Here is a 102,005-nt window from a genome sequence, read left to right on the forward strand (position 1 = left end):
GTAGATTGCAGGACTTGGGCTCTAGTTGAGGCGTACTGGCTTAGTTGCCCCGCGGCATGTGGGATCTTAGTTCCCTAACCGGGGATCAAACCCACGTCCCCTGCATTGTAAGCCAGATTCTTTACCCCTGGACCACCAGGGAAGTCCCCCAGAGCCAGAATCTTAATCCAGGCCTGACCCTCTCCAAAGAGCAGAGTCAAGTGGTAAACTGCATCAGATTTTTCCATCAGATATTCAGTAATAATTTCTCCAAATATCAAACACTTACTACATGCCAGACACTGTTTTGAATTAGAGGTGGGAAAACATTTTCTGTGAAGGTCCAGATAATAAATATTTTCAGCTTTGCGGGCTACAGCATCTGTAGCAACGGCTTAACTCAATGGGCATGGCTGTGTGCCAGTAAAACTTCATTTCTAAACACTGAATTTGAGTTTTATATAATTTTTACATGTTATGAGATACTATTCTTTGGTTCAAACACTGAAAAGAGAAAAAGAAACATTTTTAGCTCAAAGGCTGTACAGAAGCAGTTGTCTGGCTAGATTTGGCCCTTCCTTCCTTCCTCCCTCCCTTTCCTCTTTCCTTCCATCCTGCTTTTTAAAAAAAAAAATTTAATTCTGATAAAATACACATAACATAAAATTTATCATTTTAACCATTTTTAAGTGCACAGCTCAGTGGCGTTAAGTACATTCATAGTGTCTTGTGATCATCCCCACCATCCACCTCCAGAACTTTCTCATCTTCCCAAACTGAAACTCTGTCCCCAGGAAACACTGACTCCCCAGCCCCTCCCCCAGTCCCTGGCCCCAACCATCTACTTCCTGTCTCTGTGGATGTGACTCCTCTAGGGACCTCCTGTGAATGGGATCAGACAGAATTTGTCCTTTTGTGTCTGGCTTATTTCACTGAGCATCATGTCCTCAAGGTTCATCCATGTTGTAGCAGGTGTCAGAATCTCCTTCCTTTTTAAGGCTCGGTAATGTTCCACTGTGTGGATGGACAATTTGTTTATCCATTCATCTGTCGATGGACACATGGGTTGTTTCCATCTTTTGGCTATTGTAAACAGTGCTGCTATGAATATGGGTGTACAAATAGATCTTTTTTTTTTAAAGATTCTTTTTTTTAAGGATTTAAAAAAATTAATTTATTTAATTTGTTTTTTGGCTGCGTTGGGTCTTCGTTGCTGTGCGCGGGCTTTCTCTAGTTGTGACGAGCGGGGGCTACTCTTTGTTGTAGCCAAATGAAGCCTGTTGAAGCGCAGGCTTCTCATTGCGGTGGCTTCTCTTGTTGCAGAGCACGGGCTCTAGGTGTGCGGGCTTCAGTAGTTGTGGCTCACGGGCTCTAGAGCGCAGGCTCAGTAGTTGTGGTGCACGGGCTTAGTTGCTCTGCAGCATGTGGGATCTTCCCGGACCAGGGCTTGAACCTGTGTCCCCTGCATTGGCAGGTGGATTTTTAACCACTGGACCACCAGGGAAACCCTACAAATAGCTCTTTGAGACCCACTTTCAACTCTCCTGTGTGTATACCCTGAAGTGGAATTGCTGGATCATATGGTAGTTCTACTTTTAATTTTTTGAGGAACCTCCATACTGTTTACCATTCCCACCAATCGAGCACAAGGGTTCCAGGTTCTCTACATCACTTGCTACTTGTTTTCTTTGTTTTTGTTTCTTTTTGTTTGTTAGTTTTTTTTTTTTTTTTTTTTTTTTTTTAAAACCAGATTGGGACTTAAACCCATGGTCTTTTTTTTTTTTTTTTTTTTTTTTTTTTTTAATTTATTTATTTATTCATTTATTTAATTTTTGGTTGCATTGGGTCTTTGCTGCTGCACGCGGGCTTTCTCTAGTTGCAGTGAGCGGGGGCTACTCTTTGTTGTGGGGCGCAGGCTTCTCATTGCGGTGGCTTCTCTTGTCGCGGAGCACAGGCTCTAGGCGCGCAGGCTTCAGTAGTTGCGGCACACAGGCTTCAGTAGTTGTGGCTCGCGGGCTCTAGAGCTCAGGCTCAGTAGTTGTGGCGCACGGGCTTAGTTGCTCCGCGGCATGTGGGATCTTCCCGGGCCAGGGCTCGAACCCGTGTCCCCTGCATTGGCAGGCGGATTCTTAACCACTGCGCCACCAGGGAAGCCCTGTTTGTTAGTTTTTAATAATAGCCATCCTGATAGGTGTATGGTGGTATCTCATGGGGGTTTGATTTTAACTCCCTAAGGGTTAGTGATTAGGATTCTCAGTTTTTCATGTGCTTATTGCCCATTTGTATATATTCTGTGAAAAAATGTTTATTCAAGTCTTTTACCTACTTTTAAAAATCAGGGTTTGTTTTTGTGTTGCTGAGGTGTAAGAGTTCCTTCTATATTCTGGACATCAATCCCTCATCAGATATATGATTTGCAACTATTTTCTCCTATTCCCTAGGTTGTCTGACTCAATATTATTAAGATGTCAACACTACCCAAATTGATCTACAGATTCGATGCAATTCCTGTTAAAATCCCAACAACGTTTTCAGAGATAGAAATGTCCCTTCTAAAATTCATAGAGGGGACTGCTGGTGGCGCAGTGGTTAAGAATCCACCTCCAATGCAGGGGACTCGGGTTTGGTCCCTGGTCAGGGAACTAGATCCCCACATACATGCCACAACTAAGAGTTCGCGTGCCACAACTAAGGAACCTGTGTGCTGCAACTAAGACTCGGCACAACCAAAAATAAATAAATAAAATTTAAAAAGTTAAAGAAAAAAATTAAAATTCATATGGAATCTCGGGGCTTTTGTGGCGGTCCAGCGGTTAGGACTCCGTGTTTCCACTGCAGGGAGCGCCGGTTCCATCCCTGGTTGGGGAACTAAGATCGTGAATGCCCTGCAGTGCAGCCAAAAAAAAAAAAAAAAAATCATATGGAATCTCAAGGGATCCCACATCGCCATTACCATCCTGAAAAAGAAGGATAAACTTAAGGACTCACATTCCCTGATTTCAAATTTTACCATAAAGCTACCTAAATAAAACAGTGTGATACTGGCATCCACACAGAAGCATAGACCAATGGAGTAGACTTGAGAGCAAATTTTATGTGTATGTTAACCACAGTTTTTTTTAAGTATAAAAAAAGAGGGAATTGTCTGGAGGTCCAGTGGTTAGGACTCTGTGCTTTCACTGCCGAGGGCGCGGGTTCAATCGTTGGTCAGGGAACTAAGATCCCACAAGCCACGCAGCCAAAAAAAAGAAAGAAAGAAAAATAGAAAAAAAATTGTCCTTGGCAGCCTTTTCTTATCAGGGACAAAATGTTAGCTACAAAGCCCCAATCCCCTCTTCCCCAAACCCACTGCTTCCCAAATTGATATTTTTGATTGCTTTACCTGAGGTCTTTCTACCAGGTGATTAGTATTTTATTTTTCAAAAAATGAGGAGAAAGAGAAGCTGAGAATATTTAAAAGAGCCAGTGTGGAAAATGGCTGGGTTGACTGCCTTTCAGAAAAAGGAGGTCAATTAACCTTTGACCCACCAATTCCACTTTCCACGGAAATCACTGTAATCTGCTGATGGTAACAATACCAGCTAATACTTACTGTCAAGCCTCGTGTTTTTTGTTGTTATTGCTGTTGTGTTTTCTTGGCCGCGCTGCAGGGCATGTAGGATCTTAGTTCCCCGACCAGGGTTTGATCCCTTGCATTGGAAGCATGGGTCTTAACCACTGGACTGCCAGAGGAGTCCCAAGCCTTGTTTTAAGCACTTAACATGTGCTACCATTTCATCCTCATGAAATAGGTACCATTGAAACCCCATGAAATGGGTACCATTATTAGGTCCAATTTACAGATGAGAAAACTGAGGTCTTGAGTGGTTACGTGACTTGCCAATGTCACCTAGGAAAACAAGTACATTGAAATTGCCCTTGAATATTCAGACCCAGGGAAGAGCTGAAGTCACAGCTCAAGTCTGAAGGCTGTCTCCTGGCAGAATTCCTGCTTAGTAAGATCAGTCTTTTTGTGCTAGTCAGGCCTTCAACTGATTGGATAAGGCCTACCCACATTAGGGAGGGGAATCTGCTTTACTTAATAGTCCACTGATTTAAAATATAAATGTCATCTGAAAACACCTCACAGAAACAGCCAGAATAATGTTTGACCAAATACTGGGCACCGTGGCTCAACGAAGCGGACACATAAAATTAACCAGCGGGACTTCCCTGGTGGTCCAGTGGTTAAGACTCCATGCTTCCACCACAGGGGGCACAGGTTAAATCCGTGGTTGGGGAACTAAGATTCCACATGCCATGCGACACGGCCAAAAAAAAAAAAATTAAAATTAACCAAATTAAAATTAATTAACCCAGGGTAAGATAGGATTTGTATTTACAAAGATCCCCCTGGCAGCAGTGGAAAATGGCTGGTGGGGAATAATAGCAGAGGCAGGAGGCCAGGGAGGAGGCTGGTGCAGTCACTCAGGCAACTGATGATGGGGTCCTGGACCAGGGTGGGGGCCAGGGGGGATGGGGTGAAATGGACAGAGTCAACAGGTTTGTTTTATTTTATTTATTTAAATAAATAAAATTTATTTATTTAATAAATTTATTTATTTAATTTTGGCTGCGTTGGGTCTTCGTTGCTGCGCGCAGTCTTTCTCTAGTTGTGGCGAGTGAGGGCTACTCTTTGTTGTGGTGTGCAGGCTTCTCATTGCGGTGGCTTCTCTTGTTGCAGAGCATGGGCTCTAGGGCGCACGGGCTTCAGTAGTTGTGGCGCACAGGCTCAGTAGTTGTGGCGCACGGGCTTAGTTGCTCCGCACCATGTGGGATCTTCCTGGACCAGGGCTCGAACCCGTGTCCCCTGCATTGGCAGGCGGATTCTTAACTACTGCGCCACCAGGGAAGTCCACCGGGTTTGTTTTAAATGTACAATTTAATGAGTTTTAATATCACTGGGCTCTAATTGTAAAGCGTTTCTGTCACCCCAAAAAGAAATCCCGTCCCCATTAGCAGTCACTCCTCTGTCCCCTAGGCCCTGACAACCACTGACCCACTTTCTGTCTCTGTGGATTGGCCTGTTCTGGACATTTCATATAAATGGAATCACACACTATGTGGCTTTTTGTGTCTGGCTTCTCTCACTGAGTGCCGTGTATTCAGGGGTCATCCACGTTGTAGCATGTGTCAGTGCTTCACTCCTTTTTATGGCTTAATAATATTCCACTGTGTGAATGGACCACATTTTATTTTTCCATTCCTCAGCCCCCACCATCTTTCTCCTGGACCAGCACAATCCTCAAGGCCATGCCTCCCCCCTGCAGCCCCTCCCCCACCATGGTCTGTCCTCCCCACAGAAGCCACTAGAGAGCGTCGTCCCGTCCCCGAGTACCTGAGTACCTGAGTCAGGTCCTGCCCCTCCTCTGCCCACAGCCCTCCAGCCCTCCTGGGATCCTACTTCCCTCAGGGTAAAAGCCCAGATCTTCCCTGTGAACTATAAGGCCCCGCCCACCCCCCCATCTTCACCTCCTTCCTCTCTCCTCTTCACTCACTCTGCTTCAGTCAACTCCTAGCTGTTCCTTCAATATGCCAAGCATGGTGCTGCCCCAGGGCCTTTGCCCAAGCTGTTTCTCCCACCTGGAATGCCCTTCCCCCAGACACCCACAATTGCCCCCTCCCTGATCTTCTTCAGGGCTCTGCTCGGATATCTCCTTATACATATTAAGTGTTTGCTGCCATCCGCCCCCAGTACGGCGTTCCCTAATGCTATTTCACTTCTCTCCATGGCTCTTCTCACCATCTGACATATCACATATTTATTTACTGTCTTCCCTGCCATCTCTCACTAAACTATAAGCCCCCCAGGACAGGGATGCTTGTTCTGTGTCCCCAGAACCTCACTCAATGTCGGGAAGACAGGAGGTGCTCACTAAGTATGTGTTGGATGAATGAATACTATCTGCACTCGAAAAATTTAGACCACGTTGTAAATAATCAAATATAGGGTTTTTCTCAACCTTGGCACTGTGGACATTGTGGCCAGATCATTGTCTGGGGGGCCGTCCTGGGCACTGTGGGGTGTGGAGCAGCCTCCCTGGCCCCCACCCACTTGATGCCAGGAGCCCCCCCCTCCAGCTGTGATAATTACCAAGGTCCCCAGACATGGCCCAGCGTCCCCTGAGGGCAAAATCACTCCTGGGTGTGACCCTGTGCTGGAGGGTGAGGATTACCCGTTCCATTTTACAAATGAGGCTTACATCAGGCACGGGAGGTATCAGAGTTCTGCTCATTGGGGTTCTTCACTCATATGCTCCCCTATACCCTGGGGGACCACACATCCCAGGGGCCTGGGATAAGCCTGGTTTACAACCATCATTCTGGTGTAAATCAATTAGTGTCCCTTTTGCTTTCAGACCCGTCCTGATTTGCACTTTGGTGAATGCCTACATCCACTCAAGCTGGAATCAGGCACAGTGTATGACTCAGCATTCCCACTCCTATGTATGTACCCAACAGAAATGCTGCCAGGACACGTGCTAGAATGTTCCATAGCCGCATTAGTCATAACCGGCCCAAGCTGGAAACAACCCAAATGCCCACCAACAGTGAAACGGATAAGTAAATTGTGCCAGGGTCTCAGAAGGAGAATGGAGCAGTGAGAACAGGTGAAGTTCAGTCATCCCCAACATGGGTAAACCTTCGTATGAATGTTGAGTGCAAGAAGCTGGATTGAAAAGAGACCATGCTGCTGTGACTTCCCTGGTGGTCCAGTGGTTAAGAATCCATCTTGCAATGCAGGGGACACGGGTTCGATCCCTGGTCAGGGGAGTAAGATCCCACATGCCGCAGAGCAACTAAGCCCGTGCGCAGTAACTACTGAGCCCACACACCACAACTAGAGAGAAGCCCACATGCTGCAGTGAAAGATCCCGCATGCCGCAGCTAAGACCCAACGCAGCCAAAAACTAAATAAAAATAAAAAAATAGGGGCTTCCCTGGTGGCGCAGTCGTTGAGAGTCTGCCTGCCAATGCAGGGGACACGGGTTCGAGCCCTGGTCTGGGAGGATCCCACATGCCGCGGAGCAACTAGGCCCGTGAGCCACAACTACTGAGCCTGCGCGTCTGGAGCCTGTGCTCCGTAACAAGAGAGGCCGTGACAGTGAGAGGCCCGAGCACCGCGATGAAGAGTGGCCCCTGCTCGCCGCAACTAGAGAAAGCCCTCACACAGAAATGAAGACCCAACACAGCCAAAAATAAATAAAAATAAATAAATAAATTTAAAAAAAATAAATAAAAAAATAAGGAATAAGAAAAACAAAAAAAGGCCATGCTGCATGATTCAAGGTGTATGAAATTCAAAAATAGTCCCCCCCCCCCCCAGTTTGTGTTGTTGGAAGACAGAATGCTGGGTATCTTTGGGAGGTAGTGACTGGAAGAGACACAGGCGATTTCTGGGGTTTCTGAGAGCTGGTCATTCTGTATCTTGATTTTCATATTGGCTACTGGCATGTGTTTACTTTGTGAAAGGCATCAGATTTTATACGTTTGATTTATGCCGTTTCTTATTTTGGTTAAACTTCAGTCACAGCTTCAGACTGAGAAAACAAACTTATGGTTACCAAAGGGGAAAGGGGGAGGGGAGGGATAAATTAGGAGTTTGGGATTAACAGTTACACAGTACTATATACGAAAGAGATGAACAGTAAGGACCTATTGTAGAGCACAGGGAACTGTATGCAATATCTTATAATAACCTGTAGTGGAAAAGAATCTGAAAAAGAATACATATATATATATATATATATATATATATACACACATACACACACACATATATATGTGTAACTGAATCACTTTGCTGTACACCTGAAACAAACACATTGTAAATTAACTATACTTCAATTGAAAAAATTCAATCGCAACTTTGCAAATGTAAAGTGTTCTTATTTAGATGATAAATTATAGGGACACCCTTCTCCTAGAGCCGGGCAGGGTGGTGGGGTGGTCTCAAACTAAGGCCCAGGGGCCATATCCCCCTCTACTGCCTGTTTGTATGCCCCAGTGAGCTAAGAATGGTTTTTACATTTTAAAAAAATTATTTATTTATTTTTTATTTATTTTTTGGCTGCGTTGGGTCTTCATTGCTGCGCGCAGGCTTTCTCTAGTTGCAGAGAGCAGGGGTTACTCTTCGTTGCGGTGCGCGGGCTTCTCATTGCAGTGGCTTCTCTTGTTGCGGAGCACAGGCTCTAGGCGCGCAGGCTTCAGTAGTTGTGGCTCGCAGGCTCTAGAGCGCAGGCTCAGTAGTTGTGGCACATGGGCTTAGTTGCTCCGCAGCATGTGGGATCTTCCCGGAGCAGGGATCGAACCCCTGTCCCCTGCATTGGCAGGCGGATTCTCAACCACTGCGCCACCAGGGAAGTCCCGGAGGGGAATCAAAAGAAGAATCATAGTTCATGTCACGTGAAAATTGTATGAAATTCAAATTTTAGAGCCCATAAATAAAGTTTTATTGGAGCACAGCTATGCGCCTTTGAGTATGTGTCATCTGTGGCTGCTTACTGCAGAGTTGTGTAGCTGTGATCGAAACCGTGTGGCTGGAAAAGCCAAAATGTTTTCTACTTGGCCCTTTTAGAAAAAATGAGCCAACATTTGTCTCAGTCATGCCTTGACTGGTCCATCTAAAGCAGCCCGCTCTGCTTTTTTTTTTTTTTTTTTTCTGACGGTGCTGCGCGGCAAGCCGGATCTTAGTTCCCTGATCAGGGATCGAACCCGCACCCCCCTGTAGTGGAAGCACGGAGTCTTAACCACTGGACCATCAGGGAAGTACCCCCTCTGCTCTTTTTACACTCAGAGTCACACTGTTTCTTCACTGTGCCTCCCACCTCAGGGTCTTTGTATCTGCTGCTCCCTCTCCCTGGAATGCCATCTCCACTTTTGGTCATCTTTCAGGTAACAGTTAAGGAATCACCTCCTCCAGGCAGCCCTCTGGGATCCCCCAGCCTAGATCATAGCCCTCCCTGTTCTATCCTCTCCTTTGCTCCTTCTCTCTCTCCTTCCTGGCACAATTTGAAAGCTTCCATTTGTGCAGATATTTGATTGACTATTTCCTTCACCAGAGGGTCAGCTCCTGGAAGGCAGGGATTCTTTTTTTCCTCTGACAGGCTCCCAGGAAAACATTTGCTAGACCAAAGAGTGCCGAGACTGGAGGGATGTGAGGAATTCCAAGCAAAAAGGTTGAGCTGGGCTGCAAAGCTGATGGGTGTGTTTGCAGGCGGGGAAGGGCGGGGCGGGTGGAAAGTCCCTCAGCCTGGAGGTCCCAGGGGCAGATTACAAAGAAATGCAAAACAATTTGCCTAGGGCTCTCAGTGAGTCCCTGTGGACCTGCTGGGAGCCCTCACAGGAGGCGGAGTCCGGAACAGACCCACCTTCACTTACCGTCTAAGAGTCTCAGTTTTAGCCTCTGTAAACTGGATCTGAACAGTGAGAACCTTCTGAAAGGGCCAGCAAATCCGTCTCCTCCGTGAGACCTCTGCACAGTTCAGTGATCTTAGGAACCAACACTGGACCACCCATTCCCACCATGCAGCCCCACCAGACCTCCCTAAACTCAGCTGTTCAACCACCCAGAGAAGCAGTACACCCCTTCCTAAGGCTATTCCAGAACATTCCATGCTACAGAACATCCCTAGGGCATGTAGTGGGACTACCTAACCCTGAGCTGTGTGCAGTTATCCTGGACCCTGAGAGAAAAAGAGAAATCAATAATACTGGTCCTATCTTTCTTTTTTAAATTAATTAATTATTTTTGGCTGCTTTGGGTCCTTGTAGCTGCGCGCGGGCTTTCTCTAGTTGCCGCGAACGTGGTGCGTGGGCTTCTCATTGCAGTGGCTTCTCTTGTTACGGTGCATGGGCTCTAAGCGCGCAGGCTTAGTTGCTCCGTGGCATGTGGGATCTTCCCGGACCAGGGCTCGAACCCGTGTCCCCTGCATTGGCAGGTAGATTCTTAACCACTGCGCCACCAGGGAAGTCCCTGGTCCTATCTTTCTTTAAAATTTGGATGCTTTGCTCATCATGGACTTTTTTTGCATTTATTTGAAGTTTAAAAAGTGATACTGGGCTTCCCTTTAACTTAATTGCTTCTTTCAAACCCTGTCTCTAAATATAGTCACATTCTGAGGTACTGGGGGGTTAAGACTTTAATATATATGTTTGGGGGAGGGGCACAATTTAGACCATAACAGGAGCAAACTCTTCAACGGGGCTTAATGTATGCCAGGCACTGTGCTAGGTACTTTATATTAACTTCTTTAAGTCTCACAAGAGCCCCATAATAGAATAGGTTCTGTTATTATTCAACATTTTACATGAAGAATCCTGAGGCTCAGAGAGATTATGTAGCTTGCCCAAGTTCACACAGGCAGTGAGGGCAGAATCTAAACTCATGATTTCTGGCTTCAGATCAACCAAATCTGCAATCCATCTAGGAAGTAGTAGTGGAGCAGAGTTGCTCCCTGACTAAACCATGTTTTTGTTTTTGTTTTTTTAATTGTGGTAAAATATACATAACATAAAATTGCCCTTTTTAATCATTTTTGAGTGTACAGTTAAGTGTATTAAGTACACTCACATTGTTGTGCAGCCATCCCCACCATCTATCTCCAGGACTTTTCCATTTTTCCAAATGGAAACTCTGTCCCCATTAAACACTGACTCCCCCTCCCCCAGACCCTGGCCTCCACCACTTTACTTTCTGTCCCTTGGATTTGACTCCTTTAGGGACCTTATATAGGTAGAATTATACAATATCTGTCCTTTTCTTTTGGCCACACCATGCAGCTTGTGGAATCTTAGTTCCCTGACCAGGGATGAAACCTGGGCCCTCAGCGGTGAAAGCGCAGAGTCCTAACCACTGGACCGCAAGGGAATTCTCCAATATTTGTGCTTCTGTGTCCAGCTTATTTCACTGAGCATACCATTTTATCCATGTTGTAGCCTGTGTCAGAATTTCCTTCCTTTTTGGAACGAAATTGGGTCATTTGTAGAGACGTGGATGGATCTAGAGACTGTCATACAGAGTGAAGTAAGTCAGAAAGAGAAAAACAAATATCGTATATTAACGCATATATGTGGAACCTAGAAAAATGGTACAGATGAACCGGTTTGCAGGGCAGAAATAGAGACACAGATGTAGAGAACAAACATATGGACACCAAGGGGGGAAAGTGGTGGGGGGGTGGTGGTGGTGGGATGAATTGGGAGATTGGGATTGACATATATACACTAATATGTATAAAATGGATAACTAATAAGAACCTGCTGTATAAAAAAATAAAATTCAAAAAAAAATAATGAAAGTGCCAAAAAAAAGAGAGAAGAATTTCCTTCCTTTTTAAGGCTAATATTCCAGCGTATGAATGGACCACTAAACCATGCCTTTTTAAGTCACTTGGTTCTGCCCTTATTAGCTGTGTGACCTTGGGGAAATCACTTAACTTCTCTGAGCCTCAGTTTGCTCCTGCATAAATAAGCCCACAGAAAGCCCAGGGTGTGGGGAGGATTACGTGAATTAATTGGTTTATTATTATTATATTTTAATATTTAGGCTGCACCGGGTCTTAGTTGCGGCCCATGGGATCTTCATTGCGACATGCAGGATCTTTAGTTGCAGCATGCATGCGGGATCCGGCTCCACGACCAGGGATCGAACCTGGGCCCCCTGCATTGGGAGCACGGAGTCCAACCCACTGGGCCAGCAAGGAAGTCCCGTGAATTAATTGATTTAAAGGGTGGTGATGGGTATCCAATACGCGCTCAACGGCATCAAAAGACAGATGCAAGGGGCGTGCAGTGGCGGCCTCTGGTCAGCAGGAGCCGCTGCCGGGACCTTCGTGTCCGCCCCGCGCCGCAGCAAGCGCACGCGCAGCAGAGCCTTCCTGCAGCGGTTGCTTTTTTTCGTGCTTCTTCCCCGCCCTTTACCCTCGCCTGTATTTATTACTGCACACCCTGAGCCTGCCTGTCTGCTTTTGCTCTGTGCTGAAGCCCTGCTCCTCCCCCAGGCTTCTGGGTCTGGGGATGGCGGTGGGGAGTTGTCCCCTGCCAGCATCTGGCCCCATCCCTGCAGCTGTGGGGTGGAACACCTCTGCATGGAGGGTTACAGAGGGGAGGGAATGTCACATTTCCCCATTCCCCTTAAACTCTCCCCGGCTTCTTTAATTTACATTAAGTTAAAATTTCTCAATAAGCAATCTATTCACTTGGGAGCAAATTCAACCATCTTAACGAGAAAACCTTTGCTTTTCATCTCTGAAATGTTCCAATTTGCAAGGAAGTGCTGTGAAGTGCCTAAGACGGAGCCCAGCACACAGTGAGTGCTGAGTTCACTTAAACATGTTTTAAAAATTAAGATAAATCATTTATTAAGAATGGGAAACTGGATATCCATCTGCTGAAATCGCGCCCCCCGAACGGCGCATGCGCTTGCCTTGTAAAATTAACATAACGTGTCAGGAACACAGGCGCAGGTGTTAAAGATACGGGATTGATCTCGGGCATTGACGTCTGCTGCCTGGCACTCTGCGGCTCCGATCCTCGGTCGTTCGGTAGCTATTTCTGGAGCAGCTCCTTCCTGCCTCAGTTTCCCCCTGGGTTAAACGCGGGATAGTGATGGCAGTCTTCGATTAAACGAAATCAGGGCTGTGATAGCGCTTTACAAAGCAAAACGCGCAAAGCCTTTGCGGAGAGAGGAGTGCATAGGCTTATTTTAGAGTCCAGACCCGAACTTGCTTGGCTTTTTACAGACGCACATCTCCCCTTCTCCCAGCGCAGGGAAAGCACCGCAGTCCCCCTTTTTGACAGAGTGAATTTAGGGGAAGATTTACTGAAAGGGGTTTATTTACGCTAATGAGAATATCATTAATTGATGCAAGAAATACTTATGAGCGCCTACTGTGTACCAGGCTTTGAGCTGGGCTCTTTACCAAGAATAAAAATACTGAATTGAATGCCAATTCGTTCTCTTGAGCCAAAGATCTGAAATACAGCTGCTTCTTAGGGTCATATTAGGACACAAATGCAAAATAGTCTTCCTGCGCCTCCCCCTGGAGAGAAAATGAAGTAGAAAATGCGATTGCGCATGTAGAAAAGCGCTTAGCCCCCGTGCTTGCAACAGGGCAAACCAGTACCTGAAATGTGTTTTATTAATAGTAATGATAGCTAATTAAAAATAGCTGACGTGTATTGAGAACTGTGTCAGGCACGGCGCTAATCCCTGTACATATATTTAGTGAATTTTACTCTCCCCCAGTGAGGTCGTACTGATGACCCCATTGCGCAGATAAGAAAACTGAAGAATAGAAAAATACGAGTATCTACTGTAAGAACACTTAAAGTGGTGGAGCTAATAAGGTGTTTTGTTCACTGCTATATCCACAACACCTATAGCAGTGCCTGGTATAGTAGACGCTCAATCTCTCTTTGTGGAATAAATGAGTGATTAATACCTGCCTTTAAAAAAGCTTTTTTTTTCTTGTAAATAGACAGGTAGTTGCAAAAACGGTACTGAGAGGTCCCTAGTACTCTTACCCCTGTACTGTCATCTTACATAACATCAAACCGAGGAAATTAACCTTGGTACAATCCACAGACCCTATTAATATTGTAATATGCTTTTAATAGGAGTGCTTGGCACTTTGCAGACTGATATAGTTGCTATGATATGGTTAATATTCTCAGCTAAAACGGCTCTTCGCTTTTTGCACCTAAGTGTTGCATCCCGGAGGCGTGCACCCTGCACCGGGCGGACCACGCCCCAGGGAAAATCCAAGTGTGGAACGCAGACCCTCTGTATTAGTAGTGCAGCGGCGCCGACGCATAAGGGTTACCCTGTGGGAGGCCGTCCATGCGCCTGCGCGGGGCGTCGCTTCGCCCCCGCCCCAGAAGCGGGGTCAGATGACCCGCCCAACCGGCGTCGGCCTATAAAAGCTTGAGTGTTGACGTCAGCGTTCTCTTCCGCCGTCGTCGCCGCCATCCTCGGCGCGGCTAGCTACACTCGGATCTGCCTGGGAGAATCCACCGCCATCCGCCACCATGGTGAGCAGCGCTGTTCAGCGGGTGGCCTGAATCGGCGGCGGGACCTCCGTAGGGCCGGCCCTACCAGGCCTGGAGAGCTGTGGCCTCCCTGACTGAGAGGAGACATGGCGGCGGCGGGGCCGGCGGGCCCGGGGCTGGGGAAGCGGCTGCCGCCATGTCTGCGCGCTGCACTGTTCGCCGAGCTCCGCTTCCGGGGGCGCCGCCGCCTCCAGGACCCCGGGCCCGGCTGAAGCTGGGGCGGAGGCGGGGCGGGGGGTATGATGATGTGGCAGACGCTGTAATGGCGGGCGCCGCGGTGCGAGCGGGGAGAGGGGAGCCGCCTTATGTAACCCGTGGGCTTGGAGTTTGAGTTCGATTTTCTGTCGGGAGTCGGGGGCGGCAAGGAAATGGCAAAAGGAGAGAAGAGTAAGACCTTTAGAAGCGTTTTGTCTTCTGACGTTGTGTAATCTTGGTCCTTCCTGTATCTCCTAATTGTGAACACCTGATTCCAGAACCACGAGGTGGAGGCCCCTGCCTGTTAGGGCTGCGCAAACCTCCCACCCGACCGGGGGTGGCATATTTAAGAATCGGGGGCGGGGTGCGTGGCTCTGCGTAATTGACCCCCCCCCCCCCCCCTGCACAGCGAGAGGTGACCTTGGATTTTAAAGAGGCCCTTTGGTTGTGGGAAGGCTGGGGGTATAACCAGTGGCAACACGGTGGGGGGAACTTAAGCTGGACCCCAGATACGCCAATATACTATAAAGGGAAGCTGTTGTCACTCTTTGAGACTTAGTCCCCAGTACTCATTCTGGGTTGTGACAACCAGCGTCTGGCTTTTCAGGGACGGGGTGAATTGCACTTTTAAAGGGGTGTCAACAAAGAAATGGGCATCTGGGTGGGAATTGAGGCAGCGCCAGGACCAGCTCTCTCTGGCCATGGCCTAGCAGTCTGTATTGATCAAGGTCTCAGTGCCAAGCCTCATTCCTGGAGTGCCGGGGCATCCTGATCCCCCCCCACCCCCACCCCGCCCAGGTGAACTTCACAGTAGACCAGATCCGGGCCATCATGGACAAGAAGGCCAACATCCGAAATATGTCCGTCATCGCCCACGTGGACCATGGCAAGTCCACTCTGACGGACTCCCTGGTGTGCAAGGCGGGTATCATCGCCTCCGCCCGGGCTGGGGAGACCCGCTTCACTGACACCCGGAAGGACGAGCAGGAGCGTTGCATCACCATCAAGTCGACGTGAGCAAGCCTTGGTGCCCTCTGGACAGGGAAGGGGGGGAGGTGCTTACTCTTGAGTCCTTGGGTGGTGGGTAGGGAAGGCAGACAGTAGCCAGCCCTTTCCTGACAGGTTTCTGGGGAGATGAGCAGCTTGGGGCTGGGTTTTTGGACTGTGAGGGGCAATGGGGCTTAAGCTAGTGAGATGGGAACCTTTGTCTCCTGTGGGGGAGGCACAGTGATGGGTGGTATTAAGGGGATTTGGAGAGGAGGGTGGCCGAGGCGCTCTTGGCATTGTCTGGAGAAGTCTGGGTGGGTGCTGCTGGCATCCAAGGATACTGCTAAAGGTATTGCCTTGCCTGTGGTGGCCCCCTGTGAGTTTTCTGGCCCCAGATGTTAAGAGGGTGAGAAAACCCCCATCCCCCACAATAAAAGAGGCTGTAACAACAGTTGTCGTCATCTGATAACATCTCCTTGGCCATTGGCTCTCAGACTTGTTTCAGCTGGGGAGGGACGGGTGAAAGGTAGTCTTTGGGGTTTCTGGATCTTGCCTGATTGTGTAGTTGCTCTTTGAAATCAGGTGTGTTGAGCCTGAGAGGAACCAGGTGGACTGCTACCATTGCACCTGTACCAGGGAGGTGGTGGTTCCCGGCAGAGGGTGCCGCAGAGGTAAATGTCCGTGGATAGGATAGCTCTTGCGTGGGAAGTCTGCAGTTCATCTCTAGGGATGAGTAATGCTGGGGGAGGAGACAGGTTGCAGCATCTGTCTGGCTTTTTACTGGATTACAGCCTCACTTCAGAATCAAGAGCATCCACCCCGACTCCCATGGGCAGGAACCTGATGGACCACAGGGCTAGTGGGAGCAGGTTAGGAGCCAGGCTGAGGTGTGCCTCCAGCTGGGTAATCTGTCCCAACCTCTCAGGGCCATTTCCCTCTTCTACGAGCTCTCAGAGAATGACTTGAACTTCATCAAGCAGAGCAAGGATGGCTCTGGCTTCCTCATCAACCTCATTGACTCCCCTGGGCACGTGGACTTCTCCTCAGAGGTGACAGCCGCCCTCCGTGTCACTGATGGTGCCTTGGTGGTGGTGGACTGCGTGTCGGGTAAGCAGCAGGCCTCCCCACGGATGGCGGGGACCCTGGGGCTGTCCCCTCTTTGGCTGACGGAGACGCCTCATCCCATGCTGGTCCACAGGCGTGTGCGTGCAGACAGAGACGGTGCTGCGCCAGGCCATTGCCGAGCGCATCAAGCCTGTGCTGATGATGAACAAGATGGACCGGGCGCTGCTTGAGCTGCAGCTGGAGCCCGAGGAGCTCTACCAGACCTTTCAGCGCATCGTGGAGAATGTCAACGTCATCATCTCCACCTACGGGGAGGGCGAGAGCGGCCCCATGGGCAACATCATGGTAGGATTGCCTGACTGCTGAAGTCGGGGTCCCTTGGCAGATCGCCGTCTCCTGCTGCGTTCCTAGTACCCCCTCCCGCGTTCCTAGTACCCCCTCCCGCTTCTCCCGCCGGGTGGGCATTGTTCCTCATGCAGACTGGAAGGGTTGGGGGCTGCCCTTGGGAAACCACTGTTGTGAAGCCATGGCCTCCTGGGGATTCTTGGGAGGTTGGAAGGTGAGGTTGCCAGGAACCTTGGAATGGCAAGAAGGCTGGACTTCGGTGGAGGCTGTGGGGTAGAGGCTCAGCCTGCTAACAGAGGGGCATGGGGCAGTGCTTGTGGCATCATCGCGCACCCCTCGTGATGGGGGCAGAGCTGGGCACCCTGTACGTGATGACTAAAATTTCTTCACTTTGACCTGACGGCTGTTGAAGAAATCTAGTGTCTGAGGGCCGGGGTGCTTGGGGACTTCGTAGATGTGGCTTGTGTCCAACTGTCCCAACTCACAGCTTTCTCCTGCTCTCTCAGATCGACCCCGTTCTCGGTACTGTTGGCTTCGGGTCTGGTCTCCACGGCTGGGCCTTCACTCTGAAGCAGTTTGCGGAGATGTATGTGGCCAAGTTTGCCGCCAAGGGCGAGGGCCAGCTGGGGCCTGCCGAGCGGGCCAAGAAGGTGGAGGACATGATGAAGAAGCTGTGGGGAGACCGGTGAGTGCTGGAGACACAGCTCAAGTGTCTGTGGGGTCCTTCATACGCGCGTCCCCCCAGATTCTCCTAACTTGGGTTGAGCCTTCTCTGACAGGTACTTTGATCCAGCCAACGGCAAATTCAGCAAGTCAGCCAACAGCCCAGATGGCAAGAAGCTTCCGCGGACATTCTGCCAGCTCATCCTGGACCCCATCTTCAAGGTGAGCTGGCATGTGCTTGATAGGTAGGCGTCCCCAGGGCTGTCCTTGAGCTCCCTGAGAATCTGGTACCCAACCTGCTGCAGCCAGTAGCAAGATGCCGTGGGGCAAGACAGGGCCAGGCTGCAGAGGCAGCTTCTGGGACAGGATGAGGCAGCATGAGGTCAGAACGCCCTCAGGGTTCCACCCTGACAAGGAAGTCACCCCGACCCCTGGGCTTCATCATCAGGGGGACCATCAGCCTCCCTGGTCGGGCAGCAGGTGAGATGAGGTAGGAGGGTCTGGGGTTTGCAAGCCTGTGAGTTTAGTTAGTGTATGCTCAACGTCTGAAAATAGAAACGGGTTTTTTTCTTTTAACAATCTGTCGAGAAGTGTCCCCGTTATTTGCTTAATTGGGTCAGGCCTTTGGCGGTAAGTGAGGATGGCCTTTAAAGCTCCAGAGCAGGAAGCAGCTAGCTTCAGGCTTCCAGTATGTTCCCAAACCCACTTTGTCATGTCTCCTGGGTGTCAGGTGTTTGATGCAATCATGAATTTCAAGAAAGAGGAGACTGCAAAACTAATTGAAAAACTAGACATCAAGTTGGACAGTGAAGATAAGGACAAAGAAGGCAAACCACTTCTGAAGGTGAGTGGAGCGGCCATCCTGTGAGTCCCCATCCCAGCTTGAGTGCCATTTTCTCAGGTAATCAGACAGCTGGCTGTGAGGGTCCCAGGGCTCCACGCTGGGCCCAGGCTTACATTAGAAGTATCACCAGCAGGAGCCCTGTCACCAGCAGGGGTGGGTATGAGACATCAGGTGTTTTACACTGCTCTTCTAGATTCTTTCTCAAGTCATATTTTTTCTTCCTCTCTCAAATCCCCTCCTTCAGGCAGTGATGCGCCGCTGGCTACCTGCCGGGGATGCCCTGCTGCAGATGATTACCATCCACCTGCCCTCTCCTGTGACGGCCCAGAAGTACCGCTGTGAGCTCCTGTACGAGGGGCCCCCAGACGACGAGGCCGCCATGGGTACGTGGGGCGTGCCTGCACCCCGGGGTTAGAACGCTGGGCAGAGCTGCAGAATTCTGGAGAGCTGAGCTGCCAGGGAATCAGTTTCCCCTGTGGGGGGTTCCTTTCTCTCTCCTCAGGCATTAAAAGCTGTGACCCCAAAGGCCCTCTTATGATGTACATTTCCAAAATGGTGCCGACCTCTGACAAAGGTCGGTTCTATGCCTTCGGCCGGGTCTTCTCAGGGCTGGTGTCCACCGGCCTGAAGGTCAGGATCATGGGGCCCAACTACACGCCCGGGAAGAAGGAAGACCTATACCTGAAGCCAATCCAGAGGTGAGGTGCTCCGTGAGGCAGAGGGTGCCCAGCAGCCTCCCTTCCGCCCTTCAAGCCAGTGAAGGGGGAAGGGGGAGGGTTATCTGAATGTAGGAGACTTGGCCAGGGGAGACCCACCAGGAAATAGTGTCTCCTCCTCCCCACTAGGGATTCACAGTGAGACACAGCCCGGAGTGGGAAGCAGTTGGGCAGAAATTATGGGGGCAGCATACATTTTTAAAATACCCAGAGGGCAGGCTCTGACCCCGGAGAAGTCATGTGGCGGGTGGCCACCCAGTCGCTGCTCCAGGTGTGGGTAGTGGGAAGACCGCCTCCATTCCCGCTAGTTCCTCAGGGCCCTGACTGTACTGCGACCCGTGAGTGCCGCCGGTTTCCCTGTGGCACGCATGTCTGGCCTGGGTCAGGGTGCAGAGTCCTGCACAGGGCACGTGTTAATGAGCAGGTGGCTCTGTCCTGGTGTGCAGGAGCCAGAACTGTCACTGAGACCTGGGTCGCAAGATAGATTCAGGGCTTGGCCCAGGGTGGGGTGGCACTGCCCCTCCAGACAGGAAGACAGCCGCAGGCTCCAAGACAAAGGACGCTTGTCTTTGGTCGTTTGGGGATCTGTCACCCCAGTGCCGATGCATTGTGGCCTTTTGTGTCTCCCCCAGGACAATCCTGATGATGGGCCGCTACGTCGAGCCCATTGAGGACGTGCCTTGTGGCAACATCGTGGGCCTGGTGGGCGTGGACCAGTTCCTGGTGAAGACAGGCACCATCACCACCTTCGAGCATGCCCACAACATGCGGGTGATGAAGTTCAGCGTGAGCCCTGTCGTCAGGGTGGCTGTGGAGGCCAAGAACCCGGCCGACCTGCCCAAGCTGGTGGAAGGCCTGAAGCGGCTGGCCAAGTCGGACCCCATGGTGCAGGTGGGTGGGCCCCAGCCGGAGGCGACACCTGTGGCGGTGGTTTGTTGGCTTATGTGGTGTGGCTGAGCCGGAAAGATTCCGCTGGCTTCTCAAACGAGTAGAGGTTCCGTGTTGAGAAAACCAGCTGTGCTGGGTACACCTGCCCTGGCAGAGGTGCTGCCCTTAATTTAAATGGTGGTTTTCCACCCAGGAACCCGATCTCTTTCGCAGGCTGCTTGGGTCTTTACAGGCTGGTTGTGCACAGAGGGTCCTTTTAGAAGGTTAATGTTGAAAACGAGTAAAGAGGACCCTGCTATCTTCCCCCCAAAACCCCATTTTGGGAGTCTGCCTTTTCCAGCTGGAGGGAAGCTTGGAGCCCGCTTTCCACCTGTCCCTAGAATCCCTTGGGTTTCACACAGTTGTCCCGGGGTCTGTGCTCAGGCTGACACGTGGCCCTTTTCAGTGCATCATTGAGGAGTCCGGGGAGCACATTATCGCGGGTGCCGGGGAGCTGCACCTGGAGATCTGCCTCAAGGACCTGGAGGAGGACCATGCCTGCATTCCCATCAAGGTGAGGCCTGGCACTGCTCTGGTGGCCGGAGGCCCACTGTCCCCAGGATGGAGGGGCCGGTGGAGAGCACGGACCTGGGTCCAGGCTGGGCTCTGAGGGGCCCATTGACTGGGGCACTCGGTTCTCCATCCTTCCATCCGTTACTGCCAGGTGATATGTGCTGACACCAGCGGCCTAGATGCGTTGGCAAGGCTGGAGTGTGAGTGGTCTGCTTCTTAACAAATTTTTTAAAAAACTCTTGGGAAGTGCAGACACTGAGGCTTACATAGCCGGCCCCACGCCCAGCTGGTGCGTTCTGGTTTCCATTCTCTCCTTTTTTTCCCCCACAGAACTGAGTGCAGATCTGTGTCTGTTCTCAGACCTGGATTTGGGTTTCCTTACGTGTGGTTCTCCTTGTTAAGCTTCTGTTTTTTCATTTCTCTCTACCTATAGGAATGAAATTTTTTTTTTTCAGGTATGGTGACAGCTTTTCCCCATTGTTTTCTACGTTAGAAAACTAATATACTGGGGTGTGGGGTTAGGCCTAGCACTTGTATCTTTTGAGATTTTTTTCCCAGTTAATACCGCATATGTGGAGTTTCACTAGCCCTCTTGGCAGTGGGCTTCTTCCTACAAGGGAGTAGCTGCACACCTCATGTTTACACAGAAGACGTGCATGGCTCTGTGCCGTCAGATCAAATGGGCTCTGCTTTCTGTGCCACTGCCACTGTTAAGTGGGTCTCGTTATTAGGAAGACCTTCTGTTAAGATGCCTCTCAGGTGTCTGGTTCCTGTGGCAGACCTGACCTGACCTGCGTGCTCCTTTTGCAGAAATCCGACCCAGTCGTCTCGTACCGAGAGACCGTCAGTGAGGAGTCTAACGTGCTCTGCTTGTCCAAGTCCCCCAACAAGCACAACAGGCTGTACATGAAGGCACGGCCCTTCCCCGACGGCCTGGCCGAGGACATCGACAAGGGCGAGGTGTCTTCCCGCCAGGAGCTCAAGCAGCGGGCCCGCTACCTAGCCGAGAAGTACGAGTGGGATGTGGCCGAGGCCCGCAAGATCTGGTGCTTTGGCCCTGATGGCACCGGCCCCAACATCCTCACTGACATCACCAAGGGCGTGCAGTACCTCAACGAGATCAAGGACAGCGTGGTGGCCGGCTTTCAGTGGGCCACCAAGGAGGTGAGGGGCCACTCAGGCACGACTCTGGTGGGTTTGTCACTGGGGGGGTCCTCCTGTCCTTGTTTCCCTGTTGGCAAGGTGGGGCTGTGGTCCTGTCTTCTGGGAAAGGGACCCTAGGGAGGCCAAGATGGTCCCTGTCGGTGAGACCTGGAGGAGCTGGCACAGACAGTTTTGGCTGACCTGTTCTCAGGAGCTGCAGTAGAGGCGGTTTCTTGATGGTGTTCCCCTTCCTCCATAGGGGGCGCTGTGTGAGGAGAACATGCGGGGCGTGCGCTTTGACGTCCATGACGTGACACTGCATGCGGACGCCATTCACCGCGGAGGCGGCCAGATCATCCCCACGGCCCGGCGCTGCCTGTACGCCAGCGTGCTGACCGCCCAGCCCCGGCTCATGGAGCCCATCTACCTTGTGGAGATCCAGGTGGGGAGGCCTGGCCGCGCCAGCAGCTGCTCCCAGTCCCAGCCTGCCCAACAGCTGCTAATAGTCTTTCTTTGCCTGACAGTGTCCGGAGCAAGTGGTTGGTGGTATCTACGGTGTCCTAAACAGGAAGCGGGGCCACGTCTTTGAGGAGACCCAGGTGGCCGGCACCCCCATGTTTGTTGTGAAGGCCTACCTGCCTGTCAATGAGTCCTTTGGTAAGTGCCAGTCTGGTGTGGTCCTCAGATGTCTGCTGCCTTTGGGGTGGAGCCCAGCAGACATTCAGCCCATCTGGTCTAGGACGGGACCCAGTTCTTTCTTTTATCTTTTTTAATATTTATTTGGTCGTGCTGGGTCTCGGTTGTGGTAGGGTTGCTCCTTAGTTGCGGCTCACGGGCTCCTTAGTTGTGGCATGCAAACTCGTAGTTGTGGCATTCATGTGGGCTGTAGTTCCCTGACCAGGGATTGAACCCGGGCCCCCTGCATTGGGAGCGTGGCGTCTTAACCACTGGACCACCAGGGAAGTCCCAGGGGCCCAGTTCTTTCTCGTAGTGCATGGCACAGGGTGGGTCTGATGGGAGCTGTTGCTTTCTGCATCGCAGTTGTGGAGGAGGAGGTGCCCTGTTTCTCACATGGGCCTCTGGACTGTTGAATTAGGGGGAAGGTCCTTGGGCCTGTAAATCTAAGAGCAAAGCCTGCAGAGCAGCTGTGCTGGAGCTCTGGTTCATCCTGAGAAGGAGCAGGTGGAGACCAGAGGCCCAGGAAGGGCCAGCCCTGCCTCACTTATTAATTAGTAGCCTTTGAGGGAGCCTTTGGGTGAGGGATAGGATAATGGGCCTGACATCTGACATGAGCCAGGTAGTCCAGACTCAGTGATCCTCTGGTGTGGGCCTGTGTTCCCACCTTCCCCTCCTGGCCTCCGCCAGGGAGCCGTGAGGCACCACACCTGGGCTGCCCGGTGAGTGCCGTCTCTGTGCCTTCTACAGGCTTCACCGCTGACCTGAGGTCCAACACGGGCGGCCAGGCCTTTCCCCAGTGTGTGTTCGACCACTGGCAGATCCTGCCCGGTGACCCCTTCGACAGCACCAGCCGCCCCAGCCAGGTGGTGGCAGAGACGCGCAAGCGCAAAGGCCTGAAGGAAGGCATCCCGGCCCTGGACAACTTCCTGGACAAGTTGTAGGTGGCCTCCCCGCAGCCTGCTGCCTGGTGGGACTCGGTGCAGCCCCTGCGCCCAGGGACAGGTGACCACAGCAACAGCCCCACATTCTCCACGACACCTTGAGGTTGTCCAGACCCAGTAACGCTCTGCCTGACAAGTTTCTGGGGCCCACTCTGTGCCATCGCTCAACATGAACACTTGATGCCGTTTCTTTCGATATTTATTTCTAGATTTCAGAGGCAACAGAAATGCCCTCACAGCAGGGACTTATCTGGCCGGTGGGGATGGGGGAGGAGATGGGACACCCAAAGCTTTTGTTAAGAGGGAAATTCACATGTCCAAAAAAAGTTAAAAATAAACGCATTAAGAGGTTTATTTGGGTAAATGGCCCGTAGTGGATTCTTCTCCGGAAAGGGGGAAGGAACAAGCGGGTAGATGTTCTCTTTGGACAGAAGCTAGAAGGCAGGAAATCCTGTGCAGTGTCACCATGAGCACCTCCAGCTGTATTAGTGCCATTGGAATAATAAATTTGATATGGTGGTGATCGTGCATGCGTGTCCATGGTCTTTCTCCATCCGCTCAGGCTAGAATGGACTCCCTGTGCTGGTGAGCGAGGCCATTGGTGACGCTCCGATACACAGCGTTCAGTATCACCTCCAAATGTTGTCCAGGGCCGAGGCAGAGGTCCGTGAGACTTCATGTGATCCAGGCGAGTCCAGTTGTCCATCTGTCACGTGGGGCCAGCCGGTGGAACTGTCCTACATCTGTGCTGTCCACAGGGGCAGCCACTGGCCTCGTGTCTGCTGAGCGTTTGAAATGGGGGCAGTGCAGCCCAGGACCGTTACTTTTAGCTGTAAATACATCTCCATAGTCTGATGGCGCTGGTGCTGTCATAGCAGTGCAGGCTGGGAAAATTGCCCCTGTGCTCAGTTTTGTCCAGTCAAAACTTCCTTGTGGTTACTGCAGTTCTGACTAGCACCCTGGGGGCTGATTTGTGCCTGGGATGTGGGAGGAGCCTCAGTCTAACTTTCATGCTAGGAGCAGCTCTTTGAACAAACAGCAAGGATTCCTTTGTAGAATTCTCCGGATTTGTTCATTCAAACTTTACCCAAGATTTGTACCATTATGCGTGGGTTATAACTCTACATGCCTGTCTTCAGGAAGTCGGATGGGGACACTGAGGTGCTGGTGTGGGGTTCCAGGCCAGGAGGGTGGCCATTGTGCTCCCAGGCTGCCCAGACCTATACCTCCACTAATATGTGTCTTGTTAAGGTATGGAAAGGGGAGGAAAGGAGTTGTTGTAGAAACCTGATGAACTTTGCCTAGAGCCAGATGACCAAGGTCAACATCAGTGATAAGTCAGGATGATAGTATGGACCCTTGGTAAGGAGTGATGAAAATGGCACTGTATGGGCTTCCTCCCTAAAACCCGTCACCCCTCTTTAACCATGAGAAAGACAAATCCCAATTGAGGGAGTAGACCAATCCTCAAAACTGTCTAAGTTATCAAAAACTGCAAAGTGTGAGAAGCTCAAAGCCCAGAGGAACCTAAGGAGACATAACTAAATGTGACGTGGGATCCTCGGACAGGAAAAGGACATTAGGGAAAAACAAGAACTCTGAATAAAGTATGGACTGGTTAATAAATGTATCTCTCTTGGTTCATTAATGGTGACAAATACAAGATGTAATAGGGGAAACTGGAAATGGGAGAAAGTGCTGCTTTAGCTGTGAACTGAAGTGTGCTTAGGAGTTAAGAGTGGAGGAACGTGGTCCCCAGGCAGGAGGAAGAAAGAGCTGGTGCCATCTCAATGAGATGCTTGAGGCGAGAAGGCAAATGGTGTTGGAGTGAAAAAGGGGGAGAATTGCACGAGGTTAGGGTGGCCAGCAAGGACCAAAAGACACAGGTCTGTGTCAGATGGTATCTGAGCTAGTTCAGCATGGGCTTTGGGTTCGGGCCTCTCGGGGAACGAATCTCAGTTACGCCTTTGCTGGCTGTGTGACTCCAGGTGGGTTACCTAACCTCTCTGGGGTCTGTTTCCCCAACTATAGAAAGGGTAAAATATTAATGTACTTTACCTCCTCGGGTTGTTGATTGGTACGCACTAAGGCTCAATCAATGCTAGCTGTTACCATGTATCTTGAGCTTAAAAGGAGTCTCAAAACAATCCTCAAGGGGCTTCCGTGGTTGGCACAGTGGTTAAGAATCCGTCTGCCAGTGCAGAGGACACGGGTTCGAGCCCTGGTCTGGGAAGATCGCACATGCCGCGGAGCAACTAAGCCCTTGCGCCACAACTACTGAGCCTGCGTGCCACAACTATTGAAGCCCACGCGCTTAGAGCCCGTGCTCCACAACAAGAGAAGTCACTGCAATGAGAAGCCCGCGCACTGCAACGAAGAGTAGCCCCTGCTTGCCACAACTAGAGAAAGTCCGCACTTAGCAACGAAGACCCAACACAGCCAAAGATAAATACATAAATAAAATTAAAAAAAAAATCCTCAAGCATTAATGGCAACACCAGACCAATCTCCTAACCCAAAGCCCACACTGAACTAGCTCAGATACCATCTGACAATCTCCTAATTTGCATCTTTATGTATTTGGAATATGGTTAGCATTTTACAGAGAAGGAAACTGCCACTCAGGGACTAAAGCAGCCCAAGGGTTCACCTCAGGGTCTGTCATGCCGGAGCTGGGCCTTGGATTCGCGCTATCTCATGCCTAGGGTAGGCAGGAATAGGGATGCAGAATTTCAGCATCCCGCCTCCCAGCTTCAGGACCCCGGTCAGAGGAGAATGGGCGGGGCGGTCCAGGGGCCGGAAGTCGGAAGGCCGACTTCCGTAAGCTTGACCGGCGTTCTTTGCAGCCAATCACCTGCGGGAAGCCTAGCCTGTGCCAAAGACGAGGCAGCATTCTGGTGAGGAGGGCGGGACGCGCGAGGGCCTGAGCCTGGAAGGCGGCGGTGGGCGGGCTTCACGAGCGGCGTGCGCACTGGCCAATGGGTGGTGGGCTCCACCTCTTGGGGGCGGGCCCTGGGGGCGCGGTGACGTCGCACGGGTCAGCGCGTCGAGGCCGCCAAGGCTGCGGGCCCTGAGGACGCGGAGGCGGCCAGCGCGGCTGAGGGGCCGGTTCGCGGCGCGGGGCCGAGGAGGGTGCGGAGCGGGCTCGGTCCGAGGCTGGCGGATTGGGGGGCCCTTGGGGGACTTAGCGGGGGGCACGTTTGGGGACCCGAGGGATGACTGGGCGGGAGAAGAAGCTGGGCCGGGGCCTGTGAGGGGCGTGGCGGTCTCTGGGACGCTGGAGCAGGGACGTCAGGGGCTGGGGAGACCTTGGAGGCGTCTCTGAAGGAAGCTGTCGGGGTCTGCCTTGGAGCTTGGGAGACGGTCGGGGGAGAAGGACGATGGAGGAGACTCTCAGCTGTGGCCCTTTGAGGAGGCCTGTTGGGAGTGTGGAGACCGTGGTGGGGGGGCCTTCGGGGACGGGGGGAGGAAGAAGTTATATTTGCTAGGACGGTGGAGGTCAGGGGAAGCAAGAGCGGGTCGGGGCCTTTGGAGGAGCTTGGAAGCCATTGTCCAGTTACTGGGGAATTCAGGATTGGGGGGAGCAAGAGATGGGGTGAGCACAGCGCTGCAGAGGGTCTTAAGAGACCAGCCGAGGGGGAGGGGTTAGTGGGTAAGGGAAAGAGGGGTTGAGGCCGCTGATGGGTAGGGAGATGGAAGCGTGTTGGAGGTCTGGCAGGGAATCAGGGAGCCCCAGGGTTTGGGGGTGTGAAGAGTGTGGGGAACTTGCAGGAGTGTGTGGGGCTCTGGACGAGCAGGTTGGGAGAAGCCTAGGAGGGAGAGGCGGAAGAAGACAGGGGTGCTATGTCTGGAAGCACAGGTCTGTGGCTGGTGGGAGCTATGGGGGTGGAGGTGGCACAGCGGGGCTAACACTGACCTCGGGGGCGGTGTGGTATCTAAATGAGCCGACATATGGAAGTGCCCCGCCCACCAAGTGCAAGTGCTTTCTACAAGGACCGTGGAATTTCAGCATGGTGTAATGTGAAACCTATTTTGGGGGAGCAGGTCACTCCATTGACCTAGAAGTAATGGCTGGCATCTCACTCCTTTCTTATTTCCCTGTGTCCTCCTCCAGGGTCACAGCTAGAGGACTCCCTGAGGTCCTGTCCCCCGGGCCACTGTGACTGCGTTTGCACTGGAGTGGAAGGCGCTGGAAGGCAGACCGGCCGCTATGTCCACATTCAGGCAGGAAGATGTGGAAGACCACTATGAGATGGGGGAGGAGCTGGGCAGGTGAGCTCTCCCCTCTGATGGGGCTCCAAGGAGGGGAGAGACCCGCTGTGGGGTTTTCTGGGTGTATCTCCTCTCCTGTCCTTTATCCTACTCTCCAAGAAGGGATGAGTCGGTATCATGTGCTGTGGAACGAGTTTGGGCTTTGGAGTCAGCCAGTCTGGGCCTGGAATTCTTGCTCTGACATCCTCTGTGCATTTCCTTTGGGGAGAAACATAACTGAGCACAAATGGCACCTAATACGGTGCCTGGCATTGGCGTGAGAGCAGTAGATGTTGGCAGGTTTTGTTGGTGAGGGTCTGTCCCTCTCTTTAATCCTCTCTTGTGGGAGGGCAGTTGAGTCTCCCCGGGTCTCGTACGTTTCCAGGGAAGGCCTCCTGTCTGGGCACACACCCTTGTGGGAAAGAGCGGAGGTTTCCCCATCCAGCCAGCAGCTGATTTCCTGCTGGGCTGGGCCTTGGAGCGTCCCCTGGGAGCGCCCCCCTCCCCTCAGACCTGCCAGGCACCATCCTCCCCCCCCCCTCACAGAGCCTCAGACCTTATTTGGTGAGTTTGTTGCTGGCCGGCCCCATGATGTCACCAGAATGGAATGTAAATAACTGAGCCATAAACTGAGCTGTTCATCAGGCCTTTGCTGAGAGAGTGTATGGGGCTCATTTGGGATTCTGAAGTCCCTCCTTTAGGAATTTCCTCCGGTAGAGTGGTAGAGAATGCAGGCCGTCTCCCCACCCCCAAAGAAGTCTCAGACTCTGTTGTTGAAAATGTATTAGGACCTGCTGCTGAGAGTAGTTTGGCAAAACTCAGCAAAAATACAATGTATGTTCCCTTTAACCCACTGATTCTGCTGCTAGGAGTTAATTCCGTGGGAGTAGTACATACATGGACCTAAGGATCTAGGGACAGGGAGAGTTGCTGTAAGGACTTTCTGTGAGCAAAAGATGGGAAGCCTCTTCAGTGCCCGTCACAGCACCATAGCCTCGTCGATGGACTATTACGCAGCCATAAAAAGAGCCTGAAAAGAAACAAAATTGAGTTATCTGTAGTGAGGTGGATGGACCTAGAGTCTGTCATACAGAGTGAAGTAAGTCAGAAAGAGAAAAACAAATGCTGTCTGCTAACACAGATATATGGAATCTAAAAAAAAAAAAAAAAGGTTCTGAAGAGCCTAGGGGCAGGACAGGAATAAAGTCGCAGACATAGAGAATGGACTTGAGGACACGGGGAGGGGGAAGGGTAAGCTGGGACGAAGTGAGAGAGTAGCATGGACTTACGTATACTACTGAATGTAAAATAGATAGCTAGTGGGAAGCAGCCGCATAGCACAGGGAGGTCAGCTCGGTGCTTTGTGACCACCTAGAGGGGTGGGATAGGGAGGGTGGGAGAGAGACGCAAGAGGGAGGGGATATGGGGATATATGTATATGTATAGCTGATTCACTTTGTTATACAGTAGAAACTAACACACCATTGTAAAGCAATTATACTCCAATGAAAATGTTAAATAAAAAAAAAGAGCCTGGCAACTTGTATAATGCAAGCCTTGTGGAGAGTTTATTGAAATTTTCTAGTAGCTGTGTCAATTTTAATAATTTTTTTTATAATTAACCTTTTTTTTAATTAATTGATTTTTAAAAATTTATTTATTTGGCTGCACCAGGTCTTGGTTGTGGCACGCAGGATCTTTGTTGCCGCATGCATGGTCTTTAGTTGCGGCATGCGGGGTCTTTAGTTGTGGCTTGTGGACTTTTTAGTTGTGGCATGCATGAGGGATCTAGTTCCCTGACTGGAGATCGAACCCAGGCCGCCTGCATTGGGAGCGTGGAGTCTTAGCCACTTGACCGCCAGGGAAGTCCCAATTTTAATGATTTTAGTAATGTATTTTACTTAACCCAGTATGTCAAACGGTTATCATTTTGCTTGTGATCATTATAGAAATTACTAATGAAATAGTTTACTGCCTTTTATTGATGTGCACCTTTGAAATCTGGTGTGTCTTGTACACTCACAGCACATGTTAATTCGAATGGGCTGGACAGCTTCCATGTGGCCAGTAGCTGCCATCTTGGACAGCGCTGCCCTATGTAATGATCCAGAACTTTCTTGGAGACACATGAGGTGAAGGATTAATGCCACAGAACACTGTGCATACTCTGCTGCAATTTGTATAAATTGCAGATGTTGTTTGGACATCTGAGTCCTGGGCTGTTTTTTTGTTACATTTCCATTCATCTGTGAAAGGCCCTACCAGGCAGATACTGTTATTATCCTCATTTTATAGATAAAGAAACTGAGGCTGAGAGCAGGGAAGCGGCTTGCCCAAGGCTATACAGACTAAAAGTGGCCAGGCAGGATTCAGACCTTGAGGCCACGCCCTGCCGGCTGCAAAGCCCAGGCATGCTGGAACCAGTGCTGGAACCAGAGGTGGGCATCCAGCTTCTTCTGCCTGTCTCGAGTAAAGCATGGTCGTGTTTCCTTCAAGAGTCACGGGCTAAATGAACTGGGAGTGAGTTTCTTTGTGCGCCTGTGCAGATGTGTATGGAGGGTTCTTTCCTCCTAATTCAAGTCACCTGGACAGTCTTGGGAAATAAATGAATCTGCGGTTGGTCATTGTAGACCTCCAGCCTGGCTTCCATGTCATGGAGAGCTGTGTGTGTCTGTATTCGTCAGCTCGGGCTGCTGTAGCAAAGTGCCTCAGACTGGAGGGCATGAACAGCGGAGGTTGATTCTCTCACGGTGCTGAAGGCTGGATGTCCAAGGTCGAGGTGTCAGCAGGCTTGGTTCCCTCTGAGGCCTCTCTCCTTGGTGTGTAGATGGCTGCCTTCTCCCCATGTCCTCACATTTTCTCCCTCTGTGCATATCTGTGTCCTAATCTCCCGTCCTTATTATAATCTCCTTATAAGGACACCAGTCATACTGGATTAGGACCCACACCAGTGATCTCATTTGTACTTAATTACCTCACATTTTGAGGTTTCTGGGGGTTAGGATTTTGGGGGACACAATTAAGCACCTAACAGTGTCTTTGTCCCTCTTCCCATGAACTCTTTCTTTGTTAGTTTTTTTTTTTTTTTTAATTTATTTATTTATTTATTTTTGGCTGTGTTTGGTCTTCATTGCTGTGCACAGGCTTTCTCTACTTGCAGCGAGCAGGGGGCTACTCTTCGTCGCAGTGTGTGGGCTTCTCATTGCAGTGGCTTCTCTTGTTGCAGAGCATGGGCTCTAGGTGCGAGGGCTTCAGTAGTTGTGGCATGCGGGCTCAATAGTTGTGGCTCGCAGGCTCTAGAGCGCAGGCTCAGTAGTTGTGGCGCACGGGCTTAGTTGCTTCGTGGCATATGGGATCTTCCCGGACCAGGGCTCGAACCCGTGTCCCCTGCATTGGCAGGCGGATTCTTAACCACTGCGCCACCAGGGAAGTCCTCTTTGTTAGTTTTTTTGTTAGTTCAGCTTTGAATAAAGCTAGAGGGGAAAAAAATCCTTGTATTTGAGAATTAGGCCACACGTCCAGTGCTTAGCAGTGTTCCTGGCACGCAGCGAACACTCGGCCCTTGAAGTTATTACCGTTAGGCGTCATCATGGGATGGAAGGTGGACCTGGAAGAACTTGCTTGGTTGATGTCGGCAGAGGGGAGGGGGAAAGGCCTTTCAGGTGTGGGGAATGTTAGCTAAGATGTGGAGGTAGGGGCAGGAGCACAGCGTGGATTTCCGTGCGGGGGGCGAGGCCTGATCAGGGACACTTGACATTTCTCGTCTGACCTGTGCCCTTGGCTTTTAGACTAGTGTATGAGTGTCCTGTTGCTGCTGTAACAAATTACCAGAATTTAGTGGCTTAGAAGAACACCCATTTATTATCATAAAGGTCTGGGAGTCAGGAGTCTAAAATGGATCTGCAGGGTTGGTCCTTCTGGAGACTCCAGGGGAGCATCGGTTCCCGCCTTTTCCAGCTTCTAGAGGCACCGCATCCCTGGCTCGCGGCCCCTTCTGCATCCTCACAGCCAGCCGCGCAGCATCTCCCATCTCGCTCTGCCTCTGACCCTCCCGCCTCCGTCTTACAAGGACCCTGTGATGACACTGGGCCCCCCAGGGAATCCAGGGTCATCCCCATCTCAGGGGCCTTAACTTAATTCTGTCTGCAAAGGCCCTCTGCCCCATGAGATGACGTGTGTCCACAGGTTCTGGGGGTTCGGATGTGGACCCTTATTTAGCCTACCTTGGTTGGTAATAATTTGCACTCCCCACCTTGATCCTCACCTGCCTGAGTGTGCTCGGAGCGTGTCTGCAGTGGCCTGCCGTGGGCGCCTTTGTGTCTCAGTGCTCACGAGGGCAGCGCTTCAGGTGTTTGCTGGCTGCAGGTGGTCCTGGGCGTCCCAGTGAGGTCCACTTACTGGGACACACCCAGTTGGGTCCCTCGGCTTTTCTGAGGGCCCTGCTGGCTTGGCAGAGGCGCCCCTCACTCGTTTCTCGTTCTGTCTGGCCTGTCCTCCCTGTGCTGTCACCAACTTGAGACCCCTCCTGTCCCCAAGGCCCGTCTGCACAATTCCTTCCTCTGCGTGCTCGTCCCCCATTTCCACGAGATGTCACATAGTCACCTAGTCTCCTTTCCCTTGACCCCCAGTGGTGCCTGGTTGAAGTTTCTTGTCTGGAATGTGTGCCTTCTGTCTTAGAATTAGTTTCTCTGCTCACATGTGTGTTCATATATCCTCTGGAGGCTGGGGTGCACGACCCATGGCCTTTGGGCCACATCCGGCCCTCACCTAGTTCAGTATGGCCCGCCTACGAACGTAGGATGGTTTTTTCCTTGTTTAAAGGGTTATAAAAACACACAAGAATTGTGACAGAGACCACATGGCCCATAAAGCTTAAAATATTTACCCTCTGGCCTTTTTCACTCAACTCCTGAGTGAAAGCAAGTTAACGTAAGTTCCTAGATAGCAAAAGAATACGGACATTGGACAGCTCCCTGGAGTGCAGTAAAGAGAGTTTCTCTCTCTTTCTCTTCAGATACCAGGGGTCTTGAGATACAAGTCACACACCATACAGTTTACTCATTTAAAGTGTACAATTTAATGATCTTTCATATATTCACAGGGTTTTACAACCATCACCATTAAATACTTTCAGAACGTTTCCATCACTCCAAAAGGAAACCTCATCCCCATGAGCAGGCACACCCCCATCCCCTCCCCCAGCCCAACAACCAGGAATCCACTCTCTGTGTCTGTGGATCTGCCTGTTCTGGATGTTTCCCGTCAATGGAATCACACACTGAGTGTCCTTCTGTGTCTGGCTTCTCTCTCTGAGCATCGTGTTCTCAAGGTCCATCCACGTTGCAGCGAGCGTCAGTGCTTCTCCCCTTTTCACGGCTGAGTGATGTGCCCGTGTGTGGAGGGACCACATTTGGTGTATCCATCATCTGTTGAGGGACATTTGGGTTATTTCCATCTTACGGCTACTGTGAATAATGGTGCTGTGCACATTTGTGTGCAAATTTTTGTGGAGTGATGTTCCTGGGTCCGATGGTAACTCCATGTTTCACCTTTTGAGGAACCACCAGACTATTTTCCACCACGGCTGCCCCGTCTCACATTCCTACCAGCCATGCACCTGGGTTCTGGTTTCTCCACATCCTCACTCTTCTCTCTTGTTGTGAAAATGTATGTACTTCTTTCACTCTGCCTATTGAATAACAAGCTCTTTTTTTTTTTTTTTTAAGGTGATAGACATCCTTTTATTTATTTATTTTTTGGCCGAGCCACACGGCATGTGGGATCTTAGTTCCCCGACTAGGGATTGAACCCGTGCCCCCTGCACTGGGAGCATGGAGTCTTAAACACTTCCACTCCAGGGAAGTCCCTGAATAAGAAGCTCTTTTGAACTCAGTGGTTTTTTATCTTAGATTTTAAACAATGATGAAATACGCTGTGAGAAGTTGAATCGTATAGAGTCATATCAAATAAAAAGTAAAAACCCCTTTTCACTGCCCTCAGTCGCACTCCTCAGAGATGTCTCTTGCCCACAGCTTGGTGTGTGTCCTTCAGACCTCTTTTCCTGCATCTACACACATAAACATACCTGCATAGGTGGGTACGGCATGTACCTTTTTTTTTTTTTTTTTAATATATTTATTTATTTATTTTTGGCTGTGTTGGGTCTTCGTTTCTGTGCGAGGGCTTTTTCTAGTTGTGGCGAGCGGGGGCCACTCTTCATCGCAGTGCGCGGGCCTCACTATTGCGGCCTCTCTTGTTGCAGAGCACAGGCTCCAGACGCGCAGGCTCAGTAGTTGTGGCTCACGGGCCCAGTTGCTCCGCGGCATGTGGGATCTTCCCAGACCAGGGCTCGAACCTGTGTCCCCTGCATTGGCAGGCAGATTCTCAACCACTGCGCCACCAGGGAAGCCCGCATGTACCTTTTTTACCCAGAAAAATCTTGTTCCTTGTGTTATCCTGCAGCTGTCTTCACTGAGCCGGTCTTCACGGGTATCTGTCTTTTCTTTGTTTTTTTAAAATTATTTTATTATTTTAACTATTTATCTTTGGCTGCGTTGGGTCTTCGTTGCTGCGCATGGGCTTTCTCTAGTTGCAGGGAGCGGGGGCTACTCTTCGTTGCAGTGCGCGGGCTTCTCATTGCCGTGGCTCTTCTTGTTGCGGAGCACGGGCTCTAGGCATGCGGGCTTCAGTAGTTGTGGCGCATGGGCTCAGTAGTCGTGGCGCGCGGGCTCTAGAGCGCAGGCTTAGTAGTTGTGGCGCACGGGCTTAGTTGCTGTGTGGCATGTGGGATCTTCCCGGACCAGGGCTTGAACCCATGTCCCCTGCATTGGCAGGCAGATTCTTAACCACTGCGCCACCCGGGAAGCCCACGGGTGTCTTTCTGGTCAGCACAAGGAGAGTCATTCTTTTCCAAGACTGTGAAAATTCTGCCTGACTTACCATGATGGGAGTCCAGCTCCCTTTTGATAAACGTGGAGCCGTTTCTGTCTTTCACTGCTGCAGAAACACCAGGTAGCCACTGTATTCACCAGTTTGCACTCACGTGGGAGCACCCCTGCCAGGTGGGGTGCATTCTCCAGGTGGTGGGGTGCACCTCAGCATGGTGCCAGGAGCTGGGACGAGCTGTCCCAGGAGGTTGCATCATCCGAGCGCGGCCCGGTCCCAAGAGTCCTGTGACCCTCTCGGCGCCCACTCCCCACTCTCCCCTCCCGCTCTGTCCCTGCAGCGGCCAGTTTGCGATTGTGCGGAAATGCCGGCAGAAGGGCACTGGGAAGGAGTACGCGGCCAAGTTCATCAAGAAGCGCCGCTTGTCGTCCAGCCGCCGGGGGGTCAGCCGGGAGGAGATCGAGCGGGAGGTGAACATCCTGCGGGAGATCCGGCACCCCAACATCATCACGCTGCACGACATCTTTGAGAACAAGACTGACGTGGTGCTCATCCTGGAACTGGTCTCGGGCGGGGAGCTCTTCGACTTCCTGGCGGAGAAGGAGTCGCTGACAGAGGACGAGGCCACCCAGTTCCTCAAGCAGATCCTGGACGGCGTCCATTACCTGCACTCCAAACGCATCGCCCACTTCGACCTCAAGGTAGCCCCGCTGGGCCCTCAGGACAAAGCTGGGGACCAGCCTGACCAGGGAGGGTGAGGATGGGGGCCGAGAGGGTCCACCTCCCCTCGGCACAGGATGTCCTTGCCCGGGGCGTTGGGGAGACAGACTGGCTCAGGCCTGGACCTGTGCGGGGGTCAGCCCGCACAAACCCCGCACTCTGGGATTGGGAGGTGCTCAGGGACAAACTGGCGCTGTTCCCTGAGGTGCCGGGCCGGCAGCAGCACTGCCTCCCGCCCAGCGCCCTGCCTTCCCTCCCCGCCCCCAGCCAGAGAACATCATGCTCCTGGACAAAAATGTGCCCAACCCGCGGATCAAGCTCATCGACTTCGGCATCGCCCACAAAATCGAAGCAGGGAACGAGTTCAAGAACATCTTTGGCACCCCGGAGTTCGTGGGTAAGGCCCGGAGTGGGCCTTGGGGGGTACTGGAGGACTTCCAGCTGGCATGGGGTGAGGCAGGCCCACTGGCCTCAGGTTTCCCTTCCTGGCCCCGGCGCTGGACACGGGGACTCAAGGCCCGGCGTTGGTGCTGTCACCGTCCCGGCCTTCCCTGCCGAGAGCCGGCCTTGTCTGAGTGGGCTCTGTCCGCTGGTGCCCCCTTAGCCACACCCGGCACCTGACCCTGTCTGCCTATCTCTGCAGCTCCCGAGATCGTCAACTACGAGCCCCTGGGTCTGGAGGCGGACATGTGGTGAGTGGGGGGGGGCGGGCCCGGGGCTGCCCTCGTCGCTTCTCCTCAGGGCATCCCCCATCTGTCCCTAGGAGCTGCCGGTCACAGCCACAGGCTGGAGTGTAGCCTCTTCTCCTGGTCTTGGAGCTGTGGGGCAGGGGCAGGACAGACTGCTGCCTTAGAACAGGGTTGGCCAATGACCCAGGCCCATGAGCTCGGAATGGTTCTCACGTTTCTGGAGGGTTGTTAAAAACACACGCACGTGTGGCAGAGACCATCTGTGGCCCCCAAAGCCCCGCTCAGCGTCTCGCCCTTTAGAGAAGGAGTTTGCCAGCCCTGCCCTTGGCCACAGCAGCCCCGTCGAGGGCCCCACCTCTGCATGTCTGTGGTGCCTTTGGACTCTGTCCACGCCGCCCCGACCCCGGCCAGTTTGAGCCTGGACAGGCAGGTGTGGCCAGAGGCACTTCAGCGTCCAGTCCTGAGACCCTCTGAGCAGAGCGAGGGCCTTGGTGGGGGCTGTGCAGCCCCTGGAGGGAGAGGGTCCCTGGGGCTGACGGGCCTGCTGCCGACCGGGCTCTGGGGTTGGGGTGCTGTGCCCCCGGCTGAGCTGACCCCTGTCTCTTCTGTATGTTCTCTTCCAGGAGCATTGGCGTCATCACCTACATCCTGTGAGTACCTGCTCGGCGCTTCCTGCCCCCTCCCGGGGCCCTGCTGGGTCAAGAGGAGGGTGGGGAGGCTTCTGTGCGGGGACAGCGAGTGGAAGGCAGCACCCTCAGTGCTCTGATGCGTCGCGGCGCTCAGGAACTCTGGATGGGTGGACGAATGCATGAGTGAATGAATGAATTTGTGCAGGAGAGAGAGGTGTGTTCAGGAGAGTTCAGAAGGCAGGGCCTGATCGTGTGAAACAACCGTGCAAGGCCCTGGGCTGGGATGGCGTGTCCCCCTCGTCCTCTGGCTGGCAGCTCCTAGGCGTGGTGGATTCAGACACGGGCCCGTTGGAGAGTAACTCAGCCTCCAGCCCCTCCCCTTCCTGGAGGTCAGGGGTGAGGATGAAAGTTCCATCCCTGTAACCCCACTTGCTGGTTCCCCAGCCACCGGCCCCCTCCTTAGGGCCTTTCCAAAGTCACCTCAGTGGCATCAACTCAGGTGTGGTTGGAGGGGGCTTCTTGTGAACAACAAAAACACTCCTTTCATCTCGAACCTTGAGCTGTTTTAGGAAAGGGAACAAAGACCAAATATTATAACAGAAGATGCTCCCACCTTGGGTTTTAGGAAATGACGAGGGTTTTCGGATGTGTGTGCCTGAGGATTGGAGTGAAGACCACATATACATTTGTCACCCTAAGTCACAGCATCACGTACCCAGAACCCCACAGTGTGGTGCTGTGGCCTCAGTGCAGCATGTCTGGAAGACACACGACGTCTACGGTGTTGGCCAGGACTCCCCCCGACCTCCCCCCAAAGTTAGCCGTTTTCCCTCTACTACACGCTTCAGGGAAGTGCCTCAAGGTTGTGCGTCTGCGTAGCTACTTTGAGATTCTGCAGAGATTTTGCCCACCCATTTCAGCACCCCTCACTGGCTGGGCAGTGGGTTTTCACTGCTTCTGGTTGGAGGCTGGGCGCAGTTGTGGTTGGTGGCCATGGGCCCGGCATCGCCCTTCCTCCACGTCTGCCCCCTGCATGGGCATGGCGGAGTCGGGTGGTGGCGTGGACAGCGGCCTGGTTGTGGGGTGACCGCTGGGCTGTCCGGCCCCACTGAGCCTGGTGTCCATCTTCCAGTTTGAGTGGTGCGTCCCCATTCCTGGGAGAGACCAAGCAGGAGACCCTGACCAACATCTCGGCCGTGAACTACGACTTTGACGAGGAGTACTTCAGCAACACCAGCGAGCTGGCCAAGGACTTCATCCGCCGGCTGCTCGTCAAAGACCCCAAGTAGGAGCGCTGGGCCGAGCAGGGAGGGCCTGGCGAGGCCCCCAGGGTGGGCGCTGTGGCCGAGGACAAGTAACACGTCCGTGTCCGTCCGAGCCGCCACCTTTCTGTTACTGGGAATCGGGCGTGGCTTCTGCTTTGGGCTGGAGATAGCACAGAGGAGTTAGGTCGGCCCTCTTAAGAAGCTGTCTCTTAAGCTTTTAATTTGTGGCCAACGTTTAAGATAAGAGGTTTCCTATAAGATTCCAGATTACTATTTGTTTTTTCTTAGAAAAAAATCTAACTGTGCTGGCAGCACGGAGCCTTTATTCACACAGAGGTGCTCCCATGGGCCACAGTCCTCCCCAGCCTCCTCCTCTAGGCGCCTGAGTTGTGAGACCCCAGTGTTAAGTGTCAACACTGTGAACGAAACCCCTCAGAAAACATGGAGACCCTGGAGTCCGCACCCCCAGGCCCCTTGACGGGCTCCTTGTGGTTGGCCAAGCAGAGTGGAAGCTCTTCATGGTGCCTGTACTTTCACGGTCATTTCAGGGACTTGCTGCTGGGCTGGAGGGTGACTTTAGGGACTTGGGGGGGGGGTCCCCAGGGGCGGGTGCCTGAGTCAGCCACAGGTGGGGCTGAGAGCCAGAGTTGCAGCAGGGAGAGCATGGCTCACCCCTTCCTGCTCTCTGCGTCAGGGAGGATGGTAAAGTGGCCCACGTGCAACTAACTAGGGTTGGGGGCTCTTCCAGGAGGAGAATGACCATCGCCCAGAGCCTGGAGCATTCCTGGATCAAGGTGAGGCAGTGGGGCTGCCCCCACGTAGGCATGGCAGGTGTGAGCAGCCTCTGGCATGGGGGGGGGGTCCCCAGGGGAGCGGGCCCAGACGGTGTGGGGCGCGGGGTGTGCATGGACGTGGTGTCAGAGCCATCTCACGGAGACGCCGGCTGGAGTCCACGGCCCCTCTGCACGTAGCAGGGCTCCCTCCCCAGAACTTCCCAGAAAGGGGTCACCTCCAGGCCCGGGTTAGGGTTGGCAACCTCTGTAAAGAGCCAGAGAGTAAATGCCTTTGGGTCTGTGGTCTGTGGCATGATTACGTAGTCTGCCATCCATTTTCGGCTTGGCCATCAGAGCGTGGAAGTGCCAGGAGCACGTGTACGTGAATGGGCGGGGCTGCGTGCCAATGAAAAGCGAGCGGAGGGCCGGGCGTGGGCCGGGGGGATGCTCCCCCTGCCGGCCCCTGGTCCAAGGCGCCCTCCCCTCCTGCTGCAGGCGATCCGGCGGCGGAACGTGCGGCGAGAGGACAGTGGCCGCAAGCCGGAGCGGCGGCGCCTGAAGACGGCCCGCCTCAAGGAGTACACCATCAAGTCGCACTCGAGCATGCCCCCCAACAACACCTACGTCAACTTTGAGCGCTTCTCCAAGGTGCTGGAGGAGGTGGCGGCGGCCGAGGAGGGCCTGCGTGGGCTCGAGCACAGCCGGCGCCTGTTCCACGAGGACATCGAGGCGCTGACGGCAATCTACGAGGAGAAAGAGGCCTGGTACCGCGAGGAGAACGAGAGCATCGGCCAGGACCTGCGGCGGCTGCGCCAGGAGCTGCACAAGACCGAGGCGCTCCAGCGGCAGGCCCAGGAGGAGGCCAAGGGTGCCCTGCTGGGGGCCAGCGGGCTCAGGCGCCGCTTCAGCCGCCTCGAGAACCGCTACGAGGCGCTGGCCAAGCAGGTGGCCTCCGAGATGCTGTTCGTGCAGGATCTGGTGCGTGCCATGGAGCAGGAGAAGCTGCAGGGCGGGGAGTGCAGCCTCCGCTAGGGCCGCTCGGGGCGCGGTGTCCTGCACCCCGGGGCAGCCCCCTGTCACCCTGGTGTGGCCCTGGATGTCCACGGCTGAGGGGAGGGCTTTGGCCCGGCTCTGCGCCGGGAGGACGTGGCTGACCTGAGCCTTCTCTGCGCAACCCAAGTCGTCGTCCCCGGGCCCCGGCTCAGCCCCTCCCTCCTGCAACTCGACTCGGGGGGGCTTCCGGGGCAGCATCACCTCAGGAACTCTGCAAGGGGTTGGAAACCGCCAAGACAGCTCTGGCCGTGGTGGACACAGATGCCTCACACGTGGCAGGGTGTAGGGGTGGCAGCCTCTATGTGCAGGGCCTGGGTCAGCGGCTGCAGGCCCTCCATGTGGTCTGAGTGCATGGAGCCTTGGTGTGGGGACGGGGGTGTCTGAGTGCCCCGGGCTCGCCCCAGGGCTCAGAATTGGAGGGGCCTCTGCTTGACAGCCCGGCTCCTCCTGTTCTGGAGACGGATGGCTGCTCCTCCAGGGTCTGTGGTGGAGGTGGCCTCTGAGCCCAGCTCTTCAGATCCCCCAGCCCCTCGCAGGGCCCCCAGCCTGGGGCTGGGCACCAGGGCCAGAGCTGAGGAGATGACGCAGCCCTCGAGGAGGTGTGGGTCTGGGGGTTGTATTGGGGGCAGTGTGTGGCAGGGCACGGTGCCTGGATACAGTAAAGGAAACCTCTGTAAAGCTGAGTCTCCACTCCCTCCCTGAGGCAGGCCCACTGGAGGCGGGGAAGGGGGTGAAGAGCTGTGGCCGCCTGGAGCCTCCCGCGGGCAGCCTGTGGAACCATCCCCTGCTCTCCAGCTCCCTGTCAACGCACAGCGCTGACTCTGAGAGCCATCGGCGGGGGTCCCACCCGCTGCCTTGCCCTGTCCCTCTCCCTCCCCCAGTGCTGCCTTCAGGACAGCACCTCTCTGCTGGGCCCCCCGGAGTAGCTGCTGGAGGCCCGTGTTCCCAGCGTCCCCTCCTGGAGAGCCCCAGGGCCCCTTACACACGCCCCACCCCATGTTCTGTGCCGCCCATTTGACTGCCTTTGCTGGCCTGGTGTTTCCAGGGACCCCCTCTCCGGTGGAGGTGGAGCCTTGGCGAGTGCTGGCCTGAACCACAGGGTTAAGAGGGTTTCAGCGGGCAGTGCCGCTGTGTGCCACTAGGTGCTGCCCTGGAGTGGGGTCTTGCGCCCCAGAGAGAGTGCCCTGAGAGCCAGGCTTCAGTGGAACGTGAGTCCCCGGCTGGTGGCCCCTCTGAGCTCGGAATTCTCTGCTGCTGGTTGTGTTAATCGAGGGACCCCTGTGCAGCACCCCCTTGGCCTGAGAGGAGTCCTCGGGACAGAGGCCAGCCCGGGCCGAGTGCAGCGAGGAGCTGGGCAGGTGGGCGGGTACTCCACCTGTGGCCCTGGCTGGGGCTCAGGCCCAGGACCCTGCAGGGCCAAGGAGGCCTTGGGACCTGGATGTGGGGCTGGCACGGGTGGGGGTCGGCCTCCTGTACGCCCCTCACGAGCTCCACTGCGTGACACACATGCCTCTTAAGCGTATGCGTGCTGCTCGGAGGCGTGTGTTTCAGCCTAGAGGAAGTGAAGCGTGGCTTCCCTGGCGTCCTGCTCATCTCTGCTTGGGCCCAAGCAGGGGCGGCCAGCCTTGGCAGTCATCTGGTGCCACGGCCTCTCCGGCCTCTTGTATCTCCCTCTCTCTGTCACTGCCTGCTCCCACAGCCCTGGGGGCCTTGGAGGCTGCTCCGATCTTGGGGCTCAGGTGGACTGGGCTTCTTGTCGTTGCTAGGAGGTGGTGGCGTCCAGGCAGCTGGAGTGGCCTTGGAGGGGTTTCCTGTCCCTTTGCTCCTCCTGAGATGCTGCCGGGTCACATGTGGGCTCCCCTGCCCTGCTTTGGGCCCTCTGGGAGGAGATGTCCTTGCCGCTCCTGCTCCCACTCGCCTCGGCCTCTGGGTCTGGAACGTGGTTCCAAAGAAGGCCCTTCTGACCCTCTTCCTCCTTCCCAGCGGCCTGCTCAGCCTTCTGTTGCCTCGTTCCATGCATCCCTCCCCCTACCGGTTTTTTAAAACTAATTTTAGAAAAATTGAGATAAGGCTCACTGTACAATTCATCCCTTTTCATTTGTCTGTTTTTGATCAACAACTTCCACTTTTAAAGTCTCAGTAAATTTCAGTTTGTCGAATGGTTGGACCCACTCAGGTTTCTCCAGTTGGTCTGTGATTGCTCCACAGCTGTCGCCTGGTTATTAGGCCTTCCAGGCAGGACCCTGAGCAGCAGATCCCCCGATGGTACGTTGCAAAGCGCGGTTGGCCCGCGGCAGGAAAGGGGCACCAAGTGTGGATAATTGTATAACATCAGTAGGCCGTGGTCTGGGTGCCTCCCACGGAAAGGGAGGAGCTTCCGTGCAGTGCTAGAGGGTCTCCAGACCCCGAGAGGGGTGAGCCGGAGGCTCCCTGAAGGCCTCAGGGGACCAGTGAATAGCATTCATCCAGCCGTCATTTCCCCAGTCATGCCGCACTGTGGGCCCCACGTCAGGCCCTGGGAGATGGCGGTAGGAGTTGGCCGCAATGGTCTGTCTTGATAAGGGCAGGGGCGGGGCCCTAACCCATCCAGCCTTTCTGATGGAGACTTTCAGGTAGAAACCACAATTCCCTTTGGACTCACACCTGCCCTTTCCGTATCCAAAGTACCTCTGTGCTGAGGGCAAATTCCCCAGCGTCTTCAGTGGGTAACGTGAGCAGGTGTCCTTGCTTTGGAGATGACCTCTGCCCCCTGACCCGGGTTATCTTGCTCAGTGCAGCCTCGGCGTCCTCAATCTGTCAGTTAAGGGCACAGGGAACCACTTTGTGGTCATAAAGCACCTCCCAGTGTATCTGGCCCATGCAAGCACTTACAAATAGTGCTGTCCCTTTGTAGAGCCCCTGGGACTGACGTGCTGTTATTAGTCTTGTCTGTGACAGACAGGCCCCAGAGTGGCCCCCATGTAGCCCTGCCTCCTGCTCCCCACCCCCTGGAGAGCAGGCTGGCCTCGTGGCAGGTTCTGACCAACAGAACGCTGGGAAGGTGATGGAGTCACTTCCGTGGTTAGGCTGCGCAGCCTATGATCTCCGTCTTGCCAGCTGACTCCCTTGCTGGCTTTGATGCAGTGAGCCGTCATGTTGGACAGGCCCACGTGGCAAGGAACAGCCAGCAAGCAGCGAAGCCCACTGACCACGTGAGGGGTCCTAACGGTGGGCCCCTCCCTAGTGGGAGCCTTCGGATAAAACCCAGCCTGGACTGACATCTGGATTGCAGCTTCCTGAGGGACCCTGAGCACAGGACCCAGGTAAGCCAATCAAAACTCCTGACCCACAACTGTGAGATGATAATGCGTATTGCTTTAAGGCACTAGGTTTGTTACACAGCAGTAGCTGACTCACGCTGATGAAGGTGTGCTGCATCCACTTAACAGGTTCACCGAGTAATTCAACTTTCGCTGCCCCTCCTTTGGCACCCTGTCCCTCTGCCACGCCCTCAGCCCCTTTTCTTTCAGGGGTGTGATTGGGGGGGTGCGTGTTAGCACCTTCTGCTCTGAGGAGAGTGGGCCTCCCAGCAGGTCTGCAGAGCGAGGACTCCCCACATCTGTTTTTTAAAAAAATATTTATTTGGTTGCACCAGGTCTTTGTTGCAGCATGTGGGCTCAGTTGCAGCACACGGGCTCCTTAGTTGTGGCATGCGAACTCTTAGTTGCAGCATGCATGTGGGATCTAGTTCCCTGACCAGGGTTGAACCCGGGCCCCCTGGATTGGGAGGACGGAGTCCTATCCACTGCACCACCAGGGAAGTCCCCCCTGCATCTGGTTTTGCTCTTATGCAAAATGGGAGTGTCTTCTTGCCTGCTTCTTGAGACGGGGTGGGGGGGGGGAATGAACCGTGGGAGCCGTGAATCCTGTCCTTCCAGCTGGCGAGAGTCAGGCTGGACCTGCCCTGAGGTTCGCTTAGGGTTTGGCTGCCATGTGCGTGAAGCTGGTTGCAAGGAAGGTGTTGAAAGCCCGTGTTTATCTCAGAGCAAAGCTTGTGCAGAGGATGGCGAGTGAGGGAGGCTGGGCTTCCACTGCCGGCTCCGCCCCGAAACTGCAGCAATCCCCCTCCCTGCCTGCCGCACAGTGGTGGTGCCCCCCCACCCCCACCCCGAGACGCTATGAGGAGTCACCGGGAACCTGGAGAGCACTGCGGAAGCTGATCAGGTCAGAGGGATGAGACCTCAGACCAGCAGAGCTTGTGTCCCCGGGCAGGTCAAGTTCTCCAAGTGGACGTCGTGACACCAGCTGCAGAGAGAGACGGCAGCAGGCACAGGGGTCATGATTGTGCCTCTAGAGCCACTTGGCCCTACACCCCCGCCACTGGGGAGGGGAGAGGGTCTGGGAGGGCTCAGATTTTGGGCGGTCAACAGAGTCCAAGCTTTATTAGATTGAAGTCACGAGGGTCAGAGAAGGTCAACATCATTATCGCTTAGGTTCCAGCTTGATCTGGTGGCTGAGCTCTTGAAGGGAGCTTAAATTTGGCAAAACAGGGACTTCCCTGGCGGTCCAGTGGTTAAGACTTCATGCTGTCAATGCAGCGGGCACGGGTTCCATCCCTGGTCAGGGAACTAAGATCCCGCATGCCCGGCAGTAAGTAAACAATGCTATTGTTACTTCTTTTGTCTGATAACAGTCTTTCATCCCTGCATTCTTTTGTTTCCTTAAGCTCATTAATTATTGAGACCTGTTCAAGGACAAACACTGTGGCCAGGCTTAGATCCCAAAATGGCTTAGGCAAAAAAATGGCTTCTCTGATGTCAAGAAAGCCGTGTCTGATTCTGGTTGTCTGGGACCCCTACCATATCTGCTTACATCAGCTCCCTCAGGCCAGGGTGCGTCACTGGTGAGGCAGCGTGGGGCTGTGGCAAAATGCCCTCCCGGGCTGGGCAGGGACAGACCTGCTGGTCGTGGTTGGGCTGCTGAGCCAGAGGCTGTTGGGTCAGTGACTCGTATTTTTTTTTTTTTAATTTATTTATTTTTGACTGTGCTGGGTCTTCGTTACTGCGCGTGGGCTTTCTCTAGTTGTGGCAAGTGGGGGCTACTCTTCATTGCAGTGTGCGGGCTTCATTGTGGTGGCTTGTTGCAGAGCACAGGCTCTAGGTGCACGGGCTTCAGTAGTTGTGGCACCCAGGCTCAGTAGTTGTGGCCCACGGGCTCTAGAGCACAGGCTCTGTAGTTGTGGCACATGGGCTTAGTTGCTGTTTGGCATGTGGGATCCTCCCAGACCAGGGATCGAAACCCGTGTCCCCTGCATTGGCAGGCAGATTCTTAACCACTTGCACCACCAGGGAAGGCCGTATTTTTTTTTTTTTTTTTTTTTTTTGGCCGTACTGCATGGCATGCGGGATCTTAGTTCCCCGACCAAGGATCGAACCCGGGCCACAGCAGTGAAAGTGCCGAGTCCTAACCACTGGTCCACCCGAGGATTCCCAGTGACTTGTGTTTCAACTGCCTCCTTGTCACCAGTTAGGGTGGGCGGGAGTCCCACTGCGGGGTAAGGGGTGGCTGGAGGCAGGACGTCTGACATGGACAGATGAGTAGACGGCTATTAGGCACAAGGACTGACAGCCCCGGGGAGAAGGACGCCGCAGGCCCTACAGGGCACTTGGGGCGCAGTCAGGAGCAGAGTGTGCGGGCAGCCTTTAGTGACGAGAGGATGAGGTGGCCTCCAGTTCTGTGGGAGGATGTCACTGACTTGCTTGAATCATTCCGCGGGCTGGCAGGGCAGTGACAGCAGGAGCCCAGCCGGTCCCTCGGTCCCTCGAGAAGGAGGGCCTTGGGCTATCCCAAGGGCTATCTACCTCATCGGCGGCAGCTGTGAGGGACCCTCCGTGTTTTCCTAGCGCGTGAGATTCGCCCTCAATCGAGGCCTTCACCACGGCTCGCGTTAGTCACGCGCCGTCTGCAAAATGAGTCAGACAGGCCTGGGTTTGATGCAGCCCAGTTGGGCTCCTGGCTCTCGGCAGACACGGCACCTCTGTGTGTGTGCCAGCTTTGTCCTTAGGGACGGTGGTTCCTAGGGTGGCAGCGAGGGTTAGAGGCAAGGGTGTGTCAGGGTCCAGCACACCCTGGGCGCCCCCTCACTAAGCGTGTCTTGTTAGATTCGGGGGCTCGGGTGCAGGAGTCACCAGGCCATGCTGGGTCCCCTGCAGCACTGCCTGCCTCTCGTAGGGCAGAGGGCTGTCCTCGTGCCACCTGTCCTGCCCAGGGGCTGTGCGCCCACAGCTGCTGTGCTCCTGACCATATTTGGGCAAGAGGCGGCGGCCGCTATTAATAACCAGCGGGGCCGCCAGGGCCCGGGGTGGTCTATAAAGCCAGACCCACCAGCCCTGAGAGGCTCCTTCAGCCCCCGAGACCTTTAGCCCCCCTGTTGTACAGAGAGAAAAAGAAAAGTAAGTACCGAAACCATCCCCTTGTCCCTCTGCCCGGCCCCACTCGGTGGCCTGAAAAGTGAGACACAGAACAGTGGTGAAAGACATACCCCATGCAAAGGACGTCTGAAACACAGCCTTGGGGGCAATTAACCGGCCCAGGTGGGAAGAGGGCAGTGAGGGGGGAGGAGGAGGAGGAGGAGGGGGCTGGGGCTTCTCCTCCCTGATTCTCCTTGTCCTGGAGGGGAGAGAGCCGGGGACCCCTGCCCTGGCCAGGTGACCCCAGGATGCATGTGTGTCTTGCAGTGATGGCCGTGGTGTTGGCTCCCCTCAGGGAGTGCGCGGCTTCCTCCCTCCCTCCCTCCGCCTGCCACCCCGACTCCCCTGGTGTCCTCCACCCCACCCCCCGGGGTTTTGCATTTTTGAGGGTCCCCGTATGGGAGGACTTCCAGACCCCTGTGGAAGTGAGCCCTGATTGCATGATTGAAAGTTGCCTCTGCAACCCCCTGCCGCCCCCTCCCCTCCGGGGCTTGTTGAAGAGAAGCTTAAAGGGAACGGGGAGGTGATGAGGACATTTCTTGGGCGACCCAGGCTCCCTCCAGAATGTGCTGGGAGGACTTGGGGGCGCTCTTGAGCGGCAGCGGAGGGCATATGGCTGCCCCTGTCTGTGCTGCTCAGCCTGCTCCTCCCCCAGGCACTGGCTGGCCCCCTAGTCTGCCCCAAGGATGCCCCCTCAGGGGCCTGGCAGACAGGGCACCTGAGGTGGAGGCAGCCTTTGGAGGTGACCGCCCTGGCCCTGTTGGGACGTGGGTAGGGCAGGCAGAGTAACTGCTGATTAAGATGGCCGCTGAGTGCTACTTGACGTGAGTGGCAAGTGCTTGGGGTTGTGGGGGGGGTCCTGAAATAGAATGAGGAAAGGAGGGGCCCGGGAGCTGGCTCTGCAGCCTTGCCCCACTGCCTGGAGCCTCTCCCTCCATCTTTCTCCCCCGACGGCTGTTAGGACATTTGGGGAAGGGCCCCAGGGCAGAGCTCTGGTCGGGGGACTGTCCAGGGGCCCGCGTGAGGATGCTTCGCATGGAAGGTCGCCTGTCTGTATGTCTGTGGTGAGCTGGGGTGGGGTAGGGTCTCCCTGGCAGGGCTTCCGAACTGGGGTGGCCTCAGAGGAGCCAGGTTCCAGCGAGAGGCCCGTGGGGTCCCACCCACCCACCTGGGCCCCCAGGAATCCCAAGGCCACACCTCCTCCCCCACGGAGTGAGCTCCCTGGTGCCTCGATCGAAGATCAGGGTTGCGGGCAGGCCAGGCCGAGTTCCCGGGGGTGGGGGATGACTTGGCCCAGGAGGGTGTCAGCCGCGGGATGACTGGCACGTGAGTGTGTGTGTGTCACGTGGGTGTGTGTGTCAGGGTCTGTCCCATCCTGGGCTCTCAGCCTTCTCTGCACATCGAGTCCCACTTGGGGCGCCTCCAGGGGGTGGTTTTTTGTGTTTTTTTTTAAATTTATTTTTTAATTTGTTTTTGTCTGCCTTGGGTCTTCATTGTTGCGTGCGGGCTTTCTCTAGTTGCGGCGAGCGGGGGCTCCTCTTTGTTGCGGTGCACGGGCTTCTGATTGCGGTGACTTCTCTTGTTGCAGAGCACGGGCTCTAGGCACGCGGGCTTCAGTAGTTGTGGTACGAGGGCTCAATAGTTGTGGCTCACGGGCTTAGTTGCTCTGCAGCATGTGGGATCTTCCCAGACCAGGGCTTGAACCCGTGTCCCCTGCAAGATTCTTAACCACTGCACTGCCAGGGGAGTCCCGGGGGGATGGGGGTTTGAGCCAATTCTCTGCCCTTAGTCCAGGGTGTCTCCCCTCAGCACCGCTGACCTTCGGGCTGGATTGTTCTTGGCTGTGGGCCTGTCCTGGGCGCTGCGGGGTGTGGAGCAGCATCCCTGGCCCCCACCCCCTCGGTGCCAGGAGTCCCCCAGTGTGACAACCACAGATGTCCCCAGACGTTGCCCAGTGTCCCCTGGGCAGGGGGCAGAATCGCCCCCCAGTTGAGAAGCACTGACTTGAGGTTGTTCTTGGCCTTGAGCGTTCCGGAAAGGTGGAGTGCTTATCCCTGGGCCTCCCCGGGATGATTTTAGGGGAGGGATGGGGGGCAGGCCTTCTTAGTGTTTGTAGCGACATGCTTTCAGGAAATTCAAGGTTTCCCATCCACAGTAAGGCCATGAAGTTTCCTCTTCCAACGAATTTAGTTAAAATCAATAAAATGAGCGAGACTCATAAAGAAAACTAATAAGTACCATAGTAATTATAGGGGAGTCTGCGGCCCCAGCCCTGTCACGAGGGTGGGAGGAGAACGGATGGCCTCAGAGGGAGGCGCTGGGGGCATCGGGAGCTGGGGGGCCTCCTCCGGGCCCGGGGTCGCAGGGGAGCCTGGCGGTGACTGGTCCTGCCGCCAGCCCAGGCAGGACAGTGGGCACAGTTGTGTCCCAGGCGCACCAGCCTGGCCTGGAACCCTGTCTCCTTCCTTTGTCTGTGGCCTGCGGCTAAGGGACTCCACCTCCGGGAGCCTCAGTTTCGTCATCGGCGGAAAAGGAGTAGGTTGTACTGGTCACAGGAGCATGGGAGACAATTCCCAGCGCCCCCCCCCCCCGCCAAACACCGGACAGGGGTCCAGCAGGTGTGAGTGCCCTCCCCGGGGTTGGGGGCCGGCCTGGGGCTGGGGGGGCAGGCCTTGGGCTCCTCGTCCCAGTGAGTGGCAACACCTGCCACAAAACCCCAGCAGCAACGGGCATCCGAAGCCCAGGGGAGGACGCTGAGGCGCAGGTGGCACGTTACCTGCCCCGGGGATCTCTCTCTAGGAAGGGGCTGGGGCGGCCGGGTTCTGGAGCCGCCCTCTCACGCTCTGGGCTGCCCGGTCTTAGGGCGTCCCGTTCTGGGGCCCGGGGAGACCGCCGGGCACTGACCTAGGGGGTGCTTGGTGGACGTGACAGGGGCACATCAGGTTAGTCTTGGGGTTCTGTCTGGGGAGGGCAGGGGCTGCAGGAAAGGCACAGGTTAGCCCAGCTGGAGTCCACACTGTGCCCAGAGCTGCCCAGCCCAGGGGCAGGCGGGGCCGGATTCACTGGGCCCATCAGGTGGCCGTGAGAGGAGTGAGAGAATCTTCCCGAGATACGGGTAGGAAGACGGAAGGCGGATGGGGCGAGGGTGAGCTGCCTGGCACGCCTCCTTGGCTGGAGACGGTCCTGGGTCAGCATTTGACAGATGGGTTCAAATCTCAGCTCCGCTGAGTGACCTTGGGCAGGTCCCTTTCCTCTCTGAGCCCTAGAGAGGCGGGTCATAGAATAATCTGACCACTCAAGGTGGTCGGGCCCCGATCAGGGTGACAAACTGTCTCAGTTTGCCTGGGCCCGGCCTTTCCCAGGATGGGGAACTTTCAGTGCTGAAACTGGGAAAGTGCTGTGCAATCCGGGTGAGGTGGTCCCCCATCCCGCTCCTGTTCTCATAGTGACCGAGGTGTCTGGTGACCAGGCAGGGCTCTGGCTGCCCCGGAGCCACCTCTCCCGTGTCCCTGTCCCATCCTGGACTATTTCGGGCCTGGTGACCAGAGGATAGCCTCCCTGTGCTCCGGGACTGTGACAAAGGGCAGGCCTTGGCAGGCTCTCCGAGGCTCCCTCCACGCCCTGCACCAGCTCCCACCTGCCCTCCAGGACACAGTGGGCTCTTCCCGCCACCCTCCACCCCAGACCTTGCATACACTGCAGCCGTCAGCAGACGCTGCAGGAAGTGAGTGATTTTGGCCGTGCGGCCTTGAGGGTCTCCACCCCAGCCCCCCAGCGCAGCCGCGGAGCTTGAAAGCAGCCACAGCTGACACATGCTCGCGTAGGCGTGGCTGCCAGCCAAGACAACTTTATTTATAGATGCTGAAATTTGAATTCCATGTAACTTGCATGTGTCATGAAATTTAATTCTTCTTATTTTTTTCCATGACCATTTAAAAATGTGAAGCCATTCTTAGCTCGAGGGCTATACAAAAACATGCAGTGGGCTGGATTTAGCCCATGGGCCATACTTTGCTGCCCCAAGTACTACACACCCAATAAACATTTGTTGAGTGAATAATGTTTACTGCCCCATTAAAGCAGGCACTGATTTATTAGCGTGACAGTTATGTGCTGTTAGCGAGTATATGGGCATTTGTGCATTTTTGATTAAAGTCACAAGTGTTGGAAATGCTACCGAATAAAATAAAAGTCACATTGGGTGATTTTTTTTTTTTTTTTTTTTGGGCTGTGAGGCTTGTGGGATCTTAGTTCCCCAACCAGGGATTGAATCCAGGCCCTCGGCAGTGAAAGCACTGAGTACTTCTGGACTACCAGGGAATTCCCTTTTTTTTTTTTTTTTTTTTTTATAATGTTGACACTTTTCAGCGGTTAATCCATTTTATTATTATTATTTTGTATTATTTATTATTTATGGCTGTGTTGGTCTTCATTTCTGTGTGAGGGCTTTCTCTAGTTGTGGCAAGTGGGGGCCACTCTTCATCGCGGTGCGCGGGCCTCTCGCTATGGCGGCCTCTCTTGTTGCGAAGCACAGGCTCCAGACGCGCAGGCTCAGTAGCTGTGGCTCACGGGCCTAGTTGCTCCGCGGCATGTGGGATCTTCCCAGACCAGGGCTCGAACCCGTGTCCCCTGCATTAGCAGGCAGATTCTCAACCACTGCGCCACCAGGGAAGCCCCCCCCTTTTTTTTTTTTTTTTTTTTTTTTTTTCCTCATCAAGGCCCAGAGGACTTTAAAAAACAGCTTTATTGACATAGAATTAACATACCATTCAATTTATCCATTTAATGTGTAAACTTCAGTTTTTGGGGTATATTCACAGGGTTGTACAACCATCAACTAGGATCAGCTTGAGAATATTTTGGGAATTCCCTGGTGGTCCAGTGGTTAGGTCTCTGCACTTTCACTGCCGAGGGCGCAGGTTCAACCCCTGGTCTGGGAACTAAGATCCCACAAGCTGCGTGGCACGGCCGAAAAAAGAAAAAAAACTTGAGAAAGTTTTATCCCCACTAGGAGCCACTCCCCACCCCTCCCCAGCCCCTGGCAACCACGAGTCTGCTTTCTGTCTCTGGATTTGCAGGGTTGGTCCTCCCGAGGCCTCTTTTCCCCCTGGCTTACAGATGGGCATCTTCTCCCTGTGTCCTCACATGGTCTTCCCTTGGTGTGTCCCAACTTCTTCTTATATGGACACCAGTCATACTGGATTAAGGCCCACCCTCACGACCCCATTTTAACTTAGTGACCTCCAAATGCAGTCATACTCTGGGGTCCTAAGGGTCAGGGGCTTCAACATATGAATTTAAGTGTACACAATTCAGCCCATAATAGTGTCGTTTGCTTTTTGGTTTTGTTTGTTTGAAGCAAGGAGAGTCTTAACAGATTCAAATCCTGCTCAAACATACCAGGACATGGTGTTCTGAGCCATTAGGTACACAGCTTGTCAATGGCCTGGCAGGGACGGGAACCCAGCCCCTCCTGACTCTCGGCCTGTGGGCCCTTTCACCTCTGTTTTGCAGCCCCCAGCAGACTAGCAGATACGGTGGCCAACCATCTCCGTTGGTTGGTTCTGAGGGATTTCTGGGGAAGCAGGACTTTCCATGCTAAAGTAAAGGGATGGGAATTCCCTGGCAGTCCAGTGGTTAGGACTCCGCGCTTTCCCTGCCACGGGCGCAGGTTCAAATTCCTGGTCGGGGAACTAAGATACCGCAAGGCACGCAACGTATTAAAAAAAAAAAAAAGTAAAGGGGAAGTATTTGGAAAATAGGGACAGTTGGTCACCCTACTAGTGATCTGCACTGGGTCTTCAGGTTGGTGGGGAAAGGGCTGCATGAGGCCTTAGCTGAAGCTAGTGCCAGGGATGAGCCCCAGGCCCAGCGGGGCCTCCCGGCTCTGCTGCCGTCCATCTGTCCATCTGCTTACCACTCTCTCCTTTGTGTTTTGCTCTGTGCTGGGTTGTGAGGCCACAGGGGCAAAGGGCAGTGGTGATTGCACCGCTAGGTGATTTCTGTTGGCAGGAAGGCTGTGTTTAGAAGGGGCAGCAGCCGAGTGGGAGGCTCCCCCCAGCTGGGGCACAGGAAGTGAGCAGTTTCCCAGGAGCCTGGGACCCTGAATCCAGGGCAGGACAGGACTTGTAGGGCCGACCTGCTGCCCAGCCCCTTCTGTGATGAAGGGCAGGGTGCCTTGGGGCACATGGAGACCCCACTCCATGGATGCCACTGCAGGAAGCTCAGAGGACAGTGGGAGTGTTGTGTGGCAAGTGAGGGGCAGGGCTCTGGACACCCACACTCCTCGCCCCACAGCCTTCTTGCCACCGACTGCAAGTACAGCATGAAAGCACACGGAACCCTCACTGCCCCTGTGCCCTGATCCTCCCTCCCTGCATCCCTTCCTTTTCTTTTTATTGAGGTGAAATTTCCATAACATACAATTAATCGTTTTAAGTGAACAATTCAGTGACAGTTGGTGCATTCACAATGTTGTGCAACCATCCATCACCTCTAATTCCAGAACATTCCATCACCCCAAAAAGAAACCTTGTCCCTATCATCCGTCACTCCCGCACCCCCCTACCCCCCCAAGCCCAGCCCCTGGCAACCATGAGTCTACTTTCTATCTCTGTGGATTTGCTGGTTCTGGACATTTCATATACGTGGAATCATACAGTGTTTGTCCTTCTGTGTCTGGCTTATTTCACTGAGCATCATGTCCTCAAGTTTCATCCATGTTGTACTGAGTGTCAGACTTTCCTTCTTCCTAAGGCTGTGTGTGGATGGACCATGTTTTGTTTATCCATCCATCATTTGATGGACTTTTTTTAGGTTGCTCTCACCTTTTGGCTACTGTGAATAGTGCTACTTTGAATCATTCATGTACAAGTTTTTGTTTGAACACCTGTTTTCAATCCTTTTGGTTAATCTTCTCTAGGAGTGGAATTGCTAGGTCATATGGTAATTGTTTTTTTTTTTTTCCCCATAATTTCCAGATGTTCAATGGCTTTGTCCAAAACTGTCTACACTTCAGGTTTTTCCTGCCCTTCTGGATGGAGTGGGGTGGGTTGCTACAGTTCCACGGCTGGCCCTGGGGTATCACCCTCAGGTCAAGGGGTACCCTGTCCTCCTCCTGTCTACCCCTGCTCCGTCCACCCTCCCCCTCCCCACCCTGTCTTCAGTCTCCACGGGAGCCTTCCAACCTCCCTTGGGCAAAAAGAACAGGGTCTGAGGAGGCCTGAGTTCAAATCCCAGCTCCCAAGCCACTGACCATCTCTGAGCCTCAGTCTTCCCATCTGTGAAATGGGTGTATATGATAAACTGCCTCACCAACATTCTAGGGAAGGCTCAGGGAGATGTGGTTCCTGGGACAGGGAGTGTGTCCTTACGAGCATCCTGGGTCATGAGAAGTAGGTGTCAGCTCCAGTCACGGAGGAGGCGCCGGGGTGCAGTGACAGCAGGGCTCAGCTAAGAGCCAGGGGCACCCTCAGGCTTGGCTGACCTCCCAGCCCCTGCTCTGAGCCGTGCTGTGCTGTTTTTTGAAAGCTGGCAGGAAATTTCCCTTTTGAGGAAGCTAGGCCCAAAGACCCTCAAGCAGCCACCCAGAGTCACATTGCCATGGGTCCAACAGGTGGAGACTGTAACTGTCCAGAGCCCTTGGTGTCGCCCCCCCGATGCCACCAATGCACCAAGGAGACAGGGCAGGAGGGTCCCTCTCAGCACCTCGAACACAACAGGCTGGACCCCTACGATTAAAAAACAGGATCAGGTTTAATATGTAAGCCGCCATCGAGGTTACAGAAGCATCTCAGGACAGAATGCCCGGGCCCTGAGATGCTGGGCTGTGAGTGGGGCCTCCACTCTCATATGTACAGACTTCCCCAAAGGGAAATGGTCACGCAGTGTCTGGCTGGGATGCCGCCAGCCTGGCCGTACTGTGGCCGGAATTGTGTCTGGGTCCCTGCATTGGGGGCTGGGCCCCTCCTCTCCAGCCACACCTAGGAGCGGTTCAGAAGCGAGTTCTGAATGTCTTCCAGGACTTGGTGGAAGAGCTCCTCGCGGGACTTCGTGCCGTCCAGGTACACTGAAATCAGAAAGGCCACAGTCAGGGGCCCTGGGAGCCCAACCGCGGCCCGGGTCACTGGGGCTGCCGCCAGGAGGCGGGCGGCCAGCGCACAGAGGACTGGAGGACTGCTGGTCAGGAGGAAGCTGGCCTGCAGAGTCAGCCTGCGGGAACAGACCAGCCTCTGGGGCCCAAAGCGAGAGAGACTGGTGGTGAGACTCGAGGAGGGACTTTCAGGTTTCCCAAATGGTCCCAATGGGGAGGAGCTGGCCTCATCTTACTCAGGGACTTACCCACTTCCACGCCATTGGCCTCCATCTCCCGCTTATACTTCTGGTACATAGGCCACACGTGGCCGTCGAAGAGGCCGGGGGGGTCGGGGACCATGTAGCGTCGAGTACTGGGGAGGGAGATGGGCGAGAATGAGCAACACCCGTGTCGCGCAAGGGCGGTGCCATGAGCAGAGCCGGGGGTGCGGGAACTAGGTCGGGGCGGCACCACTGAGAACGGGGAGCCCACTGATTCAGGGGCCCCGTGGTGGGGCCTGCGTGCCCCAACTTCCAGCATTTTCCCCGGTGGGCCTGGGAGATGCCCAGGGTAGGGCATGGGTGGGCCACGCTCTCCAGGCCCCAGGCTATGGGCCTCTGGAACCCAGCACTGGCCACCCAGGTGCCTGCTGCCCGTCAGCCTGCAGCTTCAGGGTGGCCGTGTGTCCAGCAGCCATTACCCAGTTTCCTGGTCCCACCTGGGAATGCAGACAGGGCCCCCAGGCTCACCTTCTCCTCCACTTGCACTCTTCGTACGGGACGGTCAGGAAGTACCGTCGGCTATACAAGTCCACCAGGGGCCTGGCAGGGGTAGGGGACCCGGTCAGCGCCCGTGGGTCAAAGTACACAACCCCCCATGGCCTTGGCCTCCAGGGACATTCCTGGGTGATGAGGGCTGGTTGGGGGAGGTGTGGCGGTTTGTCTGGGCTGATTAGGTTAGGGATGAGTGAGGGGACCAGCATCGGCCAGCCTCCTGCTATGCCCACATGAGCCCCCCACCCTGAGGATGAAATCCTCCCTCTCTCCCAATTTGGATGGGCCCAGAGAGGTATGATGTCCTGCCCAGGGTCACCCAGCAAGGTTGTCTGTCAAAACAGAGACTTGGTGACCTAGGAGGGCCCGGGTTGTCCGGGGCCCAGACCTGGAGATGCTCACTTGTAGCTGTAGAGGAGGAAGCCTTCCAGGATGAGGATGTGGGTGTCTGAGGCGTCCAGCTGGACACTGACCCCGTGGGCACGGGCGAACTTCCGGGGGCTGCTCATCCAGGCCTGCACGGTGCTCAGCATGGCCTCCATGTCCAGGGACTCCAGCACTGGGGGCGGGAAAGCGAGTGTTGGGGGGGTGGGGGCCATGGGGCAGCAAGGGCAGGGGGCGCGGGGCTGCCGTCCGTCCTTACCGTCCCACTGTTTGAAGCCGTCCTCCCCAACTGCTATTTGGTCTTGGGGCTGAAACAGAGGAGCCCAAGCCACGGGCTCAGTGCCCGCCTTCCCACCTTACCCCACCCTGGGTTGACAGCGCCTGGAGAGCCCCCAGTGAGGGTCTGGGTGCCCCTGCCTGCCTCGGCCCCCTTCAGCTGATAGTCATAGGCTCCGAGGTCCCAGGCGGGGGTGGGGGGGGCCTCCAGGCTGGCATTCAGAACCCGTCCCCAACCTTGTGACTGTTGGGACCAGGAGCGGGGGGATTTTGCATCTATGATCTAGTTACCCCCTCACCCTCCACAAAGCATCAAGGGCGGGCTCAGAGCCCATTTTGCAGATGGGAAAGTGGAGTTGCAGAGGATAAAGGGTACCACCCAGGTGGCACGCCCCCTCTGGGAACCGCAGTTTCCCCATCTGTCCCATGGGGAACGGGTGTGCTGTGAGAACGTGCCAGGCACGCAGTAGGTGCTCGGTAACCGAGATCGCCAGTCCCTCGATCTCCCGACTCGGGTTAGCCCAGGGTGCCCCGGGAGGGGTCTGCTCCCCTGAGTCTCCTTCTCAGGGCTGCCACCCCCCGCCCCCGACCAGGGCAGCCACCTTGAAGAAGTCATCCTGGTGGATCACACAGCAGTTGGGCAGTGACTTAAGGAGGCTGTTGGTCAGTGTGGTCTTGCCGCCGTTGGTCATGCTGTGGGGAGAGCATACACGTGAGGCTGCCTGGGTCCCCTCTCTGGACCTGTCCGGGTCTGAGGGGCCCCCCAGGATCAGACTCAAATCTAAAACACAGGCCTGTAGGGACTTTCCTGGTGGTCCAGTGGTTAGGACGCTGCGCTTCCACTGCAGGGGGCGCGATTCGATCCCTGGTTGGGAACTAAGATCCCGCAAGCCAAGCTGCGTGGCCAAAAACAAAACAAAGGAAAACAAACACAGGCCTGTAAAACAGTAGAGCTAAGAGGGTATTTCTATTCATGTTAGGTCAGAGGAGGCTTTCTAATCAGCCGATCTGGGCTGCCTGGCCCACTACTGCCCACTGCCCACTAGGGCCAGGCAAGGGCCTGTGCTCACCTGCCTGATGAAACAGAGAAAGGGGGCAGAGGGTATGAAGACAAACAAAAAAGCGAACACAGTCTTGGCTGGGGTCATGGAAGCACTGCTTTCTGTGTTCAGACTCGTCCAGTGTTACTGCAAACCCAGGAGGTGGTGCCCGGAGCTCGAGGAAACTGAGGCCCACGTGTGACTTAGCCTCAGCAGGGCTTTAAAAAAAGCCAAATTGTTAAAGCAAGTGCAAACTGGGGGAGAAAAAAATATTTGTGATAGGAAAACCGGCAGTTCACTGCAAAACCGGGAAGAGATAATCACCTTATGACAAAGGGAAAGGATTATTAAAAAAAGGAATGGGCAAAGCCGGGTGACCACCTCATCCTGGTGTGCCCAGGACGTCTCTGGTTTTAGTGCTCAAAGTCCCAAATCCTGGGGACCCTTCAGTCCCAGGAAAAGCAGGACAGATGGTCACCCTAAGGACTCTGGACTGGGGCCACTGAAGGACAGAGAAGGCTAACTGTCAGGCCTTTCTGGAAATAAGTGTCCCCTTGACCTGGTTGTCCCTTGCCTAGGAATCAGGGGTGGAAAGCTGGGTGTGGAAAGGGGGGACCTGCAGCCGTTTAAAAGGGCCAATGGGAAAGGTGACCCCCATACATTAAGGAGAGCAGGTTAGAACATACCTGATGTTAATTTGACTTGTTGCTGAAAGATACACCGTGCCCTCAGGGCCGGCTACAGAACGTGCAGAAATGGAGGGCCCTGGTCTCACTCTATTAGGGATTTCAAGAGGGTGATGGAGCATCAAACCAAGAGGGGGAGGACCCAGGGCAACCTCCTAGGTGGGAGCTCCAAGCCAGCCCTGCTTATGCGAAATGCTTCCAAGGCATCATCTTAAAAAGGCCTGGTTACTGGTAATAAATCTCCGGGAAGGCAAGGCCCCTGCCTGGGGTCAGCAGAAGTGGCTGCAAAGGCAGGTACCACACAGTCAGGGAAGTGCCATTCTGGGGACCCCGCAGCGCCTGCCCACGTGCCTCCCTGGGGTCGGAGTTTCCCACCCCCCTTCCCCGCCCGTGCGCCTTAAGGAAGGTCGGCCTGGGCTTTATAAAGTCTTCTATTCCCCACTGAATCTAGTCAGGGGTGCGGCATGGGGAAGCCCTGCGCCGAACAGAGGGCAGAGACCCCTCCCCGCACTCCGACCTTGGGCATCGGGTCCCTGCGACACCAGTCGCCAGGCAGCCCTCCATTCATTCCCCGGCCTCCTGCCCAGGCCACCTCGGCCCGCACAGGAGAGCACCCGGCCGGCCTCTCCCGCGAGCTCCGCGCCTTTGCCCCCGCGGGGCGGTCCGCCTGGGACCCTGGACGCTCACCCTCCGATGCCCACAATGTACTTCATCTCCGCGCGGAGGAGCGGCGGGGACCGCGGTTGGCAGGCCAACTCCCGACTCCCTGGTACCTGGCTGGGCCCGACTCCGCAGTGCGTCCCGGCTTCATTGAGAAAACCCTGCGCCTTTATAGGTTGGGGCAGCCCGGAGGCCGCCTCCAGGGAGGCGGCCCACGGCCTATGGGGAGCGCGGGCGGCGCGGTGAAGTGGGGGGGTAGAGCGCTGGGGGCGCCGCACCTGTTCCCACTGGATGGAAATAGCTCCACGCTGTCTTTTGCCTAAATTAGTCACGGGTCGGCCGGGCAGGGGGGTGAGGGTGGAAGTCACCCCGCTGCCTCTTCCCCCCTCCTCCTCCTCCCCGCCTGCCCCCTCCTAGCCAGACTGCCCACGGGGCAGATAACCAGTCACACCTCTTCCCTCCCTAAAAATATCCAGCCCGGTGTGTCCCCTCGCCTGACCCTGACATTAAGGCCGGTTCTGGGGGCTGAGAAAAGGAACTCACCCCCCTCCCCCGTCTCCAGCGACAGCAGCGGGCCAGCCCCAGAGGTTCCACACGGCAGGGGACTTCCTTTTCCAAGGGGGTTGATGCCAAGATGAGCTTAAGCTTCGTTCTGGTGACCCTGGCCGCCAGGAAATCTCAGCGTGACACCAGGGGCTGTTCAGCGGGCGCCCATGTGAGGGCTGGCGTCACTGCGCTTGGCCTCAGGCCTCTCAGCAGCTAGGGGGTGGGGTAGGCAGGGCCCTGCTGATCCCCGCCCCCTTACTGACCAGATGGGACCACATGCCCCACCCCGCCTCCCCACCAGAGGAGACCTTTTGGTTTCACAACCCCTTTTCCACTCTTGAAAAGGACTGAGGCCCCGGGGAGCTTTTGTTTAAATGGATTATCATCATGGATAATATTTACCACGTTATACATTAAAACTGAGAAAAATTAAAGGTTTGTTAACTTTAAAAAATGGCAACCAGGGTCTTCCCTTGTGGTCCAGTGGGTAAGACTCCACATTCCCAATGCAGGGGGCATGGGTTCGATCCCTGGTGGGGGGAACTAGATCCCGCATGCCGCAACTAAGAGTCCACATGCTGCAACTAAAAAAAAAAAAAAAAAAAAAAAAGATAACTGATCACTACATGGTCACATAAACGTAATACATATATTTTAAATTTATTTATTTAATTTATTTATGTTCGGCTCTGTTGGGTCTTTGTTGCTGCACGCGGGCTTTCTCTAGTTGCACGTAGCGGGAGCTACTCTTCGTTGCGGTGCGCGTGCTTCTTATTGCGGTGGCTTCTCTTGTTGCAGAGCATGGGCTGTAGGCACGCAGACTTCAGTAGTTGTGGCACGAAGGCTCAGTAGTTGTGGCGCATGGGCTTAGTTGCTCCACAGCATGTGGGATCTTCCTGGACCAGGGACCGAACCTGTGTCCCCTGCATTGGCAGGCAGATTCTTAGCCACTGCGCCACCAGGGAAGTCCCAAATATAATATTTTTAATGAAAAATAATAACATTTTTTAAAAATAAAAAATTAAGGGAGTGGGTTTGATCAAATTAAAAATTTCTTGTGCATTGAACGACATTATTAAGAAAGTGAAAAGACAAAGCAGGGTGTGGGAGAAAATTTTTACAAGTCATATATTGATATATGGTAAGGGATTACTAGCCAGAATATATAAAGAACTCTTACAAGTCAACAACAAAAAGACAAACGACCCAATTTAAAAATGGGCAAAGAATCTGAATCGACGTTTCTTCAAAGAAGATATACTCATGGCCAACAAACACGTGAAAAGATGCTCAGCATCACTGATTATCAGGGAAATGCAAATCAAAGCCACAATGAGACACAACTCACGCCTACTAGGATGGCCATAGTCAAAGAGATGGACGATAAAGAGTGTTGGTGAGAATGGGGAGAAATGGCGACCCTGTGTGTTGCTGGTGGGGATGGAAAATGGGACAGTCGCTGTGGAAAACAGTTGGCGGTTTTATGACCCAATTTCGCTTCAAAGTGTCTACCCAAGAGAAATGAAAACATATGTCCCCACAGAAACTTCTACATGAATGTTTATAGCAACATAATTCACAGGAGCCAAAAGGTGGAAACAACTCAAGTGTCCATCCACAGATGATGGATTCACAAACTGTGTTCCTTCCACACATGGAATATTATTCGGCCATGAAAAGGGGTGAAACACTGACACTCGCTACAACATGGATGGACCTTGAGAACACGATGCTCAGAGAGAGAAGCCAGACACAGAAGGACACACAGTGTGTGATTCCATTGACGGGAAACGTTCAGAACAGGCAGAGCCACAGACACAGAGAGTGGGTTCCTGGTTGTCAGGGGCTGGGAGAGGGAAAATAGGGAGTGATTACTTATATGGTGTTCTTCTGGGGTGATGAGAATATTCTGGAATTAGAGGTGATGGTTGCACAGCATTGTGAACGCACTAAATGTCACTGAATCGTATACTTTACAATAATGGCTAGTTGTATATTATGTGAATTTCACCTCAATTAACAACAAAAAAAACTGAGAACCTTTCCAGCTACAATCACAGGGAAGGGACATGTAGCTACAGCAGAAGGTTCAGAAAGATACCCCGCTGCTGCCTGTGAGGATGTAGGAGGGGCTGTGAGCCAAGGATGCGGCACCTCTAGAAGCTGGAAAAGGCGGGAACCGATGCTCCCGTGCAGCCTCCGGAAGGAACCAGCCCCGCCCACATCTTGATCTTAGCCCCGTGAGACCCGTGTCAGTCTCCTCACCTCCAGAACTGTCAGAGAATAAATTCATCTTGTTGAAATTAAAAAAAAAATTTTTAGGTAAAAGAGTGATATTCTACATTTTTGCAAATCTCTTTAATATCTGGTTTAGAAGGATTCTCACATCTGCTTGTCGTTCAGCCCATTTCCGTAGTTGTCTTGGTTGATATATAGGAAGAAAACCCAGCTTCACACAGAGAGAGGAGGATTTTTCGCCTTTTTAGGTCATCATGGGTAGTCTTCTTTGTCCTACACCCGAACTGGGCAGGTAGAGGTTTATGAAGGTGGCCTGTTCTCTTTCATTCTCTGCTCCATTAAAGGCCATTGGTCTATCTTTGCACTTTGTTTTATTTTTCGTTTTATTTTAATTTTTAATTTTTATTTTTGGCCACACTGTGCGGCATGTGGGATCTTAGTTCCCTGACCAGGGATCCAACCTGTGCTCCCCTGCATTGGGAGCACAGAGTCTTAACCACTGGTCCGCCAGGGAAGTCCCTGTCTTTGCACTTTGAATGGATCTTTTGCTCATGTGTGATTTTGACCTTGAAGACCCCCTGGAAGGGTCTCAGCAACCACCACCGTCACCCACACTGGACACACTTTAAGAACCCCTGGTTAAGAATCCTGCATTTGAATCTTGGTTCTGCCACTTGCCACCTGGGGGAGCTCAGGCCCCACCCTTGCCTCTCTGTGCCTCACCTGTTCTCATCTTTATAAAGGGAGGCTGCTGGCCCCAACCAAGGGAGGGAGGCTCTCTTTGGCCTTGGACTTCCACCTCCAGGAGGCTTTATGAAGGGAGGATGCCCTGCCCTACCCATCACTTACCTGTCCCTCAGCACCCAGAGCTGCTGCCACAGGGCCTTCGTACATGCTGTTCTCTCTTCCAGGAACCCCTCTCCTCTTACCCGATCCTCCTCCCCTGGGCTAACTTTGACTAAGCCATCCTGTGTCAGCTTGGACGTCCATCCCCTCCTCCAGGAAGCCTTTCTGGATCCCCATTCCCTCCTGGGCAGGCAGGGCCAGATGTGTCTTGTTCTCTGATGTGTCCCGGGTGCCTAAAGGGTGGGTCCACAAAAGGCAGAGGCTCCCTAAATGGTAGCAGAGGGAATGAATGAAACAGGGAGGGGCAGGAGATCTTTGAATCCAGCCACCGGCACGAGGGGATTTCAGCAAGAATCTGCTAAGTCAATGTAGCCAGAATCCCCCCCTTACCCCTCACGTCTCCTCCTAGTGATTCTCTGTCCACTGACCCCACCGGCTCCTTGGCTGTGAACCTGCTTGCCTGTGCTGTGTTAGGGGTGGAGCCATTGCAATGGCTCCTGAGTACAATCCGGTTTTACAGCTTGAACTGTCTGGCACTGGTTTTTCTTTAAACCAACTACCTCTGTATGACGGCCAGAGGGAGGAGCTTTGTAAAAACCCAGACCAGGGGCTGTCTTTCCTCTGTTTCAACTCTCCTTTGCCACATGCCTCCCCAATCTTATTTGCATTTAAAAGAAGCACAGGGACTTCCCTGGTGGTCCAGTGGTTAAGACTCCACGCTCCCAATGCAGGGGGCCCGGGTTCGATCCCTGGTCAGGGAACTAGATCCTGCATGCCGCAACTAAAGACAAAGATCCTGCATGCCACAACTAAAAATAAATAAAGAAAAGAAAAGAAAAGAAGCCCACTGTCCTCACGCCCAGGCCCTGCCCTGTCTGGACCCCCATGACCTCCCTCACCCCCCCGATTCCACCGGCAGGACCCGCTGTGGCCAAGACAGCTGCTGAGGGCCAACCAGTGGTGGAGACAGAAAGTGATGGATCTTGTTGGTAACTGGTTAATGGACTCACCTAGTGGCCTCAGGCAGGACTCGCCTGGCACAGAGGTCAGGAGAGGTCACTGGGAGCAGTGACCTTCACTTCAAAGGTGGCCACCAGGGGCAGAGTGAGCAAATGGCCAAGACAGGGTTCTTGTCTATTGGCTCCCACCCCCTTCTCCCCCGTCCAGCCCCTTCTGGGTCTCAGTTGCCTCTCTTGGCAGCTCAGCGTGGCCGGACCTGTGACACTGAGCTCCATCAGCTGCCCCGTAGGCAGGGGGAAAGCCAGCTCTGGGTGTGACCTCTGGCTCAGTTTCAGTGGCAAGAATTTCCTGGGAGCCTCCTTGTGGGGCATGTGGCCCAAGCCACATGGTGACATGCCCAGATAGAGGCCCTGGCAGGGCACTGCTGGGAGGCCTCATGGTCGGCTCACCCTGGCACATGGGCTCCCAGGGCAGACCTGCCGATCCTCAAAAAGCCCACTGGTCCAAGGTTATTAAAAGTGACCATCCTGTCCCATAGTGTGAAACGTCCAGAACAGGCAAATCCACAGAGACTGGATTCCTGGTTGTCAGGGGCTAGGGGAGGGGTGGTGGGGGGTGATTGCTAATGGGGACGGGGTCTCCTTTTGGGGGGATGGAAAAGCTCTGGACCGGAGGTAATGGCTGCACAACATTGTGAATGTGCTGAATGCCGCTAATAGTAAAAATCTCCCCCCAGCACCCCCCTGCACTCCAGCCGCCCTTCATTTTCCTGCTCCTGGTTCACCCAGCTCTGTCTGGCCTCCAGGACTTTGCCCTTGCTGAGCCCTCCGCCGGGGACACCTCTCCGCCCACCCGTTGGCCTAGCTAACTGCTACTTCTCTCTCTGGTCTCCAGTCACCGAGGACCCTCCCTCTAGGGACCCTTCCTGGACTTTCCTCCTGGTCCCCAGTGAGGCCCTGGTTCCCTGTGTCAAGCTCCCCCACTGGGCTGGGAGCAACATAAGGGGTGCTTGGGCCCTGCGGGATCCCCAGTGCTCAGCAAATGGATGAACGAATGGATGAATGAGGTTCGCAAGAACCCCCTTAGGATAATCAGAGACTCGGTGGGGTGGGAAAAAGGGGCGGGTCCATCCCCTCCAAAGAGGGTACCCCCTGATCCCAGCACCAGCTCTGCCATCTTCAACACCTCTTCCTCGCCGCCTCCATGCCAGCTCGCCCCCTCTACTTGAGGCCCCCTCCCAGCCCCCATGATGTGACCTTCTCGCTGGGTGAAGGGCACCTCACTGGACATCAGAGGAGCAGGAGGGCAGAGGCAGGTGGGCTGGCATCTGCCAGCTCCCGCCATCAACCTGATGGTGACTTTGTGTGGACCTCACACCTGTCCTGGCATCCCTGCCACCAGCAGGTCCCAAAATCCTGGGCGGGGACAACGGGAGGACTCCTCTTGTAACTGACATGGGAGGGTCCACTCTGACCCTTTGAGGGGCACAGTCCCCAATGTCCTGCAGCTGGCAGAGGGTCGTGGGTCTCCAGCCAAGCGATGGGGTGGCCGGGGGTGGCCCAGAATCAGACCTCAGACCAATCACTCAGGGTCCGGGTGACCCCAGGTGAGCCACATACCCTCTCTCTGCCTCAGACCCCCCTCTCAGTAACATGGGGCCTGTGCTAGGTTGGACTCAGACTATTATTATTACTGCTACTGTTATTATTATTGTGATATTATGATTTATAATAAGAAACATAGTTGGACTTAGTTCCCAGTTCCCGGCACACAGCCCCTAAAACCCTTGTAATTTCCTACGTCAGAAGAGGGAACATCTTTTGATATATAATTTTTTTTTTTTTGGAAAATTTTTTTTCTTGGTCACACTGCACAGCATGTGGAACTTCCCCGACCAGGGATCTAACCCGTGTCCCCTGCCGTGGAAGAGTGGAGTTCTAACCACTGGCCCACCAGGGAAGTCCCTTTTATGATAATATTTGGTCTTATGTCCTCTGTGCCTGAAATGGCTCCAGATAATAAAGATGAAGGAAGCATCCTTTGCTTTCATAACAAGCCTTTTCAACCACACCTGAGTTTATGCTACGAGGTGACTTTTGGAAACGCCCTATAACCACAGGATTGGGGCTGGTGGCCAGGGGACCCCACTGACCCTGGGATTAGAAGGATGGAACTTTCATCAATGGCCAGTGGTGTAATCCATCATGCCTCCATGAAAATCCCCAAACAATTTTTGTAGAGCTTCCGGTGGGTGGACACAGGGAGGTGCTGGGAGGGTGGTGCCCAGAGGGGGCATGGAAGCTCGCCCCCTTCCCCACACTTCACCTTTCGCATCTCTTCCATCTGACTATTGCTGAATTGTACCCTATTCTAGGACCTGAGATTGACTGGTGTCTGAAGTCGGGGCCGTCTTGTGGGGCTGAACCCTTAGCCTGTAAGGTCTGCCCAAACCGGTAGTGTCAGGACTGAGATAAATTTGTAGGATATCCAGCTGGTGTCTGCCCGGGATTGGAGAATTGCTTAATACTAGTAATTAATATTATTAACTGTTGACTAAGTTTGATTCCAGAGAAGACTGGGGACAGGAAAGGAACCTGAATCACAGACAGGCAGAGCCAAAAGGGGCCTCGGGAAGAACCCAGCCGGGGCTCCCATTCTGCAGATGAGAGATAGAAGCAAGAGGAGATATAGGCCATGGCCCAAAGTCACCCAAGGTTGCCTGAGGTCGCTTGGCATTGAGCTGTGCCCCCTCTCATCCCGTGAAAGCTCCTCCCTCTGCACCGCGACTAAGGCCAGTGCCACATCCCTTGGACGTGGACAAAAGTCACAAACCTCCCTTCTCAGTGATAGTTTATTTATTTCACATAAAAATCCCCCAAAGCTCATGGAAATGATGCCTTCATATCACGACAGTAATCAGAATGAATTGTTTTTGTTTTTAAAAACCACAAAACTCGCCGTCGGAAGGATGGGTGTGTGAACTACGACTTGGGGAGGGACTTATGATGCATCCCGTGTGTCACAAGAGGAAAACGCAATGTTCCTTTACAAGGAGGGCTCGACATCCGTTGCATCTCAGCCAAAAACTGCCCCGCAGATACAAATCTTTCGCAAAGCCGATTTCAGAGGGTGTGGGTAGCAGCCCTAGGTGCTACCGAGGACACAGTGGCCCTGTATGGACGGAGCTGTGCCTCAGAACTTCACACACCTGTGGACAGGTGGCTGACCTAGAGACAGCTACCCCGGGGGTCTCTCTCTATTCTGGAGGGGCTGTGAAGTTGGGTTGGGGTCCTTGGTTCCACTTGCCCGTTGTCTATGGCTGCTGGTGGTCCAGAGGGGTGGTCGGTGGGCCACGGTGAACCAGGGGGTCTGTGCTGGAATTTCTTGTCATGCTGCAGGCTCCTTGAGGGCGGGATGGGTCTGCCTGTTTCGTCCTTCTGTCGCCTCTGCAGCCGCTCAGTAATTGTCGGGTTAGGTGGAATGCATTTGTTCCTATCCCGGGCTCCTTTTTCTCCTCCAGTGGAGCACCGGCTTTCCAGCAGTTATTGCATTTACTGTGGACTTGCGGGTCTCGCGGGTCACGTGTCCCTCTCAGCTGAGCAGAGCCAGCCACCTGAACCTGGAGTTCGGGGTGACCTGGCAGGTGCCCAGGCACCTTTTAGAAAAGGAGGCGCTCTGGGCAGGGGTGGGGGACAAGCGGGCCCAGGATGGAGAGGCCTTTCGGAGGGCAGCCTGCAGAGGCCCATCCACCAGCCTCTCCTGCCTCAGGCTCCATGTAACTCATCTGCGCCTGGAACACGGTCCCTGTCCTTTACTTGACATTTGGGAAACAGAGCAGAAACACAAATTAAAAAACCCCACCAGACGCCCAAATGCCCTGGCCTCACAGGAGCAGTGCTGGGTTCCAGAAGATGCAGGCCCGAGGCTGCTTAGAAACCCCGAATTTTCCAAGGCGGGAGCCACTGGCATTTGGGGTGGGACAATTCCTTGACATGCAGGAAGCACTGCTGTCCCTTTCGCTCAGCACTGAACGCCACTGGCTCCCTCCTGCCATTGGGATAACCCCAAACACACCCCCTTGATGTCCCAGGTGGAGAAGCATTCAACATCTCCTTTGAGGCCAAGAATCTCCTACTGGGAAATTACTGGGGGAGGGAGGGTCAACCAAACCTGGATGACACCCGCTAAGAAGCCCGCTACAGAGCCAGCAAGAGGGGCCGGACGATGCACCTGCTCGACTTTTGCTCAGATTCATAGAAACAGAGACTCTCAGGGTTGGAGGGGACCGCAGAGGACCACTTTGTGCAAGTACCGTCCAGCCTTTTCTTGAATGCCTCTAGAGACGGGGAACTCACTCCCTTTAGCGCCCACCTGACGGGCGTTTCGACCGCATTAGAAAAATGTTTTTTTTTGTCCTAAGGATATCTGCTTCCTTTGAATGCAGGTGGTCGTAGCATCCAGGCCGCTGGGTTTTATTCTCCCCAGTGACCTTTGTAACACTCGAACGTTCAGTACCCTGTATCTTCCTTTTTCTCGGTCTGCGTTTCTGGGATGAGCTTATTTCAGCACTGGTTTCTCGGCCTCTGTTCCCGGTGGGAGCCCAAGGGGCGCATCCCAACCCCGTGTTGTCGGGGGGATTAGGGAAGTGGGGAGGCTCATTCCCTCGGTAGGAGGTATTGATGGGGATTGCCCTGTGGCGTGGCCTCCGCGTTCAAGGGGCTTGAGAATGTTCTAGATTGAGGGGGATGTGGTTTCACAACTGTAGAACAAGGATGATTATCAGCGGCCCTCACTGGTGCTGTGGGCTCCGATGCTCCCTAAGAAGGTGGAAGTTATAGGAGGCAAGGGGAGGGCTGTTCAAAGGAAAAGCTGTGAGTTCAAAGGCTGGGCAGTGCCCGGGGGGCATGGCGCTGCTGGGGGTGGGGGCTGAGTTTCCAGGCCAGATGCCCAGGGCTGCGGGGGCTGTTCTGGCAGGAAAGGCACAAGAAGGAATCCAGACCCGGCCAGAGAGTCGATGGGCATCAGTGGCTCCAACCTGAACCAGGTGACAAGCAAGAGAAGGGTCCTGACCAGGATTCTGTGCAGTGGTGTGGTGGGGGGGGGGCGGTCTCTGAGGCCACCAAGGACACACAGGCCATGCTCAACGCTTCTTGCTCTTCTTGGCCATGAGCTCATGAGTGTGGGAGGGTAGAGAACTGGGTCCTTTTCCAGAACGCACTAATACTGCATCATTTAAAAAAAAAGTTTTCAAGCAGCTGGAAAGGATGTTGGGTTTCAGACATGGATGGAGGAGACGGACACCCCCCAGAGACTGTGACTCAGGATGAGGTGGGGACAAGATCCAGGGTCAGAGGGCGTCCGACAGAGGTTTCCTGGCATCTGGGATCTTCTTTCATGTCCTCCTCTGTGCTCACGTCACCTCATGACATGCTGGAGAGGCAGAAACACAGTCAAGTTATTATTATTGTATTTAAAGAAAGTGGAAAATGTTCCATGCGTGGGGAATCCAAAAGAATGATCTAATCGGCTTCGGTGTGCCCTCAGCAGCAAGAGTGGCACCTGCCTTTCAAGGTCTGCCACCTGTCACCCACCTTCTAGGTGTGGTCCTGAAGGGGACTTCTCTCTTGGTGCCCCAGCCAAAGAACAAGGCCCCAGGGCTGGTGCCCTCAATCAGACTGGAGGGAGGCTTCATCTCACCCATCTACTCACCAGCCCATCTGTCCATCCATCCATCCACCCACCCATCCATCCATCCATCCGTCCATCCACCCATCCATCCATCCATCCATCCATTATTCATTCACTTATCCATCACCCATCCACCTATCTATCCGTTTATCCACCCATCCACCCATATACCTGTCCATCTACCTATCCATCCATCCATCCATCTATCCACCCTCCCACCTACCCACCTGTCCATCTGTCTGTCCATCTGTCCATCCATCCATTGCTCCCAACCATTCCTTCTTTTATGTATTTAATCATTTTAAACATGCTTGTTTTTATCATCTCTACCTGAGGATTCCCAGGAGGAGGTCTAATGCTGCTATTTGTTGTACCCGCCGACTTTTTCTCATGGTGAATGATTTCCTTGCGTGTTTTGTGTCTGTGGATGGGAACTCAGCTCCAGAAGGACTGAGATGGTCTTGTCAGAAATGCATTGAGAACTTGCTTCTATTCAGTGTCCCCAGGGCAGTACTGGTCTAAGATGATTTTTGATGTTTATTTCTCAGCTTGGGGCTTCTTGGGTCACATGGGTAGTATTAAGGCATGTGGCCGGGGCATGTAACATATCTGTAGCAGAGTGTGCGGTCAAGGATTAACCCTGCAGGTTCCAAAGAAAGGTCTGGCCCTTGCCTGGCTTCTGGGAGGTCACCTCTAAGCCCTTGGAACGTCCTTCCTGATAAGAGTATCTTTGTTTGCCTGGGACCTGGGGTCACCCTGGATAGTCTATGCTGACAATGTGATTTAAGGCAGGAGCCATGGACCATGTGGTATCAGCTCAACCTCTGGAGGGGCTAGAGACTAAGGTCAGCCACGTGGGTGGTCCACCATGCATATGACTGACCCCCAGTAAATACCCTGGACACCAGGGCTCAAATGAGCACACCTGGTTGGTGACACTTGGTGTGAATCACCACACCTGGCTGCTGGGAGAATTAAGGGCTGCCCCAAAACAACTCCCCTGGGAGACAACAATTGGGAGTGTGCACCTGTCTCCCCTCACCCCACCCCACGCTCTTTTTCCTATTGCTGACTTTGAGCTGTACCCACACCTCCACTTTAATAAACCATGACTGTGAGCAGATCAGCTTTGCTGAGTCTTGTGAGTCCTTCTAGCAAACCACTGCCCCCGAGGGTGGTCTCCAGGACCCGTGACACACAGGGAGGCTTTTCCTGGCATGCAGAGCCAGGCAGACACACTGAGATAGGTTGTGGGCAGACAGTGCACCCTCTGGCTGAGTAAAATCCTGGGCTTCAGGGGGCCTGGCTCTGGGTGGACATCTCAGTCAGGGCCGCTGTGTGGCTCAGCTCTGGGGCCTCCCGTTAATGACGCCCCGCTGGAGTGGAGCAGGGACCGGCTGCCTGGCCCCAGAGGAGGCCCTGTTGTCATGGTAACCACGGTCTCCCTGCCTCCCTGGTGCAGCATCCTCCCTCCATCAACAATAAGTCATGAGGCACTCATCCCAGGGTAGGTTCCACTTAGAATGTTTCCAAAAAAGGTGCCAAGATTGCCCCGCTTCCCACCCACCTTGTTTCCTGATCTTCTGTGGCCAGAGCAGACCTGTGGGAAAAGGAAGGCGTCTCAGCATTAGTTGCCTGTTTGGGGAGCCTTGGCATTTGGCCATGAGCCCCATGAGGGCCAATATGGCTTCACCCTGATCTGGCACAAAGCAAGTGTCAGCACGTGTCAGCTGTGTAACAAATGAGCCAGGACAGGCAGTCATGAGAATGGCCGAGCCCCTTTGCTGTCACAGAATGAAATCACTATTGCTGCTCCAGGTCCACCCATTGGGAAGGCTGAACCCATCCACCGGGACCTGCACAAAGGTCACCAGCTGGAACCTTCATCTGAGAGCAGATCTTGGTCTCTCGGCCACATCAGCTGCCCCTGGTCCCCGTGCTTGGCCTGTGCTGGATGCAGGGTGGGAGGAGGAGGGGGCAGTGGTCCCAAGATGCAACCGCTGCCCTCAAGGAGCTCAAGGACAGGAGAAGGAGGGTACGACAAGGGAGGCAGACCTGAAGAAAGAGACAGGAAAGGTGGGAGAGGCCTCTAGAGGCCAGGGAGGGGGTCGTGCCGTCTGTCTACACATCCCAGGGTGAGGCACTAAAGGACTTTCAGTAGAGAGTTGCTGGATTTAAAAAAAAAGGAGGGATTCCCTGGTGGTCCAGTTGTTAGGGCTCCATGCTTCCACTGCAGGGGGTATAGGTTCTATCCCTGGTTGGGGAACTAAGATCTCGCATGCCGCGGCCCAGCCGGGGAAAAAAAAAAAAGGAGAAAAAGAAGGAGGAGGATAGGAATGGGAACAACTGCTTAACAGGGTACAGGGTCTCCCTCTGGGCTGTGGAATGTTCTGGAACTGGAGAAGGTGCTGGTTGCCCAAAACTACGGATGCACTAAATTTACATTAAAATGGCTCGATGGAATGGGTCTCATGCTGGCCGATTCACAGTGGTGGTCTTACTTCAGCACCATGGTAATGTCAGATCACCTTCATCTGAGGTTCCCTGGGCTCAGCAGCCCCCCGCGGGTGTGGGCTCTGGCCCTGTGGCCACCTGCACACACTTACCTGTCCTCCGCCAGCCCCGCCTCCGCCTTCTCTTCAGACCTGGGCAGGACGCACTCTGGCTGCGGCCTTGTGCTGGGGACAGAAAGAGGTGACGAGGGATGACCAGACAGCCGAGTGGGCCCAGGGGCTCTCGGCTCCCACTGGCCCCTCTGTCTGGACCCACCATGTCCCGACAGCGATCAGGAGAGGGTTTGGCTGCCCCCGGGGAAACGCGGGGGCCCAGAGGGTGGACTGCGTGATGGGATGGCCAGGGGTTCATGAAGGTGGACGCAGATGGTTGGCGGGGGGGAGGGGGAGGGGCTGTGGGCCATTCCTTGGGTGCGCTTATCTCAGCTTATCGCCGCCGCAGGGGCCTCATGCACTTGCTCCCTGGACGCTGCTGCCCGTGTGCTGTGATTCTGGAAGGTGGGCGCCCTGCTTGTCCTGTCATCTCTCTACTCCCATCCATAGCTAAGGCTCAGGAGACAGGAGGAGCGTAACTCAGACAGAGAGACAGAGGAGAGGGGGCCCTGGGGGTGGGGAGAAAGGGAGGAAAAGAAAGAAGCCAGACCGACAGACATGACTACCTCACACCCATCAGGATGGCTACTACCTTTAAAATTAAAAAAAAAATTTTTTTTTGCCACACCACGTGGTGTGCGGGATCTCCTTTCCCCGACCAGGGATCGAACGCACAGCCCCTGCAGTGGAAGCGCAGAGTCTTAACCACTGGACCTCCAGGGAAGTTCGCAGGATGGCCACTACCTTAAACGTAGAACATTTGTTACTGTGTTGGCGAGGATGTGGAGAAATTGGAACTGCGCATGGCTGGTGGGGTGAGGATGTCAAATGGGGCAGCCGCTGTGGCAAAGATTCTAGCTGCTCCTCGAAAGATGAAACATCGAGTTACCGTAAGATCCAGCAACTCCACTCCTGGGTCTATATACACCCCAAAGAAGTGAAAGCAAGCACTTGAATAGATAACTGTACACCCGTGTTCACAGCAGCACAATTCACAAGAGCCAAGAGGTGGAAACCACCCCGGTGTCCATCGAGAGGTGATGGATGAACAAAATGTGGTCTATCTGCACACTGGAATATTACTCAGCCTTAAAAAGGAACGAGATTCTGACACTTGCTACAATGTGGATGAACCTTGGGAACATGATGCTCAGTGAGATAAACCAGATGCAGAAGGACAAATACTGTCTGATTGCACGTACACGAGGTCCTAGAGAGTCAGATCCACAGAGACAGGAAGTAGATGGTGGGGGCCAGGGGCTGGGGAGTCAGTGTTTCATGGGGACAGAGTTTCAGTTTGGGAAGATGAGAAAGTTCTGGAGGTGTCTGGTGGGGATGGTTGCCCAACAATGTGAATGTGCTTAATGCCACCGGGCTGTGCACTTAAAAATGGTTAAGATGGTGAACTTTATGTCCTGTGTATTTTACCGCAACTAAAGATATAAACAAAAAAACAAGACAGGAAGGAAGGAAAGAGGAAGGGGAGGGAGGGAGGGAGTAGAGAAGAGAGAGGAGGGGAAGGAGGAAAACTCCCTGGAAGGCGTGGGATGACAGGTCCTGCTTCCCTCCACGCCCCCTTCCACTCCACTCACGCTCATCACTATTAAACGACGCTGTGTGAAGCCGCCGTAATTTTTCTCATTATGTGTCTCATCTGCCAACATCACCTGTCCTGCCCCAGGATCTGCTTTCCTCACTGGGTGAGGCAACCCTCCCCTTTGCCCTTTGAGGAAACTTCTGGACCAGGACTCAGTCTTAATCGCCTCAGTCTCCCCCAGGCTGGCACAGGGCCTGGCATGCTTTCAACTCACTGAAAGCCCCAACTCTTTCTCAGACTTGCTGTGTGGCCTTGAGCAGGTGCCTTGCCCTCTCTGAGCCTCGGATTCCCGGTCTATCAGACGCTTTTAGGAATCCTGGCCCTGCCCTCCTGTTGGAGCGGAGGGGTGGGGATGGGGGGGATGAGAAAGGATACAGGAATGGTATAAGGGCTCCATAACTGGGTGGGACCGAAATAGTCCTGAAGTTCTGTGAGCACTGCCACTCTTGAAAATTAGCCAATAAGTCAGTGAAGGGGCGATTCTGGGCTAAGTCTGGCAGGGGCGAGCATGGAGCGGGTTGTGTTCCCCCCACTGTCATCAGGATTACTAGGAGAACTCTCTATGGAGTCCACTATTATTGTCCGGTGGGTTACATTGGTCCTGATTTCTCACAATAACCCTCAGGGTGGCTGTGAACTTTTCACTTGCCTAATGTCACTGTGACTAAGTGAGGGAGCCTGGATTTGAGCCTGGACCTGACTCCAAGCCCTTGAGAGGACAGGGCCTTGAGATACGTGCATGCATGACATGAGTCCCCACTGAGCGGAAACCACCAATTTCCCCCCAGCTGTGGGCCCGGATCAGCGCCAGCCCTAACCTGGCCCGGGCACAGGCCACTCCGCACAGACCTTTCTCTCCTGGCCTTGAGCCTTTCCTCTTCGTACCTGGAAGAGAGAGAAAGGAAAGCACATGAGTTGCAGTCTGGGAATCCCCTTCCCTCTGGGAACAGGGAAGCAATCTCACTGTCACATCTGAATACACGCCAGGTCTTAGAGCAGAAAGGACAGCCGGAGTTGACGGGTCTACTGGTCTTTTTTATGTTTCCTGCAGTTGCTTTACAAGCCTGCCCACGCCCACCCCACCCCAGGGCAGGGGATATCTGTTTGGTTGGTATATTCCAGCATCTGGAGTAGATGCGGCTCAGCGGATATTTTTTGCATCAGCCCCGAACACAGCCAGTATAAAGCGACCCCCTCATTGACGTGGGTTTGGTCTACAGGCCCCTCCATCAGGGCAAAGTTTTTCTGTAAAGGGCCAAAGAATCAGTATTTTTGGCTTTGCAGGCCAGTCTCTGTGGCAACCTCTCGATTCTGTTGTAGCTCGACAGCAGCCGTGGATGGTTTGTAAATGGATGGGTGTAGCCGTGTGCCAATAAAACTTTATTTATAAAGACAAGCCAGGGGGCCAGGGCTCACTGGCCCCCGGCCTGCACTAGATAGCCAGGCCCGCTGTGTTCTGTAATTTCACAGGAGCTTGTTTCACTGTATTTCCTTCTTTTCTGCTTTCCCACCCAGGTCTGGTTCCCTGGCAACTTGGTTGGGCTGAGCAGAGGCGGCTGAGAGGCGAGCAGCCCGGGGGCAATGGGGATGGAGGTGGCGGGGGGTGTTCCCATGGCCCAGGGACACTCACTGTAGCACGCAGTCTGGGATCTGCACGTGCTCCATGGGGATGAGCTGCTCCAGATCTTCCAAGCTGTGCACATACTGGATCTTGTTGATGAACTTGACGCTGGTGGGAGAAGAAGCAGGGAGACATCTGAAAGCCAGCCCTCAGAGTGGCTCCTCAGGGCCAGAAGGAGCGATGGCAGGCAGGGATGCACACGCAACACTATTCCGGGATGCCCCAAGCACCTTCGCCCAAGCTTCCCTCCCCACCCGTGCCAGCCTCCACCCCTGGCCCCTAGTGGGGGAACAGAGCAGAACCCGGGGTCTCCCCTTGCAAGAAGAGAAGCGTCCTGGACCACGTGTTGGACACCAGTCCTTGCTGAGCTGAGGAAATTCTTTGAAGGAAGCAGAGAGGAAAGAGACGCTGCTAGACTCCAGGCTCCATCCTCCCCAGGAGTTGCTCCTCTGTGTGCATCTTCCCAAGAATGCTTTTCTGGCACAATCGCCACTGCCCGGATAGCACCAGTAGTCATTTGGTCACGAGACAGGTGCACATGGGGACTGCTGATTCATTCCACATTCTTTCGGGATGAATGGTTTGTTCCGGTCCAAACCCCAGCTCTGGCTGTCTGCGACCCATTGAAGTGCTTTGTCACCAGCGCGTTGCTTTGAACTCGTGATTATTTTTTTAAAAAATTACCTTAAACCTAATTTTGGTAAAATGTCCAATAAACTTTTTTCAAGGTCAAATCAGTTTTTTTTTTCCTTTTAAAAAAATTATTTATTTAGTTGCGCCGGCTGTTAGTTGCGGCAGGTGGGCCCCTTAGTTGCAGCACACAAGCTCCTTAGTTGTGGCATGCAAACTCTTAGTTGTGGCATGCATGTGGGATCTAGTTCCCTGACCAGGGATGGAACCCAGGCCCCCTGTGCTGGGAGTGCAGAGTCTTATCCTCTGCATCACCAGGGAAGTCCCTCACATCAGTTTTTCTAATGATGAGAAATATAAGGCCAAGAGAATGTAACAGGACACTAAGTCATAAAACAATCAAATAACAATAAAGAAAAGAAAAAAAGTAAGATAGAGTCACATAGTTACAAAACTGTGTCAAGAAGTTTTACATCTATTTTTAGAGATTAGATAAGAATTCAGCTCAAACTTTCCAGCACCCGGCGAAAATGGAGACCCATGAGGAATGTTACAGTTTGCAGTGTCCATAAGAGAAAAATACACAGGTTAATCAGCAGAGGCCACTGGTAACCGATCAGAGAATGATAGACGGTTTTCCCACAGAAAGTCACAAAGCGGCCATGTGTACTGGAATAAATAAACCCCACCGCTTTCGTGCAGTTGAAATTTCTTTTCTTTCTTTCCTCCTTTCTTTCTTTGGCCGAGCTACTAAGCTTGCAGGATCTTATTTCCCCCACCAGGGATTGAAGCCGCGCCCTCAGCAGTGAAAGCGCAGAGTCCTAATCGTTGGACCACCAGGGAAGCCCCTGAAATTTATTTCCTTAATTAAAAAAAATTATTCTTGGAACATGAGTTCTTCCTCCAGTTGGTGTGACAGAAAAGTAAAGGGCCCAGGGACAGGGAGTGAGTCTCCGACCGACTCTACCTGAATACCCCGGGTCTGGGGGGCTCTGAGGGTGGATGATCTGATGGGTTGCAAAGGTGTTTTTAGGGGGCACAGAGGCGACACCTGTGGTCTGAGCAGTGGGCTATAATACAGGCAAGATCACATTGTGAGGACGCCATGGTAAAGCTGCCATGTCTGTTGTTGGAAACGGGTACCCGGGATGCTGTCTGCCTGTGAGCTGAGCTCTGTCTTGGGAAGCAGGGCTCTCGGGAGGGAGAATTCCAGTCCAGGGCGAGGCACGTGCCCATGTTTAGATCATCGTGGAATAAACAGGAGTTCTTTTTGAGATACAATCACAGAACCTCAGGGCTAGGGCCGGGTGGCAGCTGAGAATCTGTCTCCACTTCCCTCGGCTTTTAAACAGGGAAGCTTACTTTACCCCACTCTCCCCTCCTATTTCTCTGAAAGCTCAAAATGAGACCTTTGAAATTCACCACAGGAAAAGCAACCCAGGGAATTCCCAGGGGGTCCTGTGGTTAGGATTCCACGCTTTCATTGCTGAGGGCGCAAGTTTGATCCCCGCTCGGGGAACTAAGATCCCACAAGCTGTGCAGCATGGCCAAAAAAATAATAAAATAAAATAAAAGTAGGAAAAGCAACCCAAAGTGAGAGAATTATCCGCATTCAAGGCAAATTTCGGTTCCCGAATTACGGGATGTCGAGGACAGAAGGCAATTCTGTTAGGCTGAAGTGTGTGTCTACCGTTTTGCCCGGTAATTGTCATCATTAGCACAAATGACCCATAATTAGTGTATTAAAGGCCTGATTTCACTAATGTGCAAATGTCTGAGGGTGCTTGGGAGTCACTGAACAGAGCGTCTGAAGTTGCCTCCTTGCCTCAGCGCTGTGATGCTCTCAAGGCAAAGTTTGACCCCGTCTATTAAACTCATCACAGATTCTTCACTGGGAACGTGGAAATGAAGGGTCTTCATTTAATTCAATGTTTTGAATTATATTACATTAAATGTACGTTTAGTTTTATGTGATTGACGAGGGCGTTTAACATGACTAATTTTGTTTCACTTGCTGTGTGTGTCCAGGTGCTTCTATCTCGTGCACATTCCAAAGAAAGAACCAGCTTCTGAGACTCACAGGAGGTCACCTGTAAGCCCTAGGAATGTCCCATCTGGTAAGCATCTTCATTTACCCGGGACCCATAGTCTGTGCTAAAGATGTGCTTCCTGGTGGGGTCTTGGGCCATCATATCAGTTACTGAGGAACTAAGGGGGCTGCGTGGGCACTCCATCCCCGTGTGGCCAAGCCTCGGTGGAAACCCTGGACACCAAGGTCAGCTTCTCCGTTGGCAGTACTTCCTACACGTGGTCACACGTCATTGCAGGGAGAATGAAGGGCTTTGGGTACAACTCCACTGGGACAGGGCAATCAGAAGTTCCCTTCTGGCTTCTCCTGGAATCCCATACACACCTTTTTCCTTTGCTGATTTCAGTCTTCATCCTTTCTCTGTAATCAACGGTAACCCTGAGCACAACAGCTTTTCTGGGTTCTGTGTGTCCTCTTGGTAAATCATCAAACCTGAGGGTAGTCTCGGGCACCCCCAAAACACACATGTATCAGTTCACCACATCATTGTCCAGGAGTGGGTCAGACCCTCCTGGCATCCTAATGCCCCTCCCTCACAGATTCCAGAGTGGATGGAGCCGGCCTTCCTTCTGAGGGCGTGTGGTGGGCTGGTGACCTTGCTGTGTGACTCTGGGTGATTCCCTGGAATAGTCTGAGCCTCAGTTTCCTCATCCATGAAATGGGCGCGGCCAAGTCAACCTTTCAGGGCTGTGGCTTGTAAACTTTAAAAGGTATCCAACATTCAATATGGGAGAGCTGGTTGTTACTATTCCCACCCCCCCCCCCACCCTGTGATGTGATGTTCGTCACTACATAACAATACATATGATTTTAAACTGTTTAACGCAACCATATAGATTCATCAGAGAGGAGCTGGAAAATGCAGATTAAAAAATAAGACACACAAAAACCCAGGTGGCTATCCGGGCACAGGTCATGATCTTACCTGATGAAAGGGCGGGAGATGGCCAGCACGGTGCGGATGAACCAGGATGGGTGGACGATAATTAAGGACTTCAGGTTTTTCCGCAGTCTGCTTGGGGAGACAGAGGAAGCAAGATGCGCTCCTTGGGAAAGCCCCGGGGAGGGAGCAGCTAACCGGTGTTACCTTCTCTCTGTGCCCAAGAGGTGCTATGACTATCTCCATTGGCAGGGAAGAGGTGGAATCTCGGTAAAGCTAAGCCCCCTCGCAGAGTTTGCAGGTGGCAGAGCTGATGTCTGGTCTCCAATCTCTCTTAATTTAGAGTCTGAGCATTTGACTTCGTGGCCACAGCATCTCCCATTTCTGAAAGATTTTCTGGGGCCCCCCTGGTTCTGAGCACCTATTATGGGCATGTTGACTTGCAGCCCCCTTATTTGGGAAGAGGGTCATTGTAGGAGAAATTAGTTAAGGTGAGGTCATATAGGAGTAGGGTGGGCCCCTAATCCACTCTGACTGGTGTCCTTCTAAAAAGGGGACATTTGCACACAGGTGTCCACAGGGGAGATTCTCCCTCACGGCCCCAGAAAGAACCAACCCTGCAGACACCTTGATCTCGGACTTCTAGCCCCCAGAACTAGGAGACAATACATATCTATTGTTTAAGCCACCCAGTCTGGTGCTTTGTTACGGCCGCCCCAGCTGACCACGACACACCTTTCAGAGGGACCTCAGGGCCCCTTGCACCCCGAGGAGGTCCCCCAGCCCCACCCACTCACCTCCTATCAATCATCTGGTAACACTTCTTCAGCCAGCCGATGCCGGGCATCCTTCGCCGAGGCGTGGCACCGTTCAGGTACACGATCATGTAATCCTCGGCCACAAGGAGTTCCAGGCTGCTGATGACGTACCTGGTCACGGGACACAGACGACAGGGGGCCCGACGGAGGGGCTCAGAGTCAGGAAGCCCAGTTCCCGGGACTGAACCCCTGGGGCACCTGCCCTTTCTGCCTCTGCCAGCCACACCTGTTCAGGTGTTGTTGGCTGTCCTGGCATACTCGGCCCGGGGCGGGGGGGTGGGGGATGACCCCAGCCCACCCCAAATTTGTGTCAGTGGGCACAGTGATTGTAGTAGTTACTATTTTATTGAGCACTTACTAGATGCCAAGTGATTTATATGCATGGTCTCCATTAATCCTGGGAGGTGGGCTTCAACAGCCCCAGATACACCTGGGGAACAGGCACCCACAGCCAACAGTCCACTGCACCGGACATTAGGGACCTGGGGTCTGTCCCAGCCCTGTCTCCCCCTAAGTGATTTCAGAAGAATCCTTTCTTTTTTTTTCAAACAACATTTTTTTTAAAAATTTATTTATTTATTTATTTTTGGCTGCGTTGGGTCTTCGTTGCTGTGCACGGGCTTTCTCTAGCTGTGGCGAGTCGGGGCTATTCTTCGTTGCGGTGCGCGGGCTTCTCATTGCGGTGATTTCTCTTGTTGCAGAGCACGGGCTCTAGGTGTGCGGGCTTCAGTAGTTGTGGCACGTGGGCTCAGTAGTTGTGGCTCGTGGGCTCTAGAGCGCAGGCTCAGTAGTTGTGGTGCACGGGCTTAGCTGCTCCGCGGCATGTGGGATCTTCTTGGACCAGGGCTCGAACCCGTGTCCCCTCAATTGGCAGGCGGATTCTTAACCCTGTGCCACCAGGGAAGTCCCTTTTTCTTTTTTTTAAATATTTAGTTATTTATTTGGTTGCACCAGGTCTTAGTTGCGGCAGGCGGGCTGCTTAGTTGCAGCTCGCCGGCTCCTTAGTTGTGGCATGCAAACTCTTAGTTGCAGCATGCATGTGGGATGTAGTTCCCTGACCAGGGATCGAACCCAGGCCCCCTGCATTGGGAGCGTGAGTCTTACCCGCTGCCTCACCAGGGAAGTCCCAGAAGAATCCTTTCCTCTCTTTCAGCCTCTACTTCCCCATCTGTAGATTGGGGAGACTGGGCTCCCTGGTATCTCAGGCCACTTTCCGATCTGGCCTTCCATGGCTACCTCCTTTTCCTCTGGCCCACCTGGCATCCAAGCCCCGCTGTGTAAGAAGGAAATCTTCATAATAATGATAATAGGAGTGATAATGATTTGCTGAGTTCCTCCTGTCATCTGCCAGGCGCTTTATCCATATTATCTGTCTCCATCGTAATAAAACTGTACCTGTGTGTCCTTGGGCAAGTGACTTAACCTCTCTGTGCCTCAGGCTCTGCAGCCACAGAATGGGAGGCAACAGTAACTAACCCACAGGGTCCTGTCGAGGGTGGAATGCGTTATCACATACCAAGCCCTTCACTTCATGGCTGCCACATAGTAAATGCTCCATAATTGCTAGGGATGATGACAGTTGCACCCGTGAGGCCCAGCGGGCGAGCAGGGGACTCAGATGCAGGTCTGCTGGCGGCCCAGCCCTTCCCTGGTGTTGGGCAGAGCCCCCCCACCCAATGGGGTTCTTGCAGCATGGTCCCGCCCACTGGGCGGGGCCCTCAGAACTGTGGGCCGCTGGGACGGAGGGGGTGGGCCACTTACAGGAAGAGGTTCTCCATGATGTAGTGGTAGTCGGGGGAGCTGCTGTCTGGGAGGAAGCAGGCGGCAAAGACGATGATGGCGTTGAGACCTTCCCCGTAGTACCCTGGGGAGAGGCGGCCAGTGAGTGAGCAGCCCCAGGCAGAGACGGGTAGAGCCGCCTCCCAGCTCTGAGCCGCCCCCTGCTCTGCCCCACGCAGCGGCCTCGTCGCTGGCCAGCCCCTTCCCACCCACTGCGCACACCCAGAGGGTACAGCTCTGAGTCACAGCGACCTGGCTGGAGAAGCCAGCCAACGCTTGACCTGTCTCCGCCTTTGGCAGGGGACGCCAGCCACCCTCGTAGACACCTCTGGTGTGCATCCGGCACGTCTACGCCTTGCCCCCCTGCGAATTTCACCCCTGCACACCCGGACACTAGGGCTTAATTTAACATCCCCCTGGCTCAGAAGAAGAGACTGAGGTCCAGAGAGGGCCACTGATGGGCCTCCAGTTGCTGGAGCCGGGAGGGGGCCCGAGGGGTGTGGCCTCACCTCCGTGGGTCACCACCCTCATGTAGGGCCGGATCATGTGCAGGTCAATCCGGTGTTCCTGTTCCCCAATGATAACTGTCCGCCACAGACGCCCGTTGGCGGCACTGCCGTCCTCGGCGGAGCCATCCCCGAACAGGTCCGCACTATCCCCAGGCATATTCTTGGCGGCGGCCACGGGGGTGTCATCTGGAAGCGGGGGGCGGGGGGGAAGGTGAGCGGAAGGGACACCCGAGTCCGGACACCTCATCCCAGCTTCCCTCTCCGGGCTACCTTCGCCGCCTGTGGCCCCGGAGCCCTCTCCTCTCTCCCCAGGCCAGAGGCGAAACCGCTCACCCTACCCTTTGCTGACAGGCGGTGTTAGATTGGGGCTGCTGGGCGAGATGGAGGACCTGGGAGTCCAAAAGTCACGCCTAAATAATAATTTTTCTTTCCCCAAGCCGTGGAACACAGGAAAGTGCTCAGTCAGGCGGTTGGCCTGGGTAGAGCCCGTTTCTTGCTGTGTGACCTTGCACACATTCTTGCCCTCTCTGGGCTTCTCAGGATTCTTAACCACGCTTGAAATATCTGCCTCTTTCCCACCCGTCATCCTGCAATCTTCTTGCCTCAGAAAATAGCCTGGCCGTTTTCCCAGCTGCTCAGACCCCACACCCAGGTGTCACCTTCAACCCCCTCTTCCCCTTCGTACTCCACATCCACAGCAAGTGCTGTGGCTCTGCTTCCATTCCCATGGCCACTGCCATCGCCACCTTTCTGACCTGTGCTCTTGCCTCGGCATGTCAGCTCAAATAACACCCATCCAGGGAGGCCTGTCCCAGCAACCCTGCAAAGAGTCCTCCCCACCCCCAGGTAGCCTGGTTCAAGGAGTCTCGGCCTGGGCGCTTTTGACATTTGGGGGCCAGTCATTCTCTGTGGAGCCCCCTCCTCCATCCCAGGCACTGTGGGGTGTGGAGCTACCTCCCTGACCCCACCTACTTGATGCCAGGATTCCCCCAGTCATGACAACCACAGATGTCCCCAAACATGGCCCAGTGTCCCCTGGGGGTGGGGGGCTACATTGCCCCAGTGAGAACCCCCCTTCCCTCTCCCATCACCTCGTTTCCCTCACAGCACCAACGACCAGGTGCAATTATCTCGTGTGCATTTTTTCCGTTACCCAGAGCCTGGCTTTCCGATGGCCACGCGAGCAGGCAGGCGATGTCTATTCCTGACATGCCCCCGCCTGATCTACCTGCCGCCCCCTACACAGCAATCAAGACCTGCTCCACAAACACCTGTGGAATCAGGGGGAGGCCCTTCCTCTGGTCTCGGTCCCCTTTGACAATCGGGTGAAAGACACATCTCCCAGCAAGTCCACAAGTCCATGAAAAAATGTGCATGGAGTCCCAGGAGCTGTCCTGGGAGCCGCGGGTTGGAAGACCTGTCCCCCTTGAGCCTACAGGGGTGGAGGAGGGGGGCTCCAGTCAGCTGGTCCCCAAGCCAAAGGGAGCGCTGGGGTCCGATTTGGGGGCTGGGCAGGTGCGACGAGCGACCTCACCTTCCCACTCCAATTCATTGCCGTTCCCCAGGAATTCCAGCGAGTCGGTCTCATCTGGGGTCTCAATGTCATCCACGTTGATATCCAGGTCATCGGGGGTGTCCAGGAAGTCATCGGACAGCAGGGAGCCCTCGCTCTGGTCCAGGGAAATGTTGATCTCGGGGGCCACCAGCGTCTTCCGCTTACGATGAGCCGCGTTGAAGTTCAGAGTGTTGGGAGGGGCTGTGGGGGAACAGGAAACCAGAAAAAAACAAAAGCAAAACAAGATCAGTCACTTTTGCTGTTTTCTTTCTTCTTCCCCCTCTCCCGTTCCCAACCTGGTGGAGATCCACTCCGCCCCGTTGAGGGGAGTGGTTAGAAGTCAGAGGACATCCTTTCATGGCAGCGGTTAATGTAACCATCTAGCGCGGAGGTCAAGGGCGGACACTTGGACGTAGGGCAGACCTGGGTTCAGAGCCTGACCTCGCTATTCACCAGCTCCGTGACCCTGCAGTGCCATGTTGCTCTGAGCTTGACTCACTTTTACCATCTGCAAAATGGGACTCACAGGTGAGTCGAGTCAAGGTTGAACAATGATGTGGGGATTAGACCCCGGGCAGCCTGCCCTCCAGATGGTGTGCTCTGGACCTACCAATATCTGCGAGTCTTGTTCCTTCTGGCTAAGGCTGGCAGAGAATGTCCACGTTCTGCTTTTGGCCTCTCTGTGATGCTCAACTCTAACAACTAACTTTTAGTGATCGTGTAATGTAAGCCAGACACTCTGCAAAGCTCTCCCCTGCGTTTTCACATTCCAACTTTGCTATTGCCCCCTTTAACAGATGAGCAAACTGAGGCACAGAAGGGCAGGATCCTCCCATTTCACTCTGAAGCCTGTCGGGATGGATATTCCCCATGGTTTGGACCGCTTCCTCCTAAAGACTCTTAGCCTGGACTCTGGTCTCCTTGTAAAAGGTGGTTTCTCCTCCTGGGCTGCCTCCCATCTGACAGCCCCCAGAGCAGAGCCAGCCCCTCAGGTTTACCCTGTTTCATTACACAGCCTTGGAGGACAAAATAAGTAAACTAGTAGGAGACTCCTACCCCTCTTTTATTGGATGAAGACATTCATTGATCCATAATTTTTTTAAATTAATTAATTAATTAATTTATATTTTTGGCTGCGTTGGGTCTTTGTTGCTGCGCATGGGCTTTCTCTAGTTGTGGCGAGCGGGGGCTACTCTTCGTTGCGGTGTGTGGGCTTCTCATTGTGGTGGCTTCTCTTGTTGCAGAGCATGGGCTGTAGGCACGCGGGCTTCAGTAGTTGTGGCACACGGGCTCAGTAGTTGTGGCTTGCGGGCTCTAGAGCGCAGGCTCAGTAGTTGTGGCACTCGGGCTTAGTTGCTCCGTGGCATGTGGGGTCTTCCTGGAATAGGGCTCGAACCTGTGTCCCCTCCACTGGCAGGCGGATTCTTAACCACTGCGCCACCAGGGAAGCCCCCACTGATCCATAATTAAATGGACCACATTTTTTTTTTTCACCTTGAATCTCACTTTTTTTTTCACTTTGAATCTCTCGGTCCCTAAGCAGGAGGTCAGAGGTAACTGCTTCAGGAGACACTGGGATAGAAACATTCGCTTTGGCAGAAAATGATAAAAACACAGCATTCACATTTATCAAGTGCCTGCTGTGTGTGGGGCACTGGCATGATTTCCAGCTCTCACCATGACCTTGTGTGGTGGGAAATATCACCCATTTTACAGATGCGGACATTGAGGCGGGGACTTGCCCAAGGATCCGACCCCAGACTTCTCAACTCACTCTGCCTTTTTCACGGGAAGTGTGTTAGGAGCAGTGAATCAGGAGTGCTTGATTTAAAATACTGTTACTCTTCCTGATGGGGTCAAGCTGTGGGTCACAGCATGGTGGCAGTAAGACTAAAGGTGCAAGGAAGCACGGCGGCAGTATGCCACCACATGGACCTGGAGGATAGGGCAATGAGCCAAACAAGATGATTCTCCAGGCCTAAAACCTAATGGAATTTGCCCTGCTAAGTTTCAGACTTGCTGGGTCCCGTGACCCCTTTCTTCCTTCCAATTTCTCCCATTTGGAATGAGAATATCTATTCTATGTCCATCCCGCCATCGTGTTTTGGAAGCAGAGACATTGCCTGATTTCATAGGTCCACAGCTGGAGAGGAATTTTGCCCCGGGATAAATCACACCTGAGTTTTTTTTCCTCCCTCCTCTTGAGCCCTTCGACTGATTAGACACAGCCCACCCACACAATGGAAGGCAATCTGCCTTACTCAAAGTCCATGAATTTAAATGTAAATCACATCTAAAAAAACACCCTCAACAGAAACATCTAGAACTATGTTTGACCACATAGCTGGGTACCATGGGCCAGGCAAGTGAATACATAAAATTAATGATCACATCTCCCCATCTCAAGTTCCTTAACTTAATCCTATCTGCAAAATCCCTTTTGCCATGTGAGGGAACATTCAGGGGTTACTGGAATTAGAATCTGGATATCTTTGGGGGTCATCGTTCAGCCAGTCACACCTAGGAAGTGGGGTACTGTTACTACACACTCCTCGTTTTACAGAAGTAGGAAATGGAGGCCCAGAGGGGTGAAAGGATTTGCCCAAGGTCACCCTGTGGGGATGTGACAGCACTGGGCAGAGCCCATGTGCTCAGGCAGGAAGAAGGGCTGGTACTTCAGGGTGGCCAACCATCCAGATCGGCCCCAGAAACCTGGAACAAATTGGTCCCCCTACCTGGCTCATGGGCATAGTGTGGTACAGGGGTAGGCAGAGCTGGCTGTCACTGCTGTGTGACCTCAGGGATGTGGCTGTCCCTCTCTGGGCAGTCTTTCCCCTGTAGGGTGGGCTCTGTGATGGGCTGCATGGGGGAAATGCAGGCAGAGCGGGGACCCTCAGCAGGACTCTGCCAGTAGATGTCATTGAAGAGAACACACGTTTGAGGCAGCTTCTCTGGCTGCCCCAGACCCCCTGTCCTCAAAGTCTGGGGCTTTGGATCCTCAGAGCTATGAGCCCTCCTGAGTGCTCAGGGCAGCAAAGCCCTCCCAGGGCTGACTTTGTGCCTGGCATCCCCTGGGCACTTTACACAAATCATCTCATTTAATCCTTGCATGCCCCTTCTGTGGGAGGCTCACTACCTGTATTTAGTAGATGAGGCATTGGAGGCACAGAGAGGCTAAGCAACTAGTTCAAGGACACACAGCAACTGACTTCATGATGGCTCCCACACACGTCTCTGGCCCACAACCACACTGCTTTCCCTGCAGGACTTGGAGCAGAGCAACCCCCTTCCCTGACATTCCACCCAGGAGGCATGATCTCTGACATTTCTACAGTTACAGTGCTGGGCACAGCCCAGACCGTGTGCCCATTTCTGCATGCATGGAAACTTACAGGATGTGTCTTCTGTGGCACTGCCAAGCAAGTCCATCCCCGTCTCTTCCGAGAGTGGCCTGCAGACCCAGCCGGGAGCGGACATCAGCCACCAGGCCCCACAAGTCCAGCCACAGGAGCGTGGAGTTCAGACAAAATGACACCAACAAAATCTGTTTAGCTTTGAGAAATCGTTGGGACAAAATACATCTGCTCGCGAGCACAGAAAATCATAAACAATCAGTGCTGGAGGGCTCCCATTGGATCATCTAATAAATATTAAGCCTTTTTTTGGGGGGGGGTGGGGACAGGGAAAGCTGAGGCCCAGTGAGAAGAAGGGTATCATCTATATTATATTTGGAATATAAGCAGCATTCTTCATGGGCTGACCCGGCAGGGTTTGGTCTCCGATGAATTGCTGCTATTAATGCAGCCAGAAGTTGTCCAATGGACATAGCAGACAACTGAAAGAGCTCTCTGTGGCCAATGCTGGACTGGTCTGACCAACAAAATATATCATGAAGTATTGGATTGTGAGCCAGTGTTTAAAATAAAATGTCTGTGAGTCCATACAGATATAAATAAATGATTGAATAAATAAATACAGGGAGAAGAGACAAATTTTTCCTGCAGAGAAGAATTTCATATAATGTCTGTAGATATTCTGCCCTCAAGGAGATGGAAAGTAACCCCCTTCTCTGTAAGTGTGGGCTGTGCACAGTGACTTCCTTCCAAAGAGGACAGTATGGAAAGGGGGGAGGTGTGACCTTCCAGTGCAGACACCTGAGCAGCACGACCTCAGCCAGGGGACCGAGGTCAACACCAGCAGTGATGAGTCATGTTGACAGCAGGCACCCCAAGATGAAGGATGAGACGGCCCTTCACAGGTGGTCCTCCTCCCAGCACCCAGCGCCCCAGTGTAACCGTGAGAAAAACACCCGACAAGTTCCCACTGAGGGAGATTCTACAAAATCTCTGGCCACAGTCCTCAAACCCGTCAAGGGCATCGAGAACAAGGAAAGTCTGAGAAACTGTCACAGCCCAGAGGAGCCTGAGGAGACATGATGCCTGAATGTTACATGGGAACGTGGGTGGGATCCTAGGAAAGAAAAAGGATATCAGGAGAAAAGCACTATGGAAATCTGAATAAATTCTGGACTTCAGTTAATAACAGTGTATCAATATCAGTCTATTAATTGTAACAAATGTATCAGCCTAATGTAAGATGTTAATTTAGGAGAAGCTGAGTGTGTGGGGGAGGGTATGGAAATTTTCTGTAATATTCTTGCAACTTTTCTGTAAGCCTAAATCTTCTAAAAAGTAAATTTTTTTTAAAAAAGAAAGGCAGCCAGCTATACATTTGTGCCCCTTTAATGCTTGGTGGAGCACGAATTTGCAAAATAAGACCTGTTTCTCTGGCAATGCCCAGACTGTTTTTTTTTTTTTTTGGACCACAGCTCATGCCGCCTGACTTTGACCCACGTGCTCTGGCTCCTTTGCTCCCTAGGGAAATAGTTCCAGGCAGAGGGTTTTGCAGAGTGCATGGGGCTGTCAGAGGCTCTAGCTGCAGGGTGTGCTGGCTCAGGGAAGCACTGCAGCGTTAATTCATCTCTGCAACTCAGCAGTCCCAGCTCAGCTGGAATGGGAGCTGGTTAGATGGGGAAGGACAGTAGAATGCTTTTTCTTTTCCTTTAACAAAACCATTTATTCCATCACCTCTGTTCCTTGTAGGGCATGAGCTGGCACCCTCTGTCGGGTGGGATCTATCCATGCTTCTTCCTCCGCACCTACCACCCCGCCCACCTTTCTCCCGTTCACCATGCTTTGAATGTTCTTTGAGTAACCACTACCCTTCCAGGTGCATTGGAGGTCTTGGAGGGTCTTGGAGGTAAAGGATGAATCAGATGTCACCCTGCTCTCATAGAGGTCAAAAGTCAAAATAGAGCAGAGGTCCAAAGGAAATGAAGGGCTTCCCTGGTGGTGCAGTGGTTAAGAATCCTCCTGCCAATGTAGGGGACACGGTTTCGAGCCCTGGTCCGGGAAGATCCTACATGCCACGGAGCAACTAAGCCCGTGTGCCACAACTACTGAAGCCCGGGCGCCTAGAGCCTGTGCTCTGCGACAAGATAAGCCACCACAATGAGAAGCCCACACACCACAACGAAGAGTAGCCCCCGCTCGCCGCAACTAGAAAAAGCCCGCACGCAGCAACGAAGACCCAACGCAGACATAAATAAATAAATAAATTTATTTTTAAAAAAATGACAAAGGAAATGAGGACACATATCCATGCAAAAACTCATACCTGAATGCTCACTGCAGCGTGATCACATTGGAAACAACCCAAATGTCTACCACGTGATGAACAGATAAACAAAACATGGTCCATCCATACAATGGAATATTATTCAGCCATGAAAAGGAGTGAAGCGCTGACACCTGCTACAATGTGGATGGACCTTGAGAACACGATGCTCAGTGAGAGAAGCCAGACACAAAAGGCCACATAATGTGTGATTCCATTTATATGAAACGTCCAAAACAGGCAAATCCACAGAGACAGGTGGTACATTTGTGGTTGCCAGGGGGATGGGGTTTCATTTTGGGGTGATGGAACATTTTACAACTAGATAGAGGTGATGGCTGTACAACATGTGAGTTGTTCATTTAAAATGGTTATTTTGGGACTTCCCTGGTGGTCCAGTGGCTAAGACTCCACGTTCCCGATGCAGGGGGCCTGGGTTCGATCCTTGGTCAGGGAACTAGATCCCACATGCCGCAGCTAAAGATCCCACATGCCACAACTAAGACCCGGTGCAGCCAAATAAATAAATAAGTAAATATTTTTAAAAATTAGGGCCCACCCTAAAATGGTTATCTTGGGGACTTCCCTGGCAGTCCAGTGGTTAAGACTGCACGCTTCCAATGCAGGGGGCGCAGGTTCAGTCTCTGGTTGGGGATCTAAGATCTCACACGCCCACCGCACGGCCAAAAATAAAATAAAATAAAATGAAATAAAATGGTTATTTTTATGTCATGTAAATTTCACCTCCATTTAAAAAAGAAAAAAAGCAAGCTTCAGATTAAGTCAGAAGGTTTTTTTTTTTTTTTTTTTTTTTTTAATTTATTTATTATTTATGGCTGTATTGGGTCTTCGTTTCTGTGCGAGGGCTTTCTCTAGTTGTGGCAAGCGGGGGCCACTCTTCATCGCGGTGCACGGGCCTCTCACTATCGCGGCCTCTCTTGTTGTGGAGCACAGGCTCCAGACGCGCAGGCTCAGTAATTGTGGCTCACGGGCTTAGTCGCTCCGCGGCATGTGGGATCTTCCCAGACCAGGGCTCGAACCCGTGTCCCCTGCATCGGCAGGCAGATTCTCAACCACTGCGCCACCAGGGAAGCCCCTAAGTCAGAAGGTTTTAAAGAGGGATCTTTTTTTCAGATTGAGACTGAAGACAACTCACACGCCCATTTCGTGTACACGTTGCTCTGGTCCCTCTGTCTGTAGCTGACACCCCTGCTCTCAACACGGGGAGGGCAGCTGGTAACTCACCAATAAGTCTGGGAGCCGGGAGTACAGGAGGCACACCACCTACTTGCAAGGTTACCCAAAATCATGCTCTGAAATTGCAGGCTGACAGCTGATGCACCACCCCTAGTTTTATCCTGCCCACACAGCATTTCACAACATTTTAAATTTGCTGTCAAATCAGAGATACGACACAAAAAGTCTAGATATCAGTCTTTTCTTGAATCAGATCTGCCCTCCGTGCATGGTAACCGCCACCAGGAGCTGACTGTCCGCCACCCCTGCTCACCTGGGTGTCGGGATTTCCTTCCGGCTCCTTCCCCTCATTTACTCTGCCTTCCCTGTATCCATCAGTCTGAGGCTGTAATCCCTGTTGTTCTAGAATCAGCTAGAACCGTAATTTACCCCCACGGACAGGGCAGTCACTCTGTCGGAATGTTGACGGCATCATCATCTTGTTTGCTCCTCACAGTATCCCTGTGAGGCAGGTAGCAGCCCATTTCACAGAGGAGGAAACGGAGGCTAAACCAGAAGATGCCCAAGGGCAGAACGAACCACTCACAGAGGTAGAGCTGAATCCGGTCATTGCCCTCTACTGTCCCCTTGTGTCCAGTCTGCTCATGTGAACAAACCCCACAGGTCCACAGGGCTGCAGCTTTCAAGGTCAGGTGAGACCTGGTTATTTCCACAAGCCCCAGGAAGACCTCAGCTAATACAGAGCTGAAGCCCCTTCACGAACTCAAAGTGGATCCAGAGGGCTCCCTGCAGCACTTGCTTCCAGTCTGTGCTGGGAAACCCATGTAAAAAGTGGGGTTCCCCCTAATCCACCAGGTGTACAGTGTGGCTTTATTCTTCTGGTGTGGGCTGACTTGCATCCCTCCCAAAACATAATTCAGGTCTTAACTCCCAGAACCTGGGAATGTGACCTGTTTGGAAATAGGGTTGTTGCAGACAGCATTAAGTTGAGATGACATCATACTGGAGCAAGGTGGGCCCTACAGCCAATCAGTCGTATGCTTGTAAGAAGAGGCAAGTTTGGACACAGAGACACAGAGGAGAAGGCTGTGTGAAGATGGAGGCAGATTCAGATCAAAACTACAATGAGGGGCTTCCCTGGGGCGCAGTGGTTAAGAATCCGCCTGCCAACGCAGGGCACACGGGTTCGAGCCCTGGCCCGGGAAGATCCCACATGCCGCAGAGCAACTAAGCCCGTGTACCACAGCTACTGAGCCTGCACTCTAGAGCCCATGTGCCACAACTACTGAGGCCGTGTGCCACAACTACTGAAGCCCGCGCACCTAGAGCCCGTGTCCTGCAACAAGAGAAGCCACCACAATAAGAAGCCCATGCACCGCAACGAAGAGTAGCCCTGGCTCGCTGCAATTAGAGAAAGCCCACACACAGCAACGAAGACCCAACTCAGCCAAAAATAAAAACAAACAAATAAATAAATTTATTAAAAAAAAAAACTACAATGAGGTATCACCTCATATCGGGCAGAATGGCCATCATCAAAAAATCTACAAACAATAAATGCTGGAGAGAGTGTGGAGAAAAGGGAACCCTCCTACACTGTTGGTGGGAATGTAAATTTGTACAGCCACTATGGAGAACAGAATGGAGGTTCCTCAAAAAACTAAAAATAGAGCTACCATATGATCCAGCAATCCCACTCCTGGGTGTATATCTGGAGAAAAGCATAATTCGAAAAGATACATGCACCCCAGTGTTCACTGCAGCACTATTTACAATAGCCAGGACATGGAAGCAACCTAAATGTCCATCAACAGAGGAATGGATAAATAAATAAATAAATAAATAAATAAATAAATAAATAAATAAATGTATATCTCATATATATAATGGAATACTACTCAGCAATAAAAAAGAACGAAATAATGCCATTAGCAGCAACATGGATGGACCTAGAGATTGTCATACTGAGGGAAGTAAGTCAGGCAGAGAAAGACAAACACATGATATCGCTTATACGTGGAATCCACAAAAAGTGTACAAATGAACTTATCTACAAAACAGAAATAGAGTTACAGATGTAGAAATTAAACTTATGGTTACCAGGGGGTCAGGGGGAGGGATAAACTGGGAGATTGGGATTGACATATACACACTACTATATACAAAAGATATAGCTAATAAGGACCTACTATACAGCACAGGGAACTCTACTCAATACTCTTTAATGGCCTATATGGGAAAAGAATCTAAAAACGAATGCAGGACCTCCCTGGTGGCGCAGAGGTTAAGAATCCGCCTGCCAATGCGGGGGACACGGGCTCGAGCTCTGGTCTGGGAAGATCCCACATGCTGCGGAGCAACTAAGCCCGTGCGCCACAACTACTGAGCTCATGCACTGCAACTACTGAGCCTGCGTGCTGCAACTACTGAAGCCCGTGTGCCTAGAGCCCATGTTCCACAACACGAGGAGCCACCGCAATGAGAAGCCCGCACACCGCAACGGAGAGTAGCCCCCACTTGCTGCAACTAGAGAAAGCCCGCGCACAGCAATGAAGACCCAATGCAGCCAAAAAAAAGAGAAAAAGAGTGGATATATGTATATGTATAACAGATTCACTCTGCTGTACACCTGAAACTAACACACACTGTAAATCAACTGTGTGCCAATAAAAATTTTAAAAAGTAAAAATAAAAAATAAAACACAAGCTTAAAAAAAAAAAGATGGAGGAAGGCAGAGATTGGAGTGATGCATCTACAAGCCAAGGCAGGCAGAGGATTGCCGGCCACCACCCGAAGCTGAAAGAGGCTGGAAGTATCCTTCCCTAGAGCCTTCAGAGGGAGTATGGCCCTGCTGACACCTTGATTTTGGATTTTTAGCCTCCAGAACTGTGAGAGAAAACATTTCTTCTGTTTTAAGCAAGTTCCTGGTACTTTGTTATGGCAGCTCTGGGAAACTCACACGCCCTCTCAGCGTGAAATCCAAATTTCTCTCCTACTGTATCCCCTACCATGCCAAGGTCCTCTCTGCCCCAGTACGTTTGCACATCCCACCCCCTCTGCCTAGAGGGCCACTTCCTGCTTTCTTTGACTAGTGAACTTGCTCAGCCTTTCAGGCTAGGTCAGCGTCCTCCAGGAGGCCCCATCTGAATCTGACATCCACCCCGCCCCTGCATTCTGCCTCAGAAGACTTCTTTAGCACAGAATCTGTGGTACTGTGTGCTAATTGCTTGTTTCCTGGGCAGACTGTGAGCCCTTGAAGGGGAGGAAGTGCCTCTTCCTCTCTCGCTTTGGTGAGTCACGGGCCTGGACCCGGGAGAAGCAGCCCTCAGCAAGGGTTTTGAAGGAAGGAGCGAGTGAGGGCACATTATGTAAGTGGTGGGGAAAGGCCAAAATCTAGAAACACCTGTCACCCGGAATCAGCTGTTATTGCAATAGTTCTGGCTTCAGAGGTGGCTCCTGGACCGAGTTCTACCCTCAGATCCTAGCCTCTGGCTTAATGTTACTCACGGTGTGAAAGAAGGGAATTGGGAATAAACTGTGGGCCTCAGGACCTTTGAAAATGCCTCCTGCTTCCCAACTGGTGCCCCAGGGCTTCGACGGCATTAAGATCGGCTGTGCTGCCTCGGTCTCCCCTCCAGGGTTTTCCAGCCTCTGTTTCTGTTTGACGGCGGCCACCTCTGGTGCAGGGTAACAGCAAAAACTCTTTCTGGGCATAAGTAGGCTTTTCCAAGGCTCAATGATGGGCCAGCAACACTGGGGCTTATCACAGGACTCCTGCAGAGCTACGTTGGGAGAACCAGAGAGGGAACTGCTGAAAGGCATTCAAGAATTATCCATTGGCAACTTTGGTGGTTTCAGATACTCAGCTAAATCTGCCCTTTTTCCTTCTCTGCAATTTCCAACACCTCTGTCCATTCATCTTGCTCTGGTCTCCCCCAGCTCCATCACCTCTTGGTTGGGGAACTAAGATCCCACATGCTCATGGCACAGAATAAAATAAAATAAAATGGTTATTTTTATGTTATGTAAATTTCACCTCCATTTAAAAAAGAAAAAAAGCAAGCTTCAGATTAAGTCAGCAGGTTTTAAAGAGGCATCTTTTTTTCAGATTGAGACTGAAGACAACTTACATGCCCGTTTTGTGTACACGCGCGGCATGGCCAAAAAAAACAACAAAAAAGCGCGGGGCCCTGATCCCCTAGGACTGTGACCTTACAAGAAGAGGGAGAGCCACGAGAAAGCTCCCCCTGCACATGCAAGCGCAGAGGAAAGACCACGTGAGGATGCAGTGAGAAGGCCAGGAAGAGAGCCCTCACCAGAAGCCAACCCTGCTGGCACCTTGATCTCAGACATCCAGCCTCTGGAGCTGTGAGAGAATAAATGTCTGCTGTTGAAGCTGCCCGGGGTGTGGTATCCTGCTATGATAGCCCAGCATCGCTGGAGCACAGGAAAGAGAACGGCGGAGTTGAGGAGGGCAGAAGATGCTGAGGCTGCTCAGAGCCTGCCATCACTTCCTGGCCCAAACCCACGGCTCCTGCATGAGGGACTGCTGAGCTGGGCAACAGGAAATCACCTCTGTGCGTGTGTTGGGCTGGGGGAGGGATGTTGCCTGGCCTGCCCTGTGCAGGGGCGGGCAGATACAAAGAGAGACTGAGCATAGGTAGATAGAGAGAAAGACAGCAGACAGACAGACACAGGGAGAGACAGGGGCAGAAGAGAGAGACGGGGGTTGGGGGAGAGAATGATAAAGCAAAGGAAGTAAAATCTTAACAATCAGCAAATCTGGGTAAGAGTTTACAGATATTCCTTATACCATTCTTATAGTTTTTTTTCTAAGCTTGGGACCATGTCAGAATAAAAAGTTACAGGGGGAGAGATAAATTGAGAGATTGGGATGGACACATACACACTACTATATATAAAATAGAGAAATAATAAGAACCTACTGTATAGCATAGGGAACTCTATTCAATACTCTGTAATGATCTATATGGGAACAGAATCTAAAAAAGAGTGGAAGGGATTTCCCTGATGGCACAGTGGTTAAGAATCCTCCTGCCAATGCAGGGGACACGGGTTCCATCCCTGGTCCGGGAAGATCCCACATGCCGCGGAGCAACTAAGCCCATGTGCCACGACTACTGAGCCCGCGTGCTGCAACTACTGAAGCCCGTGCGCCTAGAGCCCGTGCTCCGCAACGAAAGAAGCCACTGCAATGAGAAGCCCATGCACCGCAACGAAGACCCAATGCAGCCAAAAATAAAATAAATAAAAGAGTGGATATATGTATCTGTATAACTGATTCACTTTGCTGTACAGTAGAAACTAACACAACATTCTAAATCACCTACACTCCAATTAAAAAAAAAAAGGAAAAAAAAAGTTACAAGCAAAACCCACGACCACTCAGTTATAGAAGGCAGAGCAGGCTGAGACACCATTCAGACATCTAACCCTGTACCTGCCTCTCCTTAGCTGTGAGACCCGGGCCAAGCCCTTTCCCACCCTGGTCCTCAGTTTCCCCACCCAACCTTTCTTCAGTCCCTCGATCTGCTTCCGCTGGCTTCAGGGCCTTTGCACGTGCTGCTCTCTCTGCTTGGAATGCTTGACCCCTACCCCCAGCCTCTTTCCCCTGTTCATACCTCTTCATCCTTCAGAGCTCAGGGTCAGCGCCTCCCCCAATGTCCCCAACCCAGTCAGACCCCACCTGGCGCTCTCCAGGTGCCAAGAACCCAGCTGCAATTTTTCATTGGTCTGTGAGGATATAAGGGACCGCCTGTCTCTGCGCCAGACTGTAAACACCCCACAATGGCGGCTCTCCTGTTCTCCACGTGTCCCCAGCGTCTCACCCAGGGCCTGGCATACAGTTGGTGCATATCACTAGAATGAATGAACGTGGAAGCAAGGCAGGTAGATGGATCGTCTCCAGGCTGCCCTCTCTCAGCTAGGGTCCACAGGTACCTGCAGAAGAGCAGGAGGTGCAGGAATACACGGCAAGGCAATGGCAGCAGGAGGGGGCTGTGGGCACAGGGGGAGCACCCGGACACACCCAGGGCAGCTCGAGGATCCCACCCAGGAAGGGATCACTGAGCTCGAAGGAATAGAATTGGGGGTTGTCTGGCATCAGACAGAGGTGCTTATGTTGAGCTGCAGCTGGACGCTGCATAAGGAGCTGTACTCATTTATCCCAGAACGAGGAGGACAGAGCCTTGATGAAGGCATGTTCCCGACCCCAGGGCTGCACAGCCAGGCCACTATCCTGCAAACACTGAACTACTGAAAAGGGAGAGGAGCCCTCTGCAGCTGGGGAAACTCACTTGAAATTCACATTTGCAGCTGCAGTCAGCTCCACTTTGTCTCAACAAGGCTTGGGAGAGGAGGGTCTCTTTTATGGGGGGATGGTAAAAAGGAACCGGAGTGAACAAGGTACTAGCTGATAAGAATGATGCTGAGGGCAGCAAGTCCTGTGGGCAGCCCTCCGCATCTAGACAGCCCGGCTCAGCTGCCTCGCAACTCATACCTCATCGAATTCTTTTTCTTTAATTCTTTTAAAAAAATTAATTAATTAATTTATTTTTGGCTGTGTTGGGTCTTCGTTTCTATGTGAGGGCTTTCTCCAGTTGCGGCGAGTGGGGGCCACTCTTCATCGCGGTGCGCGGGCCTCTCACTATCGCGGCCTCTCTTGTGGAGCACAGGCTCCAGACGCGCAGGCTCAGCAGCCGTGGCTCACGGGCCCAGTTGCTCCGCGGCATGTGGGATCCTCCCAGACCAGGGCTCGAACCCACGTCCCCTGCATCAGCAGGCAGACTCTCAACCACTGCGCCACCAGGGAAGCCCCCTCATCGAATTCTTGTGACAACTTCGGGAGACAGGAATGATTGTCCCTATTTTACAGATAGGAAAACTGAGGCACAAAGATGCTTGAAGAGCTGCCCAAGGTGGGCAAGTGAGCCCACTGGAGAATTGGAATCTCAACCCATGGCTGTCCGGTTCCACAGCTTGTGCCCTCTTGGTTCCGCTGTGTCGCTTGAAATAAAATTAGAGTGAGCAAGGTGAGTCCTGTGCTGTCATCAGAGAATTTTTTTATGTCCAGGAAGGGTTGGGGTTTGCCACCCAGGCAGGCAGGGTTGAATCAGAAGGTTCTCAAAGTCCAGACCGAGGGACGCTTTGGTCTCCGACAGGGGCCAGAGTTCACGGGACCACAGGGTAAGTGATGCTGACACTGGTTGGAGACGCCCCCCAAACCCCGGGTGTTTGTTTGGTGCTGGAAGGAACCCATAGAGATCATCCCATCTGTTTCCACCCTTTCCATGGGAGGAAACAGATCTCCCATGCCGGGAACGAGGGACAGCTCCCCAAGGCGGCTCTTGCGCATTCTGGAGCATTCCTAGCCACATCAGGAGCCCCTGACAAAAACAGTCCTTAATTCGCCCAAACTGCCAGGTCCGGGTGTCATGAGACCCCTTTCTACAAATCCAGGCATCAGCACTCCTTGTATTGAGTTAAAGAGAAAGACTTATAAGAGGGAGTGTAGAACGAAGAACATTTTAACAGTGAGAGAACAGGAGGTCGGCTCCAATGAAGTCGCCGTCTCTTTCCCGAAATACTTGCCTTCCTGAAGACAACGGTACTGCGCAGACAAGAGAGTCTCGTCTATTCTGAGGCGGGGCATCTATCGCTTTATTTATTTATTTTTAATTTTATTTATTTTTGGCTGCGTTGCTGCGCGCGGGCTTTCTAGTTGTGGCGAGCGGGGGCTACTCTCCGTTGCGGTGCACGGGCTTCTCATTGAGGTGGCTTCTCTTGTTGTGGAGCATGGGCTCTAGGCACATGGGCTTCAGTAGTTGCAGTATGCGGGCTCAGTAGTTGTGGCACGTGGGCTCTAGAGCACAGGCTCAGTAGTTGTGGCGCATGGGTTTAGTTGCTCCATGGCATGTGGGATCTTCCCGGACCAGGGATCGAACCTGTGTCCCTGGCATTGGCAGGCGATTCTCAACCACTGCACCACCAGGGAAGTCCCCATCTATCGCTTTAAGAATCATAAGGATGTGTGTGAAACATCGACACTGAAAATGACTAGACTGGAGAGAGGGCTAAAGATTCTCAAATGAGGGGGTGATGCCCTTGACATCACAGCTTCTCCTGGGACAGGTCGACAGGAAGCTCCAGACCTCCCCCCATCAGCCCATTTTGCTTTTGAATGGGCCAGCTGGCCGTACAAAGCATGCACAGATTGGACCATTTGAATCCAAAGAGTCTACTTTAGACTCAAACCTGCATCCCTTTCATGCTTGTCCATCATCCTTGTTCTGCCCTGGGCACCCTCACCGACTGAGATTACCTGGAGCTGGAGATCCTTTCCAAATTCTCTTTTCCAGGGTGAATATGCCCAGTCCCTTTGACTCTTCCTTCCTAGATGGTTATGCAACTAACTCTTGGGCATCATCTCCTGTGGGTAAACTCCTTGCATTAAAGTGGGAGGGAGAGGGAATTCCCTGGCGATCCAGTGGTTAGGACTCCACACTTTCACTACCATGGGCATGGATTCGATCCCCAGTTGGGGAACTAAGATCCTAAGATCCTGCAAGCTGGCCAAAAAAAAAGTGGGAGGGAGATGAGCAGTTGCATCCAGCCAACGAATTAAGGGGAGCCTGTGCTGACTATATTTTCTCTTACCCAACGCCTCGCCAGAGGAGAATACAGAGAGACAAGTATCTCAGCAGTGGGCACGCACAGCTTGCTTCCTACAATTTTGAATTCGTACCAATGACCGTCATCCATTCACCCAATATCCACTGAGCATCAACTGTATGCCTGTGATCAAACCAAAGGCCCCTGCTCTCGTGGGTTCCATGGCAGGGAACAGACTGTAAACAAGTATGTGAAATACTCAGCATATTCAATCGTATGAAGGCCGGGCGCCTAGAGCCCCTGCTCCGCAACAAGAGAAGCCACCGCAATGAGAAGCCCGTGCACTGCAACGAAGAGTAGCCCCCGCTCGCCGCAACTAGAGAAAGCCCGCGCGCAGCAATGAAGACCCAATGCAGCCAAAAATAAATTAATTAATTAAAAATAAAAACAACAACAACACGACATGTATGTATTTTCTTACGAATCTAGACAAAGAAGTAAGTCTGAAATCAGTTTCACTGGCAGGGCTGGTTCCTCCTGGAGGCTCTGGGGGAGAATCTGTTTCCGTGCCTTTTGTTTTGTTTTGTTTTGTTTTGGCTGTGCCGGGTCTTAGTTGCGGCACGCGGGATCTTCATTGCCACGTGCGGGATCTTTAGCTGTGGCAGGAGGGATCTAGCTCCCTGAACAGGGATCGAACCCGGGCCCCCTGCATTAGGAGCACAGAGTCTTAACCACTGAACCGCCAGAGAAGTCCCTGCCCCAGGGCTTTTAAGGGGTATGACAGAGTCCCTCTGGCTGCTGCAGGTAAAAACACGCTGTTACCTGAATTCATGGAAACCCAGGTAAGAATATTGTAACAGCCCATGAGATGGTTTTAGAAGAATGTTTAGAATTCTTATGATAGTGTGGGAATGGGAGCTATTTTGGCACTTTGGGCAGGGATGGGCGGGGGAGGGAGGTGGGAAATCAATCTTAAATAATTCAGCAAATATCAATTATGTGCTTGGCCCGGTCAACTGGGGTGTCTCTGCCTCACACCTGGGAGCAGCGTCGGGGCCACTCCTTCCACGTCTGACACGCACACCTAGGGAGCTGTACCTGGGCAGAGTTTCGTCCTGCCATTCTTCCTTCACATCCACGTTTTCCATCCGGAGCGTGGCTTCAGTGGTCCCCATGGGAGCTGGGAAGAGGCACCGACTTGAAGCAAGGATGAATCCTGAAGGAGGGCAGTGGATGGAGGTTTTACTGGACAATCATCATAACGACAATTCCCCACTCACACACAGAACTTCAGAGATGGATCTGCAAAGAGCTCTTGTGTCCATTGTCTTATTGAATCATTTTCCAGCCCCATGAGGCTTCTCCATTTCACCAGTGAGAAAACAGAGGCATAGGAAGCTGAACACCCATGTGGGTCTGGAGTTTGAAACCAAAGGAGGGGCTGAGCCTCCAGCTAAAAGCACCCCCCACCTTTGAAGCTCTGAAATCCATCCTCTGCATGGTTCACCATCCCTCCCCTTACCTTGGACTTCAACTAGGAAGCAATAAATCCAGTTAAAGTCATTTACACTAAATGACTGATATAATTAAGCTTCCTTGCTGGGACTGACATTCAGACAAGACCTGGTTAACGCCAACCCACCTCTATCTGCTCCAGCCCACCTGTCCTGTCCCTGTCCCCTCCCCTCCCCTCCCCCAGTGAAGAAGCAAGTCCTGACAACCTGACCCTAGGACTGAAAAATGAAGTGCGGAAAGTGCCTGGGGCTGGAAATCAGGATCATCATTTTTACCAACCACAAAATGCCAGTTTTGTTTTTATCGTTGCGAGGAACCAGCTGGGGACAAGGATGGGGTGGGAGGCAGCACTCTAGGTGGGGCTTAAGTGCTGGGCTGTCTGGGAGTGTGGTGAGAACTGCCGACTGGGACTGAATTTGGGTCTACCCTGGGGCATGGCAGACTTCCCCTGTCTCAGTTTCCCTGCCTGTAAATGAAAGAATTGGTCTAGAAAGGATCTCTATGATCCCTTTGGGCATAAACCCCAGGATCTTATGACTCAACTAATAGTACAGGTTCTGAGCTTTTAAGCCAGTGGTTCTCAACTGGTGGTGATTCTGCCTTCCCCCACCAGATATTTGGCAATGTTTGGAGGCATTTTTGGCTGTCACAAGTGCGGGGGGGGGGGGAGGGGGCAGTGTGCTACTGACATCAAGTGGGTGGAGACCAGGGATGTTGCTCAGTGCTTTCCAGTGCCCCAGATGGTACCCCATGACCAAGAATGATCCGGCCCCAAATGTCATTAGATCCGAGATTGAGAAGTTGTCATCCTCACTTGCCAGCACCTAAGGTCCCGCATCCAGCCCCTCCCCCCTCCCCGGCTGCCCCTCTAGAGCTGGTGGGTGGCTCTCAGTTTGGGTGTGTCTTCCAGAGCCCCTCGCTGGACCTAAGCCCCTGTGGATGGAGGGTCTGCATTTGGGATTGGGGCTCAGAGGGAGCCGGAGACAGGTGAGGGCTAGGCAGGGGGGACGGGATGTCTGAAATTCGACCCTCCCCCACTTCAGTGAGAGTTTCTCACTCCATTCTTGTCACTGCCCTGAATGTCGTCATTCATTCATGGAGCAGGGACAGTAAGACGCAGTACGGAAAACAGAGAGAGAGAGAGAGATGTCTTCCTGATGCTGTGGGCAACAACTGCCCAGGAACTTACTGCAAGGGAAAGTTCCCATCGATGGAAATTCATTTCCTTTCTGAAGGGAGTGGTCTTTGCGTCTGTTTTCCTTATCCTGAGCTGGGTGTGACCTCAGCCCCCAGAAAGGACCACCCACCTCCACCCCACCCACAGCTGAGACTGGGGCCACACATGTTGGCCCAACGATCCTCTAAATGAGGGGTGTGTGTGGGTGACCGCAGGGCCCTGGACGCTCCCGCCCTCTGATCCCGACTTCACGTTCGAGGACGGCAAATAAGGCAGCGACGGGAAGCTGAGAAGCGTTCCTTCCCGCTATGGTGCTGAATTATCAGCACATACAAGTTCAGACAGAGGAGGAGGAATCTCTGTCTTCAACCGTTTCCCTTCCTCCCCACCCCATAGGCAAGCTTTTACGTACACATCTATCAAATCCTATTCCAAATCCGCTCACGGTGTTATAAATAGGAAATGCACAGAGGTGGGACGTGTACATTTCGGTCTCTCAGGAAGCGTCCCAGAGAGGGGCTGAGGGTTTGAGCCGCCTAATCTCTAAGCACGTCCCGGAAATGGTGCAATCCTCTGCCATCCAGGTGAACGGTGGGCATGGGAGGTGAACTGTGGGTGTGTGTGTGGGGCGGATGCTTTTCTCAGCGTGGGGTAAGATGGAGGTGGTAGCATCCCAAGAATCACAAGACCCTGGTTCTCTGCTCCCACCCGCCCCATCTGCCAGAAGGGGGTTTGTAGCAGCAGATACCTGCGGACAGTCTTCCTCGGCAGGGCGGGGAGAAAGAAAGTGGATTCAGCTCCGCGTGAGTCCCGGCTACCTCCGCGGCCTCTCCCGGTTACGCGCAAACAAAGAAGAGCCTTGGGCGGATGCAGCCGGGCATCCCTCGCCTTCGGAGCCTCCGAGCAAGATGCGCTCAGGCGCGGACTCCGCATCCAAGGAAGGTCACCCAGGGCAACGCGACGGGCGCGGATGGGCGCTTTTGTCCACGGGTGGGAAACAGCTTGCAGTCGGCTCCCCCTCGCTCGGCTGCGGCTGCGTCCCTGGTCCTCGTGCCTCCGAGGTATTTTCTTCTTGCCAGCTTGCAGCTGGCGGAGGTTCGGCTTCCTTAAGACAGTTAATTATGCTGCTTTTGTGTGCAGGGTGGGTGGATGGGGGCAGGGCTGACCAAAAAGCACAGCCCCCTGCCAGAATCGGTGCTCTCCATTGGCTGAGAGGGGAGCATTTCCAAGAGCCTCACCAGGGGCAGAAGCGGAAATGATTTCCTGATGGCGCATCACAGATTTAAAAACAAAACAAGGAACAAATAAATAAGTGGCAGCGATGGCCTCATTCCTTAGATTAAGAGGGAGGGAGGAAATAATATCCTCATGGACCCGTTTCATGGGTCCCTCAGCCGACCACTTACGATGAGCCATGTGCCGAAGACGGGGCTGGGTGTTGGGGAGACAGAACCTTCTCAGACACATTCGCTCGGGGCCTCCGAGGGAAAGGCGCCCCCTGCAGGTGTGCGTGCGTTAACCCCTCCCTGGAAGACCATAGAATGGTATAGAGTTAAGAATGCACCCTCTGAAATCAAACCATAAGTGGATTGGGACACTGGCTCAGCCACTAGCTGGGGACTTGGTTGGGTAAGTGATCATACTTCCTGGACCTCAGTTTCCTCATCTGTGAAATGGAAACATCAGGGTACTGGCCTTTCGGCATTTAATGAGGTGATGCAGTGAGGGTGCTTGGCACAGTGCCGCAGCATG

General features: G+C 53.3%; 4 protein-coding genes, 2 long non-coding RNA genes and 1 other non-coding gene across 15 annotated transcripts; 5 read left to right on the forward strand and 2 right to left on the reverse strand.

Moving 5' to 3' along the window:
• Window positions 1-13,903: 13,903 nt before the first annotated feature.
• EEF2 (eukaryotic translation elongation factor 2) lies at window positions 13,904-23,615 on the forward strand. Its single transcript, XM_007169179.2, has 15 exons — window positions 13,904-14,052; window positions 15,064-15,278; window positions 16,178-16,359; window positions 16,451-16,662; window positions 17,169-17,347; window positions 17,442-17,547; window positions 18,056-18,169; window positions 18,414-18,552; window positions 18,672-18,867; window positions 19,518-19,776; window positions 20,219-20,326; window positions 21,136-21,489; window positions 21,728-21,910; window positions 21,993-22,125; window positions 22,894-23,615. The coding sequence occupies exons 1-15, from the start codon at window positions 14,050-14,052 to the stop codon at window positions 23,085-23,087; spliced, it is 2,577 nt and encodes an 858-aa protein (XP_007169241.1). The 5' UTR covers window positions 13,904-14,049; the 3' UTR covers window positions 23,088-23,615.
• LOC114236192 (small nucleolar RNA SNORD37) lies at window positions 17,027-17,091 on the forward strand. Its single transcript, XR_003622189.1, has one exon. It is a non-coding gene; the product is annotated as a small nucleolar RNA SNORD37 (small nucleolar RNA).
• Window positions 23,616-26,093: 2,478 nt separating the features above from the next.
• DAPK3 (death associated protein kinase 3) lies at window positions 26,094-40,030 on the forward strand. Of its 4 annotated transcripts, none has more exons than XM_007169180.2 (9): window positions 26,094-26,219; window positions 27,202-27,359; window positions 34,564-34,924; window positions 35,211-35,340; window positions 35,587-35,635; window positions 36,256-36,282; window positions 37,394-37,546; window positions 38,275-38,320; window positions 38,795-40,030. In XM_007169180.2, exons 2-9 carry the CDS (start codon window positions 27,298-27,300, stop codon window positions 39,329-39,331), a joined length of 1,365 nt encoding a protein of 454 aa, XP_007169242.2. In that variant the 5' UTR covers window positions 26,094-26,219; window positions 27,202-27,297; the 3' UTR covers window positions 39,332-40,030. The 4 variants fall into 4 exon arrangements, with proteins under 4 accessions (XP_007169242.2, XP_007169243.2, XP_057397170.1 ...); XM_007169181.2 differs by having other exon boundaries at window positions 26,155-26,235; XM_057541187.1 differs by lacking the exon at window positions 26,094-26,219 and adding an exon at window positions 26,374-26,502.
• A 4,709-nt stretch (window positions 40,031-44,739) lies between these two features.
• On the forward strand, window positions 44,740-97,987 carry LOC103021013 (uncharacterized). 3 transcript variants are annotated; one of them, XR_449891.2, is made up of 5 exons: window positions 44,740-45,783; window positions 76,455-76,543; window positions 82,362-82,584; window positions 95,826-95,982; window positions 97,622-97,987. It is a non-coding gene; the product is annotated as an uncharacterized LOC103021013 (long non-coding RNA). The 3 variants fall into 3 exon arrangements; XR_009007120.1 differs by lacking the exon at window positions 82,362-82,584; XR_009007119.1 differs by lacking the exons at window positions 95,826-95,982; window positions 97,622-97,987 and adding an exon at window positions 85,391-86,736.
• Window positions 45,790-74,530, forward strand: LOC130707111 (uncharacterized). Its single transcript, XR_009007121.1, has 2 exons — window positions 45,790-46,625; window positions 73,691-74,530. It is a non-coding gene; the product is annotated as an uncharacterized LOC130707111 (long non-coding RNA).
• Window positions 53,538-57,848, reverse strand: NMRK2 (nicotinamide riboside kinase 2). 3 transcript variants are annotated; one of them, XM_057540309.1, is made up of 8 exons: window positions 57,722-57,817; window positions 56,103-56,204; window positions 55,911-56,001; window positions 55,292-55,340; window positions 55,051-55,207; window positions 54,625-54,696; window positions 54,142-54,248; window positions 53,538-53,869 (listed from the first exon to the last, which is right to left on the reverse strand). In XM_057540309.1, the coding sequence occupies exons 3-8, from the start codon at window positions 55,998-56,000 to the stop codon at window positions 53,784-53,786; spliced, it is 561 nt and encodes a 186-aa protein (XP_057396292.1). In that variant the 5' UTR covers window position 56,001; window positions 56,103-56,204; window positions 57,722-57,817; the 3' UTR covers window positions 53,538-53,783. The 3 variants fall into 3 exon arrangements, with proteins under 3 accessions (XP_057396292.1, XP_007169245.2, XP_007169247.2); XM_007169183.3 differs by lacking the exon at window positions 56,103-56,204 and adding an exon at window positions 57,035-57,316 and having other exon boundaries at window positions 57,722-57,810; XM_007169185.3 differs by lacking the exon at window positions 56,103-56,204 and having other exon boundaries at window positions 57,722-57,848.
• Window positions 66,354-101,485, reverse strand: ATCAY (ATCAY kinesin light chain interacting caytaxin). Of its 2 annotated transcripts, XM_007169182.3 has the most exons (13): window positions 101,002-101,485; window positions 98,660-98,777; window positions 85,449-85,507; window positions 82,036-82,257; window positions 80,502-80,687; window positions 79,975-80,077; window positions 78,193-78,324; window positions 77,441-77,527; window positions 73,806-73,904; window positions 73,025-73,060; window positions 70,579-70,650; window positions 69,540-69,572; window positions 66,354-67,714 (listed from the first exon to the last, which is right to left on the reverse strand). In XM_007169182.3, exons 2-13 carry the CDS (start codon window positions 98,734-98,736, stop codon window positions 67,705-67,707), a joined length of 1,116 nt encoding a protein of 371 aa, XP_007169244.2. In that variant the 5' UTR covers window positions 98,737-98,777; window positions 101,002-101,485; the 3' UTR covers window positions 66,354-67,704. The 2 variants fall into 2 exon arrangements, with proteins under 2 accessions (XP_007169244.2, XP_057396291.1); XM_057540308.1 differs by lacking the exon at window positions 70,579-70,650.
• Between the last annotated feature and the right edge of the window lie 520 nt (window positions 101,486-102,005).

This window comes from Balaenoptera acutorostrata, chromosome 2 (genome assembly GCF_949987535.1).
Source record: "Balaenoptera acutorostrata chromosome 2, mBalAcu1.1, whole genome shotgun sequence".
Lineage (NCBI taxonomy): Eukaryota > Metazoa > Chordata > Mammalia > Artiodactyla > Balaenopteridae > Balaenoptera > Balaenoptera acutorostrata.

Coding starts and splice junctions, on each gene's coding strand:
- EEF2 (XM_007169179.2), top strand. Junction 20,327..21,135: donor ATGCCTGCATTCCCATCAAG/GTGAGGCCTGGC, acceptor CTCCTTTTGCAG/AAATCCGACCCAGTCGTCTC. Junction 22,126..22,893: donor GCCTGTCAATGAGTCCTTTG/GTAAGTGCCAGT, acceptor TGCCTTCTACAG/GCTTCACCGCTGACCTGAGG.
- ATCAY (XM_007169182.3), bottom strand. CDS start 98,736: ATGGGGACCACTGAAGCCACGCTCCGGATGGAAAACGTGGATGTGAAG. Junction 78,325..79,974: donor ATCATGGAGAACCTCTTCCT/GTAAGTGGCCCA, acceptor TCCCGTGACCAG/GTACGTCATCAGCAGCCTGG. Junction 73,905..77,440: donor ATCTCCCGCCCTTTCATCAG/GTAAGATCATGA, acceptor TTCTCCCACCAG/CGTCAAGTTCATCAACAAGA.
- NMRK2 (XM_007169183.3), bottom strand. CDS start 57,156: ATGCTCCATCACCCTCTTGAAATCCCTAATAGAGTGAGACCAGGGCCC. Junction 55,208..55,291: donor CGGCTTCAAACAGTGGGACG/GTAAGGACGGAC, acceptor TCCCGCCCCCAG/TGCTGGAGTCCCTGGACATG. Junction 54,249..54,624: donor GAGTGCAAGTGGAGGAGAAG/GTGAGCCTGGGG, acceptor CTCCCTCCCCAG/TACTCGACGCTACATGGTCC.
- DAPK3 (XM_007169180.2), top strand. CDS start 27,298: ATGTCCACATTCAGGCAGGAAGATGTGGAAGACCACTATGAGATGGGG. Junction 27,360..34,563: donor ATGGGGGAGGAGCTGGGCAG/GTGAGCTCTCCC, acceptor CTGTCCCTGCAG/CGGCCAGTTTGCGATTGTGC. Junction 38,321..38,794: donor TGGAGCATTCCTGGATCAAG/GTGAGGCAGTGG, acceptor CTCCTGCTGCAG/GCGATCCGGCGGCGGAACGT.